This window comes from Crinia signifera, chromosome 1, assembly GCF_055691185.1.
Source record: "Crinia signifera chromosome 1, ASM5569118v1, whole genome shotgun sequence".
Taxonomy (NCBI): Eukaryota; Metazoa; Chordata; class Amphibia; order Anura; family Myobatrachidae; genus Crinia; species Crinia signifera.
In genome coordinates this window covers 267027155-267171333 of record NC_139217.1, presented here as the reverse complement: position 1 = coordinate 267171333, position 144179 = coordinate 267027155, and the positions used below count along the sequence as shown (strand labels likewise).

General features: G+C 43.0%; 5 protein-coding genes across 12 annotated transcripts in view; 2 read left to right on the top strand and 3 right to left on the bottom strand.

Moving 5' to 3' along the window:
* Nucleotides 1-4282: 4282 nt before the first annotated feature.
* DIRAS1 (DIRAS family GTPase 1) lies at nt 4283-27406 on the bottom strand. The gene is made up of 2 exons (XM_083183222.1): nt 27020-27406; nt 4283-12509 (listed from the first exon to the last, which is right to left on the bottom strand). The coding sequence occupies exon 2, from the start codon at nt 12488-12490 to the stop codon at nt 11894-11896; it is 597 nt and encodes a 198-aa protein (XP_083039348.1). The 5' UTR covers nt 12491-12509; nt 27020-27406; the 3' UTR covers nt 4283-11893.
* A 20883-nt stretch (nt 27407-48289) lies between these two features.
* On the bottom strand, nt 48290-65965 carry SLC39A3 (solute carrier family 39 member 3). 2 transcript variants are annotated; one of them, XM_083183209.1, is made up of 3 exons: nt 65607-65965; nt 52626-52941; nt 48290-49171 (listed from the first exon to the last, which is right to left on the bottom strand). In XM_083183209.1, exons 2-3 carry the CDS (start codon nt 52830-52832, stop codon nt 48434-48436), a joined length of 945 nt encoding a protein of 314 aa, XP_083039335.1. In that variant the 5' UTR covers nt 52833-52941; nt 65607-65965; the 3' UTR covers nt 48290-48433. The 2 variants fall into 2 exon arrangements, with proteins under 2 accessions (XP_083039335.1, XP_083039327.1); XM_083183201.1 differs by having other exon boundaries at nt 65667-65964.
* A 9055-nt stretch (nt 65966-75020) lies between these two features.
* On the bottom strand, nt 75021-107505 carry SGTA (small glutamine rich tetratricopeptide repeat co-chaperone alpha). Of its 6 annotated transcripts, none has more exons than XM_083183152.1 (11): nt 107359-107505; nt 105498-105633; nt 100478-100581; nt 98899-98977; nt 98173-98272; nt 97822-97926; nt 97595-97733; nt 97451-97513; nt 87748-87785; nt 77241-77336; nt 75021-75918 (listed from the first exon to the last, which is right to left on the bottom strand). In XM_083183152.1, exons 2-11 carry the CDS (start codon nt 105595-105597, stop codon nt 75804-75806), a joined length of 939 nt encoding a protein of 312 aa, XP_083039278.1. In that variant the 5' UTR covers nt 105598-105633; nt 107359-107505; the 3' UTR covers nt 75021-75803. The 6 variants fall into 6 exon arrangements, with proteins under 6 accessions (XP_083039278.1, XP_083039304.1, XP_083039294.1 ...); XM_083183178.1 differs by lacking the exon at nt 107359-107505 and adding an exon at nt 107312-107354; XM_083183168.1 differs by lacking the exon at nt 107359-107505 and adding an exon at nt 107261-107347.
* Nucleotides 107166-135712, top strand: THOP1 (thimet oligopeptidase 1). 2 transcript variants are annotated; one of them, XM_083183131.1, is made up of 13 exons: nt 107166-107459; nt 107804-108004; nt 112217-112365; nt 115839-115946; nt 123212-123314; nt 125910-126070; nt 126502-126637; nt 127146-127512; nt 127812-128013; nt 128304-128490; nt 133071-133199; nt 134562-134698; nt 135214-135712. In XM_083183131.1, exons 1-13 carry the CDS (start codon nt 107447-107449, stop codon nt 135370-135372), a joined length of 2052 nt encoding a protein of 683 aa, XP_083039257.1. In that variant the 5' UTR covers nt 107166-107446; the 3' UTR covers nt 135373-135712. The 2 variants fall into 2 exon arrangements, with proteins under 2 accessions (XP_083039257.1, XP_083039249.1); XM_083183123.1 differs by lacking the exon at nt 107166-107459 and adding an exon at nt 107481-107617.
* A 5328-nt stretch (nt 135713-141040) lies between these two features.
* The window catches only part of LOC146071819 (homeodomain-interacting protein kinase 2-like), a gene marked incomplete at its 5' end in the record, with an annotated part of 16210 nt that continues 13071 nt past the window's right edge, over nt 141041-144179 (top strand). Inside the window, one exon of the mRNA XM_083179462.1 lies at nt 141041-141612. Coding sequence (XP_083035588.1) covers nt 141041-141612 — 572 coding nt within the window. The remainder of the gene's footprint in view (nt 141613-144179) is intronic.

The window sequence follows — 144179 nt, the reverse complement described above, 5'->3', positions numbered from 1 at the left end:
TGCTGTACATGGGGGTGGTGGAATCCATTAGAATCTCAGGCATGTCCAAACTATGGCCCTCCAGCTGTTGTGAAACTACACATCCCAGCATGCCTTGCCATCATTTTAGTATTCGCTAATAGCAAAATTGTGGCAAGGTATGATGGGACTTGTAGTTTTACAACAGCTGGAGGGCCATAGTTTGGACATGTCTGCATTAGATGGTGAGTGGATGTGAATGTATTTGCACATATTCGCACAATGCCATTTGCAGCCATGCACAGAGGTGGGATTTTGCTCTGGCGTGTGATGTCTAACTGATCAATGGGCTCTGAAGTTTGGCAGCCCAGTGATCAGGTCTGAATTACCCACGATGGTACTTGTGTATTATCACGGCACCGTAGGGAAATCGCATCGCATGGGCCATTGTAAAGGCAGTGCGATGTGATTTTCCTATGTAATTTATTCACTGCTCTCATAGCCCCGGGGAATCGCATCGCACCTCCCGCATATATAGGGTGTACGATGGCATTACATTACCTATACAATTATATCATTGAATGACATACAATGAGGTTTTAGGCACCCCCCCCCACTATCCACGCCACCCCGAAGTGTGGCGAGCGGCGGCGGAACACGTCCTCTGACTTTTTCATTCCCCTACTAATTACGCCGGCGTGGAGTTGACTTTCTATAGTGTGGCGAGCCACCGAGCCCGAAGCGTGGCGAGCGGACCCCCAACTATCCACGCCGACGTGGATTGTTGGGGTCTGATAAGGTTGGAGGACACGTTCTGCCGCCCCTCACGGCGCTCGCCACGCTTCAGGGTGGCGTGGATAGTGGGCGGGTGCCTAAAACCTCCTTGTATGTCATTATTGTATACCGAATGGCATTGTACACCCTATACAATATAAATAAAAGAGCACTGAATAAATTACATAGGAAAATCGGATCGCATCGGCACTTACAATGGCCAATGCGATGCGATTTTCCTACGCAGAATAGCCCACTAAGCAAATAGCTTAGTGGGCGCCGTGATAATACACAAGTACCCCCACAATATCTCTGATTCATTTACATTACTTCAGACCTGCATCAAATGTTGACGGTTTTACATACAGCTGCAGACCCCCATGTAACAGGAGCGTCTGGTTACCATGTGTAATGCAGAAGAAGAAATAAAAGAATGTTGGTAAGCATCTGTTTTTCTCATAGGTTTATTTCATTACAAGATTGATAACACGCATTCCTTTTGGGATGCAGGACTAGGTTATTGGAGGAAGACTAGGCTTAGAGCTTGCTTTGCATTGCTCCCTTATAAAAGTGTTTTATGCAACACCCATGGTGCTGCGAGCATGCTGGCTTTAGTATACAGAGGATTACAAATGAACAATTCAAAATATTGGTTTTCTATTTAACACTATTAATGTCTAGTACAATGACAACTGATATCACATTGAAATCTTAGGAATACAAATGTTTTATTAGGATTTTTATAAATGAAATATGAGAACACGTAACCTTGTTTTTCATCACCTTCCATAGTAACAGGTTGATTTTAGATATATTGTAGGCATAATAAAAAGTGATCACAGACTTGATAAACTCTTTTCAAGATTTTTGAAGGCATAATATAACATTATAAAAAAATAGACAGAAATAAATGGCACGCTGTATTATTTATGTTCTTTAATCTACAACATATAATGGTAACTTGTCTGATTAGCATACTGACGTTTTAATAGATTTACGAGTTTTAAATATAATGTCCATCTGCAAGCGAGCAGTGCGTTATTAAGTTGTGCACCTGTTTCTGTTCTTTCAATTCCCAAGTTCATGCCCCACCAAGCTGTAATATTCCCTTGTGTTTGTGTGCTGCACATTCCCATGTGAACAGGGTAAGAAAAGTCAGCTTATGAATATACTTTGCTGACCTGCCCCCTCTCTAAGTCCTTCCTAACCGTTCATTTGGCAAGACGGGCTGAGAGCCCGGTGCACAAATATTGGGGACTTTGGGGACACGGTGTCACACCTGCATTTAGCCTAGACATTTATTAATGCAGAATACTGCAGACTGTAACTCATCTATTTAATTCTTCATTTTGATTAAGTAAAGTATTGTTGCAACCTACATTTGTGTCACAACCTGATTGATCAATAAAGTTTGACCAAACAATTAGACGCATAGAGACAGAGCTCAGCACACACCCCAATTTTCTATATATGTTAACTAACCAGGACGGTTTGAGTCAGACCGCTCCAAGTGCTTTGCAGCTAGCCCAAACAAAACTCACTCAGTGCCCAGGTACAACACCAAGCAGTTATTATGAATCGTTATAATATAGTTTCAACATATGACACAGCGCTTTATGGAAATCTATTTCAGAACTGCTCATTTGGCCATTATAATGGTAATACCTATATTAAATAAATGCAACGGGCAATTCAGCACAAGCAGGCATTGACAGATTACTTGCTGCTGGGATAAGAGCCACTGAAATATATTGTACTGCCCACGACAAATGTACTATTACTAGATGATATTAAAAAACTGATTACATACTGCTCTATTAATCCTTATGATTATATGACTGAGGAATTTTTTGCAGGAAATAGGTGTAGATTTTAGAGCATAGGATCCTTATGGCAGGTACAGCGAATGAGAGTACTGTGCACTTTTGCTTCTGTTGCTATGAATGTTTCCATTTTCCCTGGGAGATATAAACTGAACTGGCATCAAATCATAAATGCTGATTAACAAAAGTGCAAAAAAATACTTTGTCGCATAAAAATAGTTTATGTATTTTACAGTGTGTGTGGTGTTATAAATACACTAAATGTTCTTTACACAGAATTTATGAGAGAAATAAAATGAAATGGGTCATGTCCTTGCTGTTGTCGCTGATATTGTACTGCTTAACTAATATGATTAAATTTTAAATATTATATGATTAAATTTTAAATATTGGGACTATCATTCCATGCTTAAAGGTTGTACCGCTAGCAATCCCTGCACATTGTTTATTGTTGCGAAGCATAACAATAGTAAAATTAAATAGGGATCACCTAGTCCCATGACCACCAAAATAAATGGTTCAAAGCATGTATATCTCACAACTGGTCATGATAAGAGGCAAGAGGCAGTTAACCCTTTGAGTGCCAAGTGAATTTGTCAAAATAGGTGTGAACATTGCCAAGCAATCATTTTTATCCATCAAAATGACCTGAACAGTTTACCTTATATAGGAAATATAATCCTTCTTTACACAACATTTTTTATTTGAATTTATATAACAAATGTGAGCGACACTGGGATTTTTAGTGGATATTTTACATCTCTCAGAGATTTAGGCACTCAAAGAGTTTATATCACTGATCTTCATAACCAGCCTAATTAAACACCATTGCTCCCTATTTCTTGAATATTTGTCAGCGATATCACCAAATATAGACCAAAAATGTATTTTTTTCCTTTTTTTTTGTCAAACAAAAAATATTATTTTGTTAGTTAGAGCTGCTAAACAGAGTTCCGAGGGCAAGACTCGGATCTCTGTTTTGTTGTTTGTTGTTTGGTTCTAACTAATTATTATGTTTTGAATTAGCTTCCATCCCTCCCGTATTACATTTTATGTCTTCACTTTCTTTTATATCTCTTATTTGTTACCTTGAAAAACTTTGAATGAAATATATATATATATTTTTTTTTTTAAATGCTACATGCGGGGAGTCAAAACAATCAGCATGGGATGTGTTTGATATGTTAGTAAACTTCACAAATTGAACCCATTTGGTTTGGTGCCTTGGCTTTATAGACAAGCCATACAGCAAAGACAGAATATACAATACAATAAGCTACCTTGAAAGACATTTATTGGGATTATAGAAAGAAAGTCTACATTGTAAAATCATTGGCTGGTATTATAACTCCTCTCTTGCCATGACAGGTATATTTTGGTTATCGGTATAAAAATAAAATAATTGATGCTCTTTTTTTTAGACAGCAAAAATAAAAAAATGTACATCTGATAAATGTCATTTATGACTTACTATTAATGATATGGGAAGTGTTTGTGCTTAAATGGTAAAGAGTACAAATTTAAGAATAAATCAATAAAAGTGAAAAAAATAAATCCAATACTATATATTGTAACCCTTCACTGCTGGGGTTTTTCTCATCCTTGTCCTGAGGTACATTTTCCATTTAGGCTCCTCACATACCAACATCAATAATATTAATGCTTTTTTGTGTGTGATACCCACACAAATTATAACTTTTTCCATAAGACTTTTTATTTGAAAAAAAAAAATCCATTAGACTAGTTACTCATTCTAACATGGCAAACACATTTTAATGGGCAAAACAATATATTGATTTTTCCATTGGAAATACAAGAAAGGGACCAAAAGCAAATGTGACTTGGTTTTGTATTATTTTGCTAGGAATCCACTTCACCAAAGAAGCAATAAGCAGGATTCTATGGGGAAAATTTACTATAATGGGAGTTTGACATGGGATGTTGCTATGGGCCACCAATCAGATCTGTTATCTTTTAGAAGGTGGTAAATAAATAAGTAGATCCTGATTTGTTGCCCATAGCAACATCTCATGTGAAATAGAACTCCAATCTTAGTAAATTTCCTCCTATGTTTAGAGTATAACAAAAATGAGTACTTGAAATGAAAATGCAATTATTTTAGATTTTTGTTGTTTCTATTTAAACACTATGGACCCGATTCAGACCTGATCGCTGCTGTACGAATAAGCAGCAGCCAGGGAACAGGTAGATGCCGCCCCACTATAATGAAATCCCTCTTTGCAAATGAATGTGCTCGCTGCGGTAATAGATCTCAACTTTGCAGTCAAGCGAATATGTCAAAATCCATTTGTTAGATGCTCAACATCTAATGCATTTATCCACTGGTCGCCACTCATCTCAGGGACTTACTTGGCGGCTGCAATGAAATGAGCTTGATTAAGGCTCAACTGACATCACAAGCCCTCCCCTAAAAAGCTTTCGCACGCTAGCATTATTCTAAGCATGCCTAGTGTTTTTTCTGTCACTCCTATTAAATGGCTGGTTACCACCCCCAGACACTAGCTTCCTGTCAATCACATTGCGAACGGCTTCCAACGGAAGAATGTTGCAGGATTTCTTTGTTAGCAGGTGTTGCGCGCACACATTGTGGCCCAGACGCATGCGCAGTGTATCAATAATCGGCCGCTGTGCGAATTCGTACAGCAGTGATCATGACGGAATCGGGCCCAATTTGTATAAAGATTACAGAATGAGGGACTTTTTTTTGTTTGACTCAGAATGGGGACTACATGGTCTTTAGACATCCACCATGTATGGAAATTTTTTTTTTTTTTTTGTGTGTGTACTGTGACCAATATTGTCTGGCGATCAAGGGAGCACATTGTTTTAAAGAGGAGTCTCTCTGAATTCAAAACAGGGTGCCCCATCTATGTGTGAGCCAGTATGGATGAGAAAAGGCACAACTTGCCCTTCCCCATCTACAGAAAAATAATTGTTTTCCTACATATTATGGGGCAAAAATAGCTGCAAGATGTGGTGCTATTGTTGGAGTTTTAATGTCAACGTGCAACGGGATATGGATAATATCCCGGTAGATGTGATGCCATCAGTCAGAATACTGACGCCGGATTCCCAAATTAGGGGCAGTAGACTGGCCCCAAAATTCTCGGGTCTAATGAGAATTCTGATGCTGGAATCTCGACTGCCAGCATTCCAATCGTAGGTATGCAGTGCGGGTTAGTGTTAGGCCAGGGAGAGGGTGGTAGGGGTTGGTGGTGGTTAGGTTTAGGCACTAGCAGGGGACTTAGGAGTGGGTGGGGGAGGTTGCAGTTACTCTTCAGGGAGGGTTAGGCACTTAGAAGAGGGCCAGGGTCAGGTTTAGGCGGCAGAGTAGGAAGGTTAGGCACTAGCGGGGAGTTATAGGTATGGCTGCAGGGAGGGAAGGTTAGGCTGTAGGAAGGCAGGATTAGGTTTGGGGGGCTGGAGGAAGGTAAGCATTCTTGGGATTCCCTCTATCAGGATACAAGTCATCAGTAAGCATTCCCCTCCAACCATCGCTTGAAAATTGGATTGACTCCTATCTAAATAACCAAGACCATATTTATCTAAATAACCAAGACCTATTTATTATTGCCTGCTGTACTATCTACTTTGCACTTGTGTCTGTTGAAAATAAAGTTTAAAAAGGAAAAAAGTTATCTTTAAATCACGTCATGAAAGCTTGTATTTGTGAAACACAGTAACTTAGACTAGACTATAAAAAAAGCCAGTCAAATTTGTAGAAATGTTATGCCCATCTAACCTTGCCAATTATGTGTTTATCATCCACCGTTTTGCTGTTTCACTCAGTATACAATATTGTATAAGGCTGAGTAGACACAGGAGCAACCACTAATCGTTCTGACTATACTGACGATTTCCCATGAGTCTATAACTACCCCAAATGAGCTACAAACACTACAATCTTGTTAACGATTGGACAATGTATTGCAATGTTTGGTCATTAATTTCTGGCAATATTGATGGGTTTGATGTGCTGGATAGAGCATATTGGGCGCGCACACTCAGCGATGTAAGCGATATGTTGTTTCTCCTGTGTGTACCCAGCTAAATAGACACTGTATATATTAGAATACATAAATCAAATATTATTATGTGTTATAGTATCCAGTATCTGTGATATATTGCTGATTAGTCCCAACTGTAGTATGCAGTATTCATTTACAGTATATTTCATGTAAAGTCATTATATGAATTCCTGACTATGGAGGAGATGGATAATTCCTTCAAAAGAAGATAAATGGAGAAGTTGCTCACAGCAGCCAATCACCTTCTATGAATTGTCAAGCACATTGTATAAAATGATAGGTAGAAGCTATTTGGTTGCTCTGGGCGACTTCTCTTTCTGTCCTCCTAGAAGCGTTGTTGCATCATCACCCTTTTAACCTTGTGAATAGAAGTGACTTTGGTTTCTCTCTGTATGATATGTTTGTAGAGCATATTCTATAGATATGTGTGTTTGATATTTGTGTCAAAGGTCATATATGCATTGTTCTAGCAACATGTGCGTTCCCTGTCTCTATAAATACCTGTGCTTGATTTCTGTCCCGGTGGACATGTATCCTTGGTTCCTGTCTCTATACGTGTGCTTTAGACCTGTCTTCATGGACACATATCTCTGGTTCCTGTCTCTGTAGACAGTATACTTGGTCCTTTAAAGGCAAGTATCCTTAGGCACTCACTATGTGGAAATGCTTCCCTGGTTCTTTTCTCTGTAAACAGATATACTTGGTTCCTTATAGACACATATCCTTGGGTCCTGTCTATATGGAAATGTATACTTTCACCATGTCAGTATAGACTTGTATATTTGGTTTTGTGTCCACAGAAAGATGGGGCTTATTAAAGGAGTAATTAGCTCCTGTAATAATTCTTGTTACAATGGAGGGATTTAAAAAATTTTTAGTTGCATGCAGAGAAAACACTCACTGATTTTTCATGTAATGTACATATATTGGTTAGTATTGTTTTTACACTGAATTTTAAAATAAAGATAGGACGTGTCCTTTTCCTAACTAAATCTTTCTGTATATTTTATATCTGACCTATCTGCATTGTAACCTACTCTGTATGAGCCCCATTGTCTAATCCTATCTATTTACTAAGATAGGAGTTCTATTTCAGATAGGATGTTGCTATGGGCAACCAATCACATTCCATCTATTATCTTATAGAAGGTGCTAAATAAATAAGGACATTCTGATTGGTTGTCCATAGCAATATCCCATCTAAACTAGAACACCCATCTTAGTAAATAAACTCCTCAGTATCTCTGTGGGCACAAAGCTGCTATTGCTTTGTATATGTTTTATTTAGACGGACATATATAGACATATATGTACATCTTTATAGGCATGTATACTATTTTTATTGGACACATATATTTGACTCATGTATATAGGCAGATAAAGTATATTGATATACATGTTCTATGTATTATTTGGTTCTTTGACTAAATGAGCCATTGGTTAATATGCTGAGTTATTTGCTTTTATTTTCTTTTGTGTTTTTACGTTTACTCTGCCTGAACAATTGTTAGCTTAGAATAGCCTATTCCACTATGGAGTGCTTTCTACATGATGCAACAAAGATAAAAACAGCAAAACTGACTTTAAAGAACAAAATAACCACATAAAACTTAAGATTCTACTATTTTGGTACTCTAAGTAATTTCTTGTGCTTTAACGTTTGTGTTGTATTTTTGATAGAATTTTGTGCTCTTTTATCATTTTACTTTCTACTCTGTATTTCAACAATGAATTGATTACTACAAATATGGGCAAAAACCTAGTCTGTTTGCTGCTTTTGAGTTATTAATTTCTGTAGTGAATATCTCCAATGATTCCAGAACATTTGCAAAACATTTAGCCGTGGTTCATAGACCAACCGTAGTACAGTCATAAAGGCTTGAAAGGCATGTTTCTGTAGGAGAAAAGTCAGTTGTACTTTTTCAACCTTTGAAAATTGTACCCTACTACTTATTTTGTGCTATATATTTGGACACGACTATGTACATTGTGCTTGTTAACACAACTATATGGGCCTGAGGTTTAGTTCTTGCATGTGATGTAGGAGACAAACCAAATAGGATTCTAGCCTTTTGTGCCTTGTAGACTGTATTATTTTCAAGCTAATATTATATTTATACAATGAAATGTATATTACAAGACAACTACATCGTTATGATAGATAAAATGCTACAGCAAGAGCATGGCACCGTATTCTTGATGATCGATTATAGATCTATATTGAAGGCTAATGTTTGGGCACCCGTGGTCATATTGCATGCTTACAAAGGGCCTGATTCAGAGGTGAATGCAATTTGGATGCTAAATAATTGCAGATGTCCATCAGAATTCAGATTTCCGTGTCTATGAGATACTGTTGCTATACATCTGCTGGTGAAAGAGATATAACCACTATCGGTGAGGCTGATTTGCACTAGTCCTGGCAGACATATTTCTGCTTATGATTTGAATTAATAGTCTGCACACCCACCACATATTTATCTTACACGCATCCAATTACACTCATTGAACTGCAAGCGAGATGAGTAGAACTCATAGTTACTCAGCGTTGCAATGCAGGCTCTGCAAGGCAGATGTGTGCAACTCTGAATCAGTCCTTAAATGTCTAAGCAGAAATAAATGAACACAACCTCTGCAGGGTAATTTAAATGACTTGTTTCTATACATTCCTATGTAGCTCTGAAATATTCTTAGATGCTCATGAATGCACTGCATATTTGAGAGCTCCACACAGGTGTTCTGTAATAGCCATAAATGAGGACTATAAAGGCCATTTCAAAGCTTGAATCTTTTACCTCAAATTATTTCATGGTTAATTTCATATATTCTTGGATTAGGAATTTAGCTTCTATGATTCTTCCTCCCAACAAGTATGTCCAGTGCTAACGGCTACCACACAACCCTGATATAATATATCCACCTTGCTGAACAGCTGACAAGTTGTTCTCTCCTGAATATGCTGTATCTGTTTTTCTCCAGGTGTATATTCTCCAGTTGTGGTCAAAAGGGTTCCTGCTGACAACTCCTCCAATCAAATCAGTTTGTGTAGACAATACAATACTGTGGACCAGGGTACCAGTACTCCAGTATCAGCACAATCCTTTTGCAGGTTGTAGTGATTGGTCCCTGGCCACCCATCCCAGTTCAGTTCTGTTATAGCTGTACTTTCCATAGCATCTTTACTCCTAACCTGTCATTTTCTACTCACATCAATGTTTCAATAACCTCTCAAGTTTTGTAACAGTTGGTTATTTTCAAGTGCTCATTCAGCTCCATAAACATGCCCATGGGGTTGAGTAGGAAGAATGGTCTAAGAGATTAGAGGGTCAGACTATTTATCATCTCTGAAATTATTTTAATGTTAGGCCTAAAAACAATCAAGCTTTTAAGAATGAATACCATATTAAGTTATCAATTGTAAAGGCTCCCAAATGGTTCATTTTCTGTGTTCCATTTTTTTTTTCCAATCTCTTCACCAAACTGTAGTTGTGCACTACAACCTGCATAAACAGCCCATGTTTATGTTTTGGACCCTGTAGAGGTGGTTATTTCTTTGCATTTACACATTCACATTATAACATAATTGGCAACAAACAATCATATGATCTTGCTGGTAATTGTACAGTTTTAAACACAGGGTTTCCTTCATTTGACTTACCATGACCTCTTGTTAGCTAACAGAATACAAATTTCATAAGAACGATAATCTGGGCTAGAATACAAGTACAAATGTGTCCACATGCATCTATCCTCCATGCGCTACAAGCCGCATTACAAAATGCTACACTACAGTGTTTTACTGGAAAACAGCCACTGACAAAGTAACAAGCATTTCATATGCAGATGCTGCAGCACAAAGAATATAGGCATGCTGCATATCATTTTAATCAGAAGCCTGTGCATCCTATTCGCATCACTTTGAGAATAATATGTATTTTAATGTAAAATGCTGAGTGAAAACATGCTCGGCACTACCGAGTACAAGGGCTGTTTAATGCGCAAGGAGGCTAGATGTATGTGGACACATCTGTTTGTTTCTTGGTTCCTCTACTATAGGTCAGTGATGTACATGTTTGTTACAGGAAATGCCGCATGTTGTGGGTGACATCTCACTAAAACAAAGATGTCACACCATACTATGTATAAGGAGGGTCCACAGGTAGCTAGGTGCCACAGCAAGCCATAGAGGTCTGGAAAACACTACTTTGCTACTTTCACCTTTATGGATATTAAGATTAAAAATCCCACACAACAAAATTGGATAACAATAGCTTTCTACTAGTGTATATATATATATATATATATATATATATATATATATATATATATATATATATATATAAATAAAATTAATAATGGAGGTTGTATTATTTAGAGTTTATATTAATTAGTAAGTGGCACTATATGTGTATATATATATATATATATATATATATATATATATATATATTTATTATATAGATATATCCCCTATTTGTACAGCCAACCTCTGTGTAGAATGAATAGATTAGTATGTACTTCGCATCTGATAATTCCTGGGCTATTAGAATCCGTGCTACACCACATTATGCTCATCCAATAATCATATGTCTTCTCTGGAACTGCACTTCTTTTAGTTTACAATGTGAGCAGTAGAATGCTTCAGAACCCGGGTTTGAAGCAGGCACATTTTTCTATGTCTTCTGTAAAGTTGCCGTTTTCTTACTCCTTTATTTTTGGGTTGCTACAGGCTTCTCTGGCAGAACTGTACTTCCTTGCTGCGGAAATTGCTGATGCGCTCTCCAACTTTTCTTGCTGTATTTGTGCTGCTTGCGACATCTCCTTTTTTAACCAGGGCACATTCACCAGCCATTTTTTTTCCTGATACACGACTCTTTCATTGGAACTGAGGGAATTTTACATGTACGGTTTTCATCATGAAGCTATTAGTCAGCCGTGACCTGGTAGGCGGATCATTTCTGTTATATCAGCATGATGAAGCAGAACAGATGTTTTCACAGTACCAATGTCTTTTTTTGTTTGTTTTAAATACAAGAAAACTGAAGAAAAACTGTATTCTTCTGTCGGATTTTGCATCCTTTGAAAATAAAACTCATGATATTCGGACATACTGTAAAGCAAAACCTGCAGTTGCTGCCCAATGAATGTGCAAGGCGGTGTCTGTATGCCTGTGCAGTCACAGTGTTAGAATGCAGCAAGGGACATGAATCCTCGTCTTTAAAAGCAAAGAAAATCTGGCATTACTGTGCATATAGATGGATGGAATGGATGCACCAGCAATCTGATTGCTTACATGAGACTGCACTTCCCTTTTATTTTGTCTGCCCTCTTCTGCTTGCTGGACCTTTTGCCATCAATATTAAGACTCATGTTCCTCCTTTTCTCCAAGTTTAGAAGCTCTTGGAAAAGTTCCTTCACATTGTAGTTCATCTTGGCTGAAGTCTCCATGAAGGCACATTTCCATTCTTTGGCTAATGCCTCCACTTCTTTTGTATCCACTTCACGTTGTGTTTCATCACACTTGTTTCCCACTAGCATAACCGGAATACTCTCTATGTTCCCTTTGATCTGCAGGATCTGCTGATAGATGGGCTTCAGCTCCTCAATTGACTGTTTGCTGGTAACGGAGAACACCAGAATGAAGGCATGGCCCTTGGAAATGGAGAGTCGCTGCATGGCTGGAAACTGGTGGCTTCCGGTTGTGTCCGTAATCTGCAGGGTGCACACACTTTTGTCACAGCTAATTACCTGTCGATAAGTATCCTCAATGGTGGGAATATATGTGTCTCGAAATGTCCCCTTTACAAAACGTAGGACCAAAGAGCTCTTTCCAACACCTCCTGCCCCAAACACAACCACTCGATAATCATTACTTTGTTCTGGCATTTTTAAAGCTTGTTGAGTCCTAGAAAAAAATGTAAAACAGAATCACATTTATTGTTAAAGAAATAGATAAGACTTTTACAATTTTTACCCAAAATCATATCAAAATCAGACATCACATTTCCACCACCCAGTTAGTTTGGCTACTCCATCAAATCATACCCAGAAGATGACTCTTGACACTGATCTGGGGAATACTGCATCTATAAGACAATTTGTACCAAATATAAACATCTGTTTGCTACTTGGATTTTCTGGCCTGACAAAGGCTAGTACTTTACAATGGGGAAAAAATTCAGCAATACCCAGAAATGATGTTATATACTGACAAGCCTATTGTTTCTACCTGATGCAGCTGCTGATGCCAGTTGAACTTTAAGTGCTTAATGTGGGTGATTCAATTGTTTAAACAGCCATTTCAATTGTTGCCACGCATTAAAAGGCTGTGTTTAGCCATTGGGGTGCCCAAACCACTGAGTTAATGCACATTTCTGCTCACCAACTCAGTGATGTATGGGAAGAAATGTACCCCCCCCCCCCCCCTCCATGCTGCACTCACTTTCATTTATTTAGATGCATATTAATTTCAATGTCTCTTAATGACATTCTTTATTGAGATCATGAGTTAACAGGGACTGCGATATCTAACCAATGAGTAAGTGATCTGCTTCTTAACAATTAAGCTAACTATAGTAATTTAGATATCAAAAATGTTGAAACTTTTTTGTCATTCTTTTCCAAATATATAAAAATGTATCACTTTAGGGACCAATAAGATGTGGACAGAATTGAATCAAATGTATCACTTTAGGGAGCAATAACATGTGGACAGAATTGAATCTCACAGATACATAAGAAAAACACAAGCAGGTACATAATACCCCTTTCACATCGCACTTTTAAAACGGTATATTGCCGTTTTTTTCCCATTTTAAAACGTTTAAGGCTGCAATGTGAAAGTGCCAAAGTTGATTTACCGGTTAAAGTTAACTGGTATTTCAACACAGTTAAAAAGCAGAGTCCTACACGTTTTAAAGCCGTTTTTTAGGCAGTGTGAATGGCTCTATTTCAATGGCTTGAAACGTGTCCCTTGTGGGTTAAACGGGTTGAATGTTTGAATGGTATTAAATGATTTTTAAAACGGTTTTCACCTGCAATGTGAAAGGTCTCAAGGCTCAGACCCGTTTTAAAGTCCCATTTAAGAATACCGTGTCATTACCCATTTCTGCAATGTGAAAGCAGTATAAGTTTACTGAGGCATCCAAATATTGATGGATATAATAAGTATTGATGTGACTTCATGGTGATAATAACACATGCAGAAGCTGCATTGGTCTATATGTACACAATCTAATAACACATTCCAAAATTCAAATTTTCCTGTATGCAGTTCTCCACATGGAATATTAATTCTAAAAAGTACTGTAAACTGATAGCCACCACTTCATATATAAAATAGCCGCCACACTGCTGGCCATCCCAATTCTGCCTCTCCAGGCATAGAAAAGTAGATGATATGACAAAATGTATGTATGTATGTAAGCATATTGCATTATGGTTGCATAATGGTAATGAAGTGTTATACCAGCGGTGGCCAACCCGCGGCTCGCGAGCCGCATGCGGCTCGCCGCGCTGTAAATTGCGGCTCCAGCCTCCCGTCTGCAAAGCGGGGTTTTGAATTTGGCGCCAATTCGGCTGCCAAATTCAAAACGCTGCATCGGCGGCCATTAGGAAACGACCGCGGCGAGCCAATCAGCGCTCGCCGCGCCGTTTCCGCCCTGCCCCCGGCGTCTGACATCAGACGCCAGCGGGAGGGCGAAAAGTCCGTCCTGAAGACGCGAGAAGCCGCCGGAGGATGGCGCAGAAGACGGCGGCGGGGAGAAGAGTTCCGGCGCCGCAGAAGACGCCGGGATCAAGACAGAAGATCTCCGGCGCCTTCTGCAAGAAAAAAGAAGATGGCTCCCGGAGAGGCCAGCGGGGGTGGGAAGCAAAAGAGCTGACGAAGCTCCCCCCAGCGGCCTCTCCCAACACCAGGTAGGGGCCTTTGGCCTCCTACCCTCCATCCACGCTAGACCACCGGGTGTCGGGCACTAGGCCCGTGGGCAAATTCAGGCCCTTCTGGCCTGTGTGCGCATTAGTCGGGCCCTCTTGGCCCGTGGCTCATTTGTTTGTTGGGCCCTCCTGGCCCTCTAGGTGGGCCCTTTAGTTAGGAAGCTGGGCCCTCCAGCATAGGTGTTGCACTGTGGGCAACACCTGTGCTGGAGGGCCCAGCTTCCTAACTGTGGGGTCATATGACGTTTGGCACTGTGGGGGGCATATGTTTGGCACTTTGAGGGGCATATGATGTTTGGCACTTTGAGGGGCATATGATGTTTGGCACTTTGAGGGGCATGTGATGTTTGGCACTTTGAGGGGCATATGATGTTTGGCACTTTGAGGGGCATGTGATGTTTGGCACTGTGGGGGGCATATGATGTTTGGCACTTTGAGGGGCATATGATGTTTGGCACTTTGAGGGGCATATGATGTTTGGCACTTTGAGGGGCATGTGATGTTTGGCACTTTGAGGGGCATATGATGTTTGGCACTTTGAGGGGCATATGTTTGGCACTTTGAGGGGCATGTGATGTTTGGCACTGTGGGGGGCATATGATGTTTGGCACTGTGGGGGGCATATGATGTTTGGCACTGTGGGGGGCATGTGATGTTTGGCACTGTGGGGGCATGTGATGTTTGGCACTGTGGGGGGCATGTGATGTTTGGCACTGTGGGGGGCATATGATGTTTGGCACTGTGGTGGGCATGTGATGTTTGGCACTGTGGGGGGCATATGATGTTTGGCACTGTGGTGGGCATATCTGGCACTGGGGGCATAAAGTTTTGTCATGTGGCCACTCTCCTTGTGTCATATGACCACGCCCCTGACCACTCCCCCGATCACGCCCCTTTTTGGCGCGCGCATGATGTTGGCTCTTTGGCTTGACGACTGATATTTTTCGGCTCTTTACCTCTGACCGGTTGGCCACCCCTGTGTTATACTAATAAACCCCTATAATTTAGTCTTTAATTTCTAGTTTCCGGGGAATGTACATTGGAAATATTCAGCCTAATATAGGGGGTTATTTTGGTTCACTCTTTCTGACAAAATCCTTCCTAGATGGACAACACTGCAGGGGGGCAGATGTAAAATGTACAGATAATTAGATTTGGGTGAGTTATTTTGTTTCTGTGCAGGGAAAATACTGGCTGCTTTATTTTTACACTGCAATATAGATCTCAGGGGTAGATTTATTATAGCGGCGCTAAAAGCACCGCTATAACAGTTCCTGCTTCCCCCCTGGCCGTCTGACTGCGCATGTGTGGGATCTCGCTACTCTCGCGAGATCCCCAGCGCTGTCCCTGCTGTGGGCATAGGGCATCGCCGCCTGGAGCTGTCGAAGTCGCTAGCTGCAGGCGGCGGAACAGTCAGTGGTGCTGACTGTTCATAAATTAGGCAGACACCCACTAGGAAATATCGTAGCTGCGCTATGCCTCCTGCCCCACAGTGTCGCACGCTAGACACCGGCTCGGCGGGTGTCATAGATCGGCGGAAGCGATATCCCCTGCCATAAGGCACGGGGATAGCGCATATTCCCCTGATCGCCTAATAATTAATCTACCCCTCACTTTGAAGTAAAACCCCACCCAAATCTAATTCTCTCTGCACAAGTTACATCTGCCCCCCTGCAGTGCACATGGTTTTGTCCATCTAAGAAGGAACTTGTAAAAAAGAGCGAACCAAAATAACCCCCATAATGTGCACTTGAAGGAACCTATTGGCACAATAGTTGCATGTGGAGGAGTCTGATGGCAGAATGGGGTGCCGGACGGCTCACCGACAGTCGGCATTCCAACAGTCATTATTCCGATGTCGGAATCCCGACTGCTCCCTCGTGGGGGTCCACAGCCCCCATATAGGGAGAGTGCAGCGTGGAGAGCGCAGAGAGCCCGCAAGGGGCTTCATTGCGCTCCCCCCGCTGTGCAGTTGGGATTCCGACTTCGGAGTAATGACTGTCGGAATCCCGACTGTCGGTGTGTTATACCACACCCGGCAGAATGATGGCACGTGGACTAGTCTAATTGTATAATAGTGTCATGCAGAATAGTCTGATGGCATAACAGTGGAATGTGGAGGGGTTGGATTGCATTATAGTGGCATTTAGGTAACGGCAAACATCTAACAATGTTGCTGACACCACACTAATTTATGGCACGGGAAAATCATTTAGACATATTAAAAAAGAAGAAGTATAATTTGCTGTGAATAATTTTTCAGATATTGGTAGGATATGCGTGCTAGGTTACGGTACAAATGGATGACAGTGATTAGGTCGAGACCTTGAAATGGCCGACATACCCAAGGTCGACATTGGCAAAAGGTCAACCCAAGCTTATGGGCGACATAGACCATTAATAGTGGCATTTAGTAGGCGACCTGGTGAGTGTTGACCTATACATTTGATCTCTCAGGGGAGAAATCGGCATGCTCCTATGGTACTTACAGTATGTACATTTGATATCTCAGTGCAACCAATCTTATACAAGATTAATTTTCACATGGCGCAATTAGACTTACTGTACATTCAAATCTAGATAAACGATAATGATAATAATAATAATAGTAACAACTCGGACCTATTGTTTCATTTCTCAGATTTATCACCTGACCAATGATCCCTACACAGTGTTTTATTCCCCCCCTTCCCACACACATATGAAGATCCTATAAAACTCACTCCCTGTCACTGAAGGACTGAATAGTACAGAACACAAAGAGTGTACCGCAGTGCAATCTTCATATCCTACTTCTCTATCAGCTTGGGAACCATCTTAACACACTTCTGTGGTAGAATGCTGCAGAAGGAACAAGGGACTTTGCAATGTAGGGGAAATAGCATAGGCAGGAGGTGTGGAAGCTGGATCCTCTTTTTTTTGTAAGGAAAAGAGTGACGTGGTTAATGGTTTAACATTTTAATAGAGTTAAGACGAAATTATTAATACAGTTAAGATAAATTGATTAAAGCTTTTATTGGGGTAAAGGTGTTTATTTTCTTATTTGAGTGAGATAATACGTGAGTTAATGAATTTTAATTAAATGAATTGACAATTTTGGAAGTAATTAGTGATTAGGATGAGGAAGTTGATGATTTAAGGGTCTAATTATGCCAAATGGGTCATTACAATGATGCTGAAGAAGTTAATGATTTTTGAGGAGTGGTTAATTAGCGATGAGGGGATGATTTGTGTGACCGTAACAAAACTGTTCTCCATAATGAATGTAAGTCTCAAAACTCTTTTTTTGTATTGTAGTTTGGTATTAAAATTGCTTTATGTAGTGTATTGTGGCATCAAACATGCTCTCTGTATCGAATGACAGCCACAAAAATTCTCAGCTTTTACTATATGGTGATCATTGAGTTCTAGATGTGTTACTTTCTATAAAGTGTATGGGAGGGTATTAATATAATGGTAATCAGTGTTCAAAGTGTGCCTGTATGGAATGCTATGACATACTGAGAACTGGAAGTTTTTATTTTTGTTATTTTTTATTTTATTTATTCGTTTGTGCTTTGGGCACAGAGAAGTATGTTAGTGTGCTGTACGGACATATAATAACTACTGCTAGAGGGATACTCTTAGGCGCAGTTGTGTGTATGCTGAGTATACAACCCTCATATCAGTGCGGTTTAGTTATTATAGCGATCAGTGATGAAATTGACAGCTGAAGAGGTTGCCAGCAATCAAATGTTCCTCTGCCACAGCCAGACAGTGGTTCAAGCTCTTCAGGTAAATTGTCACAGTCCAATGGATGGATAGGGTAAGTACACCAATGCATTGTGTTGCAGCTTTAACAAGAACTCAGCAGTTTCTTATTATTAAACCTTATAGGGCACCAAGTGTCCTCACACAATTTGACTTTTATGACATGTGCATTTCTATTTTAAGATCAAAAGCATATAACTGAATCTTAGAGATGGGCTATTTTAACTTTGGCCTAGTATTTCCATTACCTGAGAAATGTTAGGCTGCTGCTATTTGCAGCTGGTGGTCTGTTAATATAGGCATGTGCAGCACATTTTTTTAGGGGGTGCACTGTCAAAGGGGTGTGCCTAGCACCACCTATTGGGCATGTCTAACACTGCCAATCAGACATGTCTACCATCATCTATTGGCACTGCAGATTTGTAAATTAGCTGTATTGTCCTTTCATATTTTTGGCCCGATTAAGGCCATTAATGTTTGTACACGTTCGTATATGGGATTGCCCATAATTGGCCTTCTTAGTACATTTCCCCCTGACCTATGATTTCATTTTCATTTATGCTACATGCTGAGTTCTAAAATATATTTTGAAATATTTCTTTATCTTGTTTTATTATATTCCTATAAAACTACAAAAATGGTTCAATTATATTTGCAGGAATTACCTTAGTATAATCCAACTTGTGGTGGTTGTCAAACTCTGGGCATAGTTAATGCTTCAGGGGGTTGGGGGAAACAAAGTGTGCTTTTCTTACTACGTAACAGATGTAACTCTACACTATTAGATACACTATTTGTGGTAAACATCTAGATTGCTTCAAATTTAAAATGCACACAAAGAAGCAAATTTTACGACAATTGTATCTACCACTGGTGCATAAAAACATGAAGCGTGAACAAGCCTCACCATTGTTGTCTGCTATATCAATTAATTGTTTAAGTGTAACGGATGTAACCAGGATAGGACATGGTCATTTCTGAAATAAAATACGTCTGATTTCTCTGAAACTACAACAAATATTTATTCCATGCTTTTTAACAATAAAGCATACACCACACAGATTGTTTTAGTAAAATTTTCAGGAAAGTTTTTTTTACCTTGACAATATTTAAAGGAATGTATGCATAACGGATGTAACCAGAAAATCCTCACGGATGTAGCCATCAAATACATCAATCAGGAAATGAAAAAAGGCCCCTTGCATTAACTGATACAGGGTCATTTAGCCTTCTAACAATGTTTGCAGATGGGTACTATAACTCATCATCTTGTTTTGGCCATAACCACCCACCTCTGGCTGGATGCATCACCCAAACACAGAACTCTACATTCTCACTTATATCAGTGACAATACCACACAAAAAGTGGACATGGGTCATGAAAAAAATCAATTGGGGCTATTCAAAATATGAATTGCCGAGTCCATCAGTCATAGGGGGGTATGCAATCGTCCGCCGCTATTTTTGACGGGAATCAGAAGAGGGGTCCTATGCAATGTTGTCCTTACTGACAGCATTGAAGAGGGTTCATGGCAGAATGAGCCAAACTTTAAAAGCTGTGGGATTGTCGCAATTCCGACTGTAGATCGTCATCATGGCCATTTTTGTGGCCACACCCCCTTTCGCAGATCGGAAGACGGAACATTGAATCCTGCCTACCGATTTGTTGTCGGGCAAACCGAAAACAAGCCAGGATCACGGCTGTCGGAAGGAATCAAGCGCCGTGATCCTGGATTGCATACCCCCCATAGTCTATAGTTCTTGTCTATAGTAGAAAAAAATCGTTTGGTAACAGTGTGTCACATGACATGCTGCCATTTTGTCTTATTTCAGTAATGGTTATCAGGCAGACACTGATTGTGACCACTGATTATCTATTGTGGTTTTCTGAAAAAAGGGTAAGAAACTTGGATTATTGTAGTATATAACACAAGTTGAGGACATGTACTGTCAAAAATTATATGTTGATAATCAGTTTTAATGTGGTTTTAATATGCAAGAGAGAAATACAAAGAAGGAAGCTATGGCACCTGCAGGGTGTCCATCACATGTACTGTTAGTGAGGCTTTTACTGTTTTTGTTAAGCAGCTAATAATGGAAGGATTGTGGTGACACAAGTGATTTTGAGGGACTCTTGTCAATTAAGGCCTCATGATTAACACCTTCTCTTTTGCGTTTTCACATTTCTGTCATTCTGTTTCTTGATTTGACTGCTTCTGCTCGCCTTCTGGCACGAGTCCATTCTGACCTCCTTTTTTCTGGTCTTCTAATTTTTTTTCTTTATTTCTGCAGCCTTTTCTGTGTTCAGTCTGGCTCTATATTTTCTCATTCTTTCTGCAGGTGTCATAGCTTCCTTCTTTGTATTTCTCTCTTGCATATTGTTCATCTGGGATGAGCAAGCCAACTTGTAATAAAAGCTAACAGGCATAAGTTGTTAATGTAACATATGTAACATAAACTATGTTACATACGTTACATTAAGCATATTACATAGGTTACAGTACAGGACTGCCAAAGGTAATACGTTGTGATCAAATGTCAAAGGAATTTTTAATCCTCTCATAAACCATTAGAGATCTGGTAAATATCATTCATTTATTCATCTTTTTAAACAAAACATGGACAAAAATTACCCAAAAACTTAACGGATGTAACACTTAATATGTGCCACATGTAACGCTTTTACTAACATAAAACCACATGAAATACTGATTATCAACATATAGTTTCTTACAGTACATGTCCTCAACTTGTGTTATTTACTACAATAATCCAAGTTTCTTACCCTTGTTTTCCGAAAACAGCAATAGATAATCAGTGACACAATCAGTGTCTGTAACCAAATAAGACAAAATGGCAGCATGTCATGTGACACACTGTTACCAACCGATTTTTTAAAAATACTATAGACTATGACTGATGCACTGGGATATTCATATTTTGAATATCCCAACTTTTTTTTTCATGACTCATGTCCAGGGGAGGTACCAGGGGAGGGGGGGGGGGGGTATATTACTGGTTAATTACCGTTTTGTAGCTTTCACAAGGGGTTCAATGTGAAAGGTACAAAAACGGTAATTAACCAGTACTATACCGTTGCAGTGGGAAAGGGGTTAAACCTGCTTTGACCCGTTTAAAGAACCGTTTAAAAAAACAGGTCAAAGCAGGTTTGGCAGTGGGAAAGCAGCATCAGATATATTGCCACCCTTTGCCAGGAAGTCAATAATCATCCCATTTTGTAAATGGATAATTTGGCCCTTTTTTTACCCATGACAGCAATGAATTATATCTGTGCAAATGGCCTCTTGCACATATTATATACCCACCAAGCCAGTACACGACACGTGACATACTGCACTGCCAACGTCAATTATTTGTAGAGTAGTCATAATAATGTGACGTGACCTTTTCAAATCATGGCACACCCAATACGATTTTAAAATTGCCAAGGTGCGCCATCAGTACCCCACGAGAAAAAAAACACACATTGGCCCCACAGTAATTAAAGAAATGCACTAGTCTACTCTTTGCTGTAATTCCATATACTGCCCCCAAGATAATTTGACCACACAATGCCCCCAAACTGAGCAACACTGTGCAGCAAGACAACATCAGTCATGGTAAATCAGAGGTCACAGGCTGGGCTGCGAAAGCGCAGATAGTCGGGTATTAGGACAGGGCTGTAAATGCAGAGAAGGGGGTATTAGGACAGGTCTCTAAGTGCAGAGAGGGGTATTAGGACACAGCTGTGAGGCAGAGAGGGGGGTATTAGGACACAGCTGTGAGGCAGAGAGGGGGGTATTAGGACCAGGCTGTGAGTGGAGAGAGGGGGGTATTAAGATATGACTGTGTGTGTAGTGAGGGGGGGTATATGGACAGGACTGTGAGTGCAGAGAGGGAGGTATTAGGGCGGAGCAGTGAGTGCAGAGATGGGGGTATTAGGACAGGGCTTTAAGTGCAAAGAGGGGGTATTAGGACACAGCTGTGAGGCAGAGAGGGGGGTATTAGGACAGGGCTGTGAGTGCAGAGAGGGAGGTATTAGGACAGGGCTGTGAGTGCAGAGAGGTGGTTTAAGGGCAGGGCTGTGATTACAGAGAGGGAGGTATTAGGACAGGGCTGTGACCTGTGAGTGCAGAGAGGGGAGGTATTAGGACAGAGCTGTGAGTGCAGGGAGGAGGGTATTAGAACAGGGCTGTGAGTACAGAGAGGGGGGTATTAGGACAGTATTGTGAGTGCAGAGAGGAGGGTATTAGGACACAGCTGTAAGTGCAGAGAGGGAGGTATTAGGACAGGGCTGTGAGTGCAGAGAGGGGGGTATTAGGACAGGGCTGTGAGTGCAGAGAGGAAGGTATTGGGACATTACGTTAAAAAACTTTTATTAGTATCTTTAAAAATGTATTGTGTCAAAACATTATGGAAAGAGAAAATATTTATATATATTTCAATTTTTCAGTGATGCATCTTGAGGTATCTTGCATTTATGTTGTAAAACACATAAAACACATGAAATATATACAAATATATTTGATTTGTGCATAAAACAAGGTTTCAAAACATGAAACAAAGTTTGTGTACTATCTCAGGCACTGAAATTTGAATGCCAACAATCATTGTCTTGCACATATTTTGTGCCAGTTACACATCATGTCCTCAGTAGTGCTGTTATAGATGTCCCCAGTAGTGCTTTTAGCAAGAATTTTTTTCCCACTTTCTGGAATGTATGGTTTTCTGAATAATTTGGATAACGGATATTTGGATAAAGGATACTTAATCTGTATTGTAGCAAGCCATATGTGTAAAAATAAAGCACTCCTGATTTCACTGATGGTAGAAGTAATGTACAGTATTTGCAGCTCTCCCACTAAAGCAAATAGGGGTACAGCCCCTGTAGCCAAACCCCTTACACTACTGCCAAGGGCCAGCTTAATTTAAAAAAAAAAATACTTGTTTCACATCCTGCCACATCGTGCTCTGCAGGCAAAACAGACACCCTGCAGAGCCACCCTTAGATTTTAACTGTATTTATGGGAAATCTTAATTAAAGCTCTATGACTAAACTCTGGGGGGCTTAGACAACCAACACTGCAGGTTGGCTATTGTCTTCATGCATGTGCTACATATGGTAACCATATTTCATTGATGAAAATTTTATTACAAACATGGAGCCTCATATACTATAATATAGTACAATATTGGCGGGTTTTAATTTGGAAATAATAAAATAAAGGCTTCTGTACACTTTGCCAATAAGCTTTGTTTAATAGGCTTGTGAATTTCTAGGTGTCTACTTGCAGGGCCGTCTTAACAGCAGTGTGGGCCCCTGGGCAAAGCAATGCACTGGGGCCCTTACCCATTCTCCCCTCCTAGGGGTGGGGGGTGCTATCAGCAACAGCTTTGATGTCCCACGGGTGGCAGGGGGTGCTCTATCTTCCACTCAACATGTAGGACCTGGAGCAGTAACTTCTGCTAATTACTCCTTTACTGCACAGGTGGTGGGAGGGAGAACACTAACGTGTGGAAGGGGGCACTGAGCTGAATGAAGGGTCCCTTGTAAATGACTTCCAGGGAGGTAGGGGGTGTTTTATACGCAGTGGAGGGTTGGATAATGGAGTGGGCTTAATATTCGTCATTTTCCGCCGGAAGTGCAGCTTATTTGACTGCAGATATCGCCATTATCTGGAAATAGATTTCTTAGCCTTCAATAGTATAAAAAACTAGAGTCCCAACTTTCAGGAGGTGCTGGGAACTTGGGGATCAGAAACCAGGACTGAGCCAGAGCAATCCATTGACAAAAATATAAAACTGTACACCAGACGTTTGGAGCTGGAGCAGGGACCGGCTGCTGGAAGGATGATATCTCTGGTTGTGGGCATGATAGAGACAAGCCGCTAGTGTCGACAGAAACTTTTGGAATCTACTCTCAGAAACACTCTACGTCAGAGAGAACCTGAGAAATATGACTGGGAATTGCAATTAACAGGTCAGATGTGGACTGCTGCTTTGAAGTTGGATATCTCCAGTTCCCCAGGGCCGATTTTCAAAATTCTGGTATCCCTGGAAAAAGGGGATCATCAGCTATCAGCATGGGGCCCTTATACACCTGGGGCCCCTGGGCAAGTGCCCATTAAGCCCATACGAAAAAACGGCCCTGTCTACTTGTACTCTGATTGATGAGAATGCACAATAAGTAAAAGTTGCTTTGATCTATAAGCTGTTTCCTATGTAGTCTGGTCGTAAAAACCACCAATAAAACATTACAAGAATAGAGTGTGATGTGGCAAAATCATCTCAAATGTAATCTAACCACAATTGAAGTCGAGTACAGTAGTCCTCAATGGCCTCTTTCCCATCATGGGTGTGCATAGCCCTTCTGTTGCCTAAGATGGTATTTTAACCCCTTACTCAAATAAAAAATTTTTTGCAGCAGGGCATAATTAGCTGGGTGAACCACTGCTGCAGTCATAACTTGGATGACTAGCTGAATTTGGACATGACATTCACCAACCGGTGAAGTGCCATTGGCTCAGACACTGTCATAGAACATGCACAGCAGTGTACTGTGATTGGATAACATGTCTACCACATACAATAGCAATGCCTAGCCATACACAAGCTCTCCTATGATTGGCAGACAGTCAAGGACACGGAAGTGTCCAACCAATTACAGCAGAGCATTGATATTCATTCATGTCATATTAATTTAGTGAGTCCTCAAACAGGACTAAATAATCAAGAAAAATGTACTATTATCTATTTATTTTTGCGGTTGGCCCATTATACATTTTTGCACCTAGGCATGCCACCAGTACGTTTTTCCCCATGATTGCAAACTCCATGCACCAGATGTACACTAACATCTATTATGGTGAATATTGTCCCATTAATCAATATGCAATCTACCAACAAGGTACAAACACCAGTTTAGAGTATATCATGCTTAATGTAATAACTGTAATATAAAGTCCATTACACCCTCCTGTCTCAAATATCTGCCTTTGTTTGCATGTATACAGTATAGGCAAGCCACCTGGACATTAGGACAGCATTGAGGTAGTACAAAATGTTTTTCATCAGTGAGGTCACAAGTCTCACCAGGGCATTTTCTCTTCATAACAAAGTAATAATAATTGGTTCTAACCTTTGGGCCAGATGTACTAAGCTTGAAACGTGATAAAATGGAGAGTGATAAACAGAGAGCCAATCAGCTCCTACCTGCCATGTCACAGGCTGGGTTTGAAAAATGACAGAAGGGAGCTGATTGGTTGGTTGTTTATCACTCTCCATTTTATCACCTTTCAAGGCTTAGTAAATACTAAGCTTGAAACGTGATAAACAGAGAGCCAATCAGCTCCTACCTGCCATGTCACAGGCTGGGTTTGAAAAATGACAGAAGGGAGCTGATTGGTTGGTTGTTTATCACTCTCCATTTTATCACTTTTCAAGGCTTAGTACATCTCGCCTTTAGTCTCCCTGAATAAGATCTATTGCTGTTACTAGATCATATATGGCAATATATGGAAATCTAGACTAACATAAATGACTTGTAATAGGTTACACTGCACATATAAGTTTGAATGTGATATTTATGCCACATTAGTTATTCTGGAGACTGTTACATCTGTCATTCTGGTCCATGTACCCAACAGGAAATGTAGCAGAGCCTAAAATAATGGAGGTTGCATAGTGTGTCATCGAGGTCTTCCTTCCTATCTGATGCACTCCTGTTGTGTGGGAGATACCTCAATAAATGGATGTGCACTGCAGCACAAGCCAGTCATCTGAAGGAGTAGAGCAAGTCACGACTGAACTAGCAAGCTATAGCTAGTACTACTGGCTCTTCCCACATACTCACTGCAATAGCAATGCCTCTGTGAGCATCTCTGGGCAGAGGCAGCAACATAAGATCCTAGCACCACCATGTCACATATCTGTAGAACACGGGTTCTCATGGTAATAACTTTACTTTCATTCTGAAAAAGCAGCAGTGATAATATGCTGAATCAGGAGACACACATGTACCCATTTACTGACCTACCTACTACTCTGCACCCTGATCAGTGGCTCCTGATAATAGTGCATCTGCTCATGGTCTCACGTTGCACTGCAGACAGCATGAGGATGGAGAATTGCCTGGGCACAATGTCATAGTGTGAGTGCAATGTCCTTCTCATAGGGGGTCTGCCTGTCACACATGGTCAGACCGAACTTCCCTCCAGCTGAAGGTTAGCGCTGGTCATCCATTGGGCCAGCTCCACAAAGCATTGCCAAGCTGTAGGGGCAATATTACCGCCAACAGGCAAGGCATAGCCTTGGCCCAGGTGAGGCAGATAAGACTTCTGCATGGATAATATCCTTCAGCCACTATTATATATATATAAATACACACAAAGCTATACATATTTTGATCTCAGAACGAGAGTTCTAGAAATATCGGTGTGTGTGTGTATATATATATATATATATATATATATATATATATATATAAAATAATCGGTGTATAATATGTGTATTAGTGAATAACCCTACATGCACCTTCTCCCTGCTCAGGCACACTGTCCTCTGACAGCACAGAGCCTGCTGCAATGCATGCCACCCTCCCTCTGCTCTTCTCATTACAATGCTGCCTGTTTTGCTGCAGGATTACGGTCCCCATTCGGGGGATGCCAGCACTGCGCCTGATGCTAAGAAGAAGTAAGTAGCCAGAATGGGTATATAGAGCCCAGGTCTCACCTGGTCTCTCTGGTGTCGCCTTGCTGCCTGATCACAGCATAGTTGTGTGTGCGCTGCGGCTGCCTCTGTCAGCAACACCCCGGGATGGTCACAGCTCCAGCAGCCACATCCAGATCTTCTGCCCTCTAAAGCTCCACACGCAGCAGTCTCCTGTCCCCCCTCATGCCCCGGTGTGCGGAGCTGCAGCACTCAGTGATTAATCACTCAGGGACATGGTGGTGTAATGATCTGTCAGCGATCAGCAGCAGCTGCAGCATTACTCCTCCGGGTGACTCCTCAGCATTCTGCAGGAACCCGTGGGCTGCATAGAGGTATCAGAGGGAGGGAGATGCTGCTGCTGCTGCTGCTGCTATCTGTGTGCGTGTATGTGTGTGTGTGCGTATGTGTGTCGTTGTGTGCGTGTGTAGCTAGCCTGCCTGGGTGATCAAAGCTCAACTCGCTTAGGTTACATTATAAACATGGTGTATTTTCCACCAATGACCTCTATATAATCCGTCATAGCCAACTAAATATAAAGGTCTGGTAATGGAAAATAAACAGGAACAAGTCACACATCTCGCTGACTTATACATAATAATGATCAGGGAGTATGGGGCCAGCAATAGACAACAGCATTGCATCTGTTCCTGAGCAAGATGACAAATACTAGTTGTTTTCCCTTTGTTGTTGCAAGCGTCAGCTAAACCACAGTAGTGCTTTGGTCTGCTGGAAGCCCCAAGGGGGAATTACACTGTGTGCTGCTGCTATATGTGGTAAGAGGCTACAGCAGCAAGGGAGGTTTATTCCATATTTGACGCAGCAATGCCTCCCACACTGGCCAAGAGAACGCAGCATCCAATTTGGGGCTTGTTCTATTATTGACGTTTATCAGAAGTGATGTACACAGAGCTGTGAGGTAGGAGGCTGGGATTACACAGACAGGAGTACTCCCAGACCTTCTCTTATGATGGGGACTCTTGGGGAGAGGTTCATTAGCTTGTAAAGAATACACCAAAGCTATCTGATGATTCCTCTATTCCCAAATGGCTAGGAATCCTTTTAAAGCTGCAATTACAGAACTGCTTCTTATCTGAGCTTACACAAAAGGGATTCAGGCCTGTCCAGTCTCTTCTGCCTGTGAAATCCATCAATGGGTTTTCCTAAAGTCACAGTGTTTGTACATATCTAATATATGTAACCTGCTCATAACTCCAGTCACCTGGGAACCACGTACATTTTTATGGCTGGCTTTGAAATTCTTTGGGATTTGAAAGAGTTTGCTAAGAATATGCAAATTTATAGATAGATAGATAGATAGATAGATAGATAGATAGATAGATAGATAGATAGATAGATAGATCAGAGATCCTTAACACACCACGGAGGCAAAGTTAAGGGGAATCATTTATTATAATATGAATAATTCACTGATGTTTTGCTTTAGCAAAGTTTATTAAACTTTTTATTGTATCTCTTTGGTATGTCAATATTCATAATTTCCATGGCATAGTAGTTTTGTTAGGGGTTCCCAAAAGGAAAAAAGCTGACCTCTTCAAATCAAATATAATGTAGATGGGTACTGTACCAGTGCAAAATGAGTCAAGAGAGTGAAATAAATCTTCTGCTGAGTGTAATGCAATTTGCATAAAATTTGCATACAATGCGATTTAGCACACCACCACTATCCACTTCAGCCTGAAGCATGGCGAGCGCAGCGAGCCGTCCCGTTCATACCCCCAATATCCACGTCGGCGTGGAGTCGATCTTATAAAGTGAGGAGCCCGAAGCGTGGTGAGCGCACGAGTAAAACGAGCCTAAAGCTTGGCAAACGCAGTGAGCCCCGCGAAGGGACGCGGAATACATGTCAAGTAATCCGCTTCCCCTCGCGGGGCTTGCCACGCTTCGGGCTGACGTGGCTAGTTGTGATGTGCTAAATCGCATCGTATGCAAATCGTATGTAAATTGTATGCAAATCGAGAGCCCCGCGAGGGGACTTGATACGTGTCCTCCCAACCTGTTCATACCCCCACTATCCACGTCGGCGTGGAGTTGATTTTATAAAGTGTGGCGAGCGGACGCGTAAAACGAGTCCAAAGCTTGGCGAGCGGACGCGGAATACATGAGAAGTAATCCGCATCCCCTCACTGGCTCGCCACGCTTCAGGCTCATTTTATGCATTCCCTCGCAGGGCACGCTGCGCATGCCACGATTCAGGCTCGGTGGCTTGCTGTGCTCGCAACAATTTATTAAATCAACCCCATGCCGATGTGGATAGTGGGGGTATGAACAGGTCGGGAGGATGGGTACCGCGTCCGCTCGCCACGCTTGTGGGCGAAGTGGCTAGTGGTGATGTGCTAAATCGCATCGTATGCAAATCGTATGCGATATGGCATGCGATACTCGGCCATGGGCGCTTTGATAATACACAAGTACCATAGTAAAAAGACATGATGGACTCTCACCCAGCGGTATTGTCCACACATAGGGCGGGATTCTCTAACAACCCCCGCAGCACATCGCCGGTATTCGCAGAGTTAATAATCGCATATGCAGTAACATATGCGATTATTAACTCCAAAGCGATGCCCGGCGATGTGCTGCGGGTCCCCCTCTCTCCCTGAACCCTCACACGGCTGTGTGAGGGCTCCGCTTCCTCCTCCCTGCACTCGGAAGCTGTGCAGGGAGGAGGAGGTCACTGGTCCGGGCAGCACAGCAGGAGGCTGCCCGGACACAGGTGAGGGAGGGCGTCGCGAATCGGTGGGGGGTGCGCGGGGCGGCGGGGGACGCGAAGGGAAGCCCATAGGCTTCCATGGGGTTACGCCATCTAGAACTGGCGTAAGCCCTCGCAGCGAAGCCTCGGCGGTGGGGCTTTGCTGCATATCACAATGCGGTAAAAACCCCGAAAACTGGGTTTTTACGGGATTTTAGGTTTAGTGAATCTCGCCCATAAAGAGTAGACTTGTGAAGAATAAGATGTTAAAAAGTTCAGGCATCCCCAGAAACTCTGCAGCACATACCCTGGTTCAAGTCCACCGTCATTATGTCCTTGTGGCCAATGTATTTCAACATAATAGTGTATTCCTCAAGACGTAAGGTGGACTGATACTGAGGTGGGTATTTATCCCCTCTTTCTTAATTAGTATGGAAAAACCTATTGCCAGACATGGAGTAATCTTACACTAATAAACCTCCTGAAGATCTACCAACAGTTCATGTTTTTCAGGCACCTGTGGATCTATAGTAGGAATGCAAAGTAGTACACGTGCATTCATTTTCCTTAAAGCTGCAAAATTCTTTATTTGTTTGTCAGGAGGCTTGCTGGTGGTTAGGTTGCAAGCCTCCTGACAAACCCTGGGATGGTATAGTGAAAAAAAACTTTCGCTTACCTTCCCACTGCCAGGGGAGAAGGGTGCTTAGCCATGGGTGCGTGACTAGTGCGCACGGGCAGTGCACTTGCATGGCAGGTCATGCATCTGCATGTTGGTCACATGCACTTGCTGTATATAAGGCTAAGCCCCGCCCCCGGAGGTCAGATTTTACCTCAGCGCTGCACAATGAAGAATGGAAAAAAAATCAACCTAGGTTGATAACGGAGCGCTGGTTATGGGCTGTAGTCTTAAATAACACAAAAAAGCAGCTGCTGAGAAAGGGAGTAGTCAGCTCCCTAAAAAGTCTGGCAGAGAGAAAGGGGGTGTTTGCAGCGCTAAAAATAAAAGTATTAATTTTCACAAGTGTTTCAATAAAAATATATAACAATTTAATGGCACATTTGAAATATAAAAATGACAATTAATCCGGATAATTTATAAAAACATGTAAACAATTGACTGACTGTTATTGGACTATGGCAATAGTAACCTGCACTGGACTGAGTAATGTCCCGTAGATTCAGTCCTTTGGGGATGACCACTTGGTAGGAAAACCGCTGGAGGTGTTCGAATCCTTGAATTAGGGCGAGGTGTGCCCAACACTTTTTTGGATGAGCCTCGACGATGAATGCAGTTGGAGTCCACAAAGATGTAGGAAGTGGTGTAAAGATTTTTTCCAAGATGTTAGGGGTGGGGTCCAGGAATGTAGCAGGAAAGTCCAACAGTAGGATGGCAAGAAGTTGAGGTCCAAGTAGGACTGAATCTAAGGGACATTACTGGACCGAGTAATATCCCTTAGATTCAGTCCTACTTGGACCTCAACCTCTTGCCATCCTACTGTTGGACTTTCCTGCTACATTCCTGGACCCCACCCCTAACATCTTGGAAAAAATCTTTACACCACTTCCTACATCTTTGTGGACTCCAACCGCATTCATCGTCGAGGCTCATCCAAAAAAGTGTTGGGCACACCTCGCCCTAATTCAAGGATTCGAACACCTCCAGCGGTTTTCCTACCAAGTGGTCATCCCCAAAGGACTGAATCTAAGGGACATTACTCGGTCCAGTGCAGGTTACTATTGCCATAGTCCAATAACAGTCAGTCAATTGTTTACATGTTTTTATAAATTATCCGGATTGTCATTTTTATATTTCAAATGTGCCATTAAATTGTTATATATTTTTATTAAAACACTTATGAAAATTAATACTTTTATTTTTAGCGCTGCAAACACCCCCCTTTCTCTCTGCACAATGAAGAAAGCTGTGTCTGTGTCTGCCACAGGCAGACTAATAAGATCCCCATCCCTCAGCAAAACAGACAGCCCTCCAAACATTTAATGGCTGTGGCTGCTTATATCTCCTCTTCCTCTCAGAGGGCCTTATTTTGGTTCATTCTTTCTGACAAAATCCTTCTTAGATGGACAAAACCATGTGCACTGCAGGTGGGGCAGATGTTACTTGTGCAGAAAGAATTAGATTTGGGTGGGGTTTTACTTCAAAGTGAGATCTATATTGCAGTGTAAAAATAAAGCAGTCAGTATTTTCCCTGCACAGAAACAAAATTACTCACCCAAATCTAATTCTCTCTGCACATGTTACATCTGCCCCCACTGCAGTGCACATGGTTTTGTCCATCTAAGAAGGATTTTGTCAGAAAGAATGAACCAAAATATGGCCCAGAATGAGGTATTACTTAAGAGGAGCAGGGATATTTCTGTGGAGAAAGGAGAGCCCAGTCAGGCAGAGTCTCCTCCTCCCTCTGCCTATTCCCTATAAGGCAAACAGAAACAAAAACAAACAGTTCATATTTCTTCAAGAGATGCCTGTTCAGGCAATAACATCTCTTTACCAGGTATTGCCTGCAGTAGGAATGTTATGAGGCCAGCGAGATGGATCTCCTAGCATGGAGATTTTGGTGGGGTCTGGACATCACAGCCTTTGGCAGTAGAAGGAGTCCTAGCGGACTCCCTAGATTCCCTGCTTCCAGATGGCCCTATTGAAAGCTGTTAGTAGGGCTACCCTGATGATTGGCCAGACCTTTGATTTTATTTAAAATGCCCACAGAACCGCCAGCAAGCAAGCGCAGATCTCATTAATGTAGCTCCTGTACCAGTGGATGTCCTAAACCTAATTCTGATCTTTCAGCCCTGACTTAATAGACAAGGTTACATTCTGCTAAAGGTCCCCAGCCCTTCAAGGGGCATTTTTGCCAGGAGCAATTTGACAACCACAGAGTTTACAGAGGAGGCTTCTCCCAGACACAGGCCGCGAGAGGTGGAGTGTTAGGAAGTGTATACCATCCTAAAAAAGACAGAGGATTCCTCCCTGTCTTTCCCAAGCATTGGCCTCTTAGAGGCGGACTGTCACAGATGTGCTCCTGCCCAGGGAACACTAGAATGTCCCTGGCGCTTCAACAGGCCTAGATAGAGTTGGCAGACAATTCCAAAATAGGTTGGGTCAGCCACCATTTCTCTGTAAGGAAACAGGACAGTTCATATAGGCCAGTACTGAATGTGAAGTGTCTAAACTGATATATATAACCTTGGTCATTCCGTATGGAGGGTTTAGCCAATATACTCTTTAGGCTGGCCCAAACTGATCTAAAAAGACCTGAAGGTAAATATAAATCATAGGAGGCTCGTAAGATCCCTGTGGAGAGATGTTCCATAATATTTGACTGTTATGGTTTTCGGATTGTCCAAAGCCCCTTAAGGTCCATACACACTGGGCAATAATGCCCAGCAGGTAGACCGTTGTCATCGCTGGGGGGAAAGCCGCTCAGTGTATACTGAGCTTTGCATAGTGCAGCGCTATACAAAGCCGTCCACAAAGCCACTCATCTGTTGGTAATACCAGCAGATGAGTGGCTTTTCCGGTGTAGATGCAGGAGCGCGCATCACCGCTCAACGCTGGGCCGTACACACTGGGTGGCTTTGAGCTGAAAGCCGCTTAAACTTGGTGTTTTGAGTGGCTTTCAGCTCAAAATCGCCCAGTGTGTATGGGCCTTTACACATCCATGATGAAGGCAGTAGTTCACACCTCAGACAATAAGGGGTTCACTGTATTGTCTACCTAGGTATACTCCTGGTAGTGCATGCTCCACAGGTATCTTATCCTGTCACTCCTCTGAAATCTAGGTGTTTATTAGAACCTTGAGAATGTGTATTAGTACCTTTCCAATCAGTTGTCTTTCTGGGGTCTTTGATAAATTCCTCTTCTTGGTTTTCTCTATAATCTTCTCAGGGGCAAACGCAGGATTTTCAGAAGGGGTTTCCAGAGGGGCGGAGCAAAGCACGGAGATGGACACTTAGGTGACCCAGTATATGTCGGGTCAGTTAAAGTATTATAGATAGACCAAATGTATATAAATAATAATAATAATAAAAAAATGTATATATATATATATATATATATGTATACATATATATATATATATATATATATATATATACACACACACACATATATACATACAGGGGCATCAACAGCAGTGTAGACCCCTGGGTATAGCAATGTATTGGGGCCCCTACCGATCCTCCAGCTGTAGGGGTGGGGGAAGCTTTGATGTCCTGCGGGTGGTAGGGGGTATTATATCAACCGCTCAGCATGTAGGGCCTGGATCAGTCATTTCCACTAATTACCCCTTTACTGCACAGATGGTGGGAGATAGGGTGGAAGAAGGGGGCATTGGGCTGAATGAAGGGGCCCTGATACATAACTTCCAGGGTGGAAAAGGATGTTTAATACTCAGAGGAGGGGTGCATAGCGGAGTGGGCTTATTATTCATAATTTTCTGGTGGGAGGACAGCTTGCTTGACTGCACATATCTCTAGTTTCCGGAAATAGATTTCTTAGATTTTAATGGAATTAAAAACTAGAGATTCCCACCTACCAAATGGTATTGGGCACTAGGGGATCAGAGTTCAGTAGGCAGAGCAATCTGCCAACGAGTATATAATACTACATACCAGGTGTGTGGAGCTGGAGCAGTAACCAGCTGCTGGAAGGCTGATATCTCTGGTTCTGGTAACAGTAGAGACAAGCTACTAGTGTCCTTCAAAGGGGGAGAGTCCCAGCTTTTGTAATATATGCTCAGAAAAACTCAGACAAAACCTTAAATATCTGACTGGGAATAGCAATTACTGGCTTGGATGGAGACCACTGCGTTGAAGCGAGATATCTCCGGTTCCCAAGGGCCGATTTTTAAAATTCTTGTACCCATGGAAAGAGGGGACCCTCAGCTTTCAGCCTAGGCCCCTTATACTCCTGGGGGGGTTTCTGTGTACTCAGAACCCCCCCCTGCGTGCGCTACTGGACCAAAGACACAGGAGTCTGTCTGGAGTAAGCTCATACAGCAATGGAGCTGCGAGGCAATGATGCACAAGCGATGACTGCTAGCTGATCTGGGAATTGAACAACCCTGGTTTGCACTGATTGGAGAGCATAGCAAAAGGAATCTGCAAGAACTGGGAAGGATTTAGAATGGAGCAATCAATGTGAAATAGGAAACTTTCATGGTTCCACCTAGCAGGTAACTGAAGAGTTAATGGCAGCAGAAGATCTCACACAGCTAGGACTACCACAGGTGCTAATTAGTAGCCATGCACAGTCTCTCAGGAAACATGACTCCAGTCTAGAATGCATAGAATTGGAGAGCAGACATGACAGAGCAGATATATAAGATTTAGGCAGGATTGTGACACATGGGATCGGGTGTTCATCCAGTACAATATAGTAGGAAGGAAATGGACCACTCAAGATTCAACAGCTCATATCAATCTCTAAAGGTGCGTACACACGGGGCAATATGATCGCTGGCAATATATTGCTAGCAATATATTGATCAGCAATCATATTGCTCAGTGTCCCGTTTTCATCTGCGACCAGAGATGGTCGCAAATGAAAATCACACTCCCGGGAGAAGAGGCAGTGGAATTCGCTGGTCGGAGGGGCTTAAAACGGGAGCGTGCATATTTCCAGCGATATTTGCTACAGTATAATCGCATGTTTGCTATAATGTACAAATATATCAGGGGCCAATATAAGGAACTAACAAGCTCCCTTTTTACTGTAAGGAAGGACTCTGGGACACGTGGGCATAAGTTTAGAGTACCTCCTGGTCTCCCCTCTAGCCGAAGGGACATTTGAAATATTGTGCGCGCTGTTGTTGTGCGTGACGTCGGGGGAGCACGCCAGGCGCCAGCACCACATGATTAAAGGGGGGCGGGCTGAGGTGAAAGCGGGGAGAAGATTTTGGAGCGGAAGCTGCAGGGGTGACAGTCATTCACAGCTGGGCAGAGATTTGGGGGCTGCCCTGCTGTATTCAGAGCACTGCAAGTCACGGCTGTTTGAAATAATACCCCTTTCACAACAGAAAATGCAGGGATTTTCCCGGGAATATGGTCCCAGGATCATGCAGGGACATTCCCAGGCTGACCCCTTATACACCAGCCTAGTCCCTGCATATTCTGGTGTGAGGGGGAGAGACAACCACTCCCCTCTCCCTACCCCCCTTTAACATGGATGTTAAAAACATCCAGGGGTACAAACAATAATCATAATATGTCTTTAAAGATATCAGAATACACTACCTATGACAAGGGATGAAGCTAATAGATCATACTCACTAAAACCAGGGTTGAACGCAAGTCTTTATTCAGCCTTAACTACTATGTAACTATATAAATTAAAACCCTAATCAAGGGGTATGGGATAGAAAAAAGGTTGGGAACTGCTCACTAGAGCTTAAACAAAGATAAATCAGTGCAGAACTGACTGAGTTGCATTATAAGGTGTGGCCATCAGATGGCAGTACATTCCTGGAGATAGATGCTTTAATTTGTTTACAAGTGAAAGAATCCTGCAAAGAACAGGGGCGCAGATGGAAGATGGGCTTTGGTAACTGTAGCAAGGAGTTCAGTGGTAGAAGCCTATGAAGCTGTAGTTGTGAAAATATGGGTCATAAACTCATGGTTGCAAAGACAATGCAATGAGGTCTTAGGGGCAAATCAAAAGTGGAACTGATTTTCTCTATGTGTTATCACTCAAAAATTAATATAAAAATATGGTGATTTTTGTAAGAACTTACTGTTCGAATCCCTTTCTCTGAATCCATCCTGGTGACACAGCTCAACCATGGGATGTAGGAGGGTCCGAAGGAGCCAGGCACCTATGCTAAAGCTCATTGAGAGGCAGGCTCCTCCCTTCTGCATCCCAGCATTCCTCAGTTCAACTTCCAGAGCACACTAGGATACATTACCTCAGTACAATGCCTGAACATATTAATATGCACAATACATAATAACCCACTCAACATGACAACACATGAAACGGAAACTTACTGAGCGTAAGGGAGGGATCGCTGTGTCACCAGGATGGATTCAGAGAAAGGAATTCGAATGGTAAGTTCTACAAAAATCCCCTTTTCTCTTTTATCCATCCTGGTGACACAGCTCAACCATGGGCTGTTCAAGAGCCGGTCCTTTGGGAAGGTACACTCAGGCTCACAATTCTCATCACTGCTCGCCCAAATGAAGCGTCCTCCAACGTGAACTCATGGAACCTGTAGAATTTGGTGAAGGTGTGAACAGAGGACCAAGTGGCAGCCCTGCATACTTGCTCCGCCATAGCCCCGTGGCGCACAGCCCAAGAGGCAGCAACCAATCTGGTGGTATGAGTATTAATTCTGGAGGGCACTGGTCTGCCTACTTCAGTGTAGGCAAAAGCAATAACCGACCTTAACCATCTAGCAATGGTCTGCTTTGAAGCTGGCCAGCCTCTTTTATGTACGTCATGCAAAACCAATAACAAGTCAGTTTTACAAAACTACTTCTCTCTCCACATAAATGCGCAAAGCGTGAACAACATTCAATTTCTTTAGTTTGTCCCTGTTCACCTTAGGCAAACTCATGGAACACCAAAAACGGAGACTTGCGAGACAAGGCCCCTAATTCAGATACACGCCTTGCAGACGTGATCACCAACAAAAAAGTCAGTTTCCAAGTCAGAAACTTAAGGTCAGCCGACCTTACCGGTTCAAACGCTGGTTTCTGTTGAACAGATAACACCATAGATAAATCCCAAGGGGCCACTGGTTGTCTATAAGGAGGCTGAAGACGGGTAACACCTTGGAGGAAGGTTTGCACCTCGTGTAACAAGGCCACCTTCTTTTGAAAGAAAATAGACAAGGCCGACAACTGTACCTTCAATCATTGAAGGCTTAATCCTGAGGAAAATCCATCCTGGAGAAACTCCAGAAGTCTTGAGACTTTAAATCTAGAAGTGTGAACTTTCTGTCTCTCACACCATCTAATGTACGTCTTCCAAACCCTATAATAATTTGCTGCAAAAAACGGTTTCCTTGCACTAATCATGGTTCGGATAACTGCATCTGAGAAACCCTTCCTTTTTAAGATGGAGGTTTCAAGAGCCAGGCCATCAAATTGAGCCGAGCTAGGTCCTGATGAAGGAATGGCCCTTGCCTGAGAAGGTCTGGGCAAAGTGGAAGACGCCACAACGCTTGGCCAATCTGGAGCTATCAAAATGATGGTTGCTCCTTACGTCCTCACTCTCTTGAGGACCCAGACCAGCATGGGAAATGGTGGGAATACATATGCCATGTTGAAATTCCAGGGCACTGTCATGGCATCCACCGCCCACGCCAACAAATCTCTGATCTTTGCACAGAACCTGAATACCTGACAATTGTGTCTGGACACCATTAAGTCCACTTCTGGGTGTCCCCAAAGAGCCACAATTTCCTGGAACACTTCTGGGTGTAAGGCCCATTCTCCTTCCAGGAGATCTACTCTGCTAAGAAAATCCACTTCCACTTTCCGAATTTCCGGAATGAAAATAGCAGATAAGGCCGGAACATTGGCCTCTGCCCACTCGAAGATCCGAGATACTTCCTGCATCACCATCCTGCTGCGAGTGCCGCCTTGGTGGTTCAGATAAGCCACAGCTGTGGCATTATCTGACTGGATCCGAATGGGAGATCCCCTCAGAGCCTCTTCCGCCTGCAGAAGCGTCTTCCAGACCGCCCCCAGCTCCAGGACATTTATCGGTAAGGACGCTTCCACACTGGACCACAGACCTTGCAACCTCAGATTCAGAGTTACTGCTCCCCATCCCCTGAGGCTGGCGTCGATGGTGACCACCAACCAATCCCATAACCGAAGGGAACGCTCTATCTGGAGGGATTCCACATCCGTCCACCACAGTAAGGAATTCAGAGTTTCTGGAGTTAAGAGAACCTTTTCTAGTTTCATGGCCTTGGTATCCCCCGACCAACTTGCCATTGGAACGGCCTTGAATGAAATCTGGCATACTGAAGGGTCTCGAAGATCGCCACCATTTTGCCCAGTCGCTTCAAGCAATGCCATACTGACGGACCGGGTGACTGCAGAATGGTCAAAACTAACTGACAAATGTCTCTGGCCGATTCTGGAAGAAATACATGATGAAGATGCGTATTCAGAATGACTCCCAAAAACTGAAGCCTCTGAGTGGGGCACAGCTGGGACTTTAATAATTTAAAATCTACCCATGGATCGTCAGAAACTGATTTACCGCTGACAGATTCTCCTACAGTTTCTCTGCTGACTCTGCTTTGAACAACAGGTCTTCCAAACACGGGATGATTACAGTTCTGCTGCCATGACTGCCATTATCTTTGTGAACATCCTTGGAGCTGTCGCCAGCCCAAAGGAAAGAGCCCAAAATTGCAGATGTAAATCGCCTATCACGAAGCGCAGCAAAGACATGTTTTTTGTATTAAGGTACATTCAAATAGGCGTCTTGAATATCCACAGAGGCTAGGAATTCCCAGCTGCAAGCTCAGGAGAACTATTCGCAAAGATTCCATTCTGAAGTGATCCCCCCTCTAGTGGAGGTTCAGAGACTTCAGATTCAGAATCGGTCTGAATGAGCTGTCCAGTTTGGGCACCAAGAATGGAGTAAAACCCCTCTTTCTTTTCCTCTCGCGGTACTGGAACCACCATGTCCTTCTCCAGGAGAGACCTCACCGCCCCCAAAAGCTTGCCTCACTGGGTAAAGGTGTAGGATGAAACCTCTTTGGAGGAACACCCCTCAAGTTGATCTTGTATCCCCGGGAAACCACATTGAGAACCCAAGGATCCTGGGCGGATAGAGCCCAAGCATCCCAGTACAGCAAGAGGCGACCCCCCACTCTGATTCCAGACCAGGGAGATTCTGGCCTGTCATGCGGAGGGCTTCTCCTCACCCTTGGAAGCCTGCTTTTTTGCAAAGGAACCAAAACTGGACTTGTGAGCTTTTTCTTTCCCAGCAACAAATCTTCCTCTACCAGACTGCCCTCTGGATGAAGCACCCCCTCTAAAGGAGGGACGAAAGGACGAGCGAAAAACAGCAAACCTGGAATCTCCCTGTTTGGCTGCTGCTGTGTGAAGAAAAGTACTCTTTCCCCCTGTGGCCTGCTTAAGGAGGGATTCCAATTCAGAAACAAAAAGCAACTCCCCTTTAACTAATGCTTCAAGAGTCTTCTTGGACTCATTGTCAGCCTCCCATGTCTTGAGCCACAAGGCCCTCCTGGCCGTCACGGAAATGGCCCACACTTTAGAGGCCATTTTGACTCCCTCATTTCCTGCCTCCAGGTGTACTCAGCCGCTGCCTTTAACTTTTCTGCCAAGGCAAAAGCTTCTGAATCCGGCTGCAGCAATGCACACAGGTTATTTTCCCACACCACCTTGGAGACCCAGGCAGAAGCAATAATAGGTCTCAGAGTAAACCCAACACCTTCAAAAACTGCTTTTAAACAACCCTCTAACTTTTTATCCACAGGGTTCTTAAATGCAGCACCCCCTTGCACTGGAAAAGCAGTTGCTTTAGACAGCCTAGCAACTGGGGCATCTACCAGTGGGACTTTCTCCCACAATTTGACATGCTCCTCCGGCATGGGGTACAGGCTCAAAAATCTTTTGGGCATAAGGAGTCTCTTATCAGGGGTTTTCTACGCCCCTCCCAGCAATTCTTGCACACCTTCATCTGAAGGAAAAGTGACTAGATCTCTGTGCTGTCTTTTGAACACTCCCTGTTGAGGAGCCTTATCCACTTCAGATAAACTCAAAGCCTGCTTAACAGCCTAAATGAAATCATCAACACCAGGGACAGAGGATTCAGTCTCTTCCCTCTGTTCCCATGACATTGTTTCCACACATTCTCCTTCCTCCTCAGAGTCTATATTAAGAATAGGCAGAGTGGATAAAGTGTGTCTGGGAGAAATCTCAGACTCCTTAGTAAACTGCTCCATAAAAGCATTAGCACTTTGAGCAGTGTCCTGCATTGCCTGTATAAATGCAGGGTCCCCCTGAGAGGGAGGAATTGATCCAACTGAAGGTTGTGAGGATGACAATGGCCTGGGAGATCTAACCAACTCATCCTTCAGACACAGACAAGGCAGACACTTCCCAGAGCAGCTGCCCACGCAGGCTCCGGTTGCTCAACTTTCTGAGCTTGTGCCCCACTGGGGACAGACTCACATGTAGGGCATATATCCCCATGGTCCATCTGTTCAGGAGTTAATTTAAACCCGCAAAACCTGCCGTTAAATAACATGGCAGACGCTCCCTCCCCAAGCACAGCAGCATTACACCTCTCTGTCATGATTAAACACAGTGCACTAAGTCAGGCATTTGTACAAAGCTATTATATATCAGTGTACTTATCTGTCTGCCGCTGTGTCTGACCCTCTGTGGTCACCGGGGAAAGCACTGCCTCAGAAGAACTTTCACTCTGTCTGCAGGAATAAATCTCCTTCCAGCTCCGCACAGTGTGGGAAGAAAGGGCGCCAGGGCAGAGTGAAGGAAGATACCACAACCCTGCTACAGTGGGGTGGGAGGCTCTTTTGGCAACTTTTTTCCCCTGTAAGCCGCTCCTACTGAGTGTTTCCTCTGGTTTCCAGTGTCTCCCCTTCACTGGGGATCACTTGGAATCGCCCAACTGCGCTGAGCTCCTGTAACAGGCTGCAATATCCTAAGAGTTCAGCCTGCAAACCCATTCAAGATGGCGGCCGCCATAGCGGGGTGTCTGTCACCCGCGACCCCCCCCCCCCCTATGCAGGGAGCCGGCTCCGGAGTCCCCCAGGGCCCAGGAAACCTCACTGTGATGAGGTTAGAGTGTGCCGGGCTGAGAGACCAAACAGTGTCTCTCAGCACACAGTGAGCTGACAGGACACGCTTCTGTCAGCCTCTGCTGCGCTGTCAGTGTGAGGAAACTTCCCCTGGAAGCCTCACTCTGCGTCCTGCACTAACAAAGATGAAATATTAATAAAAAAAAAAAACACCCTAGCTACTCTATTGCATGGCTCCCTTCAGCATAGTACCCACTCCGGTGGGCACCTAAAATGAACTGAGGAATGCTGGGATGCAGAAGGGAGGAGCCTGCCTCTCAAAACCTTTAGCATAGGTGCCTGGCTCCTTCGGACCCTCCTACATCGCATGGTTGAGCTGTGTCACCAGGATGGATGAAAGAGAAAAATAAATTTTGGAGCACTAACACAAAAGTACTTTGACATTGAGCTCAATTCAGCTTAAATCGCAAAAGTGCGAAAATGGCTAGTAGATTTTTGCACTTCTGCGCAAAAATCAAACTGCGGTTGTATCACCAGAAGGATGCAATTGCAGTTTGAGTGATGACAGGGGATTGGTGACGCAGTGCTAGGGATGCCGGTCCGGACATTTTTGGGGCAGCTGCGTGACATCACACGCAGCCGCTGCAACCCTGAAAATTTTTGAGCCCTTCGATTGCCTTTGCAACCAACTGGCTATTTTAGAGGTCGCATTGCGGGAAGGGACCTTACATTCTATGCGTTCCCAACATGCAAGAGAGCATTTTTTTTTAAAGCAAAACTGCAACTGAACCTGACTCAGGCCATGTGGTGCTTATCCCACTCCAATGGGGACTGGTGTGTGATCATCAGGATGTAGAGCTCCTTCAAGTGCAATCACCCACTTGTTTAATTTTACATAACAGTCAACTATTATTAAATTCATAGATACATTTTCCACCTGGTTACCCCACTTTCTCTATTCCCCATCTTTTCTTGGATGACTGCGATATTCACATTGATATCACCACGTGGCCCCTCTATTCATAACATAATCTTTTGATCTCCCTCAAAAATACCTCATGCCCTTCTCTCTCTAAGAGCTTACTCCATTGACCTGGCATTTAAACACGAAAGTGAGATCCTTTCACTAATACCCCGTTCTCACTGCCGCAAAAACCCGGGTATTTGACAGGGCAAGCAGTAATTTCCCATGTCCTGTCTCAGTATGAAAGGGTCTTTGGGAAATTCCCGGGTGTTATGCCTTGGGAATTAGACGCAGGTTTTTTGCAGGGTTTTTCCTGGGTAATACACAGGTGTATGGCAGTGTGAACAGCACAGACCCGGGTTTTTCTCACAAAATGCAAAAAAGCAAGTTCATTGTAATCATGTGATATGTGACAGCCAGCCAATAAAAGCTGGTTTTAAACAGCCAATCACAGCAAATTGTACAAATTTAACAACACCCAATCAAATTCCGCACACTTGTTGGAAGGCAGACCATGGAAAGCAGTGAGAAAGAGAAAGACACAGGAAATTCCCAGGTCTGAGGTGCAGTATGAAGAGGATCTGTTAAGCTGAGAAGCTCTGTGCCCCGGCAAGAAAAACCCGGGATTTTGCATGGGCGGCAATGAGAATGCAGCATAATTCCCTATTCCATCTCCTTGCCCATAATCTACTTTCCTTCAGCCCTTTAATTTCCACATAGCGTGTAACCTTGACTAATATATAAAATAATCAGTTTGCCTCCTGTTCATTTTGTATTTTTTATTAAAAATTATGTTTGATTGGATGTTCTCAACTGACCCTGATTGGTCATGTGACATGTAATACTAAAGTCAGCCTCCATACAGACAGCTACCCACCTTTGATAAAGCCACCCAGAGTGACAAAAAGCATCAGTGAGCTGCTTGCACCCCCCTCCTTGTTTGCCAGTCCCGGATTGCAGTCTGAACCAACCCCTGGGACTTACAAATTGATTTCATTGGAGGACTCTATTACCACCACCTTTCAATAGAAAATACTCCTCCTGCTAAAAGCCCACTTACCACTTACATATGTGGCCCAAGCTACCATTTCATCCTGCCGCTTATTGGTGATTTGTGCCAACTTTGACCGACCGTACGGAGATCTGGTGGAGGACATTCATACCCTATCAAGGGTGTTAAATATCCTTGTTCATGCTGTATAAATCCCCAGGGTATCATAGGAACGGACTCTCTGGCAATATTTGAATGCATTTGGGGTGCCCTTTATTTTGTTATCTTCAATTTATTACATAAATGTTCAAGATCAACAATCATTTTTTCTCCATTGATTCTCAATACCTCTGCGCTGCTTTAATCTCTTTTTCTCTATTGATGTGACTGACCCTAGCTAAAACACTTAATAGAAGCAAAATAAAATAGAAGTAAAAAAAAAATGCCTAAACACCCACAAAGAAAAAGAAGTATCTTACAGGGTGCACTGGGAATCAATTATTATCATGAAATTTAACTTTTATTTTTATTTTGTATAAAAAGTCTCTTATAAGGAGGAGACTATATAACCTTGTCTAAGAGTGAAATATTAAAAGATAGGTAAGTGTGAAAAAATGTGTATAATACATTTAAAATGAGAAGAAGAGGATGAACGTGTGCGTGTCAGCTTATTTTACAATATTTGGCTTCAATTTGCCTTTATTATAAGTTGAAACTTTCTGCTGCTTGTATGGATTCTGTTGATTGTTATTAAAGGGGCTTACACTGTTGCAATTCTTGTGTACATGGAATTGCTCTTATTATACAACACATTGCAGTGTAGGTATCCCCCTGCAAACAACGCCAAGATGTCCAATTTCATGTTGTTACATACTTCCAAATAGACTGGATGAGAGTTAATATTTATCTGTGCTAATTGATATCCAGGGAGACCCGTGTATGTATCCTGTTAATTTGAGGAGATATGTCCTTTTTTATATCAGTTATCTGACCTGCATGTATCCCATATCCGAGTTTAAGCGGCTTATCTGCCGGATCAAGTGCAGTCAGAACTCAAAACAATTATTTATTGGACCTCTCCACTTTATGGATCAACTTATATAGTGCAGCCTATGCCTGTTCACACAGGATTTGTTACCCAGTAATTAGCGATGTTATCGCTGGGATCAAATTGGCTGTCTTATTTATTTTAATAACAGTTTCATCATCCTCAGGGTTAATGAGTAAAGGCCCATACAGACACTACGATGTGTCACATCTTAACTACCATCGTTCATTTTCACCCTTGAAGTGAAAATGAAAAACCTCAGCATTGCAGTGATCGCTGGTGCACGACAGATGAGAAACGACCACAAACGATGCAGGTCCTTTTTCTATTGAAAAAACAAACATTGTTAACGACCATAGCCAAATTGACCTGCATGCATGGACGATGGCTATGGTCTTTAACGACCCACGGGTACGCGCATCGTTTGTAGTCGTCCATCATTCACAGCATAAACACTAGACGATGTTGAAAGATTCACCTCCTGAACGACCCTGAACAAAGTCGTTCTGAGTTGTTCAGGAGGTGATTTATAATGGGGTCGTTCATCATCATTAAGGAATCATCGTAGTGTCTGTATGGGCCTTAAGGGTCTAGGAGTAGTTTGTAATACTACTCTTCTACCATTCCCCTTGTTTTATTACACCCGTTAATAAGCGGTTCACCGCCGGGTAGCGTAGTAATTAATAATCTTTATTTCAAAGTATTACTCACACATCCAGTCACTTATAATTTTATTTACTGGAGGGGTAATACCATCACTGACACGCAGTGGGTATCTGTCCCCCACCGTACTATGCCGGCTGGTGGAGCTGCTTTACACTTAGCAGTGATAGCACGAGTGGCACACAGCAGTATTCCTTAGACCACCTGCAGATATCTGGGGGCCCGTGTATTCATATACACAGTACCCTCTCTCTGCTGCCTTGAGGAAGCGATAGTGAAACGATCATAGGCAGTTACAGAGGATGTAACGTGTGTTTTTTTAATCAGCATAGTTGTACCACATAGGGAATAGATTAGCAAACAATGCCACATTGACTGTAAGTGTTGCCTCATAGACAAGCGATTCTCGCAGCCCTGCAGATAGAGAGGGTACTGTGTATATAATACATAGTTTACTATATTGGTGGTGGTGGTGGTGCTGCTGGGTAAACTATATAGTTCATACACACTAAACAATATTGGTGAATGATATAATTCGGTGGCATCACTCCCGCTATGCATGCATTCACTAACTACTATATATAGTCAGATTGAACTGTATGCAGATGAAGGGGGTTTGTTATTAATGTGCAGAAGATAATATATTAAATTTTATTAAGCAGACACATTACACAATTTTTATCTGATATCGCTCAGATCATAGTAACAGTTAATGGGACATTAGTCCATCAAATTCCACCTATATTTGAATTAAAAATGTTAGATAAAAGTTTAGAGAGGCCTTGCTGAAGTATCCTTCTACCTGCATTGAGCAAGAATTTTAAGCTAGAAATACCAATGACTGTTATATTTATTACTTATCCACTATTATACATTATAATTAATGGTTGTATCCATGGATATTTGTTTCTGATAAAAATGTGTCTAACCGTTTCTTAAATATCAATTGAGTCTGCCATCACAATCTACAGCAGAATATTCCATATCTTAACTGCCCTTACTGTAAAGAATCCTTTCCTTCGCAGGATATGAAACCTGCTTTTCCTCTCACCTTAGGGAGTGACCATGTGTCCTGTGCACAGTCCTCAAATTAAACAGGTAACCTGACCATTCTCTCTATTGATCCTTGAAGTATTTGTATATATGTTAATCATATACCCTCTCTGTCGCCTTTTTTCCCAAAGTAAACATACTGGTGGCGGGATGCACTAACATCTGCAGACCCTCTCCGCCGCACACTGCTGGCTACCCGTATCGATAATAAATCGAATATGCACTAACACACAGGATCTCGGACTCGGTCTTCAAGACCCCATACAGTGCATGTTTTGCAGGTATCCTCACATAATTGCTGTTAGGTGACCAGGAAAACGCGAACTGTGTGGGGTCCTGAGGACCGAGTTTGAGAACCCCTGTACTAACATATACGATTATTATTGCAATGGACAGCTCTTGCATGAAGAGCTGTCCTTTGCGATGCAGCCGGCAACGTGGCAGCGGGTCCCCTGCTGCTCCACCCACCTCCTGTGCCCTGTCTTGCCAGAGGTCACTGGTCTGGGCCGCACAGCAGGAGGTAACCTGGTCGGATTTTAAAGCGATCGGATTTTAGTTCATACCAAAATGTGGTAAAAACCCGATAACAGGGCTTTTACCGCATTTTTGCATCCCAACCCTAACCTGGCTAGCCTTTCTTCATAGACCATTAACCCTAAACCCTTAATCAATTTAGTTGTCCTTCTCGGAACCCTTTTCAGTTCCAAGATTGGCGATTCAGAGCAAAAAATTGTGTAGTGTGTATGGCGCTTTTGAACTTGTAAAATGCTATGAGATCACCTCATCTGCACTGAATACAATAAGACCTGTCCTCTTACAATTACTACTGGAGCCCATGGAGCAGAAGGACACATTCTCCATAGTCTCTGATTCTCTTGATTTGATGAGTAGTTCTTAAGAGATGGATGCAGGTACCGAGCTGCCAGTGTCCTCCCACCAAGCCAGCAGGGACTGGAGCACTTCACCACAACCCTGCACTTGTTGTGCACCACATAAACGTTTGTGTGTAGCTCAAGAGCTGTGTTGACCATTCCACATCTCTGTATTCTTAAACATTGTGAATATAATCCAGCATTTTTCTTACTTCTACTACTACTATCATTTATGTTATTCATTACATGGTTCTCCCAAAAAACTCATCTTATGTACAAAACTGCAGCACATTACATATGGTAGAAGTGCACATATTTACAAGCCAAGAAATGCTGTAAAAGTTTACCCCTTTTACATCGCAAACCCGGGATCACGACCCAGTCTAGCACTTTTAGATTAAACATGGGTCGCCCATTATACAGAGGGCGACCTCTGTTTAACCCTCCTTATAACCCAGGTCATATTGCCGCATTGCTCGACCCGAGCTATAAGATGTGTCGGTGACGCAATGACCCGGCAATAACATGGGTCAAGGATGCGATGTGAAAGGGTCATAGCTCATTTGTAAATGCTCAAATTTTCTTTTTTAAATAAAGTTTGCACAGTTTGGAGACAGTGGAACAAAATTCTGTGTATTTGGGGCATGTGGCCTAAAGCATGGCCAGCGACGCAAGCCATGCCAGGGAACAAAGTACACTAATGTGCAGCCCATGTAATGACGTACAAATTGACACTCCCAAAAATGAAAAGAACTCATGTCAACCTTTTCCTCATGTTAGCCATTATTCCACAAACTGCAGCAATTCTCACTTACCCATAGACTTTCCAACACACGACAGCCAGAACAGTGAATTTGTACTGTTAAGTTACTGGCTGATGAAATGAAAATGGCCGGGATTCCGATCGTCGGGACGTTTCGACAGTCGGAATCCCATTTTGAAGCTGCTGCATGCTTCTGTGCTGCAAGCTACTGGTAGATCATCAATACACTGGTTAAAAATGTTCAGTCCACAGTCAGTACATCATTTTAGTTGAGGAAGTCCCTTAAAGTACACATTTACTCATTTTTTTTAATTTTTACAGTAAAAATTAAGATTTTTTTTTTTACTTTTCAATAAGCAGATATATTTTCTATGAGTGTCTGAAGTGCTAACTCAAAACTATATCATGCATACAGCTCTGCAAATATCTGCGCTGTGAAACTAAATAAACCAATAATCAGACATTACAATAATTTATTTAATAGGAAACAATAAATAAAAACAATAAAAAAGGAAAACAGTGGTATGACACAAGTTGCTGTATTACTATTCAGGAAGGTATGTACATATATAAATAAATTTCTTACATTTTCATATTCCCCAGCTACCATTTAAAAAAGATTAGTCCTGCAAGAACAGTGTATCCAAGAACCAGGAAAAGGACTTTCAGTAAACGATCATTTTTATCCTCCAGCTCCTTCACTAAAATTTCAAAAAATGTAACAAACAGAAAAGTACCCCCAGCAATGCCCTGTAGCAAAGCAGAGGTGATACCGCTAGCAAGGTTTTGGGCACTCTGAATTGCCATTCCAATGGCAATGCCAATAGGAATCATTACACTCACTAAACTAGCCATCTTGGCAGCATCTTTTAGCATAATGTTTATTTTTGCCATGCTTACTCCAAGTGCCACTGCAACTAATGTTTCATGGATGACGACACCAATGAAAAGGCTCAGAACCTTATCACCCTGCTCCTGCAGGCCAAGCGCCAGTCCCTCAAAGATGGAGTGAGCGGAGAGCGCAAACACCAAGCTGAAAAGACGAAGAGGACTCGACCTGGAGAGTTCGTGGATGTTTAGACTGTGAGAGTGGTTGCTGTGACCAATGTCATATACATTGTGCCCTCTGTTGGAAGATATAAATGGGCTTTCATATTCCGAGTCACTGCCGGCATCAGATCCTGCATTAAATGTTTCCATGTCAATGAAAGAAGGCTTCTCTTTCCGGAATGTCAGAACAGCCTGTTCCACAAAGACAGTGAGGAAAAAGCCAACTAGCATAATAGTCTCTGCTAGTGGGTAATCTGTGTTGACATTTCCCATTTTCAGGATCTCATCAAACTAAAAAACAAACAAACAAACACAAAAAAAAAACACATTTATACAGGTGATTTGTGTTTTTGTCTTTTAGGTTGTTTCCCCAAATTTGCTAATTATTTACAAACAATGATTTAGGAAAGGAAGAGTACAAACACAGGAGAGTCCATACCACATTGGGGCAAATGTATTAAGCCTGGTAAAGTGATAAAGTGGAAGGTGATAACGCACCAGCCAATCGCCTGTTTGAAAAATGACAGTTAACGCAGCAGCCAATCAACTTTTATAACCTTCCATTTTATCAGGCTTAATAAATCTGCCCCATTATATCATAATATAACTATCTTGCTCGAACCTACAGGGAGTGCCTTGTTGTTTACACCACTTGTTCAGTTGTTATGCAATGCAAATTGTGTTAGGATTCAAAAACCTGTTTTGTTATAATGAACCACCTGAACCAATAAGCCAATATTATTTAGTGTGCTAGAAGAATAACTGTTTATTTAGATAAAATGATCCAGAAATCATAAATGTGCCAAAACACATAGCAACTAATCATATAATGGCTTTTATTAGGTCACTGTAAACTGCACCAAGGAAATTACATTTTATGGACTATACACTTGTGATATCTGCAACAATGGACATAGTGTTCTCCCCTTTTTTTCTATGACATTTTTAATAATTTACCACGGCAGGGCTTTAACTAGCTAACATATAATTGCAATAGCAAATCAGCTAATAGACCTGCATTTAATCGTAACTGTTAAGGGGTGATTTTAGCCCATTTTCTAAGCAATCTGACTAGATCACTTAGAAAATAAGCACAGATAACTCCACGTGTATGCCTCTGAGCAATGACGATGCGTGGTCCCGCGCGACGCCAATGCTGGTTAGCACAGATTACCCATACACACATCGCTACATGTGTGTGGGCGATCTAGCCGCCTGGATGGGAAAAAGATCCTTTTCTAGAATGTTCAGCAGGAGGAGCATACACATTGCAACATGTGTATACCACTTTACTCCTTGTCCTCATATAACCTTACCTATTCCTTAAGTTACCCCATAGCAAAAACAAGACCAAGTCCAAAATGTGATATACTGCGAGATGCAGGCCTTCGGGAATTCCTGCGAGTCCACCTGTATTTTAAAAGCAGCAATCATTTACAAGGCACAACTAGATTGGGTTTTCCTTTTAGTCATGCTTTAAAAAAAAAAAAAAAAACCCGCAGGAATCCCTGAACAGCCAACAAAAAACAAGGGATCTTGCACTGTCATAGGTTACTAGTGTTATTGCTGCTTCTCCTGTAGTAAACTCTGGTTGGATGTGTCACTGCACCCACCTCTATGAATCATAGTACCATGGCATACTTCCAGGATGTGATTGTACTATAAATCCTGTGCATGCAGAGTTATACATACGGTACTGAATAAGGTGCTTAGTACACTAGTAGACAATTAAGAATATTTACGAAAAAATAATCAAGCATAGGAATAGTTACTGGTGGCAGAGCATCAAACGTCATATGGCGCAAAAAGATAAGAATGAGGGTACACCTGTATATTCATTGCGAAGACAGCAGGCATGGTTGAAAGAGTACTAAACGGAGAGCAACACTAGGAAGTGGGTGATGGAAAAAGGAGAAAGAGCCATGAAACCATTTCAGGCACAAATCTTAATGAAGTGTAAACATAGAATTTAACGGCAGATAAGAACCACTTGGCCCATCTAGTCTGCCCCTCTTTTAAACATGTTACCTCAAATCATATTTGATCCTTATTGCTTACTTGTAAGGATATCAATATGCTTATCCCAAGCATGTTTAAGTTGCTCTACTGTATTTGACTCTACCACCTCTGATGGTAGGCTATTCCACTTATCCACTACCCTTTCTGTGAAGTAATTATTCCTAAAATTTCCCCTGAATCTTCCTCCCTCCAGTTTCAGTGCATGTCCTCGTGTTCTGCTGCTCCTCTTCCTGTGAAGAATGTCTCCCACCTGTACCTTGTTAAAACCCTTGATATACTGTATTTGAAAGTTACTATCATGTCCTCATTTTCACTTCTCTGCTCTAAACTATACATATTAAGATCTTTTAGTCTTCTGGGTAAATTTTGTGATGTAGGCCATGCCTCATGCAGTCTCTAATGTATTTATATCCTTCTGGAGATATGGCCTCGAGAACTGAACACGGTACTCTAGATGAGGTCGTACCAATGACCTAAACAGTGGCATTCTTACTTCTTTCTATGGCTGATACCTCTCCCTATGCAATCAAGCATCTGACTTGCCTTCTTCATTGCTTACCTTACATTGCATACCTGCCTTTAAGTCCCCTGAAATAGTGACACCTAGATCCCTCTCCTCCGTAGTTTACATAATAGTGCCGTTTATGCTATATTTAGTCTTTGGATTTTTGAGACCCAAGTGCATGATTTTGAATTGTTTGGCATTAAACTGTAGTTGTCATGCTCTTGACCACTCCTCTAATCTACCTAGATCATCAATCATTTGTTTTACCTCTCCTGGTGTGTCTACCCTGTAGCATACCTTTGTGTCATCTGCAAAAAGGCATATTATACCCTTAATTCCATTTGCAATGTCTCCAATAAAGATATTAAAAAGCACTGGTCCAAGTACAGATCCCTGGGGTACCCCACTTGTAACCTTTCCCTCCTGTGACTGCACCCCATTTACTAAAACTCTCTGTTTTCTGTCCTGCAACCAAGATCTTATCCATTCAACCATTTTAGAATCCAATCCCAAGCTTTCAAGTTTATTTAACAGTCTGCAATGTGGGACAGTGTCCAAAGCCTTACTAAAAGTCTAGATAAGCTACATCTACAGCCCTCCTCCCCCCCCTGATCTATTACTTTATTCACCCAGTCACAAAAGTCAATAAGATTTGTTTGACATGATCTCCCCCAGCAAACCCATACGGTTTAAGATCGTGTAAATTGCTGGATTTGAGATTTTCTACAACTCTTTGTTTTAAGAGTGTTTCCATCAATTTCCCTACTACTGATGTAAGGCTCACTGGTCGGTAGTGGCTTACCTCTTATTTGCTTCCACTTTTGTGCAGTGGGACCACATTTGCTATTTTCCAGTCCTCTGGGATTACTCCAGTAGCTAGTGACTGGTTGAATAATTCTGTTAATGGTTCCACCAGCTCCCCTTTAAGCTCTTTTAGTATCCTTGGATGTATCCCATCTAGCTCCATTGATTTATCCACTTTCAGTTTTGAGAGTTTGGTTAGGACTTTCTTATCTGTAAATGTACTTAATTCTCCCTAATTTTTCTGAATATACTTGCAACTTAACTGTGGCCCCTTTCCCTCTCTTTCACCAGTGAATACGGAGCAGAAATAATTTTAATATGATCTGCTAGAATCCATCAAAGAATCCATAGCTGCACACACTCTACTTAGAAAATACCATCACATAATAGAATAGCCAAAAAGAAACCCTGATATACCTTTTCTCTCACTGCAGGAAGCAAGGCATTGAAGCAAGTTGCCAAGAATACCCCTCCAGCAAATGAATTACACAAGGCAAGAATCCTCCGGGATCGAGAAGCTTTCTCACAGTCTGCCCCAATTATCTTTACAGGTAGAAGAGACCCCAACATCATCAAAACAAACACTGCCAGCAGGCACAGGATCTTTGCCAATACCAGATTCATGGTGATGTATGAGGTGCTTGCAGAGGATACAGAATAATGCCAATGTCAGGCTGGTTCAGATGAGGGATTGAAGTGGTAAGAGTAATTTTTCCTCATGCTTTGTAGTTACCTACAGTAAAAACAAAAGAGGGAAAGTACAGGTTAAATATACATAAAAGGTTATATGCACAGAAGCAGGGCTGTGCAGTCGGAGCAAATTTCGAGTACCTGGGGTCGGAGTCGGCAAACAATGCACCGACTCCGACAAATTTAATTAATGACTTCTCTACTGTAAGAATAAAGACCAATGCATGCAGTGCCTCACGTAACCGCAAAACGAACACGTTAAGTGACCGTGAAAAAGCATGCTTTTCATGTGCTTCACTATATGGCACGTAACGCACAATTCGGAGCACCAATACTTCTAAATGTATTCTCCCTTGTAGTTTACAACTTATTTCCAACGTTCAATAAGGTTTTCAATACCTCGTTGGTAGAAATCACCTGGTGTAGACTCGAAAAATTCATTCAACCAAGCTCTCCCACCATTCGCACAACATCTTTTTACGTGGATGAAGATCTTGTTTCATGCGCGGGGTTGTTTGTTTACCTTGGCTAAGCCATTCCTTACGCTGGTTCATATTGATGTACAGGCACCATTTTTCGTCGCCAGTAACGATTCGGTAAAGAGATCGTTCCTTGTGTCCGTGAATTGAATGGTGACGAGCAAGCAAACCAGCGGACAAACATTGTGTTTGTCCTTTGCTTAAACTGTTCAATACAGTAGACTGTTGGCTTCCCAGCCTCTAGTTTCTGTAGTAATAATATGTATGTTGCCTTTCTTTCCTTCAAGAAATGTATCAAATACATTCGCATATTAATACAGAGGAGTCGGAGTCGAGGGCAGACGTACGAGGAGTCGGGTCGGACCATTTATCTACCGACTCCACAGCCCTGCACAGAAGGCACATAGAACACAGAATTTTAATATCAGATTATGTGTGCAGAAGGAACATGTAAGTGTGGATGTCGTAATTTACGGATTTAGTGCGGGATTTATTTAGCATCTTTGTACGTAAGTTACAGATTTGTTTCGGGATTATTTTCGCATTTCTGCGTTTAGCAGAACCCGATCGCGACCTTACAAATACACTGTAGAACACGTGGGTGGCCGGCCCCCTTCTAGTGTGAACCTCTCATTCTCATAAATCAAATTTGAACAATGGGAGACAGTGGCTCACACAGGGGGGTCGTGCTACATAGGGAAGAATTACGCCGACCCAAAAGGATCGGCGGCATTCATAATGTGCAGGAAGCACGGTGAACGAGCAGTTGTTTACTTAAATAAATGGAAGAAGATGACCGAGGGCAGCCTGTTAGAATTTCCCAGTGTTGGTAGTTTCGATCCAGAAGTCTTATCAGCAGTTAGAGATAAGATATGTCTGCTCTTGTCACTCAAGGAGAGAGTTGAACAAAATTAATGTCTAAACTTGTGGCAGAAGGAAAGTAGAATTCAAAAGGAATATAGATACTTGTCAAATGCAAATATAATCAGCCACAGGAATACAAATGTTTCTACCTCCCCATATGTACAAGAGGGAACAAATTCCGTCCAAAGTGAAACAAACAAAAATATGAAAATGAATAACCTGTACACTGTTTTTACCCCCTATAAGTAAAATGTAGATGGAGACGGGAAGTTCCTGGCACCAGCCATCTTTTGCGAAACTAGCGGAAATGAGAGAAAGGCTGAGACAGTCAAAGTTACTGCTGCCATCCTAGCCGAGCAGATGGCTGATGCCACATTCGGAAACACAGGTAAGTACACACAACACATCACAGAGATAGTTATTCCTGGAGTAGTGTCCAATGGTGCGGAGGGGATACAAACCTACCCTTTGCACACAGTGGAAACTCCTTGTGGAAAGGGAGACAGAGATGAGGTAATGCCTGTAAGGGTTAGCGACATGCACAATACTTGGACACGATTGGAACGTCGTTCAATCATCTCAAATTTCCCTGATCCCAGGAAAAATCTGGCAATCTGTCAGAAATTTGTAAAGGAGCTGGGAAATGCAGATGAGACCAATAAGGATTGGAGGAACATGTTGAGAGCTTGCCTCCCTTCCCACATAGATATCCAGAAATTTGGGATAGTGGTGTGGAGGGTGATAAGATTTTAACTGAACAGGGCAACCAGGAAAATATACGCCTAATAAATATACAATTGGGTGTATATTTCCCTGCGACGGTTGAAAATATCCAGACGTTCACTATCAAACAAAAAGATGGTGAATCTGCCAGCGGATATTTCAACCGTGCTTTGCAGGCATTGCCAAAACACACTGGTATCCCTGACCCCAAGGACAACATACACTTTAGGGGAGTGATTGTCTCTGTGCTGATACAAGGTCTTAAGAAAAATTTGAGAACCAGCATAGAAACCATTTTCCCCAACTGCAGAGAGATGACAATAGATACCTTAAGAAAATCTGCTATTGATCAAGACAAAAAAATTATGAGAGAGATGCAAACAAACGGTGTGCTTAAACTGATGGTAGTTAGCAGTCATGCTTTTAGTAATGCCCCAACAAAAAACACACAAGGCCAGACAATGTAGGAAGGAAACAAACAGTGTGCTTCAACTGTGGTAAAGAGGGACACCTAGCCAGAAATTGCAGGATAGGGAACCATAGAATATAAGTAAGTGACGGGAAGACACACTGGAAGGAGACACACAGGTCTCAACACATAGCCATAGCCCCATCTATTAGTCAACACCGCCCTAAGCGTGACACATATATGCAAACAGGGAGTAGAGCATACACATACCCCACAACCAGGTAACATGACACAATATCTGAAGGAGGAGCCTCAGATATGGGTAAGTAACGGTTTGAAAACTGTGTAACGGTCTGAAAACTAAAGTTTTTTTTTTGCTTAACCCTGCTAACAACATTTCCTTTGATCTAGGTTTTGCCAAGCAAACGCTAGTTACAATTGGGGTAACAGGAAGAAATGCAGCATTACCCATTGGTGAAACACATAGAGATCATGATCGGGCCATTGCATACCGAATATTCTGTCTTATTGACTGCAGCGGCTGCAATTTACCTTCAAAGTAGAGAACTGCCTGGAAAAATAAGTTATGTCTGCTTCTGGGCTCCAGAAGATTCATAATTTAGATACAACAGGATCAGTACGCACGAAAAGGTGAAAAAATTGTTAGATATACTTCCATGACTAATGCTGCACTGTACTGTTATAGTTCTAACCCATCTAAGGTAGCTAAAAACTACAGCATGAATACCGAGTTCCCTTTGAACTAAAGATGGGCAGGACACAGGATTAATGGCAACAATAGCTTCAATAGAAATCCATTTAAAAACAGACAGCATAGCGCCCCAAAATACAGCATCACCATTTGAAACCTGAGGTCAAGCTGGAAATATACCCAGTGATATAACAAGTTTCTCAAAAGAGAACCTTTTAGTTAATACCCCTAGACATGGCCCATAGTTCTACCCCCACTGGGTAAGAGAAAGGAGGGAGGGCTTACGGAGCAGAACAGGAGTTAAAAAGGGTAAGAATGGAAATAGTTGAGAGACAATCCCCCATAGTGCCAAATCCTGTTGTCATCCAAACAAAAGAATAATTTCTGTTGCAATATACACACATATTGCTGTCATTAATTATTTCTCCCTTTGATTTTCTCCCCCCCCCCCCCCCTCCTCTCCTCTCCTGTTCCAGATACAAAGCCTCTCCCCGGCCCTTACAGGGTTGCACGTTGTCCTTACAGCCCACAAATGGCTTTATTGTTATGTCCTGACTCATCCATAACATCAGTAGATGTCGCTAGACAACTTCTGGTGTATTTCCCCTGAAGCAGGGCATAAAGTATCGCAGGACAGGTTGCAGTTGTGCCTGACCGGGGAGAGAGAGGGGGGGGGGGGGAATCTAGGACACTGTAGTAACCATAAACCCCACAAATGATAGCATATAAGTAGTTCAAAACTCTGTCGTACACCCAGCAGAGAAATACCTATTATGAATGTGCAGTACCCCATAAACCAGCACAAGTGGACAAGATAGTAGTCACCCTAATTTCAGTAAATTTTAAACAATGTCCCAGTAACCTTAAACATTGCTTCCTACGTTGCCCAGGGCAACCACAGCCACCATCTTGTGAAAAGCAGTCCAAGAAGTGCACAAAGCATTCCCATTCAACAGAGAATGAAAAAGGTTGTTGTAAAAGGCATTTACATATGAATAGGTGCAATCACAAAACCCATATCCTCACAGACAAATGTGGATAGTAACAAAAAGGAACCTGCCACTATGGCTGGTGGTAATTGTGCCCCTAAGAATCAGAAACAAACCTGATTACAACCCTTGCCCTGGGTATGACTGACACGGGAGACCATGTGATTTTCAATACAGGGCATCTGCTGGGTATGCGACAGATATAGTGACTTAAGAAACCTGGTGATACCAGCCTGAACAATGTTGTGCTGCAGTGTACAATTAAACCCAGTTGCTCGAGCACTTCCTACTTGTCTACACAGTGTAGTTGCCATAGTACTACCGGTAAACAAGACTGAGGATGTGGTGTTGGGGTGTGTTTTAGCTTGTTATGCTCCTCATATAGTCTGGACACTCCTAAAATTCTGCCAAAACATGAGAAAAAGACTCATCAGCCAAGTTCACTAAATGGGAACTTGCATTGATGAATTCTATAAATATTACCAGTAAAATGTGTAAACCCAGCAACACTCTTACCAGGTGTGTCCTCCAAGGCACAAAGGGTGGGGGTTGTTGCTGAGGTTGCTGGAATGGTGGAGTTTAGTGAGAGCCTAGACGAACATGATTGCATGACATGTTTGAATCAGACCTTCGCAGCATATCCCCAAAGGGTGGTAACAACCCATTGGAAGAGGTAATTACATTTTTTTTCTCTTCTCTCTTTCTTTTCACTGATGGCAGCTGCCACAGAGACACCGAGATGAAAAAAATTGTGCACTGGCTATACCGTGATAGATGGAGAAGGTATAGTAGAGACTGGACCCCTTGGACCATCTCACTCATCAACAGTAGCCTAAGTAGTGGCACTGACCAAGGTGTGTGAGCTGGCTGAGGGAAAAGCAGTCAATACTTATGCCGACTCTAAGTATGTTCGTTGGGGCAATGCAAAAAATCCAGGGCCCTATGGCGCCTCAGATTTTGTTACAGTAGCTGGCACTCCAGTGGCGCAAGCGTTGTAAGTTCAAAGATTCCTGACAGCCGCACGGCTGCCGGATGGAGTGGCTGTTATCAAGTGTAAAGCCCACACCTACGATAAGGATTCAGTGTCACTTGGTAATGGCCATGCTGGCAAGGCAGCTGGGTGAGCCACGCGCTCTGCGAATAATGTTCTTGTTTTCCTGTAAATGTCTGTGTGTCCACATAAAGGGGGAAATTTACCAAAATGGATTCGTAGAAAAAAGGTGTATTCGTAGGCAGAAATACACCTTTTTTTTACGAATTTGTATTTTCGGGATTTACAATCCCAAAAATACAACAATTCGTAGTCCTAAAGATGGAACATTTGTATTTGTAGTTACAAATACGAATGTCTACACCATCGATAGGATACGACAGAAATCACCATTCAAAAGAATGGTGGTTTCTGATTTACTAAGCAGCCGTACTGATAATACGGCTGCTTAGTGGTGTAAAACACCCACGCAAATACGACAGGAAAATAGAACACCATTTTCCTGTTCTATTTGCGTTTTAGCCTGCACGGATCAGTCAGATCCGTGCAGGCTGCGGTGTAAAAAAATAGAAAAATAAATAAATTAAAAAAAAAAACGGCGTGGGGTCCCCCCCACAGCCGAAACCAGCACCAGGCTGAAGGAGCCGGGGCCGGTAATTAAAAATCAGGGAACCCGACAAATAGGGGTTCCCCGATTTTTAACAACCAGCCCCAGGCTCCTGCTCTGGGGCTGGTTCCCAAAATACGGGGGACAAAATGACTAGGGGTCCCCCGTATTTCAAGAACCAGCCCCAGGCAAAACCAGCCAGCGGGTAATGCCACAGCCGGGGGGAGACTTTTTATGCAAGTCCCCCCGGCCAAAGCATTAACCCTACCGACCAGTCAGCCTGGCCAGGGGCCCTGGGGGAGTGGGGACCCCCCCAATAAAGGGGTCCCCCCCCTCCAGGACTTACCTGACCAGGCTGAAGCCTGGTGCTGTCCTCGATGCCCCTGGGCGGTGGGCATCGAGCTGATGGTTTTGTGTAAAAAATAGAATAAAAACCATTGTCTTTTACTGGTGAACTATGAGTCCCAGCAAGCCTCCCCCGCAAGCTGGGACTTGGAGAACCACAAGTCCCAGCCTGCGGGGCATTAAAGGGCCCGCTGGGTCTTGTAGTGCCACAGTAAAAGAAAGAGTTAAATAAAACACACTGACACACGTGAAAAATAAAAGTTTAATACATACATAACACATACATACTGATACTTACCTTTCTTGATCCCGTAGGTAGCCCTGGTCCTGATGTCCTGTGTCGTCCATGTCGGCTGTCTGCGTCGTCCTCCAGGTCCATGTCGACGGTCCGTGTCGTCCTCCAGGTCCATGGCGGTGTCCGGGTCCGAAGAAATCCATGTTGGAGCTGTGGAAGGAAATCCTACTCACCTGTTCCTGCGCTGAAGAAGTCTTCTCTTGATCCGACGTAGTCCAGGTAATCTTCATGCTGTCGCCGGTCCCCGCTGTCTGCGCTGTCTCTGCATCGCGCTGAGGAGAGATGCTGAAGTTTCATATTCGGCGCCTCTCCTCAGACTGAATTCTATTGGCCGCCTAGCGGGCCAATCAGGAGCCGAGAAAGTCGGCTCCTGATTGGCCTGCTAGGCGGCCAATAGAATTCAGTCTGAGGAGAGGCGCCGAATATGAAACTTCAGCATCTCTCCTCAGCGCGATGCAGAGACAGCGCAGACAGCGGGGACCGGCGACAGCATGAAGATTACCTGGACTACGTCGGATCAAGAGAAGACTTCTTCAGCGCAGGAACAGGTGAGTAGGATTTCCTTCCACAGCTCCAACATGGATTTCTTCGGACCCGGACACCGCCATGGACCTGGAGGACGACACGGACCGTCGACATGGACCTGGAGGACGACGCAGACAGCCGACATGGACGACACAGGACATCAGGACCAGGGCTACCTACGGGATCAAGAAAGGTAAGTATCAGTATGTATGTGTTATGTATGTATTAAACTTTTTTTTTTTCACGTGTGTCAGTGTGTTTTATTTAACTCTTTCTTTTACTGTGGCACTACAAGACCCAGCGGGCCCTTTAATGCCCCGCAGGCTGGGACTTGTGGTTCTCCAAGTCCCAGCTTGCGGGGGAGGCTTGCTGGGACTCATAGTTCACCAGTAAAAGACAATGGTTTTTATTCTATTTTTTACACAAAACCATCAGCTCGATGCCCACCGCCCAGGGGCATCGAGGACAGCACCAGGCTTCAGCCTGGTCAGGTAAGTCCTGGAGGGGGGGGACCCCTTTATTGGGGGGGTCCCCACTGCCCCAGGGCCCCTGGCCAGGCTGACTGGTCGGTAGGGTTAATGCTTTGGCCGGGGGGACTTGCATAAAAAGTCTCCCCCCGGCTGTGGCATTACCCGCTGGCTGGTTTTGCCTGGGGCTGGTTCTTGAAATACGGGGGACCCCTAGTCATTTTGTCCCCCGTATTTTGGGAACCAGCCCCAGAGCAGGAGCCTGGGGCTGGTTGTTAAAAATCGGGGAACCCCTATTTGTCGGGTTCCCTGATTTTTAATTACCGGCCCCGGCTCCTTCAGCCTGGTGCTGGTTTCGGCTGTGGGGGGGACCCCACGCCGTTTTTTTTTTTAATTTATTTATTTTTCTATTTTTCTTACACATTGCAGACTGCACGGATCTGACTGATCCGTGCAGACTGCTAGAAATAATTCGTATTAGCAGCCGTATATACGGCCGCTAATACGAATCATTACACCATCGGAGGGTTACAAAGCAGTCGTATATGACTGCTTTGTAACTGATCCTCCGGAACACGACTTTGCATACGACTTAAACAGTCGTATGCAGTCGTAGGGAAAATACCAATACGAAAAACTAGGTTTTTCATATTGGTAAATTTCCCCCAAAAGTGCAAGATTTGTGTCCCCTGCAGGAGAAAGCAGTCTGGAAGCCGAAGGGATGTGGACAGGAATAGAAAGATAAACAAGGAAAACCAGTGACTCAGAGAGCATGCCAAACTGTCAGGGCAGAGATAGCCTATGGCCTGACTTGCCTTGGCAGGGAAGGTATGTGGAAATTGATCAAAACTTACTGGTGTGCCCACAGACAGGTAAGAAGACAAGGTCATGCCTTACTTGTCTGAGGAAAGATACCGGAAAGGCTGTTCCCACAGAGCCATCTCCACATCCCTTCTCTAGCAGGATCCTCTGCAGGTAATACAAATTGACTTTGTACAGTCCACTCTAGAAGTGTTTAGAAATTCCTTTCCTATGTGTTGATGTTTTTGTGTATAGATATGGTAGTCCAGAAGCACCCCTGAGTATGCAACTGTATATGAAAAGTTTTAAGTCATATGTAAACCCCTAGGGACTGGTGGTACACCCCACACTCTCTGCTGACCCCAAATAACCACTAAGGTGGAGAGGGTGAAGGGTACTATCAAGAACAAACTGGGTAAAGTTATAGCTGAAAGAGAGTTGCTATGGCCAGGGGCACAGCCCATTGTGCTGCATAGTAGTAGAATCACTCTCAGAACTCCACCTCATTTGTCCCCATCAAAACATTACTTGGCCGGCAGCCACACGTCATGATAACCCCACAAGAAGATCTTAGACGCAACCACGAACTGACCCTTGTTTTATGTATCAACATCTGGAAAAATGCTGCCAAAAGGACTCTGTTGACACCTGTCGTGAACTGTCATAACCGTGTACCAGGAGATTTTTGTTGTTCCCCATGATTTGCCATACACAGGTTGCTTGATAGACCGTTGAGAAGAACCATCCCAAGTCTTGTTGACCAGCACTACCTCAATAACAAAGTCGCGGAGAGAGAGACTTGGATACATTCATCCCACTGCAAGAAAGCCATAAACCCGGAAGTCCCTTGTATAGAGAGCGAAAGAGAAGAAATATCGCTAGAGGCGTTGTTCCGGGAGGACTGACAAGCAGCCAAGGTCAAGCAACCTGTACAAGCTACAAAAAGGACTGTGACAAACCCCACTGGTAACAGGTTGGAAGGACCACTAACAACCTTTTCGTTCTTCTATTATTATGGGTCCTATTTTTGTTCCACCCCCCACTATCCATTCTTGTCCCCAAAATCAAAGATATTGTTTCCGCATTGCTGCCAGGTATAGGGCAGGTGATACAGAGTTCTGAGAGTGTTTTACCCGACCCAGTTTAGGTCAAGATAGAATCTCTAAGCTTGATACGTTACCCAGGACCGGAGGTTGGTAAGGAGGTTTGATAGTGACGATACCAACATACTTAAAACACACCAGAACGAGAGACAACAAAGAAGTCAAGGGTCTGGTTTGTGACCCTAGAATCAAAACCAATGCCCACCGAAGAATGCCATATCTGTAAAATGTATATATTGTAACCGCCCCTGTTTTTATTTTTATCCCAGACCTGTACATTATCCTTCGTCACCCTGAGTAAATTGTTAGATAAATGTGGCCCCTCGTTTATCCATAATCCAGGATTGACCAAGCGCAGATGGTTTACTCCCCTTTTATGTTAAATGCAAAGACCCAAAAATTGTTTTGTTAGGATTATGAATTTCTGTTGTGTTTTAGGAATAGTTTTGAACTGTGACAGTTTTATATTTACTGTCAAAGGGTGGACTGTTAAAGTCGAATTACATTCATGCCATTTTAGAATAGTATGGCCGCCATTTTGGTTCGCAGAGTTGCGCAAATAAAGTATTATACACAGGTTTTGTGTAGCGAAGCAAACCTTAAGAGCCGCCATACTAATACACCTAAATTTATATCCCACATTAACACGGAAATAAAGTATATTTAATTAAATGTTTAGTGCACTACACATAGTTTAACCAACAATACGCAATTATTTCTGTTCATGTTTAGTATCGTTATGTTCCGTTTCTCATGCGCAGCACTCCGGTCGTAGCGAAAACTTCGCAAATCATAATGTCCGATAATTATGGACAAAATCCATAAACCATGTACTTTTTCCCTATGAACTGTGTGAGACAAAGGATCGAGTTATAACCGGTTCTTGTTGTTGATTTACGACCCCGACGACGATGCCAACAGACAAAGGACACCGAAGTACACTCCCTCTGCACCAATCCAATTTAAGTGCAGTACTTTGCTCCAATCCCTGAGGACTTGACTTTTGAACCCTTAACCAATGGAAACGGCCTTTGACCCCCCTTTGTTTGGACACTATAAAGATAGCTATCCCTGAGCTGGCTCGGTCACTTCTCCACTGCTTTTTTTCTTCCCCTCCTGACCGGGCTAAGTTCTATATGAACCTAGCAAGCTTGACGGGACTGCGCTGCGCTATTTTGATATGACAGTAACATTTGTATTCCTGTGTGTGTAGTGTGGCTGATTATACTCTGTATCTGTTTCTTTTCCCTTTGTAGTTTTAAGTGTATTTAGTATTGTTAATTCAACTGTTAATTTGTGTGAAACGGTGTTCTTCTTTCTGTAACCCCCTGTTGTCCGCTAGGGACTAAATACATTATTTGGAGAATCTATCTCCTTACTTTGAGTTATAATGTTATATCCTTGCCTTGACTATTATTCACATCTAGCGATAAAGGTGTATTACGGACATTGTCCTTAAAGGTATTCGTAGTTTTGGGTACAAAGTACTGCGAAAGGATACTCTATTACAAGTATCGGTCTAACGTGTATAATACATGAGAAAGGTTCTCTACGTTGTGCTACCCTTTGTTCGCACGTAGCTAGGAGTAAAAGGTATTAGTTTACGGACATAGTACGTAAACTGCGCACTTCATTTATTGTTCATCTGGTTATATTTATATCAGTATTGATAGTGCATATGCAGTCATGAAAGCATGGGCAGCTAACAGTGGCACTCGTCTTCATGCTTGGCACTCATAAGCCAATAAGGCCAAGTATGCCCAGTAAACATGAGCCGGTAATCACACATGTGCAGTAGTACTTTTCTGGGGATCACACACACAGGTGTATACAATATCTCTATTCTGTCATCATTGCTCTTTTTTTTATTCTTCACTCAAAAAAAAATATTGATCAGTTTAATATAATAGTGCCAAAAATTGACAATGCATCGCAGTCCCCCATAACAGATGTACTGTGGGGTGGGGGTAAAGTTCTTAAGGTGACTGGCAGACTGCTACGCCAACGTAACTTACTTATGAAATCATTACTTTGTTCATTGTGATTGACTGCCATCTGGGCAGCGTAAAGCCAAAGTCTCCTTCACAAGCATTAAAGTTTCCATACATGAGGCATTTTGACCATGCGAGGCGATTCGTACAATGCGCACATCACATAGCACAAAAAGTATGTGCAGCACGTACTTTTTGTACAAGATCGTATCGCCTCTAGTACAAAACGTACTCTGTTATAGCACATTGCATCTAGCACAAAGCAGAGGCAGAACTCTGGGAGGCAATGGAGTAATCTGCCACCGGGCTCCTGCTCCCAAGGGGGCACCTCTCCTCCCCTGTGAGTTTAAATTAGCTAATTGAAAGCCGTTGATATGACTTCTGTGGCTGACTTCTCCTAGAAGGACCATATATGTCACACTCTTTATTCTAAACATAATATGCATAACATACATACACGCATACAGCACGGATGGTGTAATGGTTAGCATTACTGCCTCACAGCGCTGAGGTCATGGGTTCGATCCCCACCACGGCCCTAACTGTGCGGAGTTTGTATATTCTCCCCGTGCTTGCGTGGGTTTACTCCGGGTACTCCGGTTTCCTCCCACAATCCAAAAATATACAGATAGGTTAATTGGCTTCCAACAAAAAATTAACCCTAGAATGTCTGTGTGTGCGTGTACATGCGGTAGGGATTATAGATTGTAAGCTCCACTGGGGCAGGGACTGATGTGAATGTTCAAATATTCTCTGTAAAGCGCTGCGTAATATGTGTGCGCTATATAAGAAACTGTTAATAAATAAATAAATAAAATATAAGATGGTGTGTGTGTTGGGGGGCACCAATATTTATCTTGCCTCCGGGCAACTAGGACGAACTTACGCCACTAGCACAAAGTGTAAGGAGAACATCACTCTGTGTATAGACACTAATAGATCCTACATGTCAGTTGTATAGCTTTTGATACATGCACATGGGCAGTATGACTGGCGAGTCCTTGAGCACATGTGTATTAGCCTAGGGTACCTGGAAACTTTGATCAGGCCCTGCCTACCCCCAGAAAACTAAAAGGAAAAAGGAGCTATCGCAGCTTGATAGCGGCCGGGGCAGATGTATTAAGCTTTAACAAGAGATAAATCCAAGGGTGATAAGGAGAGATAAACATCCAGCCAATCACCTGCTAACTGCCATGTTACAGGCTGTGTTTGAGAAGAAGTCAGTAAGGAGCTGATTGGCTGGACGTTTATCTCTCCTTATCACCCTTGCATTTATCTCTTGTTAAGGCTTAATACATCTGCCCCATTAGACAATATGTAGGCACAACTATAAAGCTCCCTTGCCTTACTGATAAAGGTGCTTCTCTGTACTGTCCTATGATTGGTCAGCGAGCGGCTACTCCTCACCATCATGTACAACACACAGATTCCGACACACGGCCCGGGCCAAACCCCCAGAAAAGTCACCTCTGTCTCCTTTACAGCACTGATCGGAGTCGGGTCTTCCTGTTGCTGGCAATGACGTCGCTGCCGGCCCGTCAATCCGGTCACATGGCAACACTGCCCCACCCACCGCGACCGCGAAACCGACGCCGTTACCTCCGCCCAACCCGCTTCCGGAACACAGCGGCGATCCGCAGTAGCCAACATAGACACTCTCCGTACTGATTGGCTGGAGCTGACGCAGAAGAGAAAGCCCCTGATTTGATTGGTCAGAACGCACGCCTTAGGGTTTGTTGCATCCTGTGTGCGCAACCTAACTACACAGTCCCGGCTGGGCTGCGCTGTAGTATGTGGCGGCAGCTTTAGTTCCGGCTACTCTTGTGTCACACGGGGCGCTGTCCTGGACACAGTGCTGAAAGCGGACTGCTCACTTCTAGCATCACGTGCCTAGTCCTACTGTCTATCACAGGCATGGCCATCTGTACGTACATGGAAAAAATATTGTGAGTTGCAGTGATTGCATATTAAAATTTTTCTAAAAAAAAGTGCCAATAGTTACATTAGTGTATTAAGGATCTCTGCACTAGTACATATATGAAATAGGGCTGATATGAATTAACACAAACTCTTCAAATAAATTGTAATATAATTTATTAAATATTAAATCTTTTTTTTTTTTTTATTAAATTATTTTTATTGATTTTGACTAAAGTACAAGCAGGTATTAAAATCATGTACACAATATTGAGTACAGTTCCTGGAATATTTTGACACTAAAGTGCCAGACGGCGCCATTTGGGCAGCTGACAAATATATTACATCAGGAGTATCTAAGTGACTGTTATATCATAGTATAATATATAAAATTGCTCGGCGTACTTAGTTATCAGAGTGAGCATATATCAAACAGGGTGTAATAACACAATGGACTACGTAAAGCGACATGTCAAGCTAAAAATAAAATAAAATTCCCTCTCAAAACAAACCTTCCCAGAACCCCCCACCCTGTATTACCTACCCCAACACAGGCATACCTGGATCCCATAACGTCGTATCCCCCCTATCCCAACATTATCCCAAACTCCTCTAATTACCCAAACATGGGGACAAAATACTAATGGCTCCATACCGGGATGGTCTGGCTCTCCCACCAGAGATGTGCAGGATATAACTACAGCTGGCATTGGAGTCATACAACTAAACAGGTTGCACAATACACATAAACAAGCGAATAAAATAAATTTCTCTTAAGATAGAGTAGATCAAGTATAGCATCAAATATATAAAAAGAAAAAAAACCTTAAATGTATTTGAAGAAGAGTCCATACAGTTAATTAACTTTGATATAATATCAGTGCAGCATCAGTCTGGCTATCCGCGAACGTGGCAATATGGGATAAACATAGTTCCATATGGCCCATAAGATATATTGCCCCATACAGCAGGATTAGGTGATGGAGGTTCTTGTAGGGCCATCAAGGTAAAAGGTGGTATTGGCCGGGACAGTGCAGTCTTCAAATAGGATTTAACCATAGGATTGAAGTGAGCCTGCAACACTGGTGCATCCATGAAGAGAAGCAGGGCATCACCAGACATATGACATGCTTAATGTGGAGTGGAGAGTCACTGCACGTGGAAATAGTAGAATCATCCCTACTTTTGAGTGCCGCAAGGGTGGGCATAGGAACAAGGGTTTCCAAATCCAGGACTGTAGGATTTACAGGAAACATTGGAGGACAATAGTAAAAGGGGCATTTGCCCCTTCTGTCCTTCCCCTTTTCGACCGTATAGGAAACAGAGGGCCCTTTCATTTGTATACAGTAGCTTCAAAGTATTTATAGTGTACAGGAGTATAGGGAGATGTATTGCCAATGACCCCTCCAACTCTCCCACCAGAGTTAGTCACAGGGGAAGAAGTATATACTTCCTCAAGCTGAAGAAGGAGTCTCTGAGACGATGCCCAAATAGATTGGAGGATGTATGAGATGTCCATGGCGCACTCAGTATGCCACCCACTTTGTGCAGGATAAACTGTTACAGGAGGCATCAAGATGGCCACGGCCTCGTCCTGCTCCCGGGACGCTGCAGCAGACAACAGGAGAATACTTAGAAGGGTCCGCTTCACACCAGCAAGCAACGGTGGTAGACTGCAAGGTTGGCACGGCTGCACAGCAAACAGGAGGCTCGCGTTCGGACCAGCGTGCTGCCACAGCCCACCGTGCAGACCGGAGCACCACGAGGACGGGGCGTTAATGTCAGGCCGCAGATGGAGTTAAAAACAGGAGAGACCCAGCCGGATAGCCACGGTGGATACAGGAGAGGTTCCAGCAGCCGTGGAGTCTTAATAAAGGAGGTATCTCTGCATCAAAAGGATTAGTAGGATGTTAGGTGGGAGAGCCAGCAGACACGTCTGCTCCCGGTCACTTCAGGCCACGCCCCCATTAAATATTAAATCTTGAATAGCTCTAGAGCAATAGACTTTCAATATAACATACATTAAAAATCAGGCTTGAAACAAATATATATATATATATATATATATATATTATAGACAGTTTTTCCCGAGGGGGAACGGCGGCACTCAGAGGACTGATAAATGAAGAGTCAATACCAAGCTGTGGTGGTGTCCAACGTTTTAGTCGGGTGACTTTTTTCAAGAACAGATCACATACGGATATATACACACAGTGCTCAAAAAAATAAAGGGAACACTATCATAACACCTCGATCTGAATGAATGAAATATTCTTATTAAATGCTTTGTTCTTTACATAGTTGAATATGCTGACAACAAAATCACCCAAAAATTATTAATGAAAATCAAATTTATTAACCCCCAAAAATAAAGTGGAAAAACACACTACAGGCTGATCCAACTTTGATATAATGCCCTTAAAACAAGTCAAAATGAGGCTCAGTAGTGTGTGTGGCCTCTACGTGCCTGTATGACCTCCCTACAATGCCTGGGAATGCTCCTGATGAGGTGGCGGATGGTCTCCTGAGGGATCTTCTCCCAGACCTGGACTAAAGCATCCGCCAAATCCTGGACAGTCTGTGGTGCAACGTGTCGTTGGTGGATGGAGCGAGACATGATATCCCAGATCTGCTCAATTGGATTCAGGTCTGGGAAACGAGCGAGGCAGTCCATAGCATTAATGTCTTTGTCTTGCAGGAACTGCTGACACACTCCAGCCACATGAGGTCTAGCATTGTCTTGCATTAGGAGGAACCCAGGGCCAACCGCAACAGCATATGGTCTCACAAGGGATCTAAGGATCTCATCTCTGTACCTAATGACAGTCAGGCTACCTCTGGTGAGCACATGGAGGGCTGTGCGGCCCCCAAAGAAATGCCACCCCACACCATTACTTACCACTGCCAAACCGGTCATGCTGGAGGATGTTGCAGGCAGCAGAACAATCTCCTTGGCGTCTCCAGACTCTGTCACATCTGTCACGTGCTCAGTGTGAACCTGCTTTCATCTGTGAAGAGCACAGGGCGCCAGTGGTGAATTTGCCAATCTTGGTGTTCTCTGGCAAATGAACAACGTCCTACACGGTGCTGGGATGTAAGCACAACCCTCACCTGTGGATGTCAGGCCCTCATAGAGTCTGTTTCTGACCGTTTGAGTAGACACATGCACATTTGTGGCCTTCTGGAGGTCATTTTGCAGGGCTCTGGCAGTGCTCCTCCTGTTCCTCCTTGCACAAAGGTGGAGGTAGCGGTCCTGCTGCTGGGTTGTTGCCCTCCTACGGCCTCCTTCACGTCTCCTGATGTACTGGCCTGTCCCCTGGTAACTCTGGACACTACACTCTGGATACTAAGCTGACAGACACAGCAAACCTTCTTGTCACAGCTCGCATTGATGTGCCATCCTGGATAGGCTGCACTGAGCCACTTGTGTGGGTTGTAGACTCCGTCTCATGCTACTACTAGAGTGAAAGCACCGCCAGATTTCAAAAGTGACCAAAACATCAGCCAGAAAGCATAGAAGCTGAGAAGTGGTCTGTGGTCACCACCTGCAGAACAACTCCTTTATTGAGGGTGTCTTGCTAATTGCCTATAATTTCCACAACAGCACACAAAATTGATTGTCAATCAGTGTTGCTTCCTAAGTGGACAGTTTGATTTCACTGAATGTGATTGACTTGGAGTTGTGTTGTTTAAGTGTCCCCTTTATTTTTTTGAGCAGTGTAGAAACTCAATATCGTAAAAAGAGGCAGATTGTTAAACAAATTAATTTTGGTCTCCTTAATTAAACATTTGTAAAGATAAAAGGGAAGCATACAGCTTCTATAATATAAGAACATGAGTGTCCTGAAAGATGTTACTATTGGGAGCAATATGTTCCAGTTCCAAAATCTAAATAGTGGTTCCCTGTGTGTATTTCAGATCTCCACTGTGGGAGACACAAATGAGTGTGTCTGGTCTGTATTTTTACCTCTCCTGATAAGTGAGGAATCGCTGGTGTGGTGCTTTTGCCAACAGTGGTAACTGAGACTTGCGTGTGGCTTGTCTGCTGTTACAGACCTCCAGCTTTCCCATCCATGATAATCAGAATGGTATGCGGCTCATCAGCTGTCACAGCTCTCCAGAACAAGGGCAATCAACATCCTAGAGCCCCGTACACACGGAGGAGATATATTGCTCAGCCATATATTGCTAGCAATATATTGCTCAGTTTCTCCTTTTCATCAGCGACCAGAGATGGTCGCTGATGAAAGGGAACCTCTGCCGGCGGTGCTGCAGAGGTAATCAGCTGGCTCCTGCGACCAGCGATTAGAACGGGGCTGAAAACAGGAGCGCGCACCCGGCGATTTATCGCTGGGGCACACTCCCATCACTGGCAATATGGTCGCCGGCGACCATATTTCCAGCGATATCAGCCCCTATCGCCCCCGTGTGTACACAGCTTTAGAAACGGCTTCACGGATTGACAATAACATACATCAATGAGTGTTTGATATATGTTCTGATGCATTTCCCTCCTACTTGGGAGCTTTATCAAAGAGTGCTGTATGCAATCTATCTAATTGCCCAATTCAGCACAGATCACAAAAACAAAATCTTCTCTAATGGGCAAAACCATGTAATGTGCAGAGTTAGATTTGGGTGGGTTATATTGATTCTGTGCAGGGTAAATACTGGCGACTTTATTTTTACACTGCAATTTAGATTTGTTTGTAAACACCTCACCCTAATCTAAAGGCCCATACACAGGAGATTATCTTTCCAATGAAAAATCTGGAAGTTCTGGGAACAAATTACAATCAACAATTTGCCCCAGATGCTGAAAAATGGACAAAAGGAGTCATCTGCATAAACTGATTTAACCAATTTGTCTGTAGGACTAATTTTTGTCTGTTTTCCATGTTTAGGAGCAAATAGTCAATTGTCATTTGCTCCCAAAAATGTCCTGATTTTCATTTTCAACCAGATTGGAAAGATAATCTTCTAGTGTGTATGGGCCGTAACTCTCTCTGCTCGTTACATCTGCCCCACCTTGTCCACATGCGTTTGCCCATTAGAGAAAGAGTTTGCATTTGCAATCCATGCTAAATTAGGTCCTAATTCAGTGATGGCTAACCTTGAAACTCCAACTGTTGTTGAACTACACATCCAAGCATGCACTGCATCAGTTTTAGCATGGCCAAATAGCAATACTGTAGCAGGGCATGCTGGGATGTGTAGGTCAACAACAGCTTGAGTGTCAAGGTTAGCTATCACTGTCCTAAGTTCTAAATAAACAGATAGAACAGAGGCCCACCTGCTGAATATATCTTCTACTCTACATCTTCATAAATCCACTTAGAATGCTTTGTCGCATTCGTCTCCATATCTAGATCTTCCCCTCTATTCAAGCATTAAGAAGGTACCTTTTGAATTGGTCGAGGAAAATTATCTCATGGATAGGCCACATTCCTGCTGTTATTATAAACACTTTCCTCATCTTCTTGACCCATGCGGGCAGCATTGATGGTGTAATGGTTAAGAATTACTTCCTCACAGCACTCCGGCCATGGCTTCAATTACCACCATGGCCCTAACTGTGTGGGGTTTGTATATTCTTCCCGTGTTTGTGTGGATTTAATCTGGGTTTCTCCCACAATCCAAAAATACCCTACTAGATTGATCAACTCCCAACAAAATTAACCCTAGAATGTCTGTGTGTGCGTGTACATGTTGTAGGGAATATAGATTGTAAGTTCCACTGGGGCAGGGGCTGATGTGAATATTCAAACATTCTCTGTAAAGCGCTGCGGAATATGTGTGGTCTATATATAATTGGTAATAAATAATAAATCAGACTATTCCTGTTAAAGTCCAGCCTCTTTTCAGCACAAATAGGGTACTGTAGGCTCTTTCCCATACAAATCAGAGTGTCTGACAGGTAAAAACATTCTATCAAGCAATTCATATGGGTGGGGTAGAGTCTACGTTATTCTCCTGCATCTTGTGCAAGCACACTACAAGCAGTGGCCTTGGGCTCCCCTGATTTCAGATATACTACTTGGCAGTCTAATTCATTTGGTCAATTTTGCTGGTACTTGTTTCCTAGCACGGCGCCCACGATTTTCATCTTATGCCATTGTTTCGATCAGACCCAATTTTTAATTGTACAGGCACCCTGATGGGTGATTACTATGTTAAATGCACCCCGATTGTTAACGCAACCCCCACTATGAACGCCAACCAGAAGCGTCACGAGCGCAGCGGTACGCGTCCTCTGACCTTTTCATACCCCCACTATCCACATTGGTGTGGAGTTGATTTTATATAGTGTGGCGAGCGCATGCGGATGGCTTCACATGTATTCCACGTCCACTCGCCACACTATATAAAATCAACTCCACGCCGACGTGGATAGTGGGGGTATGAAAAGGTCAGAGGACGCGTACCGCTGCCTTTGCCACGCTTCGGGTTGGCATTGATAGTGGGGGTGACGTTAACAATGGGGGTGCATTTAACATAGTAATCACCCATCAGGGTGCTTGTACAATTAAAAATTGCATTGCATGCCATTGTAATGGCATGCGATGCAATATCAAATTTGTACCGTGCGGGTCTTAGGACCCGAAAATTGGGTCCCATCGCATCCCTTAATGCTAGGAAACAAGTACCATTTTGCCTCATACTGATTCATACCTCAGACTTTGGACTGATTTGGAAACAGATTCCATTGACTTCCTCTTTTTGCTCCCACCCAAACAAAGACCATTGCTTGCTCAGCTTCCAACACTTTTATTAACATCAGGCTAAAGTTCTGGAGGTATTCTATTTAACCTTCCCCATTATGACCTCCTTCTGGAACAACCATGTCTTCCACAGGGGTCCAGGCCAGGCCCAAAGTACTTTGAAATCTGAACCAGATCTATTATATTATTTCTCTGGAACCTCTCTCCCTTATTTACATTTCCAGAGTTCTGTGTGCACCCTAAAAGCTTTTACCAATATTTTAAACTTTGTAATTTCAACTCCGTTATAGTCATCCTTTCCTACCTGACCCTCTCCATGCGGGAGACAATGCTGTTTCTGGACTTCGCTGGTAATGTTTGATTGCCATCACCTGTGGTGAAACCTTTACCTAGCTCCCCACAGGTGATGGCAATCATACATTACCAGGGAAGTCCAGAAACAGAGCATGTTCTCCCGCATGGAGAGGGTCAGGTAGGCAAGTATGGTTATAGTCTTCATCACACACCGCAATACAGCCCTTTGTAAACCTTCTGTCTGCTATACATTACCACCCTCTGTCTCATTTTGTCCTTTTAGGGTCTGTTTCACACAATTCCACCATAGAGCCCAATGTGTTGGCCTGGGAAAAGGAAATGAAGGGTTCCTAGCAGGGGACAATTGGGTCAACATACAAGATGTTGTTAGTGTATCCATCTGTGGGAGTATCAAAGAAAATATGTACAAACTGCATGAGCTCCCTGACCAGTTTGCTAATATTTGGGCATCATACGGTTGTAAATACTTTTCTCACCTATTTATTTAGCAAGAGATTCCCAAATTCACCCCCATCCTGCTCTCACTAACACCCCTTTTTCATTCTCCCTTGTCCCTCTTCTCTACCTCACTTATTAGTCTTGGTTAGTGGTCTCTTATGTATAGCCACTTGCATTATAAAGTTTCCAGTAAATGCCAGTGCATGTGTGACACTTTAGTTCAACAATATGAGAAACTGGTAATGTAGTCAAAAGTGAAATTTGTTGATTGAGGCTGGGCTAATGACCGACTTCAGCCCCTTCACTGTAGAATCTATCTGGAAACTTTTTAGGCTTTTTACATTCTAAAATCCAAATCAGCAAGTCCACAGAAATTATAGATTTTCTTTTTTTTCCCCCCACAAAAAATAAATTAACTTTGCTGCGCCTCAAAAAATAGATAATAAAACAAAACAAAAAAAACAACAAGATTTTGTTTCTAACAAGCTCTAATTAAGATTAAAAAAAAACTTCAACTTTTTTTCACATTAAACACATAAAATGCATAGCAATAATATGGCAGCCTAGTTCATTACATTTATATCTACAGCTGGGATGGGGAACCTTTGGCCCTCCAGCTGTAGTTGAACTACACATCCCAGCATGCCATGTAACCGTTTTAGCATGGCCAAATAGTAAAGATGTAGCAGGGCATGCTGGTATGTGTAGTCCAACAGCAGCTGGAAGGCCAAAGGTCCCCATCCCTGATCTACTACATCAAAATGGGTCCAGTGTTTAAATTTAGTGATACCAGAGTGGATGAGATCTGGGCAGTAGAGACACCCCCAGTGTGCAATTGCCAGGATGGGGCTAGTGCTGTGAGGCAGAGATCCTTACCAGTAAGCAAAGTGCTGCTAATTCCCAAAGGTCACTCTGATTCAATCCAACCATACTAATTCAAGAAAAGATGTTGCATTGAGATCAAACTAACTATATGAGCATAACTTAGCAATGTTATGTTAGGGCGCCAACAGTTATTAAGGGATATACTCTAGGATTTTTTTTTTTACCATCGAATATCCACCAGAAAACACATACAAGAATAAAACCAAATAGCATTTCTTCATGATGGTTGAAACAAACAACCATGTATCACTATGAGAGTTCTGTGAGTTCTGTCTAACTCACAGGTTCTCAAAGTCGGTCCTCGTGACCCCACACAGTGCATGTTTTGCAGGTCTCCTCACAGTATCAAGTAAAAGAATTAGCTCCACTTGTGGATCTTTTCAAAAGTATCAGTCAGAAATAAGTGCTCCTGCCGGGTGACCTGGAAAATGTGAACTGTGTGGGGTCCTGAGGACCGAGTTTGAGAACCACTGGTCTAATTGATCATACTCTTGCACCATTTATGGATTTATAAAAAGGAAACTGTGAAAAATACATTCAGAACTCTGCCATTATAACTTTTATTTGTAGAAATAATATAAAGGAGCATGGATTTCCCAATGTCAGCATTCAGTCACTTTATTAAAACATGTTGACAACATCTGGCTATCAGAATTCTCCTCTTACAATGTGTCATACCAAATGACTTACAAGAGGGCTCTTGAACCTAGAAGCAGTGTCAGTAAATTCCATACAGGCTCGAGACGTTGCTTTTGAAGAGAATGAACACCGGATCTTGTTTGCAGATGTGTTTTGCAAGTCAGTTCAAGAGGACAAAAATCTGGTTCTTCTCTTTGCTTGGGAGCCGCAAACCTTTTAATTACATAATTGTCCATAACAATATTTCACTGTCCAATTAGCAAATTCTCTGTGCACCTAAAACAGAATTGGTGTCATTTTGAGTCAATCAATCACAAATGGGTAAATGGTGCAAACCCAAGATTATATTACCCTGTATAAATTATATGCAGACAAAAGACAGGTCAGGGAAGAAAAGGGTAACACCAATATATGGCAGGTTTATTCTTCAACAGGAGCAGAAATACTAGATGTCCCAACCGGATCAGCCCTTTGTGCTACCTTGTGGTGAGTGACACAATGGATCCTTTTATAGATGGTGGTGGTGAGGAATAGAACACGGGTTTAACATTTAAAAAACATTTTTTTCCATCAAAGTTTGTCAATAGCACAAATCTATGAGGAAGACAGGCTGTGGCGCGGTCACTATGTACTTCCTGCTCAATTTCCTTAAAAGATTACAATCTCTTGGCATGCTGGTTGGTGCAGCTCATTGGTGCTGATCCTCATTACTTGCACTTGGGGTTCGGCTTCTGATCTGGCTGCGGAGCTGTTCTATTAATTCTGGATTTTGCTGCTGCATTTGTTGAGCAAACTGTTGTCCCCTATATTGAAAATAAAATAAAAATAAAATAGAAGAATTAGAAGACTTCCAAACATTACATTTCCAATTTTAGACTTGAGCAACAGACATTTCCACAGACCACAAGCAATGTGTATACTTTAATTAAGTGGATTTCCAAAACAGCGTCTTTATAATGTACATTGCACTGAAATGGTATTGAACACCAATTGTTGTTTTTTAGATGTAATAGTGTGCATTAATAAAAGACGGTATCAGAATTTTATAATTGTTGCAAATCAGAATGTATACATTTGGTTATGAAGTGCACGGTTACATTGGGAGTCCATTTTTTTTTTTTTTTTTTTTATGTTGTACTCAACAAAAACTGATACAGGCATCAGGGGCCTAACTAGGGCCTTACTGAAAATGCTGCACCCCAGCTGGGTATGGTTATGGCATAGCGGATTGCCGATTTGTAGAACGTCAATCATGTGAACGACCAGTAATCAGCGTCTAGATAGATAGTACCAGAAGACTGACAGGAGCAGAAGGTCAAAGGGTATGTAGTGGACACAAATTTTTCATGGGTTTTTGGTGTCCATGTCAACATGTGCACCGTATAAGTGTACTCGCATGTGCTCACCCTGCTTCGGGCATGGTGCATTGCTGCGATCTGCAGACTATTTTATTCTCCCTCTATGTCCACTGGGATGTATGAACAAGTCAGTTATAAAAAAAAAAGAAAACCTCGAAAACCTTGTTTTGACCTGGTCACTGTCAACCACATTCCCGCTGACCTTTTGCTTGTGTCAATCTTCTGTTATTGTAGATCTAGGCGCTGCTGACCATTTTTAGGCATCTAACTAGATACGGCAGGCCACATTCTCAACTTATTGAACGCAACTCTAGCATTTCTAGATTTTGGGTGGATCTATTCTTTGTTTACATTTCTTAATATTTTCATTAAAAGTAACAGTAAGGCAATAGCCATTTAATTTACTAAATATAGACTCTCTTTTTTGGAGTAATGGATAAATGGGGAGAAAGTGGTTTGTGGAGAAGCTTAATATAAAACATATCTCTAAAATATGAAACAGACGCTTATTCATTAGTCTCTAAAAATAGTCCAGCAAGTAACACAGGAACCACTTAAAACATTTGACAACCCATGCAGTGGAAGCTGGGATAACAATGTAGTCTTGGAGGTTTAAAAACCACTAAAAGAAGGAGACAGACCGTGACCCGTGTAACCCAAATTACCATCTTATGCTTACTCCATTGTAAAGAAGAAACAATCCTGGCTCTGTGTAATGATGTAAAACAGAGGTAGAAGAATAAATATAAAGAGGAACCTGTACATACGCTTGTATAAGACTCGCTAGGTCAGTGGGAGGTGTGTTCCCTGCAGCTGCCGCTCCGGCCATAGGGTTGTTGGAGCCAGATATCATTCCTGACATTCTGTAATGCAAAGTACACATTATATGTTAAGTGTATGAACTTGATGACATTTATTAATGCAGCAAATGTTTAATTTAGAGGTTAACAGCTGTCCTAAGGCCCATACACACTAGAAGATTTTTATTTCCAAAGACATTGCCAAAATCTATGAAAGATATATCTTTCACCAAAGTAGTACGTACACACTGAGCTATTTTCCATAAAGAGCAAGAGATTTTCAGGAGGTGAAAGACTGCTGAAAATCTTTCATGTAAAAGGATATTTACATAATGGGCTGGGTTAGCCATACACACTGGGTGACTTTGAGCTGAAAGCCAAGGGCGATGAAAAGTTGTCACCACATCCGAAGGGTTTTCATATAGATGAAATATGAAAAATAATTAAATAGTGTGTCAAGCAAAGGTCCTGTCAACCTGAGGGTGTCTTTAAACAGAAACTGGGAAATGGGTCTCAGAATGCGTACCTGTACTCACGCTCATTAAATGAGGCTGGTGCACATAAAGGTTTCTTTCAAGGCTTGAAAAAGATAGGTTATCCTGTCGAAATGCGTTGGCAGGAGAGGAGCCTTGCTGTATCCATCACTGGGAATCACTACCTATGTGCGGTCAAGATTGGGGTATAAGGCCAATACCCCAATCATCAGACGACCTTTGTCTTATCTTCCCATACCTACCCGGTGAGAGGAGTGTTATATGGGCAGTCAGTCCATTATTGACATTGGATCCCCTTTAAAAGATACCTAGATGCGTCTGTACCAGTTATAGCAACCTGTGAGTATGGTACGCACTCGTGGTGAAATCCCTCATAAGACAAAAAATAAACCTTTATGTGCACCATCCTCATTTCATGAGCGTGAGTACGGGTACGCTTTCTGAGACCCATTTCCCAGTTTCTGTTTAACCCCTTCATGACAGAGCCAGTTTGTGCCTTCATGACAGAGCCCTTTTTTTCAAATCTGACATGTCTCACTTAAGTGGGGATAACTTTTTTTTGCTTTTACTTATCCCAGTGATTTTGAGATTGTTTTCTCGTGACACATTGTACTTCAAGTTAGTGGTAAATTTTGGTCGATACAGTCTGTGTTTTTTTGTGAAAAATACCAAAATATCGTGAAAAAATGGAAAATTTAGCAATTTGCAAAATGTTAAATTTTCTGCTTGTGAGACAAATAATCATACCACTCAAAATAGTTAATAACTAACATAGACCATATGTCTACTTTATGTTGCCATCATTATTTCAACCCCCTTTTCATTTTTTTGGACACTAGGAGGCTTCAAATATGACTAGCAAATTCTCAAATTTTCAAGAAAATTTCAAACACTGATTTTTTTAGGGACCAGTTCAGTTCTGATGTGACTTTGAGGGACTTGTATGTGAGACACCCCCATAAATGATGCCATTTCAAAAACTGCACCCCTCACAGTATTCAAAACAGCATTTTGGAAGTTTGTTAACCCTTTAGGTGTTTCACAGGAATTAAAACAAAGTGTAGGTGAAATTTCAAAATTTCTTTTTTTTTGCAGAGTTTCAATTTTAATACATTTTTCTAACAAATACAGTAGATTTTACTAGAGAAATGTGACTAAAAATTGATTCCCCCAATTCTTGTGTTTTCAAAAATATCCTATATGTGGCCCTAGTGTGCACGTTGACCAAACCACAGGCTTCATAATAGAAGGAGCACCTACTTGATTTTGGAGCCTCCTTTTTATGAGATTTTTTTTTAGGCACCATGTAGGTTTCTAGGCACCATAAGTGCTAAAAGTTAGGAACCTTCCCCACAAGTCACCCCATTTTGCAATCTACACCCCTCAGGGAATTCATCTAGTGGTATAGTGTACATTTCAAACCCCCAGGGGTTTCACCAATTTTGGTACAACTGGGATGTGAAAATGGAAAATTACATTTTTTTACACAAACATGCAGTTCTGGCTCAAAATTTTTCATTTTCACAAGGAATGAAGGAGACAAAGCACCCCAAAATCTGTGCCCCAATTTCTCCCGAGTACGGCAATGCCTCACATGTGACCAAAAAATACCAGTGGGGCGCATAGCAGGACTCAGAAGGGAAGGAGTGATTTTTGGATTTGGCAGCACAGATTTTGGTGGAATGAATGGTGGGTGCCATGTTGCATTAGCAAGACTCCCAAAGCACCAATACAGTGGAACCCCCCCACAAGTCACCCCATTTTGCAAAGTACACCCCTCAGGGAATTCATCTAGGGGTATAGTGTACATTTCAAACCCCCAGGGGTTTCACCAATTTTGGTACAACTGGGATGTGAAAATGGAAAATTACATTTTTTTACACAAACATGCAGTTCTGGCTCAAAATTTTTTATTTTCACAAGGAATGAAGGAGACAAAGCACCCCAAAATCTGTGCCCCAATTTCTCCCGAGTACGGAAATGCCTCACATGTGACCAAAAAATACCAGTTGGGTGCATGGCAGGACTCAGAAGGGAAGGAGTGATTTTTGGATTTTGCAGCACAGATTTTGGTGGAATGAATGGTGGGTGCTATGTTGCACCAATACAGTGGAACCCCCCCACAAGTCACCCCATTTTGCAAAGTACACCCCTCAGGGAATTCATCTAGGGGTATAGTGTACATTTCAAACCCCCAGGGGTTTCACCAATTTTGGTACAACTGGGATGTGAAAATGGAAAATTACATTTTTTTACACAAACATGCAGTTCTGGCTCAAAATTTTTCATTTTCACAAGGAATGAAGGAGACAAAGCACCCCAAAATCTGTGCCCCAATTTCTCCCGAGTACGGCAATGCCTCACATGTGACCAAAAAATACCAGTGGGGCGCATGGCAGGACTCAGAAGGGAAGGAGTGATTTTTGGATTTGGCAGCACAGATTTTGGTGGAATGAATGGTGGGTGCCATGTTGCATTAGCAAGACTCCCAAAGCACCAATACAGTGGAACCCCCCCACAAGTCACCCCATTTTGCAAAGTACACCCCTCAGGGAATTCATCTAGGGGTATAGTGTACATTTCAAACCCCCAGGGGTTTCACCAATTTTGGTACAACTGGGATGTGAAAATGGAAAATTACATTTTTTTACACAAACATGCAGTTCTGGCTCAAAATTTTTCATTTTCACAAGGAATGAAGGAGACAAAGCACCCCAAAATCTGTGCCCCAATTTCTCCCGAGTACGGCAATGCCTCACATGTGACCAAAAAATACCAGTGGGGCGCATGGCAGGACTCAGAAGGGAAGGAGTGATTTTTGGATTTGGCAGCACAGATTTTGGTGGAATGAATGGTGGGTGCCATGTTGCATTAGCAAGACTCCCAAAGCACCAATACAGTGGAACCCCCCCACAAGTCACCCCATTTTGCAAAGTACACCCCTCAGGGAATTCATCTAGGGGTATAGTGTACATTTCAAACCCCCAGGGGTTTCACCAATTTTGGTACAACTGGGATGTGAAAATGGAAAATTACATTTTTTTACACAAACATGCAGTTCTGGCTCAAAATTTTTCATTTTCACAAGGAATGAAGGAGACAAAGCACCCCAAAATCTGTGCCCCAATTTCTCCCGAGTACGGCAATGCCTCACATGTGACCAAAAAATACCAGTGGGGCGCATGGCAGGACTCAGAAGGGAAGGAGTGATTTTTGGATTTGGCAGCACAGATTTTGGTGGAATGAATGGTGGGTGCCATGTTGCATTAGCAAGACTCCCAAAGCACCAATACAGTGGAACCCCCCCACAAGTCACCCCATTTTGCAAAGTACACCCCTCAGGGAATTCATCTAGGGGTATAGTGTACATTTCAAACCCCCAGGGGTTTCACCAATTTTGGTACAACTGGGATGTGAAAATGGAAAATTACATTTTTTTACACAAACATGCAGTTCTGGCTCAAAATTTTTCATTTTCACAAGGAATGAAGGAGACAAAGCACCCCAAAATCTGTGCCCCAATTTCTCCCGAGTACGGCAATGCCTCACATGTGACCAAAAAATACCAGTGGGGCGCATGGCAGGACTCAGAAGGGAAGGAGTGATTTTTGGATTTGGCAGCACAGATTTTGGTGGAATGAATGGTGGGTGCTATGTTGCATTACCAATACAGTGGAACCCCCCCACAAGTGACCCCATTTTGCAAAGTACACCCCTCAGGGAATTCATCTAGGGGTATAGTGTACATTTCAAACCCCCAGGGGTTTCACCAATTTTGATACAAGTGGGCAGTGAAAATGAAAAATTACATTTTTTTACACAAAAATGCAGTTCTGGCTCAAAATTTTTCATTTTCACAAGGAATGAAGGAGAAAAAGCACCCCAAAATCTGTGCCCCAATTTCTCCCGAGTACGGCAATGCCTCACATGTGACCAAAAAATACCAGTTGGGTGCATGGCAGGACTCAGAAGGGAAGGAGTGATTTTTGGATTTGGCAGCACAGATTTTGGTGGAATGAATGGTGGGTGCTATGTTGCATTACCAATACAGTGGAACCCCCCCACAAGTGACCCCATTTTGCAAACTACACCCCTCAGGGAATTCATCTAGGGGTATAGTGTACATTTCAAACCCCCAGGGGTTTCACCAATTTTGGTACAACTGGGCTGTGACAATGAAAAATTACATTTTTTTTACACAAAAATGCAGTTCTGGCTCAAAATTTTTCATTTTCACAAGGAATGAAGGAGACAAAGCACCCCAAAATCTGTGCCCCCATTTCTCCAGAGTACGGCAATGCCTCACATGTGACCAAAAAATACCAGTTGGGTGCATGGAAGGACTCAGAAGGGAAGGAGTGATTTTTGGATTTTGCAGCTCAGATTCTGGTGGAATGAATGGTGGGTGCTATGTGGCATTAGCAAGACCCCCGATGCACGGTGAAATGATGAACCTAGTAATCCATCGATGTGTGGTATATTTTGAAACACTCCTTTATACATAGGCCGGGTTTGTCGGGGCAAGTTTCACAGTGGAAAATAGTTTCCTTTCTTATTCCCTTTTTATAGCAAACTTTGCACCTTTTTTGTGTCCTTCCCTTTCTTGCAGTGGAGGGGATTTCGTTGGGAAAATGCTGCCCTGGTACAATACGGGGGCCAGTACTAGAAGTACTGGGGCCCTCTGCCTGCTGGTTCCCAAATATTAGGCCCTTTATGACTTCCTCTTGAAAGTGCATAAATGTCCCCCTCTGGCCGGTAGAACGGAATAGCACGTAAGCGTTATACAGTGCCATCTGGATGATATACACGGCCACCTTCTTGTACCAGATATTTGTTTTCCGCAGGGCACTGTACGGCTTCAGTACCTGATCTGAAAGATCCACTCCGCCCATGTACTTATTGTAATCTAGGATACAATTTGGTTTGGAGGTGTGGGTACTGGTACCTCGTACAGGGATGGAGGTGGTACTGTCTCCATGAATTGTTGTCAGTATAAGGACATCCCTCTTGTCCTTATATTTGACCAACAACATATTTTCGGTGCATATTCCCCTGCTTTCACCCCTTCTCATTACTTGGGCAATGTGTGTTTTGGGGAGGCCTCTTTGGTTCTTGCGCACAGTACCGCAAGCTGCTGTACCTCTTGAACCAAGGGCCTTAAACAGGGGGATGCTGGTGTAAAAGTTATCCACATAGAGGTGATAACCCTTATCCAGGAAGGGGTGCACTAAATCCCAGACAATTTTGCCACTAACACCTACGAGGGAGGGGGGGCATTCTGGCGGTTCAATTCTTGAATCCTTCCCTTCATATACCCTAAACCTGTGGGTGTACCCTGTGGTGCTTTCACACAGCTTATACATTTTTATGCCATACCTTGCCCTCTTACTGGGAAGGTACTGGCGGAATTTAACCCTTCCTTTAAAATGTATAAGGGACTCGTCAATACAAATAAATTTTTCAGGGATGTATAGCTCTGCAAATTTGGCACTGAAATAATCAATGACCGGCCTGACTTTGAATAGCCGGTCAAAGGTGGGATCATCTCTGGGTGGGCACTGTGCATTATCGGTGTAATGTATAAATTTATGGATTGCCTCAAAACGAGTCCGGGTCATGGCCATACGGTAAAATGGGGTGCTGTACAGAACATCTGTACTCCAATATTGCCTAATTTGTGGCTTTTTTACTATGCCCATATGAAACACCAGACCCCAAAACGCCATCATCTCTACTGCATCTACAGGGGTCCACCTAGCAAATGATGACGTGGGGTTTTGAGCAATAAACTGCTGGGCATATAAATTAGTTTGGTCCACCATTAAATTTATAAAATCATCAGAGAAAAATAATTTGAAAAAGTCAATTTCTCTGAGACCTGTGGAATCAAATTGGATTCCTGGCATGGCCAAAAACTCAGGAACCTGGGGCTCAAAATTGTCTGGTGGTGGGGTCCATACGAGATCAATTATTGGGGGGGGGGTCTCAGCTGCTCTACGGGGGCGTCTTTGAGGGGGTCCCTCATCACCAGAGGAGGAAGAGGAGCTTAAGACGAATCCTTCAAATTCCCCGCTTGCCTCACTGGCTGTGTCAGAATCAGAGGCAAGCATGGCATATGCCTCCTCCACTGAATACATTCTTCTGGATGACTGGGATGACATTTGGGATGACATTTTTATTTTTGTGTTACTGGTAGTGAAATGTTTCAACACGTGTATAGTGTAGGGGGGGGTACAAACTTTATTTCAACCCGGGAGGTATGTAGTGTGTTGTGTGTATGTAGTGCAGAACAAAAAAAATACTTTATACAATAAAAAAAAAAAATGAAGGGGTTAAAAAAAAAAAAAAATTGAAGGGGTTAAAAAAAAAAAAATTGAAGGGGTTAAAAAAAAAAAAAAAAAGGTCCTGCGCCAAAAATTGAGCACAGATGTTGGTCAGTAACGTCTGTCACTGAACAGCGCTCAAAGGCAACAGGAATTTGATCAAAAAAAAAATAAAATAGATCAACCCTGTGCCGAAAAAGATGATCAGTGATGTACGTCACTGATCAGCGCACAGCGGCCACAGGACACCCACAAAATCACAGTGTGTGTAAAAAAAAAATTAAAAAAAGACCCCACAGCACACACACACAAAAAAAAAAAGGTGATCAGTGATGCGACACTGATTACCAGTGAGGTGCAGCAGGTGCACAACCTTTGGTGCAACTGACAGGTATATATAAAAAAAAAAAAACCTCTGTACCCCCAAAAAAGTTGCTGATCACCTCAGATATAGTGATCAGCACAAAAGGCAGGGGTAGCAGACACAAAATATACACTCTCTATCACTCTCTGTCACTATCTCTCTCTATCTATCACTATCTATCACTATCTATCACTATCTATCACACTGCAGCAGCAGCACTGACAGTTATATGTATAAAAAAAAACCTGCACCCCCAAAAAGGGGGGGTAGCAGACACAAAATATACACTCTCTATCACTCTCTGTCACTATCTCTCTCTATCTCTCTATCTCTCACTATCTATCACTATCTATCACTATGACACTGCAGCAGCAGCACTGACAGTTATATATATAAAAAAAAAACCTGCACCCCCAAAAAAGGGGGGGTAGCAGACACAAATCTCTCTATCTCTCACTATCTATTACTATCTATTACTATCTATCACTATCTCTCACTATCTATCACTATCTATCACTATGACACTGCAGCAGCAGCGACAGTTATTTATATATAAAAAACCCCTGCACCCCCAAAAAGGGGGGGTAGCAGACACAAAATATAGCTCTCTCTGTCACTATCTCTCTATCTCTCTCTATCTCTCTCTCTCTATCTCTCTATCTCTCTATCACACTGCAGCAGCAGCAGGAAGTCCCAAGAAGTCAGATCCAGGAAGCGTCCAGCACGCTACAAGCAGTGATCAAGTGATCAGGTAAGGTATTTGCAAGGATCAGGTAAGTATGAGCAAGGATCAGGTCAGTATAACGGCAGATAGGCACGGTGACCGCTCTGCACGCTACTCCAGACCGGAATGGCGTCTGCAGCGCAGTCACCGGTAGTTTAAATGTCGCGCCTTGGCTGTGATTGGTCCGTGGGTCCCACGGACCAATCACAGCCTTGGGGGCAGGTGGGGTGAGGGTGGGGTGAGGTGTCATCGTCACCGATGACCCCCTCATGCCCCCTGACGCCCGGCGGTGATTGACACCTGTGTTACCAAGCGTCCGATTCGCTGGTAACACAGGAAAACGCTGTGAATGGCTGTTCACACTGAACAGCCAATCACAGCGATCGCCGACGGGGGGGCGACATCGCAGCCCCCCCTGGGCATGCAGGGACATGTCTGCTGTCAGGGACAGCAGAAATCGTCCCTCTGTCACTGCGTCTCGAGACGCAGTGACAGTTTAAAGTCATGACGTATATATACGTCATGTGTCGGGAAGTACATCCCGGCCATGACGTATATATACGTCAAATGTCGTGAAGGGGTTAAAGACACCCTCAGGTTGACAGGACCTCTGCTTGACACACTATTTTATTCTTTTTCATATTTCATCGGATGTGGTGACAACTTTTCATCGCCCCTGGTCCTCTTCTCTACAAACTGTACCAATACGGGGTTGAGTGGTGACCCCTCTTTTCGGACTGAGCAGAACAAAAGTGACTGCGCCTTGGGACTGATTCATCTGTTTGTTTTTGAGCGGAAAGCCACTCAAAACAGCATGTTTGAGCGGCTTTCAGCTCAAAGCCGCCCAGTGAGCACTGCTGCGCGCTCCCGCATCATTGCAGGGAAAGCCGTTCATCTGCTGATAATTCCAAGGGTGGGAGCAGCGACCATTTTATTCAGTGCATTTCTTTTCTTGGGGCATGATTCAGAACGGATTGCTGGGCTGCTTCTATTCGGAGCCCAACGATCAGGTAAATGCTGCCCTGCCCAGGAAAATCCCGCCCATATGCATAGCTACGGTTTTATTTGCAGCCGTGCAGGCACATAAGGGGAAAACCATGAACCTGCGCCAGCAATTTATACACTACTGCCATAATAAAATTATCGTTACCACCTTTGTGTTGAGAGATTCCCGGGTAGTGGCCCACTCTTTGACCCGCCTTATGTTTTTTTTAAGCTTTGCTAAAATTCTATACTTGATTTTGCAGACCGTATTGCCCCTTACACATCGTAATGCCCATTACATATTATGCCACACATTGTAATGCCCATAACATGTTAATACCACACATCATGATGCCCAGTACACATTATGCCACACACACTGCGATGTCCAGTACACATTAAGCCACATACCATAATGCCAGGCCCTTCATGCTCGACGCCGGGGGGGGGGGGGGGGGGGGAGGAGAAGTTCTCCTTGCCACGGGGGAGTTTTTAAGAGCTTCAAGAGTGGCAATCCAGCCAAGAGAGTTGTGCAGCCCGGAGCAAAATAGCATCAGACCTGCTTGTTGGTCCTGATATCTCTCAAGACAGTGCGCACACACAGCACATCTCAGCTGAAATCACCAGGGATATGGTTTCTGAGTGACCATATCCCATGCGTACAAGGCAACAGTCGCCAGGAGTGCGCTCCCGCAACCAGCCCTGCAGTGGTAGCTTCTGCGACCAGCGGCTTCCCCCGAAAGTGTGTTTAATTTTCATCCATGACCATCGCTGGTCGCTGTTCAAAATGGCACACTCAGCAATTTAGCACAACTGTGTCAGCGGCCACAGAGAGTAAGTAAAAATAATGTTGACACCGCTGACGGACTTTGCCTGTTCCCAGTCATTCTATAGTCCGGGTACGCCACCCTTCCGGACACCGGGGCTTAATTACCGGAACGGATTGGTGGCCAGTGGCGGTATCCTATACATTGCTGGCCTGCGCAGTGTATACATTGTTGCCATAAAAAAATATTCATTGGTGCCAGCAATGTAAATATTACTGCATTATAAATATCATTGGTGGCCAGTGGTGCCATTAATATATACATTGCTGGCATTTGCCAGCAATGTATATATTACTGGCGTATTAATAAAACGGGGTGAGGAGGGAGTTTGTCATCTTTAAGCACGGCTGTCGTACACATTTAGCGATGATGGCTGAAAAACCAGACATCATCGCTAGATGTACTGGTAAAACCAGCAGATTTACCGCCTCGCTAGCGATGATGCTGGAGCGCCCATGATCGCTAGTCGGGGATCCCTGTCCCAAACACACTAGGCCAGGCATGTCCAAACTATGGCCCTCCAGCTGTTGTGAACTACACATCCCAGCATTCCTTACCATAGTTTTAGCATTCCCTAATAGCAAAACTGTGGCATGATGGGACTTTCACAACAGCTGGAGGGCCATTGTTTGGACATGCCTGCAGTAGGCGATTTTCAACTGAAATAGTCAAGTGTGTATGGGCCTTTACTCTGAACACAACAAACATTAATGTTAAACATATTTGCAGATTGAAAAAAAAAAAAAAAGAAAACTTACAACTGCTGTACTTGTGGGTTATGCATGAGGTTTGATGCCTGTAAAAAAAATAATGAATCATAAGATTTAGATAAGGTAATTTTTTATCATAGCATACATTGTATTGCACAAAGCTACCTGCTGCAACTGTAAATCAAAAATCTGGCCTTTTCACCTAGAAAAATTGTGCTTGTCTGCACAAAATGGAATCTATACTATATAGGTCTAGTGTCCATGAAACACTGCCATCTGTTGGCAGAAAGTGAAACTACATCTATTGGCTTTCAAAGCATTAGCTTCGAGCGGGCTTACTAGTTTTATATATTTTACTAAAAATAGCATGCTCTGTGATTATCCCACAGAATAATCACAGATTGTCCCCATACAGAAAAAAATTTGGTCACACAACCAACAATCCTCCCAGTCACTGCTCGGTGAAGTTCGGGTGGCACTCGGGAATGCTTCGTTGTTTGTAGACATGAATTCCCAAACACCCAAGCTCTCCCGTGGCACCGAACATCCCCTACTGGTCGCACACAGCCACAGCTAGAAGCAGCAGCCCCAGGGGAGCAGGGACTGCTGCAGAAGCTGACCCTTCTGTGGTGAATATTTCTGGGGCAACACAAACCTACCCTGGTAGGTTTGTCCTACCCCAGGAAAACTCACCACTGAAGGGGTTAAGAATGATGTGCCTAATTATATATTGCTACAGCTACTGTAGCTTTACTTGTGCTAAAAAAACAAAAAAAAAAAAAACACACACCTGTCCTCCACACTAGGGTGGCCAATCCCGGGATCGGGATTGGCGGGATCCCGGGATTTGGCCCCCAAAACGCCGGGATTTCAATCCCGGGATTTTAATTTGCAATCCCGGGATTTTGGGATTAGACTGCGCATGCGCAGTCTAATGCCGGGCAGCGTCTGAGTAGGTGCTCAGCAGCTGCCTGGCTTCTCCTGTCCCGTGTAGTGCGGCTCTGCGCAGCGTGATGACATCAGAGTCCACACTGCGCAGGCCGCACGGGCTACCTCCGTCCTGTGACCGGCCAGAACACCCTCCCAGCAGTGGACCGACTAGCTCCAAGTGGGAGCCTCCCACCCGCTCATCAAACAGCGGAGCAGCACACACCAGGCGACCACCCCGGACGCCATCAGACCGGCTCCCCCACCTGCCCGGTTCCACCTCCTGGCTCCCGTCCGCACCACACATCTGTAAGTAAGTATGCGGGGCGGACAAGGCAGATTTTTTTGATTAGGGAAGCCAATCCCGGGATCCCTGGAATCCCGGGATTGGGCATTTTTCAATCCCAATTCCCGGGATTGAAAAAATGTCCTGGGATTGGCATTCCTACTCCACACTGATCAGAACAATGTACAGTACCTACACTAAATAGAATTCTGGGAAAGGGCTGAAAAAACTTCAAGGCAGCTCCGTCATTTCAAGTGGGCCCCACATATTTAACAAATCATTAATAGAGATTAATGCAGGAAGGGACAGAGTTTAAGGGCTGGTTGCATTTTAGGTACATTATAGAATCAGAGTTTTCTATTAAACTAATGTTTTATCAGGAAATGTCACTACTGCTTACATACCCAAAAATGAATTGTGATTTCATTGGCTAAAGCCATAAGTGATTTCATAGGACAGATGTCTATAGGAGATATAGTGCTATAATGGTTGATATGGTTTACCAAGATAAACACAACGATATAAAAGCAATGAGAAAATAGTACATGAAAGCAGGGTGTATACCAAAAGGATAAAAGATGTTCGCACTGAAGGCAAACAATAAAAAAAAAAAAAACGGAATAGTGTATGAACTAAGCAAAATCAAAAAGTGGTTATGTGATAAAAAAAGGTTAGCACTCACTATTTCCACAGTGGAAATGTAGCCATCACAATCCTGGTTCCGGGAACCCGAGATAGGCAAAATGCTACTTAACCCTTTGAGTGCCAAGCAAACATTTTTATTCATATTAATGACCTGTAATGTTTATCTTATATAGGAAATAACTAATTATATTCACTGATAATTACATTTCTTCTTAGAGAACCCATGGCAGCCAAGACCTAGGGATTTCCTCCCATTCTCAGTAGTTAGACAGGTATGTGGTCTATGACAGATGCATTGTCAGAGAAGATCCTCAAATGAGACTGTTTGAATTTGAATGCTTTGATAGCCCTCCAGACTGCCTCGGCCTCTCTCCAGTCTAAAGATTTTAAGCTCTCTGTCCTTGTCAAAGGCCCTTGGACCATGTGTCCCTTGAAGTGGGCTGCCCAGCCTGATTGGCTCGCATCGGTCATTATAACAAGGAAATGAGCCATATGAAGAGATGTTGCTCTCTGCCAGGCTCTGTCCACCAAACCAATTAATTTCTTACCGTGACACTCAGATTGACTAGCACTCTCCTGCCACCATCCTTCTTTATGAAAAGGTAGAACGGCCATTGAAATGTTTTCATCCTCCATTGGGCCCATGGTATGCCCCCTATAGTGGAGGACATCATACCCAGAAGCTGTAGACAATTAATGGTGTCCGAGCTTTCTTCATTAAAGAAGTTGAGTGCTCTGATGTTTGCGCATCTTTCTCTTGACAGGAGAAGTTTGAAGTTCACTCTTAGGAAGTTGATATTTTGTGTTGGAATTAACTGACTTTTTGGAAGATTTATTAACCGGGCCGTGAGACTGGAGAAAGGCCATTACTTTCAGACCTCGTTTCTGGAGGCTGCCGCAATGAGAATATCGTCTAAGTAGGGCCATGTTGAATATCCCTCTCTCAGTACCGCTATTAAAGTAATTAAACCCTTTGAAAACACCCTTGAGAGGTAGCAATGCGGAAATGTATACAGGTGAATAGGTAATGTTTGCCTTTGACGGAAAACCTGAGATCTTGACAGTGAATCGGTATGTGGAAGTATGTATCCTTTAGGTCTAAAGAGACCATAAAGTCCCCTATTCTAATGACTGCCGTAATAGTCTACAGAGTTTCCATCCGAAATTTCTTACCTTCGATTAACTCGTTTAGCAGTCTCAATAATCTATGATGGTCCTAAAACCCCCTGTACTTTTCTCCACCAGGAAAAGACTGGAATAAAATCCTCTCCTTTCTTGAGAAACCGGTACCGCTTCGATCGCCTTGACAACCAGTAACTGATCTCTCTTTTCTCTAGAGCTGGCCTTGGCATTCTTTATTCTATATAAAGGTTGCTTTGTGTGATTTGAGTAAACTCTATCTTGTAGCCTTCGAGCACAATATTCTGTACCCATCTGTCCTGTGCTGAGATCCCATTCTGTTGAAAACTGCAAAAGACGAGCCCCTACAGATTTGAGACAGTGATGGTCATTTCCTTGAACCTCTACTAAAGTTCTGACGAAAGGACTGTCTGAAAGGGGCAAAGGATCCCATTTGGTAATATGGCCTTCCTGGCCTATAGATCTTCGCTTCTCTATACATCTGCATAGATGATTCAGGAAATGGAAATTTATTTTTCCTATCTTGCGGCAACCTAAGAGACTTTCCTCCTTTCAGCCTATGAATAAGTGCATCCAATTTAGATTCAGTCTCTTCTTGTGATCCTGCAAAAACTCTGTCACAGGCCATGCAATTGAAATTAATATGCTTGTTCTTTGCAGACTTCTTTAGGTCCCACAGGATTAACAGGCACAATAAGAAAGCAAGGATTATACTCACGATAATGCCTTTTCTTCGGAGTACTAAATGGCAGCCATTACATTGGGTTCACCCCTCTCTCTCTCTCCCAATGAGACAGGTAGTTTTTTTCCCCCCAGGATCTAGCTCCTCCTCTCCCTCTCCCTATATAGCTGAGCACCTTCCTAATATCGGTACTTATATGTTAGTTGGGCGCCCAATTCGCATACGGATGGTAACATAGGGAAATCGCATCACATGGGCCATTTTAAGGGCATGCGATTTTTTCATATTTTACAATAGCTTTTACGCACCCCCCCCCCCCCCCCCACTATCCACGAAACCCTGAAGCGTGGCGAGGGGCGGCGGAACGCATCCTCCGACCTTTTCATACCCCCACTATCCACGTCGGCGTGAAGTTGATTTGTTGATAGTGAGGCAAGCGCAGCGAGGCGAGCCCCGCGAGGGGACACTGATTACATGTATTCCGCCACGCTTCGGGCTCGGTGGCTCGCCACACTATATAAAATCAACTCCACGCTGACGTGGATAGTGGAGTAATGGAAAAGTCAGAAGACGCTTCGGGGTGGCGTGGATAGTGTGTGTGGGGGGGTGGGGGGGGCGGGTGCGTAAAAGCTATTTTTAGGACAAACAATCATATTATTGTATACCTAATGTCATGGCATCGCATACCCTATAAAATCGCATGCTTAGTGGGCGCCCAACTAACATAAGTATCCATAGTCTTTGAATGTCTCCGCCCAGATCCTAGGGAAAAAGACACAAACCAGGGAGGGCTAAAAGATATGGGCTGCCATGAAGTACTCCGAAGAAAAGGCATTATCGGGAGTATAATCCTTTTCTTTGCTTTTTTCTTCATACTTCATGGCAGCCATTACATTGGGATGTACCAAAGCAGTAGGGAGGGATTTACAATACCTCAAGCCAAAGCTTGTCTCAACACCTCACTTCCAAACCGGACTTCCGAAACATCCAGAGCATAATGCTAGGAGAAGGTGTAAAGTGATGACCAAGTAGCTGCCTGGCATATTTCTCTGGCTGAAACCTTTGCCTCTCTTGCCCATGAAACCGCCATTATCCTTGTTGAGTGTGCTTTAATGCCACCAGGCACCATACGTCCTACTTTCTTGTAGGTAAATGAAATCACTTTTCTGAGCCATCTTGAAATCGTCGTTTTGCCTGAACGAATACTTTCTTTGCTCCTTGAGGAATAACAAATAAAGCTTCCGTCTGCCTAAAACTTGCAGACCGATAAATTGACAGCTCTGACAACATCCAGAGTATGTAAGTTTTCCTTCTTCTTATTTAACGGATTCGGACAGAAGCACGGTAATACAATCTCCTAATTCAGATGAAAAGATGATACCACGTTGGGCAGAAATGAGGGCTTAGTTGTAAGAACTACCCTGTCCAGAATTACCTTTAGATGTTTTGATCTTTAATGCACAAGGCCTGAAGTTCACTGCCACTAGGAAGGCCACTTTCCGTGTCAGAAACTTCAAACTGACTGTATCCAATGGCTCAAATGGAGCCAACACTAATCCATTTAGAACTAAATTAAAAGGTCCCATTGGGGAACCATAGACCTAATTCTCGGTCAAATTCTTTTAATAGCTTGGCAAAATCTCTTCACCAGACTATGTTCAGCAAGTCTTCTATCCAATGATGCACTCAAGGCCGAAATATGCACTTTCAGCGTGGATACCGCTAATCCCTTGTTGAAACCGTCACATAGAAATTGCAACACATGCGATATATTCGCTTTGGGAAAATGAAACTTGTCCTTGGACCACTTTGCAAAAATTTTCAAATTCTGTAATAGATGGCTGATGAGACTTTTTTCCCAGCTTGAAGAAGTATTTAGATTAATTCAGGCCAGGTTCTTACTCTTCAGTTGTTGCCTCTCAATATCCAAGCTGTCAAACAAAACTTATGAGGTTCTTGACAATTGACAGGACCCTGAGTGAGAAGGTTCACAGACACTGGTAGGAACAAAGGTTCCGCTACTGCCATACTCTCCACCATAGGGAAGTCCTCCTGGGCCAATACGTTAACACAATTATGACCTGGCTTTTCTCTGTCCTGACCTTCCACAATACTCTGTGGATGAGAGAAAACGGAGGGAAGACATAGGCTAGGGAGAAGTCCCACCTCTGGGACAGAGCATCCACTCCACACGACCCCTGTGTTGGGTATCTGGAGAAGAATTAAAGGAAGTTTCTTGTTGACGGACAACGCCATAAGATCTATTTCTGGCTGACTGAAGTGATCTATTATCAACTGGAAAACGGATTCCTTCAGTTCCCATTCTCCTGGCATTAAACTTCTGCGACTCAGGAAATCTGCCACTTGGTTGTCTTCTCCTGGCACATGCAATGCTGATATTGACTGAAGATTTACTTCAGCCCACGTCATGTTTCTTACTTCTTCCACCACCAGCACTTGACTTTGCATCATTCCTTGCCGATTGATATATGAAATGGTTGTAGCGTTGTCTGAAAAGATACGCAAGTAAGACCCTGTGACCTCTTCGCTGAAGAATTTTATTGCTTGCTAGACTGCTCTTAGCTCCCTGTAGTTGGACGAGAAGCCCGTCTCCTGAGATGACCATACTCCTTGACAGGTCCTGCCTAGACCGTGTGCCCCCCAGCCTATGGCACTGGCGTCTGTGGTGATCACCTCATATCTGGGACTCTCCAGCTACAATTTCCTTTCCCTTAGCCATTCGCTTTCCCACCAGGCAAGGGAATGCCTTATTGCGTCTGGAATTCTTATTCTTTGTTCCAGGATGATTTGTCTATTCCTATAGCCTAGGAGGAACCACTGCAACGGCCTCCTCCTCCACCCTGCCCAGGGAATGACGTCTACTGCGAAGGCCATCATGCCTAGCAAGCTCATTGCTTTTCTTAAGGCCACCTGAGTGCTGCCATAAATTAAGGAAATTAGTTGTTGAATTTTTTCGCATCTTTTTTCTGACAACGATATCTAGAAGGACACTATCAGTATTCCTAAAAACTGAATTTCTTGAGAAGGGACGAGCTGACTTTTTTCCCAATTTACCTGCCATCCATGATCTTGAAGGAATTTGATGGTATAATCTCTTGCTGCAATCACCTCATCTTCTGACTGAGCCGCAATCAAGATGTCGTCAAAATACGCCCATATCATGATCTTCTGTTTTTTAGCAATACCACGAGGACCTTGGTAAAAACCCGTGGAGACGAGGTGAGGCTGAATAGCAAACAAGTGAATTGGTAGTGCCCTTTTCCTATGCAGCATAACCTCAGGTACTTTGTCGCTTAGTGCAATGGGAATATGGGCATATTTTAGATCGATTGCTACCAAATAGTCGTTCCTTCGTATCCCCATCAGGATAGACTAGGTCGTTTCCATGTGAAACTTTATTTTTCTTTATACAGTCGTTTAGACTTCTTAAATCGAGTATGGTTCTGAAACCACCAGAGACTTTGTTAATAACGAACAGACGGGAGTAAAAACCTAACTCCTTTTCTGCATCTAGGACTTTTTCGACTGCCCTTGAGTCGACTAGCCCCTGTAAACTTAATTTCAGAGCTTTCCTCTCTATCCTCGAAAGAGGAAGCTTGGAACTTAAACATTTTGCCATCCTTGGCTTTGAAAGAAATTCCGGCCGGTACCCCATGGTAACCACCTCCAGCAGCCATCTGTCCCGAATGGTTTGATCCCAGATCTGAGCAAACTTCAACAGTCTTCCTGCCACTACGACTTGCTCCACGGGATACACACAGTCACTGCTTCTGACCAGATCCGGAATTTTCACCTCTCTTTGTCAGATTGGCAAAAAAACGCCCTGGTTGTACCTGAAGCGTATCTCTCACGAAATGGCCTACCAGGCCTATAGAATCTGGCTTGTCTGAATAACTGTCTGGCAGAATATGCAGGAAACCTTCCCTTTCTGTCCTGTGGCAACCTCACGGACTTGCCTCCTGACATTCTCTGAATCATCTGATCCAGTTTGCTCCCCCCCCCAAAAAAGGCACTTTCATATGGGAGCGTGGCCAGTTTGTTCTTGGAATGGAAATCAGCCGCCCATGACTTCAACCATAGGGCCCTTCTGGCTAGAACACCTGATGTTAGTGATTTAGCTGAAAAGTCAAGCAAATCTAAGGAAGCTTTGCAAATATAGTCCACAACTAGCTGGACCTGGGTCAGATTCTTACTGTTCTGTTCACGCAAAGTTCTATTTTGCATATCTTCTTGCAGTGAGGCGCACCAGATTCTAAGCGCTATAGAAAGAGAGGCTATGGCCAATCCTGACTTCATTGAAAGTGAGGTAGAAATATGTAATCTCTTCAAGGCGTTTTCCATTTTTTTTCCATTGCGTCTTAACGACGCTCCATCCTCTAACAGTATAGTTGTCAGTGCAGTAACCTCAGAAACTGCCACATCAATCTTTGGGATGCTACAACATTTTAAAAAGTCCTCATCCTCAATGGGAAAACAATTTTGTCAACTCTTTTGAATGATCCCACTCTCTTATCCACATTAAGCCATTCTTTTGTTAATATGTCCTTGACTACTTTATGTACAGGAAAACATCTGTCTTTCTTTGATCTATCCTCAAATAAGGCATCAAACTCTGTTTTACCGGCTGCCTGTAATTCAGAGTCTTGTAGAGGTTTTTTTTTTTTTTTTTAAACCATCTCCACCAGTTCTAGATTAAACAAATGCTCATCATCCAGAACTTCACCTGAGTCGGCACTAGAAACACCAGAGCCTTCCTTATCAGAACAAACTTCAACTGATCCACATTCTTCCTTTCTATCCAAACTGGTCTGTGACCTGGACCTTTTAGTACTCAGAAACTCATCTTTGGTGACAAAGTTCTTTTTTATCCAGCTCATCAATTCAGTAATGTGAGATGACACACTAGAGCCTGACTCTCCTTTCTTAAGGCAATCCTGGCACAAAACCTCCTCTCCAACAAACGACTTATCACAAGCTGGACAACTTTTGGCGTTCTTTTTCTTACATGCTTTCTTTTTTGGGTGCTGAAGGCAGACTACAACAAGAAAAAAAGAACTACCATCTATAAACCAGCAAAAAAATGTATATTATAACAGTCCTCAAAGAGGACTTACCTGGGCAGCGGTACACTCTGCTTAGGAAATGCTTCCTCCATACTCTCGGCAGCACAGGATCAGAGTAGCACCTGTTAAACCAGCCAGGCACTTAAATACAGATACTTCCGTTATCTGGAACGCACGCAGCCTGCTCCTGGGACGTAGGCCGAGTGTGCGTGTCCTTCACTTTCGGCGAAAGTCTACTGCGGAAGCGGCTACAAGAACACCAACGCCCACAGTGACCACGCCGGACATGCTGCTGCCGTCTCCCCTTACTCACCCCAGCAGCTCCGGAGCAATCCCTGCCATGGGGATTGTAGAGGAAAATATTTTTTTTGCACAACATATTTATTTGAATTTATATTACAAACGTGAGCGACGGCAGGTTTAGCAGATATTTTGAATATCTCTCACAGAGATGTTGGCACTCAAAGGATTACAATTAAGTTAAGTCTTCAGGTGGTGCTTACCGGCATTTAGTAAATGAGTGAGAGATGCACTTACCATAGAAATGTATCTCTGTTATGTTCCCTATGTGGCATGCACGAACAGTCTCTGCTATATATATATCTTATTAACAGCACAGTTATACACACATTATCAGTATCCTATATAATAGGCTACTGCTGCTCCTCACCTCGGTGAGTGTAATGCAAGTGTTTTGCGTGCCGACAGCCACAAGATGGTGCCTAATGCACAAACTCAAGTGCTGCTCCATTCAGCCATTCTTTGGCGCCAGTGCTGGCAGTTATGTTGTTCGATCATTTTGAAGTGCTGTTAACTAGTTTTTTTCTTCTGTTAACTAGTATGTTAATATTTGATTACAAACAGATTTAATGTGTCCACCTGAAGTTAAAGCTCGAAGATCTTTCATACCAAACGTGTGTGTAAGCTCTTCAAGCAATGCGAGACAAGATTATGATAAAGTAAGCAAAGCCATAACAGCCCACTTACCATGTTCATAAAGCCAGGATTGTTGAGCAGTCCTGCTAAATCAAAGCCTCCAGGAGCAGCCATCTGTAAAATGCAAAACATAACATTATATTTTCCTCATGCGGGATTGAGCCCTTTTACACTAAATCAAAGAGCGAAACGCACCGGACTGGGCATCTCTTTCATTTTCTGTTCTGCAATCTTAAGGTTTGATTTATAGGTATCATTGTCTGGATCCAACTCCAAGGCTCTTTGATAAAAGCCCACAGCTTCAGAATGCTTATTCAAACTTGACAGAGCCAAACTGAAACAACATTAGGGAGAACAAAAGGGAAGTGTCCGTAACCTAGATGCACAGAATAAAGATCTACTGGTTACTTTACAGCTCTTACCCCATTCTACCAAAAGCTTTGCTGTAAGTAGGGTCAATGGAAATAGCCTCTTCACAGTCTCGCACAGCACCGGCATAGTTTCCCAACTTACTGTAAGCTGCCGCCCTAAGCAATACAAAAATGTGACACATTAGCAACGTTGCACAGTTTAAGCTGTCATAGTGTATTTATATAGAGAAAGAAAAATCAGATTGGTATTTGCACTAATATAGCACAAAAACAAGCTGCAATCTTTTAGGAAAGTTTGATTTCTATGTGGACTTAAATATTTACTAACATAAAAGCTATGCTCTTCAGCAGATATAAAAACATTTTCACACTTATTTTGTTTCCACAGTTGTTAGCACATACCTGTTACAGAAATAAACTGCATTTCTTGGGTTCAGCTCCAATGCTTGGGTGTAGTAGGAGACGGCACTCTCAAAGTTCTCTAACTTCATTTGTTCATTGCCTAAACAAACATTGGTCTATCATTACGCCTCCCATGGGAAAACATGTAAGACTGAAAAGTAACCTACTTATCAAGGGTGATAACATAATAATTAGCTATGCATATTTCATTGGTGTAAGTTAGCAGGTAAAACAGTGTCATAAGAAGCAGTTTTATCGCTATACGCCCCTTAAGTTGGGGAAAAGAAAAAGTAATATTACGAGTGCGCTAAGGACCATAAATATACATAAAACTAATTATTACTGTATCAATAAACCTTTAAGTTTTATGTATATTTATAGTTCTTAGTGCACCCATAATACTACTTATTTTATGTATTCCTGTGTTGCATCTTAAGCTCTTCAAAGTAGTGGGTGACACCTTCAGAGCTCCGTGAATATTTATGGTACAACATCCATTGAAATCAATGAGCAGACCTCTTGAGTAAAGGACCAGTTCTATTTAAGGAGAATATAGAATAATACAGAACCGGTTCAGGATTACAATTCTGGCTGCTAACCCCTTAGGGGTCAGTAAAAATATTACATTGCTCCCTTTAATGAGCCTTCCACTGGCATTTACAGTCCAGAAGAGTAATGCAAAATGTTTTATACACTAGTAACTGCAATATAAAGCTCACATTTTACCTTCTGTTTTAAGCCTTTCAGCTTCTGCTGTATCCTCTTCTGATGGAGATTCAAGATCCGTAGTAACTGGTGGTGAATCCTAAAATATCACACCATAACCAGTGTCAGGTTTATCTGAGCATTTAAATAGAACAATTTAAATGTAAGTATTCTTTTTGCACCTGCTGTAGTGGCAATGTCCATTCACATCTGTGCAACTATCATCTTTTGACAATAACCTATGTGGGCATTATCCTTAACAGTAAGCTAAAGCATAAACTCTCTAATAAACACATATACTGCATTGTCAACCAGACGTGTGGCAGGGTAGTCAGGTAACCTTGCAGACACCACAAGGGAACTATTGTTAAATAGGAAAGCATATTTTTATCCACATGACCCATGAAACAGAGCTGTACTTTAAAAACTCACTACCATTAACTTGTTCTCCAAGTTAACCTGCAACCTTTAAATACAAATGTACACAAATTCACAAGAAGTGAATCCAGCTTGGGCTGGTCACGTCCCACTAAAGTCGATAAAGGAGAAAAAAAAGCAAGTAACAAAATAAAACCCTTAAAGCAGTAAGTGTGCAGATGATGCAATGCCCGAAACTCAGTCCTAACCTAGGAGGGACAAATGACTAATACCCTGTTCTCACTGCTAGGCAAACTCCCGGGTCCACATTGGGAAGATTTACACAGCGCTTAGAGGAAACCCTTAGCGGCCTACACTCCCGGGTCTAGCGTGTCGACCTGTTTTTTTTTGTCTTTTCACACTGGTTTTTTTTCAGTGTGAAAGGGTCAACCCGTGTTGAAATTCCCAGGTCTCCAACCCTGTTTTTTACCAGGATTTGAGACCCGGGTATGCAGACACGGGTTGACCCGTTCACACTGAAAAAAAAAAAAAAAAGTGTTAAAAGGCAAATTACCGGGTAGAACTGCTTCACCAGGCAATATTTGCCTTAGCAGTGAGAATGGGGGGCCATCGGTGGAGGCCCCGGCATTAAAATGCTGGGTATTATGCAGTGTGAACACGGCATAAGAACCAACCAAAGCAAAGAGGGTGCAGCTGTGCATGCTAGGCCTTAGACCAGTGGTTCCCAACCCTGGTCCTCAAGTACCCCCAACAGTGCATGTTTTCCAGGTCTCCACACAGAATCACAAGTGACATAATTAGCTCCACCTGTGGATCTTTTAAAATGTGCCTGAATAATCTGTGCACCTGCTGGGTGACCTGGAAAACGTGCTCTGTTGGGGGTACTTGAGGACCAGGGTTGGTAACCACTGCCTTAGACCGTACGTCTGGAGCAAAGAAAGCAGGAGAAGGTGGGAACCAATTTGACATAACTGCGGGAGACGTAGGCATTGTACCGTATGTTCAGAATCTGCATAACCTATGCCTCCAAATAGTCTACTTGTATATTTCCTTCAGGCACGTAGAGAGGACAAACCTAATTTATAGCTGAACCTAACTGTACAGTAATTTAAATAGATTATAATTTCTGTAATACAAAATGTCTCCTGTATTAGCTTAAACGTTTAAACTGCATGAAAACATATTGTAGATCTAGATAATATTGTAAAAACACCATATCTACCTTTAATGTAGCTGCAGCAAATAACTCTGGAAGTGTTTCAGACACGGCCAAGCTTTGATCTTCTGTTGAAACATCAAATGCGGTTTCCAGACACTGAATTGCCACTGTGGGGAACAGATTAAAAATGTATTACAAGTTATATCAACATTACTAATTGACAATTAAGTGTAGATTATATTCTAAATTGTAGAAAAAAAAGTGAATAAAAGAAACAGGATTCATTAAATCGGAAATTTATCGGTAATAAGAAACAGCCACTGTAAGAACAGAAACTGAAGTACTAGTAACTATACCAGTTACTTTTGAGTCTTGAGTGAAAACGTGTCTCCATCTCTATTTGCATCCCCCTATGAGCATTAACCCTCACAGATAAACAAACTAAAGCTTATTGCATTACAGTATTGCTTACCTCTGGGAAACTTCTTTTTTTGAAACCTGATGAGAGTTCCACAAATCTTTTGCACAAATAAATGCAATAAAAGATACAGTACCCAAAGCAATCACATTCAATGATATTTTCGAGCATAGTTTATTTGTTCCTAGAAGAATTTTGTATGACGCTTCATAAGCAAAATTATAAAGAAATGCTTAATCAGTTTTTCTTAAAAGGGCGATTCATTAGCGTTCGCTAAGTAGTGTTCCTTTAAAATGTAGGAGCCAGACAAACCAATAAATCGGGACAGAGCGCCGAAGGCGTGCCCCAAAAATGTACTCATGCCATAATGCCCATTACATATACCACGCCATAATGTCAATTACACACTATACCAAACATTGTGCCTTAATTACATATTATGCCACATAAGTTCCGCTTACCTACATGATCGGTGCTATGAGTTTCATGTTTGATGCCAGGGGTTAACATGCTCATTGCCAATATGGGGTTAATATGCTCTGCCAATATGGGGTTACCATGGTCTGCCAGGGATTAACATGCTCTTCCAGGGGTAAATGTTTGTTGCTATGGGGTTACCATGGTGCATGAGGTGCAGGGTTCCCTAGCAAACTGCCGCACTGAGGGGTGTAGACAAGGGCAGGAGGTATAGAGCTATAAGGCAGGGGAGCGGATTTTATATAGCTTGCCGCCGCACTTACATTTAGCAGGTGACTTCTCACCAACTGCTGGGGACAATGGGCAAGAAAACAGCAGAAGGGTGGCTGGAGCCGCGCTGCTGCTTCCTGCTACTATAGGGCAGGGGAGCAGGTTTCAAATAGCGGGCCACCGCAGACAGTAACTGTGACTTACATTTAGTAGGAACACAGCTGCCGGAGGAAGGCTGGGCTGGAGCTGCGCTGCGCTGCTGCTTCCTGCTACTGAGGACAAAGCTGAACGCATCTCAGCTTTCCGGGGGTAGGCACGGAGGGGGTCCGGATCTCCGAGATATTCTGTGAGGGGGGGGGGGGGGATCATGCTGATATCGGCAGCAAGGGAGCGGATTGAAGTTAGCCGGCCAGAAGAGGATGCAGGAGAGCGGAAGGAGCCGCACATAGAGGAGATCCCTGCATCTCCGTGTGACTATCCGTGGCTATGTGGTTTAGGCAGGAGCTGGGACACACTAACGCTGCCTCCCATTTCCTGAGCAGGCGCCAAGCCACATCTCTCATAGAATGTTGTCACCAGACAGGAAAATCTGCTCGCCGTGGCGCCCTGGCACCCGGGGTTTGTCGAGCCCACGCACCCCCTGCTGCTTCCTCTCAGTACCACGCGAGGGGATCAGTAACGAAAACACATCACCTTGCATGCCTCCGCTAGCAGGAGAAATAATTTGATAGTCACCGACCATCGATGATTTCTCCTGCTTTTGCAAAAAAAGGTCAGTGAAAACTGACTTCTTTACGAGCGATCAGACGAAGACAGGGTGGGAGGCTGACTTCCTGTGACATCAGCCGACCGCCCCGGCAGGCATTGGCCCGTCCATGCACCCATGGGAATGCCCAGCGTTTTCATGGGGATGGCCATGAAATGCTGGGCGAGCTCCGTTTTCACCCTCGTTTGCCCTCCCCACAGTAAGTGGCCCAGCAAGTGTGTGTTCCGGCAAAGTCGTTCACCATTGGGGCAGGGGTCAAATTCGGATCACTGCGAGCGATCCTGGATCGGACTGTAAGTGTACATGTACAAGCAGAACAGGGGTCAGATAAGTATACTTAACCTGCCTCCACTCCAAACAACCACCCCACCCAAGCTTGACCCTAACCCGCACCTAAATGGGATGTGGAATATTAGATAGACAGTGAAATGGTCAACATGAGGTTTTTTATTCAACATTGTTGACAACTGTCGCCGTGGCCCCCCCAATTAGCAGAACACTTTTTGTGAAAATTAAACAAGCCTACCTTTTTCATGTTGACCTTTTGAATGTGTTGATCTATTGCATGCTCAACCTTTTGGGGAAGAACCAGAACAACCCAAGCCTAACTGCCACCCCACATGCTAACCCTAATTCCCCTACCTTCCCAGGGCTGACACAAGCGCTCCCCAAAAACTTATGGTTAGGCATGCAGCGTGGGCATCCACAATGTTGTCGGGTTTCCAGCACCAGCCCCTGGCGGTAGATGGGATGTATGCTGAACGGATCCCTTATTTGGGTTACAAACCCTTTTCAACAATATTTATAAAAGCTTTTTAGTTTATTGGTGTGATTGTTCAAATAAGATGCTAAACTTTTTAAAGTTAAAGCCAATAAATCTGCAGTTTTCAACCACTGTGCCCCAAGTGCTTGTCTGAGGTGCCATCGCCCAGGAGATGCCACTTGCCCAGCTGCCAATATAATCACTGCCAGGCTTGGATACTGAAAGGCAACTGGCTTCGCTGGAACTCATGGCTACATTGCCCCTGAGGTGCAGGCTGGCAAGTAGTACAGTGCCAGCTGGTTTTTATTTGGTGTCATAATGACCCAAATGATTACCGGATGACTTGATTAACCATCAATACTTCATAAAACTTGGCACTGTTGTGAAAAGATATGACTGAACAGCTCTTCCAGAAAGGTCCCACCAGATGATTCGGAGTCAATGGCAACATACGACACCATCCACTCTTCCAGCTGGTCGACTGGATCACAGTGAAAGTCCGAGACCTCACCCCCATGCAGGCCCGAGCCACCATCCTTACCACAATCTGACTTCAATAAAAGCCACCTACAGAGGCCCCTAAACCACCAATAACAGCTGAGGAGCAAGAACGATTTAGAAGGTGCTCAGTTATCAGTTGCAACTTTAGAAAACTCCCAAAAGCACCCAACCAATAAGAGTCAGATGAGGCCACAGACCTGCTGGTCACCAAAATGGAAAGCTGCATAAAATGGAAGAGACTGAAGTTGATGAGCCCAGCAGAAGAAAGAAGACTATGCTTTGCATTTTTGTCTAAGTTCCCGGCTACTAACATCATATAAATAGGTGAGATACTAGCTGCGTCGAAGGGGAGGTTGGAGATAGGATGTTTTTTAACTTTGGTTATTGATTTTCAAAATGAATACCTGCAAATCTAGTGTTCATTCTAGCACCCTGCATCTTCCACAAACCTGTGCAGTTCCCCTCTTCCATGTCTGAGGTGTTGCTCTCTGCTGTGGTGCTTCTAGCACATGTCTTGCCTGCATATCAGTGCTGAAATATAGACCACATTGTGCTAAAAGCACCACAGCAGAGAGTGATAACTCAGGCCGAGAACTACTGCAAGGGATTGGAAAACTAAAATCAATACAGTAATTGAAATGGAAAACAGGATGGACACATTGGTGTTGATTCAATACGGTGCACAGTAAACAGAGCCGGAAGCGAGCTCCCGAAGCTATTCTAATTAGTGCACTGCTAAATTGGAGAATGTCGGTACACACAGATGTTTAGTTGTGAGTACCAGCATTTTCAGACTTGAGTGCCTGCGGCAAAGTTTTTGTGCTGCGCTAGGACTTAAAACAGCATTGCCACCCTAATTATGTCGGATTTCTGCTCGCACCCCAAGTTTGTGGCACACTGATAAGAATAGCTGAAGAAGCTCTCTCCCGGTGTATTTCACTGTGCACCGTATTGAATCGACACCAAAGAAAGGTATATCATCGTGCCTCATAAAACATTAGCTTCCAAAATATTGTATACTAGAGTACACAAATACATTATCATGTTGTCATATACAGAAAACACAATTTATAAAAGAACCAACCACAAATGACAAGATAGGAATTTTATGAAGGACTTAAGGCAGGTGTTTCCAAACTGTGCGCTGCGGCTCCCTGGGGTTCCGCAGCACTGTAACAGGGGTGCCCTGGCCAGTGCACACAGAGGCAGTATCCACAGTGCTAGCAGGGAGTGAGCGGTGCGCAGGGAGGGGGCATTGGGAGCAGAGGCAGGTGGAGGCAAGGGGAGAGGAGGAGGGATGAGGACTCAGAGGGGGCTTACAGCACATTGGAGGTCCGGTATCAGGAATTACACTCACGTGCTATGCTGCAGCTTGACGCTGTGTGCTCTGGGGCAGGAGGCTGATCGGTAGGCCGGGGCTGGAAGCTGGGACCTGCCCTCAGCCCTTGTGACTGCACCAGGCCAAGACTGAAGGCCAGCTACTACCTGCAATAATCTGGCCACCTGCCAGATCACCATCCCCGGCCTCTCATGCTGGGAGCAGCCTCTCCCCTCCCACTGGGCTGCCGGGTACAAGGGACAGTGGGGTCTCCTTACACACATAATGCCCCTGTAGAATTACTCAGTGCTTGCGGAGAGGGGGGAAATCATTCATTTGTGAGTGATTTTCCCCCTGTGCGCACAGCCGTGCACTGTGGCGGGGGTGGGGGATTGAGCTCAGCAGGGCGGCATTTACCTGCTGCAGGTCTGAATCTGGCTTTTGGTGCAGGACCTTGACAAAAAGCATTTTTTTGAAGGGTCCAGGTGACATGGGTGCCTTGAAAAAGTCATGGAGACCCAAAGGATGCCTCTGACTGAAAAAGTTTGGGAACCACTGGCTTAAGGGAAAAGGTTTAAATCACTGATCTCATTAAGCAATTTGCACACCAAAATGTATACTATAGCATACCTTCAAGACTCTCTTGGGCATCAGAGGAAAGTCCACCATTGTGTAGCTGGTCTTGTAAATACTGGATTATAGAATAAGCCAAACGCTTCTTTTCTGCCATTATATATGTAAATGCCTAAAGTCACAAGAGCAGTTTCTGCAAAACACATAAAAGACGTTTGTCACAAGTCACTCTCTGCAAACAGTTGAGGAACGCACCAGCTCCACAACCTGACTCAAGCATACACCTACCACACGCACCAGTCACTTTCTTCCAAAACCCCTCTATACATTGCAGTCATTATTTACAAAAACGTGGACATGGAGGGCCTGATTCTGTGTCAGGAGCAGTTCCGTAAGCTGCTGCAATAAGCAAATTTTGGCAAACTGTGTAAAAATAAACACTTTGTGTAAATTTGGGGGATTCTGGGAAGGACGCAACTCAGGCAACGTGAAATAGGAGCTTCTGAGCATCAACTAGGTGGGTGCACGAAAAAAACAGTTGTATGGAAATGTCATGGACACGTAGCCAGAGTTACACCACATTCTGAGTGGGGTGCATGTCCATGGGGTGCCTTTTTCCATACTGATCTCTTGCACCGACCCAACATGAATTAAAGTGGTGATACTAAGGCATCTATTAATAACTATCCTTATTACCAGCACCATAGTTAAACAAATATGCCATGGTATTTAAAATTACTTAACTCTCCGCTCTATTGCGGACAGCCTACCACTGCCAGCGATTGGCTGCTGTCTAGTGCAGAATGGCTAGTGTGCACATGACACGGTCACCCAGTGGGAACCCGCTAATGTCTGGGAGACTTAGCTGAAAACAGAAAGGCTGCTGCTAGGTCCCCACTGCTGGCAAAGGGGAATATATTGCTATCACCATCTACAGATGGTGTCACTGGTAGAGGGGCAAACATATGTGTGCCAAGCTTACCGCTGTTTCTTACATAGGAAAGGGGGATGCATCACTGGAGCAAACCTGCTCTGCTAGCAGATGGGAAACAGTGCAGCAGTGTGTACAGCAGCAACATACAGCCATATCCTACACAGCTGTGTGCCACCCAGGTGCATGACTGACATACCAATGCAAATGTGAAAAAAAAGGATGGACACACATTTAGCGCTAAGACCCTAGCAACACAACAATGTAATGATGGTAGTTAAAACTCTCCTTAGGTTATGAGCGATTTTACGTAAGCTGCACCATGTTCTCACCGACATACTTTCCGCAACCCGACCTTATGTACTCTCCTAACGGGGTCACAAAACTCATGCGGTACACACCTAGGGTCAGAACAAGGGGTACACCCGCACAGAACACGTACTGGACGTGAGGGACGCGCCCCGGGTCACCCTGCCTACCCTGTACATGAGGAAAGGGGTCACCGGTGTCAGGAAGAGCGGGGTGTCCGGCAGGTAGGTGCCCCTCCGGGACCCCAACACGAGCGTCGCTCCCGCTGTGAGCGGCAAGTGATGGGCTCCAACTCGCACAGCACGCGAATCCCCCACTACCACCACCCGTGTTCCCAGCGGCGGCCCCGCTCACCGGACACTGCGCACATGCGACCGCTCTCTCACTGGCAGCCGGAAGCGGAATCATCAGCTGCTCAGCGCTGCTCCTGGGGACGGCGCCGGAGGTGACGTGTCCCAGCCGATAAGATGTCCGGGTGCTACTGCCGGCTATAACATGTCCTACACACCGCTGCCATGCTTTGCTTGCTCACAGCGCCACATACATAACATACATATCATATATATATATACATACATACATAGTTTTTGAAACAAAGACATATGACAGCCCACTAGGATTTGGCATCTACCATGACAGCGCTGATCCCTCCGCTCCTCCCTCCGAGTCCCAACTCACATGACACCTGTCTCCTCCTCCCAGCACCCACACTGCACTGCGCGTCCCGGTACCGGCAGCAGCAGCAGTAGTACAGGATCCCGTGCACATGGCACCCACAGGTAGGCGCCGCGCATAGTAGTGCACGTGTGTAATGTGATGTGGGCTGTCCTGTGGGTGGGGAGAAGCTGCCTGGAATAGTTCTATCCCTGTGTGATGCTCCCCTGTCACTGTGTCCTCACATCATCAGTGCCACTGCCACCTCCCTGCAACTCTCACGGTAACGCTCCTTTCGCCCCATGCTCTATATTGTAATGTGCAGTGCAACAGCCGGTGCATGCAGGCTGTACTCCGCATCTTACATTACTATAACGTAACATATGCAGCTGCTCCTCCTTCCTGCCCTCTGATCTCTATCTGTTTCTTACCCCCCATACTTTATAACATTCCCTTTATCCTCCCACAGGACATACCATGGAGCAGCAGCTCAAAAACGAAGAAAACCGTCTCCGATGGGATTTGACTCCAGAACAAATCCGGTTAATGACACCTGAGTTGATTGAGAAGACCAAGGCAGTGTATGACTTGGTGGGATGCTTGGACCTAGACTGTGTCACCTACACCAACACACTAAAAGCATTGGCTGATGTGGAAGTAGAGTATACCGGTAAGCTTGTATCATTCTTATGAATTCATATTTTTTATTGATTCCCACATATCATTGTTACTTGTTTCCAAGAAGAAAATAACTTAATAGGAACATACAGTATTTGCTGCCTTAAATTCTAAGCTGCCCATACACGCTGCTAAGCGTGCTGAGCCGATGTGTGCTTTGAGGTGGGCGCTCCCGCGCACCTCATCGCACAGTACAAAAAGTATGTGCTTGCACATACTTTTTGTACTTAGGTTTCATCAAATTGCATCGCATTGCATGCACATGCAATGCAATGTGATCCCTGCTATTGCAGCCCACAACACACGCCCGCATTGGGACGTGTATGGGCTGCTTTAAGCTGCCCATACACGGCCCGATACGGGCGTGCGTTGTGGGCTTAAATAGCACAGATCACATTACATGGCATTGCATGTGCATGCGTTGTGCATGCAATGTGATGAGAACTAAGTACAAAAAGTATGTGCAAGCACATTTTGTACTGTGCGATGAGGTGCCGCGGGAGCGCGCACCTCAAAGCAAGGAACGCACAGCCCGGCATCGGGCCGTGTGTGGGCTGCTTTAGTCCTCAAATACAGACATTTTTAACATCCTTCATTTCTCCAATCCTCCAACGGATCGGTGCTTCCAACAGGTCGGCTGAGTATTGCCCCCCCTGTTGATGTATGGGCACTATAACTATAACTCCTATCTTTGTTCTTGCTGTTATTTGATTCATCCAGAAATGTTTATATTGTGTAGTTTCAATATTACATTACACAGTGTGGTGGTATGCATTGTGTGTATGCACAAACTCCCCCTACCCGTTGGCTACACGAGACCACTGGTGGGTGTGATTTGAGCATGGTACAATGAGCGGCATACATATCGTAGCACCACTTTTAAAACACCACTGTACAAAGTAGCAATAAATGAGGAAATATCTGTACATGTCTTTTTTGCATATTTGGGGGTTAATAAATTGCAAGTTAGGTCCTGCAAGCCGAAGGAATCAAACTTGCACTGTGAATTACATTTGCATTTCTTTGTGCGCACTCCCAGCAGGTGAAATGGTATGAATAAACAATTACAGTATGTTTATATATATATATATATATATATATATATATATATATATATATATATATATATATATATATATATATAGTTTTTTTTGTAAACAAGTTTTAGTATTTTTTTTTTTTTTTTTGACTGTACATAAACAAAGGCAAAATACTTAGGGCAAACACTGTATCACACAACAAAACTGTACAAATAGAAGATAGAGTGCAGATTTTTCCACCTTTTTTTTTTTAGGTGGAATTTTGATTAGACCTATACAATTAAAAAGTGCTGATTTTTCGCCTAAGTTGCATGGGGAAAAACATGTAGATCAGGTGAAATTACTGGCATTTCACCTGGTTTTTATTCACTTTTCACCTGTGCCTTTTTTGCCAAAAAACTGAATGAAAAAGCACATGCCAAAACGACCGCAGTTGAATATACAGGCATTGAAATAGTCAATTTTTTTGTTTTAGCCCCATTTTTTTTCCTTGGCAATTTGAATATTCCCCCAAAGAAACCCATAAGACCATGATGCTTAGCAGGTAGCTCATGTGACCAAGCTAAAGACCCAACGGATAGCCAGTAGAGGTCAAGGACAATGATACAAATGTCAGACAGTGCAGAACCCCTGGTACACTCCACCTAATAAATAATCATGCACTTGAAGCTATTCAAATAGTATATTTAGCCATATCAGTTTTCAGGTTAATTTCTCTAGAAAACTCATTAATGGGTTAAATGAGGAGGGATAGGTACGTGGAGGGGTTTTTCAATTTGAAGGTAAAAATGTGTTCCAACATTTTACAAAACTTGTCTTATAAAAACTGAAATTACAATGCATGTATATTTCTATACTCCAAATTGCTGGAAAGACGTTAATTTGATGAAAAATACTTTGCTGTTATAATTTTTCATTGATTAAAAAAGGTGCAAAAATAATCAATGTCACCTTTTAAAAAGGAACCAGGCTTTTCCTTATGTTCATAAACCACCTGCTGTATGGTCTTGCTAACTCAGATATACATTTTTGGGGTCCCAGATGGTTTCTTAACTTTTTTTGTGCATTTCTCCAAGGTCACATTTTATAGAAAAGTTGCTCACCCCTGTTACATCTAACGCAAATTGTTTTTTCTAATTGAAGCTATATTCAACAGTATGAGCGTTTTATAGACAAACTCTTTCAATCAACTAAACCCATGCAAACTAGTGATTTTGCTGCATTTTGGGTACTGAAGTGCCCGACTAGATGGAGTTCTGCCTGCATCTCAAGAGGCTGTAGGCCAGTGGTGTAAAACCCATGGCCCTCCAGCTGTTGTGGCACTACATGTCCCAGCAGGCCCTGCTACAGTTTTCGCAATCCATTATATAAAGCCTGTTCCAGGGCATGCTGGGATGTGTAGTTCCACAACAGCTGGAGGGCCATGAGTTTGACACCACTGCTGTAGGCAAATAACTGCAATAAGAACGTAATAGGCGCACATTGCATTCACAATATACCCACCGAAAGTACTGCTTACTTTTACATCTAACTATGACTGAGGTCCTGTATGTGCTGCATTTGGTGGAAATAAAGTCTGGAGACCATTCACAATTGTATAGCTTGTGATAAACGTAATCCTAAAACCATCTCTATTACTGGAAAGTTTTAATGTGGGCTCCATTTATTGAATAATGGTTAATGTTTCCTTAAAGACTATGCGGTACTTGTTTCCTAGCATGGCCACAACGATCATGATCGTGGACATCGTGAGGAAAAATGCCCGCGATTTCCCCATAGGGAACAATGTTAAATGCATCAATTTACCAGCGATGCCTCCGATTTCCCATAGGAATCAATGTTAAATGGCTCAATTTACCCAAATCATCATAGGGAACACTGGTAAATGGGCCAGAAACCCAAAAAACACAGCTGAACAGTGAAATGTCCCCCCAAAAGTAGTTTACGCCACCCCACGATCAACGCGAACCCGAAGCGTGGCAAGCGCAGCGGTACGCGTCCTCCGACCTTTTCATACCCCCACTATCCTCGTCGGCGTGGAGCTGAGAATAGAATAGTGTGGCGAGCGCAGCGAGCCACCGAGCCCGTGGCGAGCGCAGCGGATACCTGTGAAGCCCGCGAAGGGACGCGTTTACCTGTGAAGGTATCCGCGTCCCCTCGCGGGGCTAGCCACGCTTCGGGCTCGCTGCGCTCGCCACACTATTCTATTCTCAACTCCACACCGACGTGGATAGTGGGGGTATGAAAAGGTCGGAGGACGCGTACCGCTGCGCTCGCCACGCTTCGGGTTCGCGTTGATCATGGGGTGGCGTCAACTACTTTTGGGGGGACATTTCACTGTTCAGGGGTGTTTTTTGGGTTTTCTGGCCCATTTACCATTGTTCCCTATGATGATTTGGGTCAATTGAGCCATTTAACATTGATTCCTATGGGAAATCGGGGGCATCGCGAGTAAATTGAGGCATTTAACATTGTTCCCTATGGGGAAATGGAGGGCATCGCGTCTGGACCATTTAAGCCTTTTTTAGCCGCATACGACGCGACCGACGCGATATTGACTTTTTTCAATGGGAAAATCGGGGGCATTGCGTTGGTCACGTCGCAGACCACTAAAAATGACACCCGATGCCCGCGATTGTGGCCGTGCTAGGAAACAAGTACCGACTATGCAAATTACCTCTTTAATGGAGGTGAAATACATTTGAATTAAACTGAAATGGCATAGATCTGTAAAATAGTATTTATCGCACTGTGAAGAGCTGTATATTGTAGTATTTCATGTGCCATGGTTAAATATTTACTGTGATGTGTTCATGTCCATTACACATTATTCCTTATTCTACTGTTGTTATGCTGAAAATGGTGTGTGTGTGTATATATAATTTTTTTTTAATTTTGTTTGTATTTTTGCCCCCTCCATACTCCTAAAAGTGTTCTAATAAGAGAACCATAAGCTCAGCATTTGTATAGACCATTGGCTGCTCATTGAACACTATTGTAACTACGGGAAATTTCCAGCATTCTATCACTGCTAAAAGGATTAATGTGGGATCCATAGCGTAATGGCTCCTATTCTCTATTTTTGTCATGTGTACAATTGCTGTCCTGGTTTTGCACTGTGTCCTTACTTCACCTATAAAATACAACTCTGTTTACTGTTCTAGTTCAGAGGAACATGCTGGATTTCCCTCAGCACGTGTCTTCCAATAAGGATGTCCGTACAGCAAGTACAGAGGCTGATAAGATTTTGTCCGAGTTTGATGTAGAGAAAAGTATGCGGGAAGATGTGTATAGAAGACTTGAACACTTGCAGGTTAGAATCAGATCCATGGTGGTGTATATCCATGAATCAGTTATTTGCATTTCACCTGTCTCCGGATAGTTGAAGTAGTGAATAGCATTACTTTTTCACAGCGATGTGGTTAATTCCTGACCGAGGCACTTTCTGTTTGGAGATTTTATGTACTCTCCATGTTTGCATGGCTCTGCTCCACACTCCATAAACATACTGGTAGATTAAATGGCTTCTAACTAAATAAATAAATGGGGGAAAAAAAAACCTACATGTGTGTCCATGTGAACATAGATTAAAGCACCACTGGGGGCAAGGGCTAAAGTGAATGACTACTGTGTGCGCAATTCAAACTAGTTATTAAAAAGTTAAAAGTGACCATTTCATTTTCTGCTTAAAGCTGGGTACATACTGAGTGATAGTTAAGGTTATAAACAATATTGTTAACGATATATAGTGCAAATTGCTTAGTGTGTACCCACTATATCGTATAAATGTGCGCAACCCCATCCCACCTTTTCTTCTGTACATGCAGCTCAATCTAACAAGACCATTTTGCCAAAGACTGTATGTACGGAGTGGGGGGGGGGGGGGGGGGGTGTTTGATGTCACTGTGAAAAGTAACGGTCAGTGTGTTTGCGCTATATCGTTCTCCCATAGCACCACAATGTAGTTGACAATATTGGTGATGCCGGGGTTCACTAATGCCCTGTGCACACTAGGTTCCCTGCTGTGGGGACAGATGGTGGTGTGGGTTAACGATGCACTCCCTCATCTGTACATGACTGCACATTGTCCGCCATTACAGAAGTGCCAAAATGAGTTATATTGCTCATTATATCACCTAGTGCAGGCATGGACAACCTGTGGCTCTACACATGTTGTGAAACTACACTTCACAATGTGCCTTGCCACAGTTTAAGCATCTCCTTATAGCAAAACTGTGGCAAGGCATGTTGGGACTTGTAGTTTCACAACAGTTTGAGAGCCAGAGGTTGGCCAGGTCTGACCTAGTGTCTATAGGGTTTAAGTGTGTTCCCAGTTTAAAGGATATACAGTCCTTCATTGTCATTGAAAGTTCACTAAACAATTTAAGGGTATTGTTAAATGGTTAATTTACTACAGAGCTCTAAAATGAGTGGTAATTAGTGGGTGTTGCCGTGAGTCCTATTACCCGCAGGTGATGTAGGGTGGGGCAATACCAATGAGATCATAGGTAAAACTGGTAAAAAGACATGGACAGTATACATGCCTGAGGCAGGGTTCCTCCCAGGTAAGACATGACTGATAGTGGAGAAGAATAGCTTGCAATTGGCTATATAGTTTGCAAATCTAAATGTGTGGGTGAGTGAATGTTATTAGTTGCTGTATGTAGCTTCAGTAGTTCTAATATCCTAAAAATAACATTTTGTTCAAAACACTCTGAATAACTTTTTTTTATTAGTTCATCTATAAGGCTGAATTCTTTATTAGCATAATTGTGGGATTAAAATAGTTAAGGCTTCTGGGAAAGTGTAAAATTTTGTATATTCAATTTATAAATCTGTCCATTAAAAGGTTGTATTCAGTCTCTCAGCTGTAGACTAATACTGCACAGCTGTGTATTCTGCCTTCGTAAACCGATATTTCAGCCAATGGTTCTCTCCTGGTGTGTGTCCTTGCTCACCTATCCTGCCTCAATACTACCCATTCTAACCACTCTAATGGGCCCCATACATCAGCAATTAATTGTGACAATCCTGAGATCTGGAGATGATTGCCACAATTAATTTTAGATGTGTGGGCTCCCCCTTTTGGCAATCCCAATCAAAAATTAATAGGGATCGCCAATCGATTGCTTAATCAGATTTTTAAACATGCTTAATAATCTGGTATTATCTGCAGATCTTTTTATATGTGTGGGCATTCCCAATTCCTCTTTTTCTATTTACATTATGAACAGCTGAAATGACAATCGATTGGGCAATTTCCAGATATGAAGATGCAATCTTTAGATGGAAAAATCTGCCGATCACTGAAATAAATCTGTAATGTGTGGGCAAGTCAGATAGATTGTAGAATCCATTTATCTGGCCAAAAAAATCTCTGGATCTGGAAATCCATTAATTGTGATTGCTGATGTATGGGGCCCATTACTTCTAGAATTCTAGCTGTATCCAAGTACTGAAAAGCTAGTTAGAAAATGCGAGGTTCCCTAAATGTTTGGTGAGACAGAGGGGTTGGGACTGTCTTCATGCATGCCATTGATTGGTCATGGGCACCCAAGGCATACTGATGCATGTGGGAAGCAAAGGCCGGTGCCCATAGCAAAGCTACTATAGAACACTTTGCTTTCTGTGTGGGTTGCACCTTGCTGTGTAGCTGCACACCGGTCAGCGGGTGGGATCTAAGAAGAGGTAGGAAGTATCAAATGTGCTATAACCAGCGGTATCTGATACTTGGGAGTCTCAGCAAATATGAAAGCAGATGTATTAAAAAAAAAAACCAAGTAGTGCAATTTTGCTGCTTATCATTTTTTGGGGGCATGTTAGCAGGCGGCCGCTATGGGTCTTCTGGTGATGTTTGCGAGATCTTGCGAATGCGATGTTTACGGGCCAAGAGATAAAAAAAATGTTAACCGCACTGCTTATACGCTGAAGTTGCTTGTGGCAATGCATTAACATTTTATGTTATCCAAGACATTATCTCATGCGGTCAGATGTTACAGTGTATGCCGGGCAACTGCGTCACACACACCCTTGAAATTGTATGTGAACATTTTAATTTTGTTTTGATTTCTGATATGGAATGACCCATCTCTCTGCACCTACTATCCAGCCTCATTCAAAGTTGATAATGGTGATGCGGTGCCATCTTCACTACTTACAATACGACAATGGATTGCAGAGATGTCTGCCTAGATATAGGGGCTGATTCATAAATGATCGCATGGCTGCAGATTCTTAACTAGCCGTACACCTGAATTCGCAAGGCGGGTTTTCACTATAGTGGGGCGGCGTGTACCTGTTTGCTGGCTGTTGCACATTCGCAGCCGAGCGATGAGGTCTGAATTACCCCCATAGTACATCAGATGTGGATAATGGCACTTAATACTGGGGTGTGTACTATGAATAGAAGTGGATATCTGTTTTCCTGGCACATGAGAATATAATGTAGGTTAAACATTATATCGTAAACAATGTACATGAATTACAAGGGATCTAAAAATGAATAAAATAACAGATAGTGTGGGCAGCATGGGTGCGATAGTGCCTAGCAATACTGCCTCACAGCACTGATGTTTTGGGTTTCATTCTAACCAAGAATCGTACGTTCTCCCTGGGTATGCATGGGTATACATATGGTAGGTGATATAGATTCCAATCTCTAAACATGTGAATGAGTCAGAATGTGTGCGCTGTATAAATGACTTCATAAATTCTATGTGTAAATCTTCTTGTGTTGGTGTTAATTTGTCATTAGCACTAAGTCGGATATTATATTGACTGTTACAGAAAGTCCTTCCTCCCGATTCTATGAAACCAGAGGCAAAGAGGCTCTTGGAAAGATTGCTTAAGTGGGGTCAAAGGAATGGCTTAAACCTTTCTGCTGAGATACAAGAGGTAAGGTTTATATCTGTTCTGTGTGGGACATTTATAAGCACTGGCCAGTTACACTCTATTAAAGTTTAAAAAATTCAAGCTGGTTGGTTGTTAAGGGCGCCACTGCCTTTTTTTCAGTCTCTTGTAAACTAATCATCATATTACCTAATGTATTCTCTCTGCCTGTGATACTTGTTTCCCTCCTTTCATCTGTTTCTTCCATGCAGTATAGTCTCTTCTAAGGGCTTTTGTGTTTATGTTCATATGTGGGATTCGGTATGAAATCCCGACGGTCAAAATCCCGACATTTAAAATCCAGACATGGTCAAAATACCAACATATAGAATGTACATGTGAAACAGTCAACATGACTTTGTGTCGACAGGTTGCGAGGTCGACATGGTTTTTTTCAGGTTTTTTTTACCCGAATGTCAACACAGTCGACATGGACACAGTTGGAAGTGAATATCAGCCCCTCGCATCTCTCACTATGCTTCGGGCACAGTGCTTCGCTGCGCTCGGCACACTATTTTATTCTCCCACCACGTCCTAGTTCAGGGCTGGGCAATTGCGGCCCTCCAGATGTTGAGGAACTACACATCCCAGGATGCCTTGCATCAGTTTCAGCATGGCCACATAGCAAAACTAATGCAAAGCATCCTGGGATGTGTAGTTCCTCAACATCTGGAGGGCCGCAATTGCCCAGCCCTGTCCTAGTTGATTGTAGGGCATGAAATACCGCCTGTCGGCACGTCGGGTCAACAAACAGTGAAAAAACCATGGACGATTTACAAGGAATGGTGATCTTGTGTTTCCTGCGCACCCTCTTGCTGCCTGGGTCAAAAAACTTCCTGGTGTCTTCCCAAAGGCACCAAAAGGACTGGAGTAGGAGGGTAGTTGGAAGTGACCTTTGGCGCACTGAGTGTGAAAAAATCTTCCAATGAGGTGGAATGGGTTGATCCAAAGATTATTTTATTACGACACCCAGCTAAAGAGGTGGAGCCACGGATGGTGTTTACAGAGTGCTCCTAGGGTACACCCTGTAGGCTCCACTGACTTGAGACTGGACAAAGGCTGGGCACAAATACAAACGTCAAAAGGTAAATGCAATATTAAAATCCTTCTCACCCAGCTGGGGGAGTGGAGCCAGGATGGTAGGTTGACAGGGGGTCCAAAACAAAGAGGGCTCACCCTGTCGGCTCCACAAGCTTAAGCTGGGCAGATGGTCCTCCGTGATAAGCTGCAATCCTGGTTAGGCCAACGCGTTTCAAGTCTAGAAGACTCTTTTTCAAGGCTGTGGATTGCTATGACATTTTCCTATTTATGAAGAAAAAGGCGGGAAATGGTGAGGGCGGGGAGTGGGTGTGTCTCTAAACACCCTCCCCGGATTTGACATGTCCGTCTGTTATCAGCGCCACTTCCGGTTATATTCCCGGAAGTGGGTGACTGACGCGATCGCGGCTATTTCCGCCGGAGGTTGGAGTTCCGTCCTTTCGGGGGGAGGTATCGAGTAATGTTAGTAGTCGTCCTGGTGAGGGGGCGGCGTCAGACTCCTGCGGTGGACGCTAAGTTTCTTCATTACGGAGATTCATTCACTGCATCTGTGGCCATTTTGGATAAGGGAAGAATTCAAATAGTGTGGGAATCATCAGGCGCCATCTTGGAATCGGGTTTATTCATTATTCAGCGGTGACCATCTTTGATGTGGTAACAGTAGTAGAGTTCATAGAGACGGTAGCCATCTTTAGTGTGGTCACCGCAATGGAGTCAGGAATAAATGGTACCTCAGGATAAAACAAAGGACATCATTAAGAAACCGATATTGATACAATGAAAATTCATAAAAATTCCATTAAAAAATTAATTAAATGAGATTTCATAAGATCCATCTGTGAAAGTGGAAAAATAGAAATTAGTAGAAGGCAAAAAATTCATAGAAGGTAAAATTCATGGGAGATAAAAAATTCATGGGAGGTCACAAATTCATCCGAGGTTAAACGATTCATCAGAGGTAAAACAAATCATCAGAGGTAAAAAATTCATCAAAGGTAAAAAAAGATTCATCAGAGGTAAAAAAATTTCATCTTAAAAGTGAGCAGCTGATTATAAGAACCATTTAAGTTCAAAGTCTTTATTAAGACCATGGGGGATTAATGTTTTCAATTTAAAAATCCACTCCATTTCTTTTTTGGCCAACATGGTGTCACAGTCCCTATGTTTCCATGTGGATTTGATGTTTTCTATCCCTATAAAATCCTTAATATGTCTACTTGAACATTGATGTGTGCTGCTAAAATGTTCTGACAAAGAGTGAATTTGTACTCCGTTTTTTATATTCCGCAGATGCTCTGCCATTCTAGTTTTCAGAGCTCTGCTAGTCCGACCTATGTAGATCAAGCCACATGTACATTCAATGAGGTAAATGACATTTGGGGTGTGGCAGGTTATGAACTGGGAAATTTTGTACTTCTTATTTTTCACTTCAAAAGAATCCCTTTTTGATTGTTTTGATTTGACAGCTTTGCACATTGCACATACTCCGCACCTGTGGAACCCCTGTGTGCGAATGCGGGAAGTGTCTGTTCCTGGTAGAGCGCTCTGGACTAGTTTCTTTTGGAGATTGTCCGATCTGCGATAAATAAATTTTGGTTGGGAGGGGAGAAGACCGACCAAAATGGGATCCTTCTTCAAAAGAGGCATTGGCCTCTTTTGAAGAAGGATCCCATTTTGGTCGGTCTTCTCCCCTCCCAACCAAAATTTATTTATCGCAGATCGGACAATCTCCAAAAGAAACTAGTCCAGAGCGCTCTACCAGGAACAGACACTTCCCGCATTCGCACACAGGGGTTCCACAGGTGCGGAGTATGTGCAATGTGCAAAGCTGTCAAATCAAAACAATCAAAAAGGGATTCTTTTGAAGTGAAAAATAAGAAGTACAAAATTTCCCAGTTCATAACCTGCCACACCCCAAATGTCATTTACCTCATTGAATGTACATGTGGCTTGATCTACATAGGTCGGACTAGCAGAGCTCTGAAAACTAGAATGGCAGAGCATCTGCGGAATATAAAAAACGGAGTACAAATTCACTCTTTGTCAGAACATTTTAGCAGCACACATCAATGTTCAAGTAGACATATTAAGGATTTTATAGGGATAGAAAACATCAAATCCACATGGAAACATAGGGACTGTGACACCATGTTGGCCAAAAAAGAAATGGAGTGGATTTTTAAATTGAAAACATTAATCCCCCATGGTCTTAATAAAGACTTTGAACTTAAATGGTTCTTATAATCAGCTGCTCACTTTTAAGATGACATTTTTTTACCTCTGATGAATCTTTTTTTACCTTTGATGAATTTTTTACCTCTGATGATTTGTTTTACCTCGGATGAATTTGTGACCTCCCATGAATTTTTTATCTCCCATGAATTTTACCTTCTATGAATTTTTTGCCTTCTACTAATTTCTATTTTTCCACTTTCACAGATGGATCTTATGAAATCTCATTTAATTAATTTTTTAATGGAATTTTTATGAATTTTCATTGTATCAATATCGGTTTCTTAATGATGTCCTTTGTTTTATCCTGAGGTACCATTTATTCCTGACTCCATTGCGGTGACCACACTAAAGATGGCTACCGTCTCTATGAACTCTACTACTGTTACCACATCAAAGATGGCCACCGCTGAATAATGAATAAACCCGATTCCAAGATGGCGCCTGATGATTCCCACACTATTTGAATTCTTCCCTTATCCAAAATGGCCACAGATGCAGTGAATGAATCTCCGTAATGAAGAAACTTAGCGTCCACCGCAGGAGTCTGACGCCGCCCCCTCACCAGGACGACTACTAACATTACTCGATACCTCCCCCCGAAAGGACGGAACTCCAACCTCCGGCGGAAATAGCCGCGATCGCGTCAGTCACCCACTTCCGGGAATATAACCGGAAGTGGCGCTGATAACAGACGGACATGTCAAATCCGGGGAGGGTGTTTAGAGACACACCCACTCCCCGCCCTCACCATTTCCCGCCTTTTTCTTCATAAATAGGAAAATGTCATAGCAATCCACAGCCTTGAAAAAGAGTCTTCTAGACTTGAAACGCGTTGGCCTAACCAGGATTGCAGCTTATCACGGAGGACCATCTGCCCAGCTTAAGCTTGTGGAGCCGACAGGGTGAGCCCTCTTTGTTTTGGACCCCCTGTCAACCTACCATCCTGGCTCCACTCCCCCAGCTGGGTGAGAAGGATTTTAATATTGCATTTACCTTTTGACGTTTGTATTTGTGCCCAGCCTTTGTCCAGTCTCAAGTCAGTGGAGCCTACAGGGTGTACCCTAGGAGCACTCTGTAAACACCATCCGTGGCTCCACCTCTTTAGCTGGGTGAGGAAGGATTTTTGATGTTGATGTATTTGTTTTTATTCTTACCTATGTCGTAATAAAATAATCTTTGGATCAACCCATTCCACCTCATTGGAAGATTTTTTCACACTCAGTGCGCCAAAGGTCACTTCCAACTACCCTCCTACTCCAGTGAAAAAACCATGCCGACCTGTCATCTGTACATTCTATATGTCGGGATTTTAAAAGTCGGGATTTTGTCCTTGTCGGTATTTTGACTGCATCCCCATATGTGACCCTAGCATTAATGGGTGTGGATTACTTGGTCACCAGCAAGTTGTTAGACAGTCATTAGGTCGACACCATCAGGTAGACATGCATTTAGGTTGACATGTGTGTAGGCCAACATGCAGGAAGGTCGACACAAGGTAAGGTCGACATGGTCATTTTGTCGACATGGGTAAGGTCGACAGGGTTATTAAGTCAACAGTGAAAAAGTCGACTTTAAAAAAAAATTACCCTAATGTCCTAGTGGATGGTAGGGCATGAAATAACACCTGTCGGCGCATGTTGTGTCGACATGGACACCGAGCCGTACAACCACGTCCCCTCACATGCTACGCTCGGCACACTATTTTATTCTCCCACCACGCCATAGTAGATGGTAGGACATGAAATACTGCCTGTCGGCTAAAAAAAAGTAAAAAAAAAAAAAAACATATCGACCTATCTGCATGTCGACCTAGTGGTGTCAACCTAATGCTTGTCGACCTACTTGGTGGTGACCCAATGACCGTATCCTACATTAGTAGGGTGTAACCTGGGACACCATATATTGCTTTTTTCCACTTATTGTTAGTGGTGTGGGGTTACCACTTCTAGTGTACCCACCATAGGCTGCCAGGCGCACCAACTGATTTTTTTTTTTCTTTCTGTTTATGCTGTAAAAAACAGGTATGCAACTCCACTGATTTAAATTTAAGGGTTGATCATTGTTATACTAAAAGGACAATCTGATATCTATATTTCCTATAATTACAAATTACAGCAGCAGTACGTGTGCAATTAAGAGGTCAGCAATTTAAATGTGCCAATATGCTACATGAACGCAGCACTGATCCTTTCATTAAGCTGAGCAAGCACAGCCAGCGCATTAAGTCGGGATGCGGTCATTGGTCTACAGCAGGGCTGGGCAACACCAGCCCTCCAGATGTTGATGAACTAAACATCCCAGCATGCCTTGCATCAGTTTCAGCATGGCCACGTAGCAAAACTAATGCAAAGCATCCTGGGATGTGTAGTTCACTAACATCTGGAGGGCCGGTGTTGCCCAGCCCTGGTCTACAGCATGATGGTCGACACCATTAGGTCAACATGGGAAAAGGTCGACATGGTTCTAGGTCCAAAGGTCATTAGTTCGACAGGTCATTAGTTTGACAGTGTCTAGGTCGACAGTGAAAAGGTTGACATGGGGTTTTTCACTGTTTTTTGAGCCGGCATATGGCGAAAGACGGTATTTCATGCCCTACTATCCACTAGGGCAGTGGTTCCCAACCCTGGTCCTCAAGTACCCCCAACAGTGCATGTTTTGCAGGTCTCCACACAGAATCACAAGTGCTATAATTAGCTCCACCTGTGGATCTTTTCAAATGTGCCTGAATAATGAGTGCACCTGCCGGGTGACCTGGAAAACGTTGGGGGTACTTGAGGACCAGGGTTGGGAACCACTGCACTAGGGCGTGGTGGGAGAATAAAATAGTGTGCCGAGCATACCGAGGCACTGTGTCCGAAGCATAGCGAGCGATGCACTTTAAACGGTGTCCATGTCGACCGTGTCCAAATTCGGGTCCTAAAACAGTGAAAAACCCCATGTTAACCTTTTGTCTGTTGACCGAGACATTGTCGCAATAATGACCTTTCGACCTTTTCCCATGTTGACCTTTTCCCATATCGACCTAATGACTGTCCACCATCATGCTGTAGATCCCAACCCATTAAGACTACGTGTTAGCTACTTTAGTAGCACATTGTACACGCATGTAGCAATAATAACTTTCTGCCCATGAATACAATGTTGCAAACATCACACTATTCATGAGATCCGTTCCTAATACACAACAGAGGCACACTATACAGTGTATATATTTAATGGAGATATTTATCTTAACCCTGTATCACTTGTATTATCCCATGACTGCTTAACTTCAGGGTACAAAGCTATTGGCTCTGATTTGTTCCACAGTAGCCTGCACTTTCTTTTGTTTTGAAGTGGCTAGTGAGTCATGTAAATCTCATATGAAGGTAGACTCTTTGACATCAGAACAAATTAGATACCCTGCACGTATTCAAATTTATTGGATAAGGTGCTTAATAATATTACTATACAAAGGAGATTGATTCTGGCACAATGGAATCCCCACACCGATACTCCAGGTATAAAGATCCAACGTAATTTTATTATAGGTGCCCATACATGGTGCGATGTAAAACGCACGTGTTGCGATGCAGCCCATAACGGGTGCGACCATTGCACCGTGTATGGGCACCTTAAGGCATTAGCGAAATGTACACAAATGGCCCAACAGCCGTTTTAACTGCACACAGCAGGCCCTTGAGGAAGACGTGTGTGTGCATTTCTCTCGTGCCTTAACAAAATGATGTTGGATCTTTATACCTGGAGTACCGGTTCTTCCACTATTCTGTCTACAGAAGGGTGAGTGTTATTACTTGCTCATACTTGTATCTACTAAACCAGGCATGACCAAACTATGATCCTCCAGCTGTTGTGAAATGACAAGTCCCATCATGCCTTGCCACAGTTCTGCTATTAGGGAATGCTAAAACTATGGCAAGGCATGCTGGGATGTGTAGTTTCACAACAGCTGGAGGGCCACAGTTTGGCCATAAATCATCATTGTTTATTTATTTCAGAAAATTAAGAGCATCAAGAAAAAGATTAGCACACTGTCCATTGACTTCAACAAGAATTTAAATGAAGTGACCACATTTTTATCTTTCTCCAGAGAAGAGCTAAGTGAGTTTTGAGTGCTTGGACAATAAAAGCATGTCTTTATTCTTGCAGAGGGTTTCAAGCTAGCACATTTATATACATTCTGGGCCTAATTCAGAGAGGTATGCAAACAGGATTATTTATGTACATCACCCATGGTATGAGATCTGCGCATGAACAAATCTCGTTCTGTGAGATGACATAGTTACTATCTACTGCCATGGTGCCAGCCAGCAAGGCCATGTCGATATGTATTCTGGGTGTGCTGAGGCCTTTGGCAGCTACTCTGGCCATCCTGAGTAGCCTGACTGAAAACAGATGACCTATGTTCATGCAGATGATTCTAATTTGCATCTTCGGATGCAGCAGCAGATCACAGAACCATGCAGTAGGTGTCATTCTACTCCAGAAGCGGTGCCCAGAGTTGCATATTGTAGCACAGCCACTGCTTAAAAAGAAGCATCAGCTGGGCTACGGTGTCCATCCCTGTATCATGCCTGTTGTGAGACATATGCAGGAGATAATGTTGCGTTGCAGGAGATAATGTTGCGTTGTATTACAGGATTGTGGACTGACCTCAATTACTTTCTTACTTCAGTGTTTGGTTCTTGTGTATTAGCCAGGCGGCCGCTACGTAGTTAGAGTAGCGGCGCTCTCAGAATCAGCGTAGCGGCGCTCTAAGAATCAGCGTAGTGTTCCCGCAGCCAGCATAGTTAGCGTAGTCTGTGTCAGAATCAGCGTAGTGTTCCCGCATAGCGTACTCAGTCAGAATTAGTATAGTGTTGCCGTTGCCAGACAGTCAGTGTCCCTGTCATAGGTGAAGTGACAGTGTAATGGCTGCAGTACCTGATCTTTTCTCCTTTTATTATTACAAAAATCCAGTTAACACATGTTGTCATTACTGTCTCAGATGTATGATATGGCAGGTGTGAATGTGTGCCTGAAACACCCCCACTATCCACACCAGCCCGAAGCGTGGCGAGCGGATGCGTTACGCTTCCTCCCAACCTGTTGTTAACCCCACTATCCACGTCGGCGTGGAGTTGATGTTATAAAGTGTGGCGAGCCTCCGAGCCCAAAGCGCGGAGAGCGGACGCGGATAACTTCACATGTGTTCTGCGTCCCCTCGAGGGGCTCTCTGTGCTCGCCACGCTTCGGACTCGGTGGCTCGCTGTGCTTGCCACACTTTCTAATATCAACTCCACGCCACCGTGGATAGTGGGGGTATGAACAGGTCGGGAGGACGCGTAACGCGTCCCCTCGCGGGGCTCACTGCGCTCGCCACTCTTCGGGCTGGCGTGGATAGTGGGGGTTTGAAAATGCCTCCGTTATTGTTCATAGGACGCACTTGTGCCCGCATACCCCCTGTATGCATGAAGCGTTAGTTACTGAGATGCACCTGCATCTCAGACAGCTGAAGCACCTCTCCGCCGGTGTCCGCATGATCCCCTCTCTGCCGGCGTCCGTCAGCGCAGGGGATCTGGCGGTTACTGGAGCTGTGTGAGAGGCGCTCACTAGGCTTGGCATGGGCGCCGGGGACAGAGCCGGGCTGCCGTGGAGTCACTACACTAACTACGCTAGGCAACCATTGAACTACGCTGACAGCGTAGCTTAGCCTACGCCTGCGTACTTATGCTAATTCGGCGCCCATCTAATACACAAGTACCCAATATTTTTAAAATTGTAATCACCTTGTAAAGGATTTCCTCTTTAAAATAAAATGTCCATGATCACCCTGCATCCCACAGATTTTGGTAATCCCATTACATCATGCCCTAAATTTCTCATGTATCTCTTTTAACTAATTATTTCACTAGGTACAAGATACAACAATAGACATTGGCGCATATCCGATTAGTTGTGAAACTTTGGCTGTAAAAATGAATGCAGCCTTTGCAATCAATTTTTCAATAACGTAATTATGCATTCTCCCAATTGCTGCTCAATCCAATAGGAAAAAAGATTGTTGTAAAATGTTGGCTAACAAACTTGCACAGGAAATAATAAAAAAAAAAAAAAAAAAAAATTGTAACCTCTTGTACCGTAAAATGAGGACCTATTTGGTGTAACTATATTGATGTCTATTACTATTCCATAGAAAAAATATTTAGTGCTATTATAACTCTTTACAATGGCTGATTTCTGTTTTTTTTTTTTTTCTTTTTTTAAAGATGAAAACTTCCAAAGGATTTCCCAGAGTTTGCGCATGCTCTAAAATCACAAAACAAAAGCTGCAGTAATTCCTGTAGTAATCATCATTGCTGAATTTATCTCAGCCAATTGTACTGTAATGTACTACGTTGTTTTACACGTCTAGACCTTATGGTGTATACACGCGGTGAGATCCCCTTGCTATTCGACTTGATTCGAGTGCTATGCAATCTTTGCTATCTCTGTACTTTTTCCATACAATCCATACAATCTGCATTAGATTTGCACTATATAGTCATTGCTGCCCTGTCTATCTGGGTTTCGATTTGGGCTATCACGGGACAGCGCAAGCTAAAAAACCTGTGCGATCTGCATGCGATTTTGACTATATAGTCAAAATCTAATGTCAAATCTCACCGTGTGTACACAGCATTACTTAAACATTAATTGTTGTGATTTGGGTTGCAGTGGGCCTTCCAGATGACTTCCTAAACTCCCTGGAGAAAACAGAATCAGGAGAGCTAAAGGTCACTTTAAAGTATCCCCACTACTTCCCACTCATGAAGAAGTGTTCTGTTCCTGAGACAAGGCAGAAGCTAGAGTTAGCTTTCAACTCCCGCTGCAAAGAGGTTCGAGATAATACTTGTTGCTTAGACTTTAGTCCAATGGTTCCCAGACTTTTTGAATCACGGCACCCTAGCATATCAGATTTTATCATGGCTCCCCTAGCAATAAAATATTTTATTGATGAATTTGAAATAAGAGATTAAATTAAGCAAATGGTGCCTTTTTTTGTCATTTTTAGGTTAAGTTATGTGCTGGCGTACATGTGTGCTTCTGATTATTCACATGTTTTAAGATTGGCAGCCACTAACACTTGATTTGCCCATCACTGTAAACCCCATCAATTTTTTAAATTGGTCCTGGACCACCAACCTGAGGCACCCCTGGAAGTGTCTCGCGACACCCCATAGTGCCACGGCAACACAGTGTGGGAACCACTGCTGTAGTCTATCATCCACCAACATAGCCTTTCTAATTTTGATGCGGTCTGTTTTAGGACAATGACCATATCTTACGGGAACTTGTGAAACTTAGGGAAGAAAAGACTCTCTTGCTTGGATTTGAAACGCATGCTGATTTTGTCTTGGAGATGAACATGGCGAAGAACAGCAAGACCGTGAAAAGTTTCTTAGGCAAGTGTGTGTTTTTCTTAATAAATTGAAGACCGCACAGTTTCCTCCTGTAGTAAATGCTTATATTTGTGTTGCACAGTTCATAAAAGATAAATATTTACACTCAACCTCCTGTAGACAGAATAGTGGAAGAACGGCACTCCAGGTATAAAGATCCAGCGTAATTTTATTAAGGCATGAGAGAAATGTACATACATGGCCCAACAGCCGTTTCAACTACACCACAGCAGTCTTCCTAAGCGGCCCTTGTGTACAGTTGAAACGGCTGTTGGGCCTTGTGTACATATCTCTCATGCCTTAATAAAATTACATTTGATCTTTATACCTGGAGTGCCGGTTCTTCCACTATTCTGTCTGCAGGAGCTATATTGAAGTTAACACACTGAGGTTCCTATTGCACCAAGCATCTAAGAGTATCACATATGGATATTCTTTGAGATTAATTATCACTAGGTGTTTGTGATTTAAACTATATTTTGAAAATTGTTTTAAATCTGTGTTTTATCAGATGAATTATCCCAAAAGCTGAAGCCCCTTGGTGAGAAGGAGAGAGCAGTCATTTTAGAACTCAAAAAAAAGGAATGTGAGAAGAGGGGACTTGATTTTGATGGGCAGATTAATGCGTGGGACATGAGGTACTACATGAACCAAGTGGAGGAAACCACGTACAGTGTGGACCAGAACATTCTCAAGGAATATTTTCCTATGGAAGTAGTGACCGCCGGGCTGCTAGATATTTACCAGGAGCTGCTGGGCCTAACATTTGAGCTAGATAAAGGTGCTCCAGTGTGGCATGAGGATGTGTCTATGTTCTCTGTAAGAGATGCAAGGACAGGACAGCTGGTTGGAAAGTTCTACCTTGACTTATTTCCTCGGTAAGCCATAAAAAATTTTTTTTTCATATTTTTGTGATCCACTGTTTTTTTGTTGGACATGTCTTAGAATAAAGAGACTAACGGGGGTGTTCAATCGGGTGTTGCATCCCTTGTAAATCCACAAAATTGCTGCAAATTCATCTGGTTTTGATGAACTTGCGGACATTTTTGCCCATGCCGATTTACCCCCCAAAAAAAGGGCGAAAATGTACTAAAAGGCATGTGAAACTGCCCGTGATGGAATACTGATAGGCCAGTCGTTGACTTATTTTTTTTTTGCCTTTTGATCTCATCCTTAGGGAAGGAAAATATTCCCATGCGGCTTGCTTTGGGTTACAGCCTGGGTGTCTACTACCTGATGGTTCCAGACAGATATCTGTGGCTGCCATGGTTGCCAACTTCACTAAACCCACTCAGGATGCCCCATCCCTTCTGCAGCATGATGAAGTGGAGACGTATTTTCATGAATTTGGTCATGTAATGCATCAGCTCTGTGCGGAGGTAGGTGTCACCAGGTACATATTGTGAAATGTAAATGTATACACTTTGGGCCAAATGTAATAGGGTGAGAGTTTCAGAAAGTGAGAGATTTTTGGAGAGTTTTCCCATGTTTTTTAAAGCAGCAATCATCTACATGGCAAAATCAACCTGGGTTTGCAGTGTAATTGATTGCTGTTTTTAAAAAAAAGGGGAACACTCTCTCTCAAAATCTCTCACTTTCTGAAACTCTCACCCTATTACATTTGGCCCATCGTGTTTACTGTAGCTTTAAAATCATATATGTTCCACAGGCAGACTTTGCAATGTTCAGTGGAACGCAGGTGGAGAGAGACTTTGTTGAAGCTCCTTCACAGATGTTGGAAAATTGGGTATGGGAGAGAGAATCTTTGCAGCGAATGTCAAAACATTATAAAACTGGCAAACCCATTCCGGAGGATACGGTGGAGAAGCTCATAAAATCTCGTCTTGCAAACACAGGTATGATGTATTTACATTATTAGCCTACAGTATCGGTTTATCTGATCAGTGTTTTGTTTATTATGAGCTCACTTATCATTATTATTACAGGTTGAGTATCCCGTATCCAAAATGCTCGGGACCAGGAGAATTTTGGATAACGAATTATTCCGTATTTCGGAATATTTTAATATTTCAATGATGTATTTTGAAGTATCTTGCATTTATGCTGTATAAACACATAATATACACACAAATATATTTTATTACCACATAAAATACACACAAATATATTTAAATTGTTCAAAAAACAAGGTTTCAAAAAATGAAACAAAATGTGTGTACTATCTCAGCACTGAATTTGAATGCCAAGCAATCATTGTCTTGCACATATATAGTGCCAGTTACATATCATGTCCCCAGTGATGCTGTTACAAATGTCCCCAGTGAGTTTTTATCAAAAAAAATTTTTTTTTTCACTTTCTGGAATGTCCGTATTTCGGAATAATTCGGATAACGGATATTCGGATACGGGATACTCGACCTGTATTATAATTTTATTATTATTATTATATTTTTTTCTTAATTTTTTTTTCTTGACCACTTTATTCTGCCCCAAAATCTGTCTCTCAGTATTTACATACTATTTTCACACGCTAATAATATTCCTTCATAAATGCAGTTGATTTTTATCTTAAAAAAGCAGTCTTCTAACAACATTTAATAGAAACAAAGCCGCAGCAGCTACACTATGTCGACAAAAGTAATCGGACACTGACAGCAAATAGATCAGTTAGATGTTATTGATGTCAGTGCTTTGTAGGTCTGCCAGGTGCATTGGTTACGGCAGACACCCTTGTAGGCAGAAAAGATTGCCCAGATGGGTAAATCAGGCGCAGTTTTGGTATATATATATATATATACAAAATGGGTTGAATCTATATAGAGGTATAACTCCAATCCACAGCTTAGGTGCTGCTCCCAAAAAAGACTAATGAGTCTTTCTCGCGACGCAAAATATAACAAAAATGAAGAGAGCGCAATGTGTTGATCTTTGTTATTACTTTTTACTTAATAGTTATTTTTAATACAGTAAATACACATTAAAATACAAAATTATAAAATACATACATATACACATTTAAAATAAATCAGAATTCCGACTAGCACCACTTAAGGCCCATTGGTTATAGTTGCCAACCATATGAAAAGTTCCCAAATAGGAATTGGTAAAGTAGATATCACTTTGAATTAAGAATATTGTGGTAAACCAGTTTATTTAGGAAGCAATGTTTATATGAGTATATATTACCGGCTGATGTTTTGATGATGAGGGCCGCAGAGATCAGATAGCTGCGTGTCCGCTACCACTGGTGTTGCTCCGATGGACTGGGAGCCGGTACCGGGAGCAGGCACTCCTGAAGCAGGTTTGTAGCTGGTCTGCTGACAACCAGCGTAGCCCCGATGTTGGGGGAGCCGGCGCTGGGAGCTGACACAAATGTACGGTGGTGTACCACTCCGGGAGCAGGCAGTCTTAAGGCGGGTAATGTCCGGTCTGCTCACTACCAGCGTAGCCCCGAGATGGAGAGAGCCGGCGCTGGGAGCTGACACAGGAGCAAGATGGTAATGACGCCCAGGTATCTGCGATGGAAGGAGCACCTCTTTATCTTTAGTATGACACTGTGGATAGATCAGATGAGCGGTGGAGTAATTCAGTCCGGCTGGTTGGAAACTGGGCAGTAAATGGATAGTGTAAGTTGCTGTTCCAATAAAGTGGGAGTCAGAATAGTAAAGATAGAGTTTTGACACGTTTCTCTGTCTGTTAGTTCTGACGGTTTCCTCAGAAGATGATGACCCTTGTAGGCAAACTGTCCACAAGGTCCTGAACATCAGGAGGTGGTATGGTTTCTGCCCTAAGTACAGTGACCACCTTTGACATGGAAGAAGGGCAAGCCGGCCTAGAACGCACCTGTCACTCCAGTTCTTTAAAAAGGTTCTCAGTGGGGTTAAGATCTAGACCACAGGTCTTCAACCTGTGGCCCTCCAGATGTTGTAGAACTACATGTCCCAGCATGCCCTGACAGTTTTAGCATGCTCTTATAGGAAAAAATGTGGCAATGCATGTTGGAACATGTAGTTTCACAACATCTGGAGGGCCATAGCTTGAAGACCCAGTCTATCCGCATTATTGGATTTTCGGTACTTGTGTATTATCACGGCGCCCACTACGGCATTTGCGTAGTGGGCTATTCACGGTAGTGAAATCGCATTGCATGCCATTATTGTATGGCATGCGATTTTCCTATATAATGTATTCACTGCTCTGTGTCAGTGAATCCATTATAAAAATAGGGTGCGATTAAAAATCGCATCGCATGCCATTATTGTATACGGGGGGGGGGGGGGGGGTGTGAATAAATAACATTATGGGGGAAATTTCCTAAAGGAATTTGTAAAAAAATAGGTGTATTTGTATCCAGAAATACACTTATTTTTGACACTTACTATCCCGAAAATACGGCAATTCATAGTCGTATTGATGTGCTATCAATACGAATATGAATTGCCGTATTTTCGGGATAGTAAATGTCAAAAATAAGTGTATTTCTGGATACAAATACACCTATTTTTTTACAAATTTCCCCCTATATGTCATTTAATGGTATAATACATTAAATGCCATTATAACTGTTAAAATTGCATCGCATGCCATACCATAATGGCATGCAATTTTACTATGTTTGTCTTCGTAGTAAAATCGGGCGCTGTGATAATACACAAGTACCGTATTTTCTATATAACAATGCAGTGTCACCTTAGCAGCATGACATTGTCTTTCTGGTAAAAAAACATTCATTGTTTCAGTAGAACTGCCACAATGTGGAGAGAATAGTGTTATTGAGAACCTATCTATAATTATCATTGCTAATGTGACCATGCATTAGAACTAGTGGATCTGTACCACACCAGCTGATAGAGCCCCACAGCATAATGCCACCACCTCAATGCTATACTCATAGCATTAGCCAGCAGTGTCCCACTTTCCAGTTTGTGTGCTCTTTACACCATGCTGTACTTTTCTTTGTTAATGAGCCGCTGCTCGCCCATAATATTCAAGTGCGTAGGCCTCCCTAGTTTTTGTCGAAACAGACTCATTAGTGCCAACTTGTGTACAGTGTTACACATGCGGCTGAACGGGGGAGAAATTCAATGCTCGCACACCATCGAATGATTTTCCTCCTCTCCGGTAATAAGTCAGTGTAGACTGACTTTTTTATTCTGGCTGTTATCCCCTGATCTTGGGGCGGGCGCTAATGTCATGTGCCGTCAACCGCCCACCACGAGTAGATGTGTTCGTAGGAGAACGCCCAGGGAGGGCTAGGCATTTCCCTGCCTAGCCCTCCCTTCCCAGTGTGAAACTCACCGAAGTCACTCCCAGGGTTTTTACATGAACATCGGAGATGGGAGACTAATTCGGACCCAAACAAATTCCCTGAGCTCAAGTACAGTGAAGTAGTCCTCCCTTCGTTCTGGGATCTCCTTTCAGATCTGTAGGTAAATGTGTGTTAGCGGGTATTCTACTGCACAAAGAAAAGCTGGAATTGAATAGTCTTGGATATAAAAGCCTGAGACTACCACCCTTTTCCCAGCTTTGTACATTGCTGCATGTAATTCAATTCACCCCTAAAGCTGCTTCAATACAAAAGTTGGACATTTCAGACAGGAAATTGTTCTGCTTTAAAATTGATTCTATTTTGTTAGCCCGTCATTTCATACTGAGGACAATTTATATGTGTACCTGTTTTTTATGATGTTGCTTGTGTTGCTCTTATTATACATGCAACAGACATTTCCTCCTTTGCAGGTAGGTTAGGAATCTACACTTAGGGCATAATTCAGTCCCGCTTGCTAAGCGCCTTAACTCCACTCATCCAACCGCCCCGTTCCCCTCTGCCACCAGATCCCCTTGGTAACGTGCTAGGGGACTAAGTCAGTTACAACTGCTGAGGTCATGTGAGACGTCAGCCGCCTGCCCCCAGCAGGCATTGACCCACCTGCGTTCCTAGGGGAATTCTTCTAAAATTCTGGGAGTCCCCCTGCTCTAGCCCCGTTTCCGCGCCCATCCCTCCCTCCTCGCAACGAATGGCCCGGCTAGTGCGTAACTTGCCGAAGCCGTTCCGTGCCTGGGTTTGCACATGCACAGAAATTTGCATGCACAAACCCAACATCGGGACTGGGGCCGAATTCTGTTTGCTACGAGTGATACTGAATCAGCCCCTTAATTCTGTGAAGTTGCAAGAGAATTCCTTTGTAAGTGAAGAATAAAGTTGCCATAATAAACACCAAAATGTTGGTGTGGTCCAGAACAACTTATCAGATTAGTTGCATTCTAGAATCTGCTATGGGCAGCACCACTACAGTCCTCGTTATATAAGCTTTAGTAATCTGCTGCCAATATTAAGAACTTTATGGTCCGCTTTGATAATATAGTATTGGGTAGAGTTTTTTTTTCATATATTTTTTGTTTATTGATGGAAATGTAATCACTTATACTGATAATATATGTTATGTTGATGTTATGTTGATGTTTTGTTTTGCAGGTCTTTTGAATCTTCGGCAGATAGTTCTGGCCAAAATCGACCAAGTCATACACACACAGAAAGATTTAGACCCTGTAGATGAATACAAAAAATTGTGCGGAGACATTCTTGGAGTCCCTGCAACACCCGGTGAGAGGATAAAACCGCTCTAAGGCAACAGCCCCATCTAACCACTAACCATCATCTCTTTACTGGATATGATTAAACCATCTCTTTTTCTACTTAGAATAAGACAGTCTCATGTATCATAATAGTATAGGCAGCCTGACTGATGTCTGTATTTCGAAAAACTGATATTTATTATCCGTATCTACGCTCTAAAGGCCCACATACACTAGTCCAACTTGACCTGAGGACAAGTCGGACCAATTTCCCTTCAGCTCCCCCAGCAGTTCCCCAGGAGAGCTACCTAACTATTTGGCACTTGATGTGCCATTTTTTTACATGGGATAAATCGCATGTGATTTATCCAATGTTAAACTCTTGGGGAGCTGTGGGGGCAGAAGAGTTAAAAAAAAAAAAAAAACCCTGTGGTGTAGCGGAGGTGCGGGTCTGCGCTGATCGCCTGGGGGGGTGTGGGTGACCGGCATGCAGCGGCGGAGCGGGCAGTTTGCAGTGTCCGGGAAGCGCGGAGCTGACCTGCAGCAACCTCGACTCTGATAGGTTGAGAGAGAGAGCACTCTGAGCCAATCAACCGCTACTGCAGATCCGCTCAGCGCTTCCCGGACACTGTGCACTGCAGCGACGCTGCACGCCAGTGCAACCCAGACCCTACCGCTGCCCGCCCCTGCACATAAGTGTGTGCCAGCATTGCTTCACCGCTGGCACGCACCTACGGATCAGACCAACAAATCGCGGGTGCTAATAAGCACCCGCAATGTGCCGCTGATGGGTCCGATACGACAGATTAACCTGCAGCTGATTCAATCTGTAGGGTCCAACCCGATGCACACAGGACCGTGTATCCGGTCAAACACATTTGATTTGGGACGATTTCTTGGCCTGATCTATTGGGATCGGGTGAAATTGGCCCAAATCGGATCAGTGTATTGGGCACCTTTTAGAGTAGTCACTGATGTGATAGGTCTGCCTTTAAACCAGTATTAATATAATTACAGATGCAGAGTAATGCATATATGTTGAGGCAATAAGACTTTAGAATTCAGTTGTTGGGATGGTGCTACCACTAAGTGTGTTGTGTGGCTATGCTCCCCTCATTTTGTACATATCAATGGTGCGCCGTTAAACGTGCACTGGGCACATAGCTGTGGCAGTGGGAGAGTCACCCCTTAAGAGGCCCATGTCATTTGTACCCACGGAACCAACTTACTCACTTGCTGATTGGCTGGTGCATTATCTCCTTTCACTTTATCTCCACCTTATCTCTTCATCAAGCTTAATACATCTGTCTCATGGTACAATCTGTGTGGCAAAATGTATGTGATATCGTCATTTCTACCTGTCTTGCCAACTACCATTCTGTTGTTCCAGGAACAAATATGCCTGCGACTTTTGGACATCTTGCTGGCGGATATGATGCCCAGTATTATGGGTATTTGTGGAGTGAGGTTTATTCTATGGACATGTTTTACACCCGCTTCAAACAGGAAGGGGTCATGAACCAAAAGGTAAGAATAGTAGTCTCAATCCAGTAAAGTTGATTTATTATATTTACCAGTACAATTGAAACCCAATATAATTATACTGCAGATCAGTGGTTCCTAAACCTTTTTTGAATCACTGCACCTTAGAGTATCAGAATTATTTTCACGGTCACCCTAGGATAAAAATTCTTACTGAGAAATGTAAAAAAAAATATTCATTTTAAATTGTGTTTATAGGTCATCCTTGGGTGGTTTGGGGCAGGACTCACTTCTGTTTCAGTATATGATAGGCAAAACCATTGCTGGCAGCTGCCAATCACAATGATTGTAAATAATTTGCAATGATCCTGGACCACCAACCCGAGGCTCCCCTGCAAGGGCCTGAGGCACCCTAGGGTGCCACGGCACAGTTTGGAAACAACAGCCTCAGGCAGTAGCAATATTTTAAGTGATTAATGATAGGCAGCATGGTTTGTGACCTTACTTGCTTAGGGCAGTATACATATTTTATTTTATTTATTTTTCTCATTTCCCTTCAGGTGGGCTTAGATTACAGAAATTGTATCCTGAAACCTGGAGGATCTTTGGACGCCAGTGATATGCTGCGTAACTTCCTGGGTCGTGACCCAAAACAGGAAGCATTCCTTCAGAGCAAAGGACTCACCAACCTGACCTGCTCTGTGCCTTCAGCCTGTTAATAAACCAGAGTATTGGCTATCCACCAGACCGAATGCCTTGGGCACATGAACTGTCATTTGTAACCGGTTTCATACACAACAAAACCTCAAAGTTGCTGTAAATTAATTATTCTGTCATCAGTATTTTAAGGTTCAAAATAAAAGAATTTTGATAATTTGTATAAGTCATATGAACACTATTAAAAAATATGTAGATATTTGGAAACCCTTCATGTAATGCTCACAGTTATCACTGGGGTTGTCTGAAACTACACAGACCATTTTAATTTCTCATAACTGAGAGAATGTAATAATCAAGATCTCTTCCTAAATAAATAAAATATCCAAGACCAATATACTACCTAATTTTTCTTTTGTATTTTGTATTAATGCTTCTGCAATCTGTCGCTTTGAGCTCTCAAACTCCACCCCCATTCCCTATCTGCTTTTACCTCCAGTCTCTGTCTTCACATCTCCCTTTGAATGGATCACCGTTCCTGCAAAAATTGCTTTCGCTTTCTGTTATGACATCTTTTAGCACACAAAGGAGTCATTTTGTTATGTTGAGTGGCCTCTTGTGGTCACTGGTAGTACTACGCCTCATGGCGGTGATGAGTGGTTAGCCTTTTAGCTAGATAGATATCACGTTCATTTAATGTGTTTCTGTTATGCAGAGACATTAGGTGCAGATTTATATTTTTGCAATTATATTGCCAGGCGTTTTTGCTCAATAGCTAAGTAGCAAATCTGGATCTCTCTTGGCACAGTGGTTAGCACCGCAGCTTCCCAGTCCTGGCTTTATGGGTTTGATTGTGACCAGGGCCAGATCTGTGTTTATATGTTCTTGTATGTTATCTGGGTGCACCAGTGTTCCAGAGCATTGTGGTATACATTGTCAACATACGGGATATTGATATGTTGACGCAATGCATGTCAACACTGCTATTCTACCCTATTCTCAACACAAAGTTAACACTCCTATGTTCAATATGTACACCCACATAAGGTTAACATGTTTATAATATTGACAAGCAACATGTTGACATTGCGAATGTTGACCTAGAAATCACATACAGTACCCTCCAAAGATATACGGGTAGTTGAAGTCAGCGGGTTTAAGAGAGTAATGTTGGATCAAACCTGTACCCTCCAAATGAAAGTGCATATGGCTAATGTTAAGTACCAAGGAAATCACTAACAGGGTTACCACATCATTCCTTTAATTCCGGACACATATTAATTACACAGGTTCTGTGGCAGTTTAAAACCAGGTGAAATGGTGTCTTGAAGTCAGCCAGCCACAGAACCTGTGTAATTAATATGTGTCCGGAATTAATGGGATGAGGTGGTAACCCTACTAACAGTACTTCATATTTTATTTTTCGAGACGTCATGGTGAAAACGTTCTATCTAAGATCATGGTTATTAATGTCACCCAGGGCCATTAAGATAGCTGTGGGGCCCTAGTATTTACATGGGCATGGCAAAATCTGGGATGTTTGGCCATGTCCCTCCAAAATAATAATAATAATGGGAAATACTATGTGTGGCAATAAGTAGCTATAAAGGGGGTAATTTGTTCACCTGAGCAGCTGGCCATACTATTATGATCTCACTGTGATGTCAGACCTTTTTGAATGGTTGCTAGGCAACGCACCAAACAGAACTAAAAGAAATAGCACAATCCAGCATTTAGCGTGCAGACTCCAGAGGAACTGCAAGCATTATTTTGTCAGCGTAGACTATTCTATCAGCATAGACTATTCTATCAGCGTAGACTATTCTATCAGCGTAAACTATTCCAATATGGATCAGCCTAAGTTACTCAATCGACAAGCACAGGAACACCGGTCAGTAAATGATTCTCTTCTGTAAATCGGAGAACACCCATTATTTGCTTTTCAGTGTTTAAAAGATCTTTTTACACAACTTGAGGGGAGATGTATTAAGCCTATGAAAGATATCAAATGGAGAGACACCAACTGTAACTGCGATCTCACAGGCTGTGCTTTATAAATAACAGTAGCGGATTGCTTGGTACTTTTATCTCTCTCCACTCTGGCTCTCTCTCCAAGGTTTAATACATAAGTATAGCAGGAGAATGGAATTGACTACTGTACACAAACCCAATACCGCCGTGCAGTGCCAGGTGTGGTTAATGCTAACACTTTACCAGCTGTTTTAGAAATGTAGACCTTTTTATTGACGTGTATTACATTTCCCCCTGGCAAAGTGTCTAACATTTGTGTACCCTTGGTTGGTGCCCCTGCTCCTTAGGTGTGATATAAGTTAGACACTGCCTCCAAAACTAAGTAGAGGGGTGGGATTCAATGCCACCTGAGTTCGGCAGCTGTCCAGGGTACCTGTCGAAGGTTTTTTTAAAGAGGCAATCGCTTACAAGCATGGTTTTGCCTTGTAAGTGATTGGCCTTTAAAAAATGGCTGTGTTCAGCCAGCATTATATCTTCCCTGTAATGTTATAATATGAATGCAAATGTCAATTGTAAAATCAGTGTTACCCTCTTCTCAACTCCACTGAAAGCCGACCATCTGGGACAGATTTAGGGTCAAAGTCAACATAGTAGGAGCTCAGATCAGGATGTCCAACACTTTCCCTTTACAAGTTTAATAACTCGTACATAGAATATTGACAAGAATCTTCCCTGCAAATTCCTAGCTGTCACTGCATAAATGTTTAGCATTTACGTTACAATAACACCCACTACAAGTCTTAAGGTGCCCATACACTAGTAAGATTTATCTTCAGATCTGGCTGGTTGGAACAAAAACATGGTTATGGATGAGTGACAGTTTGTCAGTTTTCCAGCATTTCCAAGCAAATGGTCAACTGTAATTTGCTCTCATCCATAACCATGTTTTTGTTCCAACCAAACAGATCTGAAGATAAATCTGCGTGTGTATGACCACCTTTAGTCCCTGCATCCAATTCTTTGTCTCGGCATGCCTCCGGGTTGCATGTGCGATAAACTTGGACACAGAACATTGGCCAACTGCACACATTTCGTCACTGTGACTACCTCTGAATCACTCCCTGTGTTTTCTGTAACATTTACAAGTATGCAGCATCCCTTATTTCTGCTTGGGGTAAATGTTAATGGTGATCTATGGTTATGAGAATTGTTTAATCACGATGTTGGACCCTGTGTTACATAGAACTCTGCATTTCCATGTAACAGTTATGTGTTACAGTGTATCAGAGATTATGAGGTGACAGTTGGGACAGCTGAGTCAGGGCAGTACATGGGCCCTCATTCAGGTGCGAATACTTCAAGGAATTTAAGGATTTTATTTAACAACTCTCCTCTCTTAAGTACCAAGAAACTCAAAAGCGGTACCTCATATGTTAGTTTGGGAGAGGTCATGTTGAAAACGTTATATCTAAGATCATGGTTATTAATGTCATGCCAGGTCATTAAGATAGCTGGGGGGCCCCAGTACTAAACGGAACATGGCAAAATCTGGGATGTGTGACCATATCCCTCCAAAATAATAATGGAAAATACTATGTGTGGCAATAAGTAGCTATAAAGGGGGTTATTTGTTCACCTGAGCAGCTGGCCACACTATTTTGATGTCATTGTGATGTCATGGAGCTTTCTGAATTGTTGCTAGGCAACGTACCAAACAGAACTAAAAGATATAGCAAAATCCAGCATTTCGCGTGCAGACTCCAGAGTAACTGCAAGCATTATTTGGATCAGTATAGACTATTCCAATATGGATCAGCCTAAACAACTACTCAAACGACAAGCACAGGATCACGGGTCAGTGAATGATTCTCTTCTGTACATCGGATAATAATTTTTACATAACTTGAGGGGAGTTGTATTAAGCCTTTGAATGGAGAGAGACAACAACTGTAACTGCCATCTTTATAAGCCATCTGTGCTTTATAAGTAACAGAAGCGGATTGCTTGGTACCTGGTAACTCCTATTTGGGTTTCTTTGTGTATAATGGTTCAACTCCAAATATTCTCCCAAATGTTGACGTATCACATAAGACATCCCAAAAAAATGGAGTTGTAATACTTATGTTATGGTTTAAAAATGTATTTGTACCAACAAAAGTCTCAAAGTTGGGAAAAAACACATAAAATAATTACAAACTAAAAGTATTCCCCAAAAATAGTAAAAATATTTATTTCAATAAAAGAACAGGAAAGTACGAATAGTATACGTCACATGTATAGGTAAAAGGTAGCGCGGGACTCCTTTACCTTTAGTAGATTAAAAAACATTTTATCAGTGCCTCAGGCCGACCGGTATCACCTCGCTAGGAGACTTTGGGCCTTATTCAGATCTGAGCTCAGTACAAATTTGTTTGGAAAATGGGCAAAACCATGTGCACTGCAGGAGGAGCAGATGTAACCTGTATAGAGAGAGTTAGATTTGGTTGAGTTATTTTGTTTCTGTGCAGGGTAAATACTGGCTGCATTATTTTTACACTGCAATTTTGATTTCAGTTTCAGCACACCCCACCCAAATTTAACACTCTTTGCTCCGGTTACATCTGCTCCTCCTGCAGTGCACATGGTTTTGCCCATTTTCCAAACAAATTTGTACTGAGCTCAGATCTGAATAAGGCCCTTTATCAAGAGTATAAAGTGAAGCGCTCACATGATAGTACTGTGCCTGCAAAATCTTGTTGGTGCAACTGCAACTCATTCTGAATCGGATATCAATGCCGCTTTGTGACTACACCTGAATAAGGGACATGAAGCATAATATTCATATCACCTGGACCAAAAATCTTTTCTTGCATTTGTTTACTACACACAAAAAAGTAGTTTGGGGGAAATTTACTAAGATGTGTATTCTACTTCACATGTGATGTTGCTATGGCAACCAATATGATTCTGGGCCTTATTTTGATTCACTCTTTCTGACAAAATACTTCTTAGATGGACAAAACCATGTGCACTGCAGGGGGGGTAGATGTAACATGTGCAGAGAGAATTAGATTTGGGTGAGTAATTTTGTTTCTGTGCAGGGAAAATACTGGCTGCTTTATTTTTACACTTCAATATACTGTAGATCTCACTTTGAAGTAAAACCCCCACCCAAATCTAACTCTTTCTGCACATTTTGCATATGCTCCCCTGCAGTTCACATGGTTTTGTCCATCTAAGAAGGATTTTGTCAGAAAGAGTGAACCAAAATAAGGCCCTCTGACTACTTTCTTCTAGAGCAGGGGTGGGGAACCTTTTTTGTGCCAAGGGCCATTTGTATGGGGAAAAAATTCTTCGGGGGCCATATGTAAAAATTTCTCTTACAAATTGTCCTGCTGCAGCCGTCCCTCGCTCCGGCGGCTGACACTGAATAGGAGTGACAGTCTCCGGCTACTGCTGATTAAGAGGAATCTCGCCAGAACTACCGACCTCTCGTGAGAATTCCCCTGTACTTCCGGCAAAGCTGCCAGGTGGGTGGGAGGGCCACTCAGAACGGTTAGTTCCCCACCCCTGTTCTAGAGGGTGCTAAATAAATGAGAAGTAGATTCTGATTGGTTGCCCATAGCAACACCACATGTGAAGTAGAATACACATCTTAGTAAATTTCCCCCTTTGTCTTCTTTTTTTTATAGAAATATTCTCTTCCCATAAATCCCATCTCAGAAATGCAAAGTTCTGTACTGATAAACTTGACCCTTATCCCTTTATGTTTTTTTTTATTATAACAGTGATGAAAATTACTGCCCTGTGCAAAATGAAGTACTTTCTTCCCTGAAACACTCATACCAAGTGCTAGAGTTTCTGGGACAAGGATCTTTCGGCAAGGTGGTGAAATGCTGCGAAAGAGGCACCGGGAGGAACGTAGCAATTAAGATCTTTAAGAACACCCCTTACTTTGCCAAGGAGGGACAAATGGAGGCAAATATAATGACGTGGCTCAACAGGAATGGAGCATATGAATATAACATTGTTCAAGCATATGAGAAGTTTAGCCACAAGAACCACACATGCATTGTTTATGAGCTGCTGGGACAGGACCTCTACCAATTTATGAGGCAGAATAGGTTCAAGCCAACACCACTTGTAGACATCCGACCGATCATACACCAAGTGTGCACTGCTCTCGCCCAGATGAAAACCCTGGGCATCATCCACACAGACCTAAAGCCCGAGAACATAATGCTGGTGGACCCTATAAAAGAGCCTAACAGGGTAAAGGTCATTGATTTTGGATCTGCCATAGTGAAGTCCAATGCAAAGCATCCCAGCTATGTGACAACCAGGTATTACAGGTGAGACATAGTCAGATTAGCCCCTTGTAAGACTCAGATTAGTGTCTCAGGACAGCAGTTTTACGTAACATGAGGAATAATATGGCGGTGGGATCTTGTATACTACTTTATTTCATGTTTGTGTCAGTGTTATATAACTCCTTTTGTGCTTCTGTTGCTGAGTAACTATCGCTGTTACTCTTATACATAGCTCGGTTCTTGTAGATGCTGTCAGAAAGCGGTAAATTTAGGCCCGCCATCAGGAATTTTGGGGCCCGGCACTCATTTCCAGTCGCCCAAACCCCCCCTCTCCCTCCTCACTTGACTTACCATAACCTGGCTCCTGCTCCCCATCTCCTCTTCTGCTGAGCTGTAGCCCAAAGGTCCCAGAGCAAAGGATTCTTCAACTCAAGATCCCGGCAGACAATTAAAATGCAGCACCAGCTGGTGAGCCAATTAGAGCTTGCGTACCGTCTGCCGCTCTGATTGGCTGCTGCCACGCAAGCTCTGATTGACTCAAAAGCTGGTGCAGCATTTTAATTGGCCGCCAGCGTCCTGGGTTGAATAAGCCTGCGCTCAGGGACATGCTTTGTTCAGCACAGCGGAGGCAGTTGGGGGGTTGTGGCGGTCAAAATGAGCTGCCTGGGCCCTTCCAGAGGTCGGGCCCCGACAGCTGTAACCATAGCACCCCCCTATTGGAGGCCCTGAGTAAAGGTAATAGATGAATAGGATTTAATGGATAAGTTACTGTCTACAAGAGCATGAGAGGCCAACAGCACTGTGGCTGATTGTTCTAACTGCCAGCACTGCTTGTTCTAACTGCCAGCACTGCTTGTTCTAACTGCTGGCAATGCTTTTTCTAATGGGCCCCATACATCAGCAATCACAATTTATGGATTTCCAGATCCAGGGATTTTTTGGCCAGATAAATGGATTTTACAATCTATCTGACTTTGCCCACACATTACAGATTTATTTCAGTGATCGGCAGATTTTTCCATCTAAAGATTGCATCTTCATATCTGGAAATTGCCCAATCGATTGCTGTTCATAATGTAAATAGATGGAGAAGACGAATTGGGAATGCCCACACATATAAATAAGATCTGCAGATAATACCAGATTATTAAACATGTTTAAAAACCTGATTAAGCAATCGATTGGCGATTTTGATTGGGATTGCCAAAAGGGGGAGCCCACACATCTAAAATTAATTGTGGCAATCATCTCCATATCTGAAAATTGTCACATCTCCATATCTGAAAATTGTCACAATTAATTGCTGATGTATGGGGCCCTTAACTGCTGGTACTGCTTGTTCTAACTGCTGGCACTGCTTGTTCTTAAACATTTTAGCACCTCATGTGTGTGTACCTCTAGCATGTTAAACCTTAACTTAACTTATCTTAACATTAAACCTGAAATAAAGACTCGGAGACATAGGTTTGGCAGAAATTGTTAGCTGATTTATTATTTGAATATTTAAGCTAGTTTTTGATTTGATTAAACTAATTTAAATAAATGGTGGCCAAGAAAGAACGGCTACTAAACTAAACTCCACCCCCAAACTCAGCATACGTAATCAAACTACCCTACCAAGCGGTATCCACTCGACCTACTACATTGACTACCACCCAGCCAGGTGGTCTCGCTGCCCCCAAGCGGGAGATCGAGCGAAAGGCATAAGTCAATGAATAGGCGAGCGCACCGAAAACAATCTATATACGTTGCATAAACGGGTAATGGACAGGGGCAAACGCAGGATTTTCAGAAGGGGGTTTCCAGAGGGGCGGAGCAAAGCACGGAGATGGACACTTAGGTGACCCAGTATATGCTTTGATGTCCCGCGGGTGGTAGGGGGTATTATATCAACCGCTCTGCCTGTACGGCCTGGATCAGTAATTTCCACTAATTACCCCTTTACTGCACAAATGGTGGGAGATGGGGTGGGAGAAGGGGGCATTGGGCTGAAAGAAGGGGCCCTGATACATAACTTCCAGGGTGGTAGAGGATGTTTAATATGCAGAGATGGGGTGTATAGTGGAGTGGGCTTATTATTCATAATTTTCTGGTGGGAGGACAGCTTGCTTGACTGCAGATATCTCCAGTTCCCGGAAATAGATTTCTTAGATTTTAATGGAATTAAAAACTAGAGAATCTCACCTACCAAATGGTATTGGGGACTAGGGGATCAGAGTTCAGGAGGCAGAGCAATCTGCCAATGAGTATATAAAACTACATACCAGGTGTGTGGAGCTGGAGCAGTAACCAGCTGCTGGAAGGCTGATATCTCTGGTTCTGGGCACAGTAGAGACAAGCTTCTAGTGTCTTTCAAAGGGGGAGAGTCCCAGCTTTTGGGATATACCCCCAGAAAAACTCTATGTCAGAAAAAACCTGAAATATCTGACTGGGAAGAGCAATTAACAGGCTTGGATGGGGACCACTGCTTTGAAGTCAGATATCTTCGGTTCCCAAGGTCCGATTTTAAAAAGACTCCTGGGGGGGTTTCTGGGTACTCGGAAACCCCCCCTGCGTGCGCTACTGTGGAGGCTAATAAACTATTAACCTGCCGTTCTTTCCCGCAAAGG

Bases quoted from the DNA above. Each gene is read 5' to 3' on its own strand.
- DIRAS1 (XM_083183222.1), bottom strand. From the start codon at position 12,490: ATGCCAGAACAAAGTAATGATTATCGAGTGGTTGTGTTTGGGGCAGGA.
- SGTA (XM_083183152.1), bottom strand. From the start codon at position 105,597: ATGGCAGAAAAGAAGCGTTTGGCTTATTCTATAATCCAGTATTTACAA. The intron at 98,273-98,898 runs GTAAAATGTGAG...ATGTTTGTTTAG, and splicing joins TGAAAGGCTTAAAACAGAAG to GCAATGAACAAATGAAGTTA. The intron at 97,514-97,594 runs GTGCGTTTCGCT...TGCATTTTACAG, and splicing joins TGAAAGAGATGCCCAGTCCG to ATGGCTGCTCCTGGAGGCTT.
- THOP1 (XM_083183123.1), top strand. From the start codon at position 107,554: ATGCTCCCCTGTCACTGTGTCCTCACATCATCAGTGCCACTGCCACCT. The intron at 126,071-126,501 runs GTTCGAGATAAT...GGTCTGTTTTAG, and splicing joins TCAACTCCCGCTGCAAAGAG to GACAATGACCATATCTTACG. The intron at 126,638-127,145 runs GCAAGTGTGTGT...GTGTTTTATCAG, and splicing joins GACCGTGAAAAGTTTCTTAG to ATGAATTATCCCAAAAGCTG.
- SLC39A3 (XM_083183209.1), bottom strand. From the start codon at position 52,832: ATGAATCTGGTATTGGCAAAGATCCTGTGCCTGCTGGCAGTGTTTGTT. The intron at 49,172-52,625 runs GTATATCAGGGT...TTTGTTTTTTAG, and splicing joins TTCCTGCAGTGAGAGAAAAG to TTTGATGAGATCCTGAAAAT.